The following is a 144179-nucleotide window of genomic DNA, read 5'->3' as shown; positions in this document are numbered from 1 at the left end:
TGTAACTAGCTGCAAGATTAATTTAATTAGCAGTTGAATAGACAGTTAGTCAGGACATGATATCCATATTCAAATCCCTGGATTAGCCCCACAGTTTACAAAACACAGTCCCTGAAGTCCACTTTGTAGCTGTTTCTCATCATCCTAGGATTTCCTTTGGATTAATGAAAAGATTAATGTCTGGAAATCCTTTGAATTTCCTTTCAGCAGCATAAGGAAGCAGTGAAGTTATTTACCTAATTAAACATCTCTGTTTGACTTCCCACCCTTATTTTAAAAGTGGTGATTTGGCAACATAGATAAATGAATATTAATGACAGTTGTCCTCCCTTCCTTGTCTTATCTGTGCTTCATCCTCAGCTGTTGCTAAAACGATTTGCAATTGTATTTGTATTTAAATATATGTAAATAGAGGTGCAAATTGGAGTCGCAGTTTCTGACATGAGGCCTATAAAAACCTCATTCCAGAGATGCTTATTTTTAAATGCACAAATGTGAACAACTTTCTTTTCACAAAGTCCTCCCTATACAGTGAAATGCTGCTCTCCCTCACAGATTTCTATCAGAGTATCTTTCAAACAGCTGACCACTTTCAAATCCTGCTATTGTCCCTACCTGCTACAAATAGCTTAGCCAACTTTGAACCAAAACCAGTCTTTTCACTGGATTATGCATTGCAAAAGGCTTTGGATTATTTTGTGTGACTGGACCCCTTATTTACAACAAGAAGATTATGGTTTTAAACAATAAAGAATTTTTGGACTCATGAGGATTCCAATCTTTTAATTAATTTGCTAAACACTTCAGGATAGAGGGCTCTTGGTAATCTTCTAGTGCAATTGATACCATAGCAATTATACATTTATGAACACTTTAAAAAACAGTATGTGCAGCCCCTCTGATACCCTAGGTGGCAAAACAAGTCCCACTCACTTATGCTATGTAGATACTGACTGAAGCACTCGGGCTTGTTAACTTGTCTATTAGTTTTTTAAAAAAACCCTTGAGAACTCATAAATTCTGGCATTAGTTATTCTGTAGTTATTATTAGTTATTCTGTTGCTGTAACATTTGGCTGTCTCACAATCTTTCCATTTATTCATGGTTATTTACCCATGGGATTTGTAAATGAAATGAAACTGACAGTGGTAGAAGAAGGTCCCCAGCAAAAAGTCCATTCCACACGAGGGTCCACAAGCACCAGACTGATGAGGCTTCATTTCCTGTGAAGTGTTGTCTCATGGTTCACTGTCTTTGGTGTTTTCATTCCGAGACCAAAGTGAAATTTCTGCCATGGACAGACATTTATTACACTCTTTATGTGTGCGTTTTGTCTGTATTAAGATTGGATCTTAAATGGTACCATTTACCATAAAAAAATGCAAAAATGGTCTTGTTCACCCCCATGACCCCTTATTTTCATTACGTTTGTTGGAATTGAACTACCTTTTAAGCCTGTATCTCTATTCAATATTATTGGAACTAGCCAGCCTGCTTCCAGTGGCAGGAAAAGATTTTTCTTTTTCAGGTGGAACAAGAGCAAATGCCCACCAAGAATGACAACTACTTTATTTACACCACAATTGAAATCAGCCCATGACCCACTGCCCTGTAGGAGTTTTGGTCCAGCCTTTTAAAAAACTCCACAGGGCAGTAACCTGGAGAAATATCTTGCTGCTTCACCATGCAAACAGCACTGCCTCACAATGTCTTCTCTTACTATAATAACCAGCAAGCTTGGAATGATTTGAACTGTAAATAACTTCTGGGGCTTATCAGAAAAGGAACAGTGTGGAGAATGATAAAATTGTTGCTGTAAATAATAGTCTGAGAACTCCAGATCAGCCTCACCTCCAGTGAGGCAACTACCTACCTTCTCATGAAAAACAATGGCAGCTCCCTTCCCTGAGACAAGGATCCATGCTTTGAGAATCGATGGTGCTACTTTTGATGCCAAGCACTCTGCACTTTATTGTTTATTAAATTGGCCAGAGAAGACTGTTAAGATCAGCTCTCAAACAACACACACAAGCCATGATGTCTTTACCGTCTACACTGAACCAGTGCACACTGAGGACCTTTTACACTGTAAAGACATGGAATATGCACAGGTGGAAATCAGGCCCTCTGAGACTTTTCCTCCAGATGATTTTTTAAACTCTATTTCTATTTTATTCATAGATTTTCTTTTTCATTTAAATAATATCTAGAAGATCATGGCAACTGCTTTATAATGCCCCCAGTACAGATGGTGTCAGTGTCTAAAGCTGGTGGAGAGGAAACACTTCTGCTTTGACCTCACATCTTTCTGGTTCCCCTTTGAATCCCTCCTATAACTTAGGTACAGAGTTCTTCATGACTACTCTACTTCTTCCCAAAATAAGTGCCGGAACTCCCAAGTCTTCAACATTATCATGCCCATAATTTCCAGTAGAGCAGGAAGCAAACCTCCTAGCTTTCCTTCTGCTCATCTCCTCAGTAGTGACCCACTGTGCTGAAGTCTGGGACACTCACACAGGTTACAGGTATTTGCTGTTCTAGAGGTAGTACTTGAGACATTTACACAATTGGCATTTCTCAGGATTCAGGTCAGTTATCACATTCATCTTCTCAATTTCAATTGTCTTTACAGCACTGTAGTATACACAGTTTTATGATCTAAACAACAAATGAAAAAAGAGACACCAGTTGATTTCTGTGAAGCAGCAGTTTCTGGAAAAAACAATTCCTGTTATTGATTTTTACTATTTGGTATTTTTGTGGTTTTAGAGATTGCTCTGAAAAGAAAGTACGACCCTGAAATAGAAGTTTATAGCATTTCAGCACAGCCACAAGTACTTGACAAATGCAGTTATATATAACCTGTAATCATCATCTACAGGGGAATCTACACTGCTGTCAGCAGTGAAAAATCACACAGTGCTCCTTTAGGAATGCTTGGCAGTGGTAAAGTTCCTCAGAGAGGCTCCAGACTTTCAGCTTGTGTGTGTTAACTGCTGAAAGATGAAAGTTGTTTAACAGGGCCTATGCCCTCTGACCACTCCTGCATTCACCACTTTGGCTTCCCTTCCCTTTCCTTTTTTTAAAATTTAAATAAAAAAAACCCCAAAATCTGTCTTGTGATGCATTAAACACCATGTTTGTGTTTTTAGTTTGAAGATTGAAAATTGATCTCATTACAAATAGACATACATTTTAGGACAACCTATCTCTTCAAGTAATGTTTTTCCTAGTCTACAGAGATAAAAGTGGCTATGAAAATATTAAGCTGGGGAAGTTTTTTAGTGGTGAATGCTTAAGTTTACAAGCCAGTGGATCCTGCACAATCAAATCAGGTCTCTTACAGTTGGTTCCAAAGTCACATCAGCAGGCAAGTTGGAGAATCTGCAGGATGGGTTTACTGAAACCCAGAAGCCTCTGGAAACAGCAAGCAGCAGTGAGAGCAGAGGGAGAAGGGAGGCAGCTAAGTCAGCAGGGAAGCAGCAGAGGAACTCTGACCGAAGATTGTTCACTTTGTTCCATGTAGCTGGAAGCCATTCTGATTTCAGGTTCATTATTCTTCAACAGCCAGAGGACTTCAGGAAATCAGCTTTTTTCTTCTTCAGTCAGTTCCCGGCTAATGCACAAGCAGAGCTTTGCTGGCTAAAAAGAAACAATATTTACTGGGATTTTGGCATAAGTTGGGCTTGCATGGGCAATCCAATCTACTAAGCATTACAATCAGCCACTGGTCAGCAGCAATGGGGGTGCCTGTTGCAAGGGTCCTTGCAGTGTCATCTTCCCTTGGATCAGGACAGACCCCTAAAGCCACAGTTTTGCTCAGTTCTTATAATCCAGCAGGCCAGGGTCCTACATGATCAGCACAGCACGTGCATAAGTCATTGCTACTCCAACATCCCACAAAGAAAACATTTCTTAAATATCATAGCTACAGACATAAGATGTTCCACAATGGCCATTTCTGGATGAATGGTTTCTATTGTCTATTTACAAATGTTTTATCTATGTACAATCCAATCACTTCAGCAACAGGGACGTGTTGGTACACTCCAGCCAGAATGTCAATAAACACATTTAGGCATAGAATTTACTTTCATCAGAGGCAATTTCTAGATCAGTCCACAGTTCCCACTGGGTGGCCTGGTAATAATCAGTCAGCTACTAAATTATGAAGGTCCAGTTAATCACTTAGTTTCAGTTTGGTTCATTGTCTCAAGCTTGTCCATTATCTCATCCAAGAGGTAACAGCTGGGCTATTCCTGAACCCCTCAAGAAATCCATGACTTGGTGTGCACATAGGCACCCTGTTACCAAGCTGCGCCACAATTATAACTAAAGAATAAGCTTGCTTTCCCTATTTATAACTCACAAATTAAGTCCCATAGCTCTTGTCACACCTAGTTGTCCTGGATGGGAGGGAAAAGATGTGGAATAGTTTTCCTGCTCTTGATGATAAACAATTGTCTGTATTAGAATGTCTCACTTGAAAATAATTTCATCAGCCAAAGCAGAGGATAATAACCAGATATTTCCCTGCCCTCCTTCAGGGTAGCTGTGGGGAACTGAACTTTGAGCTGTAAGTTGGAATGCCTGACTTCTGTAGTTTGAAAGGAAGACAGCAGTTCTAGCACACCTGTTATTTCCTCTGCTCTGAGAAAAGAAAGAATTGAGAGCACGATTTGGACTTTGATTAGGCTGCTTGAATTAGAATTTATTAAATTTTTCAACTCTCAGCCAGGCTGAAAGAAAACTCAGATTCAGTCTTCATTATTCTACTGGAGATACAATTTATTATTATGAAGTTAGCATCTTCATATCTGAGAATTACAATATCCTATAAAGTCTATTACTCTTGATACTCATATTTCATAATGAATACATTTCTAAAAATTCATCCAGAAAATTGTCTGAGGAGATGAGAGGGAGAGGAAAAGGGAGGGCAAGGAAAGGAAGGGAAAAGGAACAGAAGGTTAAGGGAGGGAAGAGGAACTAGGGATGGAGGGAGAAGGGATGGCAGATGAGAGACAGGGAGGGGAGAAGGCATTTTCAATACTTTTTAATGTAGTATGATTTATTCTAGCAAAACTGCCATGCTTTATACTAAATGAGAATCTAAATTGAAGTGACTAAATTGGTACATAAGCCTGACACAATTAAAAACAAATTAAAAAAACCTGACAAAAAAAAAAGACACCAAAAAACGCCATAAAAAAACCCCAAACAAACAAACCAAAAACCAAAAAAAATCAACCTGAGCCCCTACTGATCCTGGCACTTTCCCTTTTGATATGCATTTATGTAAAACAAACATTAAAGGTTTTTATGGGACTGCATTTACTTCTGTCTCTCCAAACAATGACATTCCCATGGTAATCTTTCTAATCTTCAAAGATTTTATCCTGGCTTTACAGGATTTTTACTTACAACAGCAATGTTCATTGAAAGCTATCAGCAATTATATAATTCATCATAGATATTCCAGTAAATGTTCTCTGGGACAATAATCTCCTAACATGAGAGGAAAGATGTAGTCAAAGAGAAAGATGTAGTCAAAGAGAAAAAATCAACCTCTCTCCTTAGATCCACACTCTGCAAATACTTGAATATTTTCAATATTAACTGATCTACACATTAATGTACAATACTCAGTTCCTCAGTGGAAATAATCTGCAGCTCACAGAATCAGATATCTTGTTTTAATGTTAAATCAGCTCATGTAAATCACGTGTAGCCAAAACCACTCCCTATTCAAAACTGTATGATTGATTTGTATCAAAACAACCGAGTCTTAACCATAGGTATTCAGACAGCTGTGTCTTTTTACATGTATGTAAATATTCATTAGCATGTCCAGTAGCTTCCCTGGAAGATTAGTGAGATTTTACTCTGGGGTTAGCTAATAAAAATAAATTGTTGAAAGCAAAAAAAAAAAAAAAAAAAAGCAAGAATCATTGTCGTGGGAATTGGGTAAAATATTCCTGATACGGTTCTTGGGGAATAACTCCATTCCTTCCTTCTGCAGCAATCATTTTCTGAACAGTACATTAGTCTGTGTACAATGTTATGTGTGATTTCACAGAACCTGACATCAGTGTCTTGTTTCTAATTGCCAGCACCATATGATGGGATGCATTCACTTAATACAAAAATACAAACCTATTGGAAGTGATTCTCATCTCAACCTAACTATCAACAACATAGCCACAAAAGAAGTCACTTGAATTGTCAGTCTTTTGCTTTCAACATGTCTACATTTGTCCAGCTATAAAGAAAGTATATTCATCACTTATTAAATCACCTGAAATAAATAGATGAAGCTTGCTGGAATTAACAAATATGATATCAGGAAAACACAGATGACTTTAATGTGTATCTGAAAATACGCTTTTATTATTTTAGTGTTTGTATTCTATGAATGAAAGTATTTTCTTATTATATGTTTTATATTCAAAATTGCTATAAGTCAAGGTGATCAGAGTTCTAGCTAGCTAGCTAGTTGTTTTAACTAAAATCCTTTCACTAAGCTTTTGTTTTCTGCTTTTCAGTCCTCATTACAACAAAGATCTTCAGATTTGAAGTAATAAAATGCCATGCATTCCCATGGATAAAACCAGAGCTTAAAAAGCTCAGAAAAGATTTTGCACAGTTTGCATGTCAGACAAACTTGTACACGCTCACGTTGCAGCAGAAGACAACGATCAGAAATTCCTAGCAGTCTGTACGTATGCACTCACTGAAGTTGCCTGTAATTTTTGAGTGATATTGGCACAATGTTGCTCAGAAGAAACCACAAGCAGCTTACAAAAATCTCCTTTACTAAGAGTCTGAGAGGACAAAAGCAAGCAAAAACAATGAGAAGCCTGCATGTAGATTCCAAAGCTATTTCAGTCATGGGAATGCAAACATGGGTAAGTCGTGTTTTTCAGTAAGATGTAATGAAGTGACTCAGAGACCAAGTACAAATTAGCATGGTGTTACAATGGTGTGGATACTGAAAATGTGAGAATTACATACAAATATTACCAGGTGAAAGAGAAATCTCAAGTTACATCATTATTTGCATAAATTAATGTATGTACACAATATGCAAACTCCCTCCCCCTGACTTCTAGTAGAGAAAAACTTAAAGAGGAGATTTTCTTATACTCTTTTACTTCTACTTTTTCTTATGTTGGGCCACTTTGTCCTCCATTCAATCCTGTTTCCCACAGAAAGGTGATAAAGGAGGTTCCATCAAGAAAATCCAGTCACAGTACACTGAATGGTGAATGTAAGTAATTTTCATCTAGCAGATAATTTACCTAAGAGGTTTACTTTCTTTAGGTACCAGTTCTGCAACAAATATCATTCAAATGATAATCAGAAGGGGTGGGGGGGCACTGTCTTTTTTATGACAATATAAAGCTGTAGGACTGCTTCAAAAACATGGTCTGTTACAGAGCTCACATCCTAGATTTTGATGCTTTGATTGGCTACCAAATTTATGTCTCCTAGGAGTATTTCAAAGGATGGCTCATGCTTCCATGATGCAGGAAATATTGCCAATATTATCACTGCTGCACACTGTATAAACTGCACTGTATATCTCTGGGGTCTCAGTGAATGTTAAGATAATAGAATTTTTTAATATAGAGTGTTTGAGTGGGCATTTACATTCCTACACTTATTCTGAAGTCCTGGACACACCTGTGGTATAACTGATAGTGATGGTAGTGTAAATAACAGTCTGGATAGAATTTAATATATCCAAGGTAGAGATTATGTGTAGTACTGATGTGGCTTCAGAGTTGTATCAATATAGTTTGAGAAATCTGATAAATGTCAAGAGTAACTCTAACACTGAAAGTCTAATGGCTGCAATGGCTTTTTTGCTCAAGAATTGCAAAAAGGAACAAAAATTGCATTTTTGAAGTGCACTTCTTTCTCTAATACATATGAACATTAAGCAGAACTAGACACTGCATTTCATTTTTCAAACCAGTAATTTTTTAAATTTTGTCACACATTTCTTCATCCTGAGAAACAAATTAGACTCGTAGTTTTTACACCATAATATTTATGACTAGAGCACTTTCCTATTTTCACTTGGCATGCCTGTGTGGAAGATTGCAGTTCTGTACCATAATTACCCTGAACAGTAAGAAACATTTTTAAAAATGTTTTTATTTAAAGTGAATATCACTTGGACAATAAAGATTTTTACCTGCTATACATGAGAAGTAATGACCCAAATGAAAATAATAAAAATAAGTATCTGGGGTGATGAACATAACATTTTAATGCACCTTGTCAAGATTCTGATTTAGCTTGAACTCTAGAGTGACTACAGCATCTTTTTATATATCAGTATTCTCTATATTTTTATTGGCCTATCTTTTAGGTTTCTGAGTAAGCAGTGATGATAAATAGTAACAGGATAAAATATTTTATAGCATATTTAAGCAAGGATAAGTTGTTCAACCAAGACATCATTCTGAGACTGTATTCAATTAATTCTATCATGGCAACAGGAGATCATCTCTGCTTAACTTGCCATGTTTTCCAGACATGCTTATCCAAAGGACTCAAGCTTCTGGTCATTAATGATCATAAAAATGCCTAATGAATTAATTACAGTCACAAATTTCAATATTCTGGTCAAACCATATTTTAGAAGTATATGTTTCAATTAAGTCCTCTAAAATTTTCCATTGGGGTTTTAATTTTTACTCCTTTAAAATATCTCAGCCATGGTATCCCTTCCACACACCCATACCTTCACTAGGTTAAGTTAATGTCATAACTTTGAAGCCTTGTGAGCACCTATGAAACATCACCATGTCTGATTTTAATTTGGTAAGATTTCTTAATTTTGTTTCCTGTTATTGTTTCTTCAACAGAAAGTGTCTGCACTCTATCAAAACATCAAGACACATCACTGGCTGTCTCAATATTAGGTAAAATAATGAAACTGTTCCCTCTGAAGAGTACAGAAGAGATGTTACAACAGCCAGAGGAGTCAGTTGATACTGAATCTATTGTTTGATATGGGTAAGACATTTTCATAATAACCTGACAAATGCTACATGCCTCAGGTTCAGAAGCTACTCAGTGTCACGACTGAAGTTTTAGTGTATGGCACTAAGCTGGAAAAGAAATCAGTAGGAGGTCAATAAAAAATTACTTTTATTGCATGTCAGTGAGCATAGGTCTCCAAAATGTTACGCTATCCCAAACTATATCCTTCAGTGGAACTAAAGGCATTGTCATGTGGATTAAAAAGGTAAGGGTATGTTCTGCAAATTACTTCCCTTGTGGGGTACCAGAAAACAGAGAAAACACCATCCAGATTTCACATTTGAGATGGATGCCTCTTAAGGGAGAAGTCTTAGAGTAGAAAATGGGTTTGTAGCACCATTTTTTATAATTAGTAAAGGGTAAATCTCAGAAAAGAGTGCTTTTAGACATGAACTCTCACACACAGGTGTTGTAGATGTCGGCGAACCCAATGGGAAGAATGACGATGTCTGACTTATTTCAGAAGGCTGAATGATTTCTTTATTATAATTATGCTATGATACATTAATATACGATATAAAAGAGGATACTAAAAACTACATGCTACTCTCTCTAACTATCATATCTAACTCCCTCCCAACTCGTGACCTTGTTCTCCAGAGTCCAGACACAGGTGGATCTGATTGGCCATCAGGCCCAAACAATCCACTGTGATCCAACCAGGCATTCGCTCTAGGTAAACAATCTCCAAACACATTCCACAAGAGAAAAACAAGGAGTAGAAATAGAAATTGTTTTCTCTTTCACTTCTCTCTGTGCACCTTTATAAAAATCCTGAGAGAGAGAGAAATGTGCTTGCCACACACAGGTACACTTATGTCCTCATACATATGGAGAGAAGAGTAACAGCACAAAACCTTTTACCAACATCCAAACGAGCCTCTGCATTCTTCAGAGCCTGACACCCCTGTATGTGTGTCACATTAAAAGATGCATATACAAGAGCTGCATATTCACAGTTATGCTTGTGATTCAAGTCAGACAAAACCTCAGTATGGAGAGAAGACTGATGGTATTAGAGCCTCCAAGGTTTCAATAAAGGCTGTTCCTTACTTCTTGTGTATTCCATGAAATTGTTGCTCTCAATAGCTTCCCTGTGTGCTAATAGTGTTTATGTTCTTATGGGACAGTAAAAAATTAAAAAAAAATAACAACTTCAGATGAGCAGAAATAAGTGAGGAAATTCAGAACTTCCAGAAGGTAGAGCTACCATATTTAATGCCCATGTGAGAAAACAGGAGTCACCTCTGGCAATTAGTGGAGTTGGTACTCCACTACAGAGCTGCTCAAAGATTCAGCACTGGGACAGATGGCAAGAAATCCTGCACCTTCCCTCCTGCAGCTGTTCTAGTCTGGGTTGGTTACAGCATGGTGCCAACAACTGGCATTACAGCACACAGACAACACACACAGCCAACAGTGACCAGAGAGGGTTGTAGTCAGAAAGGGTGCAGCATCTCTTCTCTTTGCCTTGTAAACTATAGCCCATTTTCACTCTCACATACTTCCCAGTTTCCTTTTCATTCCTGTGCAGAGGTTGTCTCCAGTCACATAAAGTCTGCTCAGGTGCAAACTTCATACATAAATGACTTGCAAATCTCGATCCACAATATATTCCTAAGACTTCCCTTGAAGTCTTGAATTCCCTTGAATTCCTAAAACTTGAATCTTGGCCCACAATATATTCCTAAGACTGCCCTTCTCCTAATTTACATGTCTATAATGCCAATGCCTGCACCTGAGCTACTTAGTTCAGCTTTTCTAATTGCCCAAAGTTATAAGCAAGCACTTTCAAAGGTATGTTCATCTACTTTGTTTTGATTGTCCACTTAGGACAAGATGCACTGCACCACAAAGATGCCTTTTCCTCTATACTGTCTTTGAAGAAAATCCAGAATGGAAATAATAAACACATTTTTCATCAGATTAATCCCTCTATGTTTTTCAAGGCAAAGAACACCTTGTAAAAGACATTTCCTCTACTTGTCCATTGGTTCAACTGAGCCTCAGTATGTACAATCCATGTGACAGTTTAATAACTTTAGCTGAGTTTTTCCTATCCTGCTGTGAAATTTTTATTCTGGAGGGTTATGATGGGAGAAGGGGGGCCCTCCTTTTTAAATTACTAAGCATTTTAAGAAGCTATCGACTGTTACAAAACTTCCACAAAGCCATGTAATATACCTTCAAGGGAGCTTGCCATAACCATCTGAACAGGCAATTAACCATAATAAACTGTGGCAGCATCGCCAAGCACCTTTAGAAGGTTTCCTAGTGGCAGCTGGATGTACTATAGAGATGCAGTCCATGGGTGGGCAAGTGTAGTTTCCCTAGCTCTGTGCTGTGCTTCTCCCCAGGAAGAAAAATGTGTCTCAGCCATTCAGAGGCTGAAACTGGATCTGTTGTGTTGCTGGGTCTCCATCCATTAATTACCCTGAGGATTAAGTTTAAGGCCTTCAGCTGACTTTGAGAATGGTCCAGAGCCAAAAGAAGGAGAGTGGTATGAACCTTTCTTTTGCAAATGTCTGAAGCTAGTCAGCAGAAGGAACTACACTTTACAACACATGAATTTATCATCTTTGCCTACACCTGCAATTTCTGTGAATTATAGTTACTCTGCATGGAGGTAAACAATGTAGGAAACATTGTTCTATTTTGTTAATCAGTCCCATGAATTTTTACTCATATAAAATATCAGAAAGTTACACATTTGCACCTACATGGGTATATTAATATCATTAGTTGTCTTTTTCTGAATGAATCTAATTAACTTTTAGCTGAATTTTACATAGAGAGCAACAAAGTTGTTTTTGTTACCAGGATAGCTGGTTTTGAAAGTTCACATTCCTGTTTGGAGTGATCTATGGGTAGTCTGGAATCCTAAAACAGGGAGTATTTTGTAGAAAATAGCTGGCTGCCTGATTGAGTGAAAAAGTAGCTGCTGCTACAGTAAATCTTTGCCATAGTTTAGCATAAAGTCATATCTAAATGCAGAAACAGAGCCTTGCATTTTAGAAGCATATATGAGAAATGAAAGTGTTGCAGGTGACAAAAAATGGCTATTTAACCTGGGAAGGGATATATATAAAACCAAAACATGCCATGAAATCGGCATCTATGATACATTTAAAAATGAGGGGAAACCCAGCAGATTAATGTTGTTTGTACATTTTCAGCAGTCCTGCATTCACCTTGTACTTAACATTAGCCATGAAATGACAGCAGAATCAAACTCAGTAAATATTTATTTAGCCCTAAGGTATTAAGACTAATCCCTTCTGTTTTCCCCTCTGTTGTTCTTTCACACAAATGTGAAAAAGTTGGCACATGCAAACTTTAATTCACTACTGGTAAGCTAAGGGGATATAGAACCATTTTAACTTGCAGAGGTACTTGCATAAGCAGTTACAAAATCATTACAGTGTTACTGCAATGTAGGAGAAAAGGTTTAAACTTTGCAGTGTGGTGGCTCTTAACTGACTGGTGTATCAGAGGTTTTATGTAAAAAGGCCTGAACCCCATTATTTCATGAGGAGAATTTTGTGCTGAGGATTTCTGTGCTGCAACCAGGAGCTGACAGATGCTTGGTGGGGTTTTACTGGATCGGTTTTACATCAGTTCAGAAAAAAATAAGTGAAAGAACATGGTCCAAATCCTTTTTGTCTTTTGCATCAGCACAGCTTTTTTAATAGTTAACACTTGTACACCCTGGAATTGTGCCATGTATCCTAACTCTTCTCTGCCCATTTTATGAGCCCTGCATGTTCCACTTCCATGCCAAAGCTCTGAAGTTGGGATCTGGTGTGTTCCAAACACATCTTCTAGATATTCACTTCTGAGTGCCATGAGCTTTCTGCTTGTGTAGCTCTTCCATTCTGCTTCTTCAGCAGATCTCCACAAATTCAGCAAATAAAGCAAGCTCGTGCCTCCCCTGATATCTGTCTATGCAGGACGGCCTTAAGATAGTTTTTCAATGAACTCTGTGGGCTCTGGATGAGCTTTTACTGCAGCAAGTTTTTTCTGCAAAGCTGCCTGGTCATACCCTGTGCATCTTTCAAAGGACAGTTTGAACTAAGCCAGGCCTATTTGCAGTCCTGACCTCATTCCTTGTTCTAACATACTTCATCTCTGAGGACCTAGTTATACTGGTATTTTTTGAATTCACAGAAGTTAAGATGGTTTCAAGAATCAAATATGGATGTAAGCAGCAGGAATACAGCTGGCAGTTATGTTGTATTCACACATGGTCTAGACACCTTTAGCCCATTGTGTTACCTGTGAACATTGAAAAAACAAATTAATTGTATTGTCACACACTTATGAGGAGTTTTTTTTCTTCCAAAATGTAATTGGGTCTAAACTGATAACCATACATTGGGTTATTGATGCCTACAATTATTACTAATACAGCAGAGCAAATTATGATTCTATTTAGTTCAATAATTGCAATAAAAATATAGAAAATTCTTCTACATTGAAATAGAAATAGACTTATTCTGTGTATTTTTCATTGTAATGCTGCATTTTGTTCCCAGATTACGTGCCTCTAATCATTTTGTCTTTTAAAAATATAGACCACTTGCCAATAAAAAAATGTTGTTTGAAAGAAAAAACCCAAAATGATTCATTAAAATATGTCAAAATAAGCAGTTGGTGATTTTAAAATGAAACATTTCAGATCTTTTTACACTGCTTCCATATTTTTTCAGCTGTAATTATTTGCCAAATTACATTCATTGATGTGAACAATTTCGGTCACTTTAAAACTCTACTTTCAGTGACTTTCACAGTAATTGGAAAAAAAAATACCCCTCCCTGCTGTTATAACAATAAAGGATGTAAAAATATTCTCTGCAAAATGGAGCAGGAACAATAGACACAGTCATAACAGCTGAATAAGAAACAATATTTCTGTTTCATGAAAGTAATCCAGTAGGCATTTTCCAACCTGTCTACATTTAACAGTTGTGAGTGGTCTACAGCTATATCTAAAAGTTTTCTATGACCTCATGTAAAACATTTTTTCATCTCCCAGGCTGAGGTTCCTCTCCTGCCTGAGTTAGAGTCTGCATTTGAGTCTCAAATACATACCCTTGCATCAGTAATTTAGTGACTACTTTCTTTATCAGGGCCCATACTGTCTTCTTTGTCTACTGAATATGTTTAATGTAATAAACACGATTTGGCAAATAAGGGTTTATATATTTGAGATAACTTTTAGTCTTGGAGATTCTCACTATCACTAGAAATTCCAGCTTCTTTGAAAATGGTGTATACTCCCTTGTGAGAAAATCTGATTTGAATTCACCTACATTTTCTGATTATAACAGAAGATTTTGGTGTAATTTCCCAGCTCACTGTAATCAAGTCAGATCAGAGCTTCTGTACTGTTAAGATTAACACATAGGCTGAATTCTGCGTGTGCCAGAGACATTGTTTTGGTCATACCAGGCATATAAAATAAAGCATATGCATACGCCTTTGCAGGATCAGGTTACTTGTAAAAAAGGTTGCATCTAACACATCTATTTAGATAAATACATTAATACACAGGTAGAAAGATGCAACATATGAGAATGATGACTGGGTTGTCACTAGAATTCTATTTTGTGTAGAACACAGGAATTGTTCCTCTGGTAACATATAACTAGAAAACCACAAATTACTGTCTGTTTTCTACCTCTGAGACCTTAAATTTTAAAACACATACTTATGTATTACTGGTCAGGGACATATAAATATTTAATGGCATAGAGCTCTGCTCATAATACACCAAAATTAAGGACTACTGCACTTTTCCTTCTGGAAAGGATTTGTGCAGTGCATAATTTATCCTATTCTCCACACATACAGTAGAGGGTACAATGTCTTCTGTTTATTGACTGAACAGAGCACCTAAATCACCTTTTTGGCCAGAGTTCTAACATCTCAGTTCTTATGCAGGGTTCACATCCTTACAAGTGAAGTTATTTATTAGTGCCTCACTTGTCTTGTTTTCTTCCCTCATGGGTTCCTTATGGGTACTCCTGTGGACATTCTGATTAGACACAAGACAAAATTTTTCAGAATGAGAATAATCAGCCACTGGAATCCTGCCAGGGACTCCCCAGCACTGGGCACTTTTAAGATACAGCTGGACCATCTTTTCCACACCATGCTTTTGCCAGAAAAGATTGGATCATATGATGCTTGATGTCCCTTCCAAGCCAGAATTCTAGGATTCTATGAATCGCATTTCTGAGATTGTTAATAAGAATATTATCAATCAAGTCAGTCTGACTTTGGAGAAGCTTTTTTATTCATTTGCCTTTTTGAGAACTTATGACTTTGATGGAGGTGCCTCATGGGAAATGGAAGTGATAAAACCAACAAACAATGCAGCTAAAAATGGCTGGCAGGGTTTAGAATGAGAATTTTAGATCAGAGTCAGCCAAGAATCCTTGGAAATTTGATAATAATTGGCTGTATATTTTGTGCTATCAAAATGTGAAACTTTTTTGTCCTGGCAAAAAAGTGCTTGATTTCTCATTGAATATATACATGGTTTTGGGGGCTGTTGGCATTTACGCCTGAACACCGCCTCTCCCCAAGAAGATCTGTTAGAATCACTCTGTTACTGATATAACCATAAGCATTTATGCAGTTTACTTAAACCCCATGCTAATAAAAGCATTGCACCATTATACATCTCATGACAAACCATCCATTTCTTATATGTTTAAAAGAGTCAGACTTGGGGTGTCAGGAGTTCAGGGTGACCAGGACTATCTGCTACTTCTCTGTATTTCCCTTTTTACTTACTGTCAGTTTCATTTAATTGATTGCCAGCAAAGAAAAACATAACTGATTAAAAATAAAGAATCACTAGAAATAACATAAAATATGATTTGCAGTTTGAAATGCGTATGTTAAATATTCAGACCACTCAAGGCTAGTGGCAGTAGTCTATAGTGGAACATGTAATCTATGGAAATGCAGTTCATGAACCGGATGCTGCCCTTCCTGAACCACATGAAATAATTTATACAACAGAACTGCATGTATTAACAAGTTTTTTGTGATCATATTATCATAAATAGGTAAGAAATAAAGAAAGAGAAAAAAACTCCATGAAGTTCCATGCCCTGCAAAGCCATGAGGTAATGGCTTTTCTCAGATTTGTCATTCTAGGGGTCTCTGCCCATGGCAGGGGGATTGGAACTAGATGATCTGTAAGATTTTTTACAACCCAAACCTTTCTATGATTCTATGATTCCATGATTCTGTGATTCCATGATTCACTGATAAGAGGGCTAACAGCTCCCATTGCCCCAAAAGTGAATATGGCCACCATTGTGGTGTTTCACAATCAGGAGAAAAATCTGAAGAACAGGATTTGTCAGGTTGGCATGGTTTTTCATGCTCATCAAACTGTTTAGAGAGCTTAGCTGAAGTAAAAAGTGAAACAGCATAGCAGCTGGTGTTGATAGACAACATACATGAGAGAAAGCATTGGTCTGGCTGAGAGAGGGAGAATTGCAACAAAGACCCCAATTTATTTTTGCATTCTGTCCATTATACCTAGGACTACAGCAGAAAACAAAGAAATAATGGCATTGTTCCTTTCAAGTGCAAAGCGTGACTGACTGCATTTCATTCTGCTCCATCCGTTCCGCAGATTAAAGCCCACAAGTGACTATGTTTTCACACCAAAATATAGATACATAAATAAATCGCTAAATAAAACTGATCATCTGCTGCAGGACAGATGTTAACAAAACACTGGTGGTTCAGAAGTGAAATTTATATTAAAAACATTTGCAAACAACTCTATGACTGGCAAGCATCAAAAACCAAGAGATTCATATTTAAAGTTGGTGCTTTTCTCTAATTCAGATGTATTAAAAAAAGAGACACCATATGCTCAGGGGTGGGAACAGGGTGGATATACCAAAGTGACATTATATAGGAACTATAATAAAATCACTATTGAAAAATTGATCCCATATGACATGCTGTTGAATGTGCTTGGATGTAAAGGAACTAACGAGACATAAATAATGAAATATATAATTAGGTGTTAAAACTTGCTGTTGAAGGATAGTATTGAGGATGTAACTAATTTCATGAGGCATTAGCAGGTGTGAGTTTGTGGGCAGGAGAAATATGTTTTACAGCCTGTGTTTCTCAAGGTATTTACATCTCCATGTCACTTAGAGTGAGTTTTCTTTTAAGTGGTTCCTCTCATTCCTAAAGTCACATAGGAGTGTGTTCTACCAGTCAAGCCTCTATTCCTCCTGGACTGTATCTGATAAAGTATGACATTAGTAGAATGTCAGGTGTTTCAGTTACTATACACGCCATGAAGTATATTCCTTTAAACTGATATATTTCATATAAGTTGAAAAAAGGACTTTTGTATTTCTGTTACACGATAGGCTAATTTGGATTACTTAATCCTTTCTGAGTGGATTATATAAATTAAGGGACAAAAACCTCAGGCCTCATGAACCCTTAAATAAGGTGTAGGTGTACCGTTACTCCACCCTCCACCCCCACCAGCTAAAATATTACAAATCCAAACCTCATTTTTGCAGAATCTGAAAACATTTGTGAATTTGGGACAGCTTCCAGAAACTTGCAGAATGTCTCATTCTGGAGCACTGCAACAAGGAAACAGTAAATATTTCTGAAATGAAACACTGATAGTTCACATTTAAATTATGCTTTTGCTTAAAAACTGACCTAATTTGAAGGGGTCAAAAATGTTATAAAAGCCAAAAAATTGAGCAATTTTTTTTGGCACAACTGAAATTACATTTTTCCCTGGATGATAAAATAAAAAAATCCACTATTATGTGCTCTTAATCTACTCAGATTTTGAGCTTGTTACATAAAGATTTTGATCAGGAGGTGATTTCTTCATAAAATAGTTACATAATTGCAATTTAGGTGTAGTTATTATTAATAAAGGAACTTTTTTTCATTACTGGTATAATGCTTTTTGCTTCATCATAAATGCAGCTTTCTCTTCTATATGGGAATAATTAAAGAGGTGCAAGATATTTACATAGATTAAGACTCCAGCCTAAGTGATGACTTTGTGTGTATCAGTGTTGCTTCTCTTGGCACCAAGGCACACCTTGGGACAGATCTCAGGTTAAAACAGAGTTTTTGAGGTTTTTGGTCTGCCTATAACAGTGTGTATTAAAAAGATGTGTAGAAATGAAGCACTCTTCATGCACAGAGACTTGTTTTTAAAGTTTCATAAGGTTCGTCCAGGTTTTTGGTTTTTTTTCTGAAAGGATCAAAAAGTGTGTAGGTGCATTCTGGGCTTTTCAGGCTGAAACTAGAAGGGGAAATTCAGAATTCAATTACATATGTAAAAGCATAAAAGTAAAGTGTAAAAGCATAAAAGTGTAAAAGTTGTCTAAAATTAATATGTGCTCCTCTTTGCCACTCTAAGTTTTAAAATACTTGATCTGTGATCTGTGCTCAAAAATCATTCAGAGACTGAAACCTTCACTTAGTTTCAGGCCAACATCAATTTTTGTAGATACTCAAAAAAGGCAGAACAGAAAATGCAATGTGCACAGGCTTCATACAGTAGAAACCTACAGGTATAACAATGTGACCTTTTATTACTGATCTATGCTATATTTCAATCTTATGCTGGTTTTTGAATTCACAGAAGTTAAGACAGTTTCAAGAATCAAACATGGATGTAAGCAGCAGGAATACAGCATGTTACTGCAGTTTTCTTGTGACTTTACCTTGATGCATCTTTCATACATTACATCTCCAAGCTGTATCCCTAAGGGACAGGCAGGCATAACCTTTGGGTTCATGCACTCCACTCATCACACAGTGGAAAACCTGCTGCATTTAACTATCAATCCACAGAGGAAAAGATGAGGGAAAAGAAAAAAAAAACAAAGGTTACACCATTTTTAGTACTTAAATCCTTGCCAAGATGTGCTCATTTCAAAGAGTAAGAATAAGCATTCTCAAGGAAAATGAAAAGACTAAGGGAGGAGCAGTTGAGAAGATGAAGAGAGTAAGTCTAAAAAGAAAAAAGAGCAAGCTCCTCCAGGGAATTCTAAACCTGCTTCTACTCCCATAATTAAGTGAAACTAGTGTAACAGTGCAGATACTAAAATGAATAAATGTTCACATTAAAAAGAATGTTAAAACTCTCTTTTCCTTTTCCTTGAATCGGGAACCAACCTCCTGCTGCGGATGAGATCATGTCAGTGAATTGGCATAATGAAAATATCATTGCAAAATGTAGGTATACACTATAAAATTGTGACCTCATTGAGATATATATTTCTTTTCTGGAAGTCATCTTTCTTCTTTTTGACACTAGTAAAGAAGACTGATTTTGGCTGTCTCTAGTTGTGAGAGAAACCTCTGTGAAGATAGCGATAATCCTCCTACAGAGCTGGACCAGGACCATCTTGGATAATCATCCCTCCTCCACAACTATACCACAGGTCTGGATGAAGCAGAAGATCAGGGTCTCTCCCTGGTGCAAGGAAGTCAGCCAGACTGTGGAGGTGTGCCTGGAGGCGTGTTTGGCCACTGGAGAGACCAATGCCAGGGAACTGCCCTGTAGGGATGTCCAACTTGCGCAAGCAGACTGGCAACACCCTCGGCTTCTGGCTAATAGTTTAAGCTGGGGAGCAGCCCCAAGGTGAGAGACATCACTTAGCATCCTCCCTCTCTGCACCAGCTACTCCCCAGCTGCAGACCAGGACATGGTTCTTTGGGTTTCTTTCCCTCTTTCTAACTTCTAACCACACACCTGCTTTTAAAATGTCATAGTACCGTAACAAGCCTTCACTTACTTGTTCTCTTTTTCATCTGTTCTCCACCCATTCCCTTCACTTTTCTCCTTCTTGCCTTCCTGTGATCTTTCTGCTCATTTTAGGTATATAATGCTGGTGCCTAGAAAGGCTGTAGTTGTAGAGAAAAGTATGCAAATTGAGCATCTGTCCAAACAGACATGTATGAATCAAATATACTTTGTATTTATTAGTATAAAATATCACACTTCAATAAAAATACAAATAGTTAAAGAAGAAGAAGGAAAAGCAAGAAAACAAGCATACAGAAGGAAAGCAAGAGACTACAGTAAAGGGAAGCAGAGCAGAAAGAAAACAGGGAAGTATTGCCTTGCACATATGCTTCTGAGAGGAACTCCGAAGTTTTCTGTTCACTTTGTCAGTGAGATAAGTGGAGACAGATCTAACTGGGAAGTCTACCATTTCCTCACCTATTATTTTTTTCTGCCAGAAATGTACGAGGAATTTACTTAGCTGGCTGTGAGTTTTAAATCTCTTGGCTGAGACAACAGGAATCACAGTTGTACTGCAGATTGGATGGTATGTACTCCTGATCACGGGTGTGAAACACAATGCTGGAGAGTGATTGTTGTCAGTAACTGCATTACTCTTTTGTGACAAAAAGCCTGAGGTCTGGAACTTTTCTGAGACACATCAAGAGCTTGACCTCTCTGTGAGCAAGAGAAGCAATTTTTTAGTTGTACTATGCAATGCAGAAGGAGTCAGACACTCATATTTCTCCTTAAAGGGATAGTCCTTGATTGAAACAAGATTTAAGTATGTCATCTTTAATAGGACTGGCAAATAGATTTTAAAACTATAATATACCATGCAACTGTATGTATATTATTCTTGACTAAGCTTGTTTATTATTTAAATCAAAATAATATAATATATATTTTATGAGGTGACAACACAGATTGTTTTTCATTATACTGTATGCAAAGAGTGGGAAATGAGAATAATCCATCTTTATAATATATTCCTAATTTTAATCATTTTTGTAAAACAGACATGGTTATAGAGCATCCTTCCCCCAAAAATTCCTCAGTGTATCCAACAGTATTAAAAACACACTCTACTAGTGGTAAGGCAAACTGTGTGCTGTGGGGTGTTGTCTGTGCCCTTCCCAAACACATCCATGGATGATCAGAGCAAGGAGTCCACCACTGGGTCAGGAAATGCATGCACATAAATATGCAGACCATGTCTTTTGGTCTTGCTGGCACTGCTGTCAGTCACGCCTGCTGCACAGCCTACAGAGATGCTTTTCCATTGCTTTCTAGACAAGGAATTGGACAGGCACCTTTCTCCATACAGCACAGAAAACAGTCCCTCAGGCAGCAGTTTTGCTGAGGCACACCCAGAGACAATTACTCTGACTTCAGCTAGAGGGACGATGTAGAAGCACAACCACCTGTTGGCAAATCACAGAAACTCCGTGCAGTAACAGGCTAAATACCTCACCCAGCTGGAAGCACACGAGAAAAATTGAGGCAGGTCTTGTTTGGTGTGGTTTTATTTTAAAGGGTCATAACGGGTGGTGGTGGGCAAGCATTGCCAGGGAGGCCCGGTCCTATCCATTGGAATGGATGCGAGAGTGTTGAGAAAAGCACATTGTTCTGCCACAAATCTATTTGCCCATTCCCACTGAAGTGAATAGCCCTTCATTCCAGTGGGAATTTGTGCCGTCACTTCAAATGTTATGCATATAAGTTAATTTCACATTGCTTCAGGACTTTGTTTTCAAACTACCAAAAGGGTTAAGAACTGAGAAGGAAACACTTGCCAAACTCCCCGGTCTAAACTAAGGGTAAGGGTTTTTTTTGTTTGTTTTTTTATTGGTGGGGATTTTTGGGTTTTTTTTGTTTGGTTTTTTTTTTTTTTTGCATGGGGGGAAGGGTGGGTGGGTGGACAATGGCCAGAAAGAGAGGGAAACAGGGACTGGAAATAAAGTAGTCTTTTGTATTTCTACAGCTCAAAGATGCTTTTAAACAGGACTGCTGCCAACTGTGGAAAAGCATCTTTTTTATGGAAAAAATATGCTAATGACAATGGATTTACAAGAACTGAGCCAGTGTGTCCTATATGCATTTTTTCCATATTATGCAAGATTATTTGTTTGGAGCATCATGCCTTCAGGAGTGTTCTAAGCATTGGGGAGCCAAATTTAGACCTGATATCATGAAGTCAAATTTCCTTTTGTACCACAAAGTCCCCAGGATGCCTGATTACAACAGTGTTGAATCTGGCACTGGAAGATGTTACCTACAGACTGGGCACAGTTCTGTTTAAATATGACAAATTGCATTTGCTTCCTCAGCCTGCATGTATTGATGTACATAATTTGGTGCTAGACCTTCAAAACATTTTATTTTAAACAGATTTAATGTTTTTTGTTGTTTTGGAATGAGAAGGAATAAAAATATAGCAGATGGCAATTTGAATATACTTGTCACAAACAGGATTTTAAGGTTGCACTCTCAATTACACTATGGCCCCATTATATTTCCTACCCATCCTAGGAATGCCTTAAACTTGGTGTAAATGTAATTATGAAATGTAATTTGTTTCGACTGCTAACTATAAAATGGGATTTATTTGTATAGGACTCATCTATACAGGGAAATGGAATAATTACACCCAATTAAAATATCTACCTGGGATATTACATCAGCAAAGCCATAGCAGTATAAATTATTCTGTAACAATTATGTTCATTAGTTTTCCTGGGTAAAAAGGTTGTTATCATAAATAAAAATGGGTCTCTAATTATTAATTCAGTATTATATTTATCCAGGTTTATTGGCATGGGGGAATACATTGGTTACCATGGAATCAAAAGGCAGACTCTAACAGCAGAGTAAAGGACCAGGCATCAAAAGTATCAGCAGAGTGAGAAACCCTCTTTTAAACAAAAAGTTTTGCCATATGAACATGACTGTGAACCTTTGGACAGCATCCTGTGTGCCACCTGAGTGACTCCACATCCCTACTGCAAATTGGAACGAGTACAGTTTTGAACTAGCTGAGGACTAGACTGATAAAATCACATTCCATAAAACTTGAAGTCCTTTCAGTTATGTTGGTTTTCACAGCAAAATTTTGAGGAATGTCCAACATCCATCATAGCCAGCAATTTGCTTGTAGTAATTCTTTGCCTGAATTCTGTTTTGTTTCACAGTTACAAATTAATGAGGCCGGTTAATTGGCAAGCAGTGTGGCTGAAGATGGAATGAATACTCTATTGTGAGCATCTGATAAACTTAGCCATACATATCTTTGAGAGAAACTGCTCATGTCCACTGTTGAAAGAAATCAGCAAATATTTCAGGGAATATGTGGTACTTATGTGAAATCCACTAGCCACAGATGTTTCAGCAGCAAGTATGGTATTTATAGCTATTTATTTTCCTTGAGGTTTTGCAAGGATAGTGCATCTGAAATGAAAAAGCACACCTAGACTGTAAAGCAGCAAGACTCTCAAGCCACTTCTTTTAAGGTTCTGTATTTTCCTGTTGAAAATCACATCTGGGTATACATCTATTGACACCATACCCACAAAACTCACAATCAGTGCCGAGACTCAGCAAAAAAACCCGCATTTCTTAGAAAAGTCACCTTTAGTTTAGTGACCTGGTTACAGACTGCTCTAATTCTCAGACAGCCCTTAGCTGGACTCCTGGGACCTTGGGCAGAGGTATGAATTCCCTCTTCACCTCGAGCGGCCACTTTGCCCCGACAAAACTCGGAGCATTGGCGTCCGCCTGTGGCTGGGGCACCATCGCTCCCTGCGGGGCAGCTCTACCCTCGTCGGCGGCAGCGTTTCCCAGAGCAAAGCTATGTGCTATGCCACAGCCAAGGAATCCCTGCAGGCATTAGCGTGACAGAAACGCTGCCTGCTGCCCCCGGACCCCTGCCGGCCCCTCTGCGCGGGCTGCACAGGACCGTATTTGGTATTCCTCAGTGAGCTCTGCACAGGGCTCGCTCTGCTCCTAGATGATTTCAGACCTTCGGATCCTGCCATCTCACGCGGGCTCGGCACCGCCTCGGAGCCGTGCGCTCCACGCTCCCCGAGTGCCGCCCAGACGCTGGCCCAAGCCCCGTCGGGAGGTGCCGCGGTAACGGTGCCCCTGCCCAGCTCCTCGCTGCCCGGCACACACCGCGCCCCGCACGGGGCTCTGCCAAGGGCAGCGCAAGCGACGCGAGGACAGCCCCGGGAAAGTTTATTGTTGGCAAAACCAGTGGGCACGGGCTGCATGCCCGCGGCCAGCGGCTCCAGCGTGGGGTTCCAGCCCAGCGGCCAGCCGCCCCCGCTAAGGAGGAACCGGCTCGGCTCCTCGCGGCCGTCCGGGAGCGGCCCCCGCCGGACATCCCGGCTCTCGGGAATGCCCTCGCCCGGCGTCCGGGACGAGCGCTGCTAGCCGATCCCCAGCCCGCGGGGCAGTGGCCGCCCAGGTCACCCCGGCCCGGCGGCGGGGAGTGGGGTCGGCAGGAGCCTGAGGGGCAGCGGCGAGAGAGAGGTGCGGATGCAGAGCTCAGCCGAGCGGGCGACCCCGACCGCCCTCTGGCGATGGCGGGAGGGGCGGGGCGGGATGTACCAACAGCCCCCCGGGGGAGGACGCCGTGACGCCCCCTCCCACCAGCCTCCTGCGGCGCCCCCGATACCAATGGGAACTCACCCGATGCGCGGAGCGCGTCTGTGAGTCCCACAGAGCGGGGCGGGAAAGGCGGGGGCGAGGCGACTGACCCCGGGTCGGGGGGGAGGTGGTGGGGGTCGCGGTGGAGGCGCCTGGCACACGCGCCCCGCCTTTCCCCGTCCCCCCCTCCCTGCAGCGGGTGGTGCGGCCCGCTCTGAGAGGGCGGGAGCGGCGCGCCCCGCCCCGCTCAGTGACACAGGCTCCGTGTGCGGAAGTGCCGGCGGCGCGGGCAGCGGGACCGGGAGGGACTGACCGGGCGTCGTAGCGGCGGCGACTGCGAGCCGAGCCCGGAGCATGGCGGGGGCTGGAACCGCCGCGGAGGCTGCTGCTGGTTTCCCTCCTTCGCCGCCTCCTCTCGCCTGCCGGGAACTTTTCCTAGCGCCTGGTGGCGGTGCCTCCCCCCGGTGGTGGCAGAGGCGGCGGCGACTGCTGCGTTCGGCGGTGCCTCCCGGGCCGGGGCTGGGGCTTCTGGGGCTGGTTTTCTCTCGTTTCTGCTGCAGTAAGTGGAACTTTTACCTTTGGCGGACGGGTGAGGGGGCGGGTGGAGGAAGAGGAGGAGAGAAACCCGAGCCCCGGCGGCGCCGGGGGACGCGGCCGAGTTGAGGGAAACTTTGTGAGGCGCCCGGCGGCGGGGAGGGGCGGCGGGGGCCGCCGGCCGCCCTGCGTGGGGGAACGGGGCGGGACGTGGCCGGGATGGTGGAGGAGGGAGGGATGCGAGGTGGGTCCGAACCGGAGCCCGCACCGCGGAGATCTATGGACTTTTTTCTCCGGCAACATCTGCAGCGGCTGCCGTCGGGAGAGCGGGTGTCCCGGGAGGCCAGGTTTCCCTGGTAGTTGGGCTGGGGTGGCCGCGGCCCGGGTGGGGCAGCAGGGGAAGTTTATTCTTCGTGGCTGGGGCTTCCCCCGGCGGACGGCAGGTTATCCGCTGTAATTCCCGTCCTAAGCGGCGGGATTTCGCTTGTTTGCGGGAATTCACGGGCACTTCCTCCCCCCTTCTTTCCCAGCCTGTAGGGAGAACAGAAGGGTCTTGGTTTTTTATCCGGGTGCGCCTGGGGGGAGGAATAGTGCGCGCTTTGCCTCAGGCGGTGTGGGCTCGTGTCGTTGTTCCCTCTCAACGAGAGCGAAACCCGCTGGTTTCGGCGTTCGGTCGCTCGCCGCTGCTGCTGAGGTGGGATCGTGTGCTTGCTCTACATCACCCGCATCCTGAGCAGCTGCTGCCGGGGGCACTGCGGTGCGGGGCCCCGCCGGGCTTGGCGTGACCGCCCGCAGGAAAATGCCATCACCTACCCGCCCCTTCCCGTTCATCTTCCTGTGAGGAACAAACAAGCGACGTAGCAGTTGGAAACTGAGCAGGAATTTATTTATTATTTATTTATGTTGTACTGCATGCGGTGTAGTGTGCGTAGTGTCATTTTTTTTAAGGCAGTGGAAGATGAGAGGAGATAAAAGTAAGCTTGGACAAGAGCAAATCGAAAACCCTCATGCTGCCGTTGTATTCCCACTGCAGTAATGAATAGTTGGCAAGGATATTTTATTACAGAAGACGCTGTGTCCCTTTCCTCTTTAATGAAGGAAGAACAAGTTAAAGGAGGTAGTCTCTGGAGGTTCATGTGATAAAAATACCCAGGAACGAGCAAGCCATGCCGCCTTAAAACATTTGTGTAGTATCTGAGAAATGCTTTCTCAGGGAGGGAGTTGAGGTGCTGTAGGATTGTGCTCGTTCATGTAATGGTCTCCCCCCTCTGGCAATGATGTAGCTTTCAAAAAAGATGATTGTTACTAAGTTTGTAAATATTGAGAAGGCATCACGTTTCAGACTTAAAGGCTTGAAGACTTAGTTTTCATATGGTTGGCAAACTTTTTGCACTAGCACTTTTCTCCCCTCCCTTTGTTCAGGGTTATTTCTGCTCTTTTGCAATTAAAAAAGTGAAGTTGCAAACTTGACATAACCTTGACAAGCTATTTTTACATCTAAATGTGAAGTTAATAGTAATAATGAAGCTAAGAGCATCCGTGCCTGTGTCATACAGCGACTCAACCATTTTAGTCTTGATGAGTGTAATTCGGGTTGTCAGTCTTCCCAGATTCTTTTTTTTGCATAAGTGAGCTTGACTGATAACACTTCAGAACATCTGCCAGAAGTGGCAATGTTGTGTTGAAATAATTTTGTTCTTTGAGCACAAAGTTTTGAAGTATAATCTCTGGATAAAAAGGAAAACTTGACAAACTGCTACGGACTTTTGGACTTGGAGGTAATCAGCAGGGGAAGAGGGTTTTTTGTCAATATCTTAGATTTTAGTTTTCTTTTCACCTTGAAATTTCCCACAGTTGTTTTCATTGTTTCTGTAGCTGTAACATGTGACTGTGAAGAAAAAATATTATTACTGTGGCTTTTAATAGTGCTCCTAAATATATTTTGACCATGTTTACATGTTGATGGCGCCCAAAACTGCTTATTACTTTTGGTTGCCCTTTGTCTTGCTACTCAGCCAATTCTGATAATGCTAGCAAAAGGAAGATTTGTAAATGGTACCACAAAAGATCCCAACCCTAGTAGAATAAAGTCGCTACAAAGCCAAATCAATTTTTATCCAGTCATTTTAATTGACAGTTAGAAATGATGATTTATTTGAGCTATAATTCCACAGAGAAATATTGCCAAAAACCTCTCAACACTTACACCAAAAAACCGAAGCGGGAAAGAGAAAATATAGCTGCTGAAATAACAGCAGCTTTACTATTTTGGAATAATTTTTTTTTCTATTTTTTTCTATTTTGGAATAAATACAGACCTGCTTTAATAAATGTTGCTTTTTTTATGAAAGCAAGACTGCTGGCTGGAGGATATATGTACAAGTACTTCTTCCACTTTCCTGTCAAACAGTGCACGATGCAATGAAGTGCATACTAAATTTACATGATCAAACTAGCGTAACCTTGAACTAGGGGATGATCCATAAGAATCATCATCATAACCTTTAATCTATAAAGTAACTTATTTTGTATTGCAGCAAATACTTTTCAGCTGTGCTGTAAATGAGGACCTGTGTGCTGCTAAATAACGAATCCCTCATAATTCCTGTGCCTCATTTGTTCACTGTGCACACTGAAAATTTTTTTGAATTTTTTTTTTTATGTAAGCATGAATTAAATATAAGCAGAACTGTAAAGTGAGGTTAAGAGAAGGATGTTCAAGATGCATTTTTCAGGTATTTTGTTGAAGAAATATTTTTTTTTCAATTTAAATTGCTGGTTATGTTAAGCTTCTTAGTAAGGCTAGACAAAGAAGTGTACATATGTCTTCTAAGACCCCAATGATTTTTTTTTTCTTATAGGAGCCGGGAATACAGAACTCCAGACTGGTAGTAGTGCTGGAAGGATTGGGTTATAAAGGTGTAGATGATATAAGAGTGCAGTGTACCATATACAAAATTAATAAATGAAAACAAAATCCCCGAGTAATTATTGATGAGAACAATCTGACTAGAAATATTTTTACTGTTTTTTCAGGTGAAGTCATGGCAAGTTAGAATGTCAAGGAGAGCAGGTTACCAACTTGGAAATGGGAAGGTGTAGTAGGGTGATCAGAAGGACAACAGAATGTGATTTTTCCTCATTTTATGTTAATAGTTTAGAAACCCATGTCTAAATATGCATTTATTTTTTGAAAATGGTAAGGAAATAAATGCCCATTTGAACAGGTTTTTGTTGAAACGGTATGACAGCAGTGAAAGAAGGCATAGGAATGCTGTAGAAGTATTTGAAAAGTTGGAATGAAATAGTGGTGAACCATGTAGTAGGTTGGGCAGTGTTTGAAGCTGCTGTGTGAAGAAACAGAGCAGCTGCACTGGTAAGAACAACAGAAATGAGACTTTAAATCTGAATTGTTTGATAATTAACAAAAAATTTTTTAAAAATTGCCAGAAGTTTGTCCAGCCTGTACTTGAGGATAACTCGTTGGAATATCATACTTTTGAAAGAATTCTTAGCTGTTTCATTGTGGTAAATTCAGTGTTACTATTACACTGTGATGCTGTGGGTGTGCAAGAACTCCCATATATATGGAAACTAGGTACAATGTTATTTGAGTTAGGGTCTGAACACTTTGAATATCATAAAATAATTGTGATGGTTGTTTAGCCACTTGTGCTGCATAAAATTGAACATTAATTTGATTTAAACAATGCTTCTCTCTTGCTTTCTTAAACAACTTAATTTTATGTCATGGGATATACATACTGTTTGATAGTGAAAAAAAGGTAGCTCTAGCAGAATTTACTTTTTGTGAGATTAGAGAGTTAAATATGCTGTTTAGAAATACGGTCAAATCTAGGTTGTTTTCTTTCTGATCCCTTTTATGTAGTATTGCTGACAGGGTTGATATTGAGAAACAAAGGAAACAAATCATAGCAGGAGAAGCAAAAATATATAAACTTTATAGGCCACCTGTACCAGTTGGTTACCCTTCAGGTACCTGGTAGTAGAGCTCTTAAGGCAGGCACAATCTGATGTAAATTGTATCTGATGTGAGAAGGGAAAAGGATTTGGGTGTGTGCTGCTTCAGAAAGCAGTGTGTGGGGCTAGTGAGTGGAGCATTTGTGGATCTCAAAGGAAAAGTAAGTTGAAAACTCTAGAATCAAAAGTCCAAATTTTAATCTGTAGAAACCAAATCCAGAGTGAATGAAATTAAGGTAAGAGAAAAATAAAACCTGGTACACAGAAGATAACCTTGCTAAGTGCCAGATACCTGCAGTGCTGTTGGTAAATGTCCTTTTTTAGTGCTGGTTATCTGTTGAGAGCAATAAACTTTGCATCTGGTGTTACACCAGCCTGTGGAGGTGGCCTGCCCTACTGCTGTGTGACTGAATTCAGCTTTGTCCAAACAGATGTTTATCAGAAAGTACGGCTGCAGACTGCTTGGATATGTGTGCAAAGAAGTGAGAGTGCTGAGATTGTGTGTGTTGTCTGCTTACTCTGGAGCCCCTGTACATGGCCTCTTAAAGGTGGCTCTGTGATGACAGATTACTTTGCTATTTGTGTTTGTACTTCTTGTTTCCAGCATTGAGTGAATGTGTTGTATTGGATGAGGATTATTGAATTTTGGTTGGTTGTTTTTTTTTTTTTTACCCTGATGACTTCTGTTTTGATTGGTATGTAGATTGTTATGCAGAAGTTTCTGTCAGGAGTTTCCTAAGGCAGCTGATAGTTGAAAGTGAGTGACCAGATTTGCTAAGTGAAAAACAGGTATAGGTGCAATTATTTAATTATTACTTTGTTATGCTGCATGTTCTTGGGTTTTGTGGTTGTTAAAGGTAGGGGTATATATGGTCTTTAAAGGTGCCTTTAACCAACTCTTTTGTGTTTCTGTTGTTTGTTTTTGGTGGGTTAGCCTGTCTAAAATAAGATTTTTAAGCAGTACTTATTTGGAGGGTAGTTGTATTCCATGCCTTAGAGCTCATAGGTGTCTGAAATGTAGTAATGTATGTATTTTTATTGAGAGGATGGAGAAGATCAATTTTTGATTAGGCATGAAATAGGTTGATCAAGCTTTCTTGTTAAAGGTTAAGGGATCATTAGTATTATTCTTTATTCCTGGTTAGAAAGCAGAAGGATTGCCTAGAAAATAGTATAATCTATGGGGAGTATGGGGAGAAATCACAAGAAAAGCTAAGAAAGAAAAGGTGGGAATAGCTGAATGTGGAAAAAATGCAAGGAAATACATGAGAAGCAAATAAAGAGAGACTTGTGCAGTAAAGGCTGTGGTCAGGGGAAATAATTACTGTGTTTCTGTCTCTGTTGTGGGGAGAGATGATAAAGCTGTTGGGTGAAAGCTTGTCTTACTCTGCTGGATGTCCTGAGTGGTGAAGGTGTAAAACAGTGTGTTAAAAGGAGGTGGAGGTGTGTATGAGAGAGGCTCCTGAGGGGGCTCATGGACAATATTTGCATTCATTTGATTCTAGAAAAGCTGGACCATGGTTGCTTACTACATAAGCTCGTGATGAAGAGCTTTAAGGTGTAGCACAACTTCCAAGTCATGGTGAAAACACCAAACCCACTTTTTTGGTGTTATCCAATACATGAATGCTTCAGGAGTTACTTTTCAGGTAATTAACTTACAGACTTTGGACTGTTTCAAATGTGAACCCAAAAATCGGTCTTTCTGTCCTTAAGTTAGCAATAGAAGAAAATTAGCAGCAGAAATGAAAAAATACCTTTAATGTCTTAAAGTTTCTGTTAATGTCCTCTATCCTTTTACCTTGGTTTTTCCAAGTGTATGGGAAGGTAAAGGTAAGTAAAGTTTATCATGTTATCAAGAAGGTCACTTTTAGTTTAGGTATTGAAAAGCAGTAACAAGCTTCCAGACAATCCTCTTTTATCATAGCTGCATACTTTTGTTCAATATTTCTGCTGCTTTTCAGTTGTTTTTCAAGTACTGTGCAGGAGTAAAAGCAATTTTAATTTTTTAATAGTGAGAAATATCATCCATCTTATTCTCAGTGTGAAGACTAGTCGAGTGTAACTCTTGAGTTGACAGGGATACTAAGATTATCTGCAGCAGTAGACAGCTCTTGCCCATTTCCCTTCCCTGAACCCCTTCCCACATCATATTTTCATTATCTGGCATTTAAGATAATGCTATAAGTCTACAGGGATTCATTGTTTTCTCCTTTTCTATTAGTCAAAGCTTGTATAACATGATAGCTCTTAAACTAGTTCTGGGATTAATTTGTACAGAGCAGAATGTTTTCTGAAAGTGGCTGTTGTTTAGAATACTTGGCAGGTGCTAGTGCTATCAGTGTAATACAGTGGCATGTGCAAAATTTGGAGTAATTCAAATGGCAGTCTCCTGCTAAAGGTGAATAAAAACTAGTCAAGCAGGTCTCCATAGCTGATATATGTACAGATGAGTGGAAAAAACCACCTGAGCTAGCTTGATGAATTTATTGGTTACTTTTGGATTTGTTATTTTTTATTAGGCCCTCAGTTAGAAGATTACAGATTAGTGTTGGATTTAACTTTTTCATACTCTTGTATTGTGTGGGCATTCTTTGCCCACTTCTGTTGCTTTTTTTACCTGAAATACCACCCATGCTGCATGTGGTGTATTTGTATAAGCTGAAAACTAATTATTGCTGGGACAAGGACAACCAAAACCAGTCTATTGGATGAAGAGATGCTGGAGAAAGGATATAAAGAAGTTGACATGTTCAAGATGGGTAACCTAATTTCTTTTCAGTGTATATGATTTGGTAGAAAAATAGTTACTTTAGTCAAGTATAAGTTAAATTACATCAAATACCAAGTAACTTCTTCTTAGCAACAGATTAATTTAGGGAGCTAGACTTCTGACTCATAACTTGGGGGTAATTTCTTTCCCCCAATTATTTTAATTTCTCCAGCCTTGACTGTTGACCATTGCCACAATGAACAACTAACTGTGCTAGGGTTGATTGCTAACAGTTGGAGAAGGGAGGTCAAGAGCTGTTAAGCTTAATATAATTTTTTAATATATTTGTAGAGATTGGTAATTGCATTATAAAAACCCACTTCTCAGCCCTTTACCAGTGCTGCTGTTCCAGTGTTTTAAACACTTCAATGCCTTTTTGATTTCAACAGATAAACTTTCTTGAAACAGAAGTAATGTTATTATGACTTCATTAAGACACTGTACCATTTAAAAAGGCACTGTAGTTCTAAAGTAATCAACTATGAGAAATTGATGGTTGTGACCATACTGTTAATAACTTTTTGGGAAATTTAAATGCATCCTATGGAAAGTTTCAAAGTATTATTAGTAGCTGGGGTAGCATAAAATCTACCTCTGGTAACTTGTAAGTGTAATATAGCCATTTATCCAGGATAGGGTGTATAGGAGGAAGCATACTAAGTTCTGTGTAGCTGTTTGAGTTATCCCAGGTAGTTCAGGCTTCTGCACGTGGTTTATATGGTCCATTTCCAATCTTTAAGGTCCCTTCCAACCCAAACCATTCTGTGATTCTCTATGTATAACATAACTGTAAAGTTCAACAGCTGCAAAATAGTAAGGTTTTTTTACTACAACTGTATTATTACAATTGATGTATCAGTGTTTCCACCTGAATATTTAATTATTTATGCTACCTCCTGGTAAATCAGAATGTAATATTTTGTGGAGAAACAGATTTGTGTAGGCTTCATGGAAAATCTTTAAGCAATTTTGCAGTGTTCTGCCTTACGGAAAGAGGTGAGGACTGTGTGACTCTATAGAACTGTTAGTGAAAGTTCTTTTTGTGATGAACTTCCGGAGCTAGTTACAACTGTGTATTCTGAGTCTCAAGAGACATGGCTTAGGTATAATAAGTTGATGTGCCTACAAATAGGTGTAAAACTGAAGTGAGGAAGAGCAGTTATGGTGGTATCTCCACAATCTGAAACTGCTGTGACAAGAGGTCCTGAATTGATTGTTTTAAGTACAAGGGACAAGACACTGGACAAAGGAAGAACAGGGAGTGTTATTAACCTTAAGGGGCTTTTAATAGGATTTCCTAATATTTCCTTGTAGCTAAACTAGTGAGATATTTTGTGAAGTGGATTATGAGATGGGTGAAAATTTGTGTCCTGCTGAACTCAGAAGGTTCTGATCAGCTATATGGAGTCCATCTGGAGGCTTGTCACTGGTGGCACCAGTGCAGGGGTAGTTTGTCTGCATTCTGACCTCTCTCCCAGGTTTTAAGGCACTTGAAGCAAGTTTGTGGATACTGTGGATGACTGAGGGTCAATTCATCTGCTGAAGACCGGGCTAATTGAGTGGGATGTCCACAGGTCAGAAATAACTGTTGGAAACATTGTGAAATTCAAAAGCAAGTCTCTCTTGGGAGGGATGACCCCATGCAGCAGCAGAGATGTCGTGCAGACTGGTGAAAAGTACCTATACAGGAAAGATCATAAGGGTCCTTGTGGGGTGGTATGTGCCTTTGTGGTGCAAAAGGCAAAGAGCACACTGGGCATGCTCATCCAGTTGAAAGAAGCAATCTGGACCTCTACTATTTGGAGCCTGTGAGACAACATCAAAAGTACGGTGCAGAGTTTTGTGCTCCCAAATATGAGGCAGATGCTGAGGTGAAAGGCCACTAAGTTAAGGAGTCACCACATGATGTATGAAGAGGGCTGGAGACGTGAGGTTGTTCAGCTTTGAGAAATGTCTGAAGTGGGGCATCCTAATTGCTGCTGGCACTGTTTAATAGGCAGTGAGAGGGAAAACAGTCTCTCCTTAGCTATGCAAAGGGAAAGGATAAGAGGCAGCAGACACAAGCTTCAACAAGGGAAATCACTATAATGTGTTAGCAATATATTTTCCCACACAGAGAATGAAGCACTGAAATAGGTTGTGGAATCTGTCCCTAAACATATTCAGAACCTGACTGTGGTATGACCCCTGAGCAATTTGATCTGACTTCAAAGTTGACCCTGCTTTCAGTTGAGGATGGGATTGGATAACCCCCAGAAGTCCCTTTCAGTCTAAATGAACCTCATAGTGTGCATGGGCAGGCATGAGCTAGTATACTATAGTTGCTAGCCCTGGAAGGGAAGCAGAAGTTGGAAGTCTTCTATTTAGATTAAAATGTCAAAGTCAAGTCTGAAACAAGTTTTTCCTATAAAGCAATTTGACTGCTAAAACCTTACTTCAAAATTGGATTCCATTGTTACTTCCTAATATAACTTATGTCTGTTTTAGAGAATTTGTTAAATAAATTTTTGGCTATATCTTCTACTTCCATAAGTAGCCAGTAAGACCAATCCCGTACAGCACAGAGCTGGGTGACAGTGTGAGACATACTGAAAATGTAGTTTAGCAGTAAATTGAGCAGCTATTAAACAGCATTCCCTAGGCTTACTGTCATGATGCAGTTCCTGGACAAAAAGTGGTTAACTTTCTGGAATGGCCTGCAGGGAGATAGCCTTAAGAGCTAAAAAAAAAAGCTGGCAGTGTCAGCAATGCAGGGGGCAGCAGGCATCCCATAACTTTGTAATGTAACTGGTAACTCATCCGATTTTTTTATGGACAGCTGAGATTTGCTGCTCCTGACAAAATAAGTTTGTTCTGTATTTCATTGTATTACCACAGTTGTTCAATATTGGCAGATAACACTAAAACTTTACAGGTAATTGAAAATGTGAAGTTAATATTTAGCTGTCCTTCTGAAGGTGTTTGAGACTTTGCAACATTACATAGTGCAAAGTACAGCCTCCCTTTTTACATAATGCAAAGTACAACCTCCCTTCTCTTCCTGCAGACCTCAGTTCTCCCCAGAGTAGGTGATGTGTGGAAAGACAACATACAAAAAGTGAAGGAGTGGTCTGCTTGAGGCAGTCAGGGCTTTCCTAGGGATTGAAGGTCTTGTTCTTCCTCTAGAAGGACGTCACACATGCATCAGTGTTCCTGGCCAGTTTTTAATGGCTTTCTGGTTTCAGTGTAGGAAGTACAGTGCGGGGGGCAGGGAATGCTGCATGTTTACAACTGTTACTGAATGCTTAGAATTTCAGGTACTAGTTACTAATTTCACAGAAAAGCCAAAAGAGAAGCTCCCCAGAACCCAAAATCCTGATAAGAGTGTTTATTTAAAGCAATTCAGAAACTTTGGTCGTACAGAAGTGCTTGGTAGTTATGTGGACCATTTACTCTCATACCACTAAATGCAGAGGGCAGTCTGATTCTGCTGTGTCCCTTTCTCCAGTTAAAGTTGAAGTGATGTTCAGTTCTTTGTGACTTGAACTTTTACTTTATTGTTCCTATGTAAAAGTAATATTCTAGTAAAGACAAAGATGTTAATACAACAGTGTTTTATTTGCCTTGTTCTTCCCAAAATGGCTGAAATGCCCTAGATAGTTGGTTTTGTGGCATTTTTTTTTTTTTTTACGTCATCCTAAGTCAGGAGGTTTGTGATTAAAACTTCTTGGTTAGGTTAGGAGTTTCGTAAACCTTGCTTTTCAGTATGGCACACCTTTAAATGTTGGTAGTTTTGACTTGTCAAAACCAGCCAGCATTTCTGGTGGTATCTGTCGGAGTTAATTGGGGTTTTTTGTTGATTTTTTAAACTGCATTGTGTTTATACTGGATGAACTAAGACAAAGGAAAACAACCGGTATGCTTTGATTTCATTGGCTTCATTCATCTGAACTGAGCTGTTCAGAAATCCTCCTTTCCACCCCCACCTTTGAGTAGGTAAAATATGGTGTAGTTCTAGGACGTGTAGCTTGAATGTGATCACATTTTTGTTAGACCTTATGTCTGAACATAAAGTCATACAGTAATTGTGAATTTCAGAAATTGACAATTAATTGGCTCTCTGAGTTGACTAAGTTTGCCTTGATAATGAATGTATAGGTGGAATCTGAGAAGTGCGGTGTAGTATCGGAAGAGCAGAAAGTATATACGTATGGAAAATTAAGTTACTGAGTAACAAAATAATTAAGTACTGATATAGCACTGCACAAGTCAGTAAATACAGACACAGAAATATGGTAATTCTTGATTTATATCTTTATTGCTTCTCCTAGCCAGCTGGGTTGACTGTCATTTCAGCATGTGTGCTATGCAGTCTTACAATTAATATGTAAATTCTGGCTGACCACTGCAGCTTTCCTGTGCTGCCTGGTGTAAATACTGTGAAATGCATGAAAGATCAGGTATTAATTAATTGGACTTCTCTAGTCACTGAACTTTCCCTGAGGAACAAGGACTGCTGAACCAGAGGCAGGGTCCATCTAAGGAAGTAAGGTGTAGGGTTCTTTTCCAAAAGCATTGCTAGCTTATGAGGGGGGTTTTAAACGATATATGTTGAGATGGCCTTTGATTTTTCTCTAATCTGAAGAGAAGCAAAGATGCAAGGAGCAATCAACAAGTATACAAGGGGGATATGATGGAAATTGTTTTTATCCCTTCTATTGTGAAGGCAGCGCAAATGAGCACAGTTGCAGACTTAGGATCTCATTGGGATTGCAGCAATGTTGTGGAATAGTTTGCTTGACTGGAGTCATGCAATTAGTTCAATTTGTACCTTTCAGGAAAGGCAGGCTGGCAAGGTGAGGAAGAGTGTCTAGAATGCTTGGAGCTAGATTGGCGTGACTAAACAGAGAGCTGGAATTCAGGAAAAGGAGAGTTCATGAGCTTTGCAAGAAGGGGCAGGAGGCTGTGATGTTTTCAGGTGAAAAATTAGAAGAGCCAAAGCCCAACTGTGACTTAGTCTGGTTACTACTGGAAAAGAAATTAAAAAAATTATATTTACAAATACACAAGCAACAAAAGGAGGGCTAAGGAAAATCTCCATCATTTTTTGAGTGTGGGGTGAGACACTGACAAAGGGTGAGGTACATAATGAATTTTTTTGCCTCAGTATTTAATGTTAAGACTAGTTATTCCCTGGGTATCCAGACCTCTAAGCTTGGAAGACAGGGATGGGGAACAGGATGAAGCCCCCATAATCCAAGGATAAATGGTCAGTGACCTGCTGTGCCACTTAGACACACATAAATCTATGGGGCCTGATGGCATCCACCCAAGAATACTGAGAAAGCTGTCAGAAATGCTCACCATGCCACTCTGAATCATTTACCAGCAATTCTAGTTCACTGGATATTAGCAAATGTGTCCAGCTACAAGAAGGACTGGAAGGAGGATCGAGGAGACTACAAGTCTGTCAGCCTGCCCTCAGTGCCAGGGTTGGTTATGGGGCAGATCATACTGAGTGCCGTCACTCAGCATGTGTAGATGTGGCACTTAAGGACTTTGTTTAGAGGTGAACTAGACAGTTAGCTTAGTGGTTGGACTTGCTAATCTTAAAGGTCTTTTCCAGCCTAAACTGTTCTGTGATTTTTAAGTCTCACACCTGGACTGAGGTAACTCCATTCAACAGCACGGGCTGTGGTCCCAAGGGGCTGGAAGGCAGCTTGGCAGGCACAGGTATAGAGAGCCCTGGTGAACTACAAATTAAGCAGTATCAGCAGTTTGTCCTCACAGCAAGGAAAGGAGACCTCACCCTGGGCTCTGCTAAGCATGCCAGCAGATTGAAGGAAGGGATATCCTTTACCTCTCTTGATCACTGGAGCACTGTGTCCGGTTTGTGGTTCATGGTACTGGGGGGACACTGAGCTACCAGAGCAAGCCCAGAAGTGGGTCACTGTGTTGACTGGAGCACAGGGTGTGCAAGCAGAGGCTGCAAAAACTGGGCCTGATCAGCCTGGAAAAGGGAAAGCTGTAGGAAGGGAGCCCTTATTTGCTGCCTGATGAGAATGTATCAAGAACACAGATTAACGCTTTCTTCAGAGATGCCCCACAGAAGGGAATAGGATTGAACTGGAGTGTGGGAGATCCTGAGCCAATGTAAGGAAGTAAAGCTTCTCTGTGAGGGAGAAGGTGCCCAAAATATTTGAGGAATCAGTGTCCTGTGGTGATATCCCAAACTTGACTGGATGAATCTTCAAGCAGCCTTATATAACTGGACCTACTTTGAGCAGGACTGAGCAGGCTCTTGAGGTCCCTTGCCTCTTTACCTACATGAAATCATTATTCTCAGCATCAATATTAGAGCTTGTTTGACTTTGCCAATGATAAATGCATTTATGAAGAAACCTGTGCCCTAGGAGTTCACTTTTGTTTGTGGTAATTGCTACGTGACCTGGTTGGAAACGATCACTAAAACTTACATCTGTGTTTGACATGACCTTTTGAACACTTTGGAGATATAATAGGATTTCTGTGGAAGTTGGTTGGTTGGGGTTTTTCTGTCCCCTCTACAGGCTAGTACTGATGAGTAGTGATTCCTGTGACTTGAGTCTGAAGGCTTCAGTCTGACAAATGAAGTCAAAGTGATTAAGTCAAAAATATCTTAATAATGCTTATCATTGAGACTCTGGGATAGACATGAGGTTTTTGGGTAATCTAGCAAGATGCACATTATAGTTACCCTCCTGGTTAGGATGGCAGCTTATGTAAATACCGCTATGTAGCAGAAAAGTGACTTGCTACTTTATAATGAAAGACAACAAACAGCAGTGACAAGAATCGTATACTGAACACTTTGTATTGTATTTTTGGTTTCTGATTGAGTTGCCTTTTTTTTTCCTGTTAGTTTGTGAAATGGCAAGTTTATTATATGGTAGCATTGAAACAACAGCCATTTAACTTAGAGGGAAAGCTGGTTTTTGGCCTGGGTTAGCATCAGGAGCACCAAACCATGTTTTTGCAAGTTTTGTGGCTAGATGTAACAATATGCTGCTATGTCATTGGTAACTTCCATGTTTTGAAATGAAGCAAAAGTGATGGACAGTAACTCCTCAGACTTCTGTAATATTTAGTGCTCAATCCCTCATCCCCAATTTTTCTTCTCCTCAAAAAAAACAAAAAACAAACAAAAAAAAAAACCCCAAAAACCAAAAAAAACCAGTGGATATTGTAATAGCTTTTCTAAATAAGGACTTTATTGCTTATGTAATATGTAAATTGCTTTTCTAAATAAGGACTGGAGCGGTCTGAAGTCTGGAAGGAAGTGGCAGGGTACCACTGAACAGACCATTTAGCAGTCACCATGGTCTGGGAAGTTCTTCTGGCAGAATTTGTGTGGTGGAAGCTATAGTTGTAGGTGATGCTGGAGGATAGTAGGATCTTGTCTATTGCATTTCCTGGAGTATGAGGCGCCCTAATTATGTATAACTGCTAGTTACTCATAGCAAATTGGAATAAAGATGACTTAGAGAGTTTTGAAGTACCTTAAGAAACTGAGGGATTGAATAGTTAAGCAAGCTGAAGTGTAGATGGTTCTTCAGTGATGCCCATGATGCATCCTTGGTGGAGGAGAGTATTAAACTTTATGTATGAATTATTATAAATATTAAATATTTGTATCCTTGCAAAGAAGGCCTTGAGTATATGATAGTCAGTTCTGTGAGGTTTACCAGAGGTCTAGTTTGAGGGAGCTGCCTGTACAAGGTCTGAACTAGGCAGTGTACTGTTGGGAAGCATGTCCTCTGTCATGATGTTGTATTGGCATCCTCTTTGAACTTGAAGTGTAGTTATGCCAGCTTTGAAATTTCTTAGCTCTGAAGGGTATATACTAGAATTGAAACCTTCTAAGAATAAACTGATGTCCAGAAAGTGTTGATTTTTGTGTAATGTGTGACATTGTATCATGAGAGGCAGTTTATATATAGAAGTTAGAAAAGCTGAAGCAATAGCTGACTAAAACTACGTAATTAGGTGTTCCTGTATATCTCCTGCATGGAATTTTTCATCACCTTGAACTCGCAGCCCTGCAAATAAATGAAGAGATTGAGCTTCTTAAATAAATTTTAAGCAAGCAACATTAGAGTTATGTCTAAGAACAGGGTTATAACTTGACTTATTATTGAACATGCTCAGAATGAGTTACTTTTCTCAAAGCTGAAGGCTGTCATTTCTCCCAAGCCTTATTTGTTGCTGAGAATAAGACTTGTTTGTAAGGAGTGATTTGAGGATGCCACACTGACTCAGCTGAGGACAACCTGAGGCTAACAGAGATTTTGTGGGGAGTTAAATGTACAATTTCGAAGAGTTAAAAGCTTTTAACGAAACATATGACAAAAGATTAATATCTGCTTGTGGATCATAATAAAAAAATAAGTCATAGAGGAGACTGGTCACTTGCTGTGAGCTGGCTGTCCTTCTGATGAAGAGAAGAACCTTTACTGGAAAAAGTAACTAAGGATACAAATAGAAGGAAATGAGAAATACATTCGATAAGAAAGTAGCTGTTTATTTTAACAACTCGCTATGTTCAAGTTAAACCGAATGCAAGCTGACCTGAGGATGAAAAAAGAATCTGAAAGTGCTCTAAGTAATTATGTGTTGGCAGAAAGCACTGGTCCTCTGTTTCATAATGTAATTCAAGTTCTACTTACTGAGCATAAAAAATGAAATTATTTTGCCATTCAAGATACTGTCAGTGTTAAATTCTATTTTGTGTTTTCCCTATTTCGTTCATGTATAACTGGGTTGGTTTCTTGATTTGCAAAGCAGGTGGAGGATAGTATTAAACACAGCTGAAGAAACAGCAGGTTTCTAGGAAGAGGACTGTGAATGAGACTTGTAAAAGTAGTGTATTCTGAAGTCTTCTCACAGTAGCAAGGTCTGGGTGAGCCCAATGGTCATGCTAGAGCAAGTGGTATAAGTGTATGGGATGGAATGTTGCAAGTGAGTTCCTGAAGTGAGAACTTGTCATTAACTCCTTCAGTATGTGTGTCATATTGGTTAACAAGAATTTTAAGGAAGACTGGTTTATTACTTTAGTAAAAATGTCTGTTAATCTTATAATAAGAAGCCAATCCTTGATCATGTGCAGGATCAGTTTAGGTTAGTTTGGGAGTTGGTTTTTTTTTTGTTGTTTTTTTTTGTTTGTTTGTTTGCTTTTTTATTACTAGGTATCAAACCTTTCTAAAGGGTGTGTATGTTTGTCATTCTGGCCAGGGTGTTTATTTGAGGAGTTCATGTTCTGTAGCATCAAAGGTTTTCTTTATTTCAGTGGGCTTGGTTGCTTGAGGTTTTTTTACTTCTGTTTTTGTTCTTTTTTTACTGCTTTACTGGTTTATCTTCTTCCTAATCTTCACATGCATTCTCTTTTTGCAGTGTAAGTACTTTCAGACCTTTATCGGGTTACCTTTTATGAGAATAATAATGAGTTCTTCTAGTCCTTTCCTGTAGGTCATGTTTTCTGGGCCTTTGCGCACACTTTGCTTTCAGACTCTCTAGATGGCTAATAAATGATGTGTGCTGTTCAAGCTGAACAACTCCAGATGGAGCCTCCCTGGTATTGGCTAGAGCATATAGTTCTATATTAGCATATTCTATAGTGTCATTTTCAATTCTTGATACGTAATCACCATGCACTTGCTGTAGCTTTCAGAACATACTTTGCTCTCTAACCAGTTATTTAACATCCTTGATGTGTTACTTAGACCTGTTCCTGCTGGCTGCTAGTCTAAGTTGGACCTACTGCAGCTTGAAGGTATTTTTCTGCCGGACTGGGAAAGGTTTGTTAAGCCTAGCTTCATTTGTTTCTCCGTATATAATGCATTAGTCATCAGCCCCACCAAGATTCAGATGTACAACTCTCCTTTTGACCTTCAGTTTTCTCTTAAATATTTTGGTTATATGTTTAAACTGGATGCCACACAGGAGGACTTCAGCCTTTCCCACCAGATCAGTTTGTCAGAACTATTGACTCATCTTTTGTGTTTCAAAAGATTTCTAAGATCATCTGGAACTCTTTAACAAACTTTCCAGTAAGATGTTTGGGTTACATTAAGGACTGCTTGTTTCAATCTCTTCAATGTATTTATGCCTATTGTTCTGATACTTAGGGATTTGAATTTATTTAAATGGGGGTGTGAAGCATTTTGTGGGGTTAGGCAGTAGTGGTGTGTATATGGATAACTTTTGAACTACTTGTTTACTCTTACTACTAGTTTCTTGAGGGAGTGGGACTTGAAATGAGATGTCTTCCTCCCATCCTGCTTTTGAGCCTGGCCCATTTATTGGAAAGAGTATGTCATTGTCCTACTTATCTTGTTTTAAAGGAGATGGGTTTGGAAGATTTGGTGAAACAGAGTTGGAAATATTCATTACAGAAGAACTTTCAGCCACTTCATAGCCTGCTTTACTTATTAGTTCAACATGTTTTATAAACATCTGAAAGTTTAGTGTCAGGATAAACATGTATGTCTTAATTTGCTGTGTGTTAATATGTATAAAAGATTATAATGTAAGAACTTGTTAAAATGGACATTGATGTTAATATGGTCTAAGTCAAAATTCCACATGAAGTTTTGAAGTTCATGGGACTTTGTAAACATTCTTAGTGAGTAGTTTGATTTAAAGTTTCAACCTTACAAAACTGGCTAAGAGTGTCTTTCCCAACTCCATTTGAATCATGAGCCTAACATTCCTTTTTAACTTCCTCTAGTGTGATAGATTATCCTGCTGCTTGATACTAAAGGTCTGTGCAGCATAGTGGGAAGCAGAGTATGTAGTGGCACAGTTGCTGTCTTACATGGCATTAACTAGAACAGAAGCACTGGTTTGCATGTGAAAACGGTTATCTGAAATAAGAATGGTGGGTAACAGCCAAGTCTGACTTCAAGGGCAGAGTTTTTCTAAAGCTCCAACTCCTGAGTGTATGAGTTGGGCTCGAGCTACTGTTAAATTCTGAGTTATAACTACTTTTTCTTTGACTTTGTGTTGCATTGGAGTAAAGTGTCTCTTTGAAATCTGTTTCTTTGCTATCTGTGTTGCAAATGTCAGTCTTGTAGATAATTGTTTATTGTGGAGCTGAAGAGGTTTGCGTATTTTGTCATCTTTGACTCCTTTGTGCCAGGATGACAGTTCTTTATCCAGTATTGCATTACCTGGCCTTTTAACAGGCAATGTGAGTTCTCCCTCTGGGCTCTGAATGCTATCTTATGAATGGTAGCTGTAGCTCTCCCAACAATTATTTCTATTCCTTGCTCCCTCTATGTAGATACACATGTTGATTCAGCAGCTAGAAGGAGATAACTGACAGTGTCTTCCATCAGCTGTGGGAATGAAGGAGCAGAGTAAGACAAACCTCTTGGCTGAATGTTGTGATATCTTGTCAGCTGTACCCTTAGGAGCAGCCAGATGGTGGTTCATAGTGTTTCAGAATTCTGCAGAACATCCTGTGATAGCACTTAACGGAGAATCCGTCTGTCTGGAGCTTGATGTTAGTAAAACCCTTCAGCGACAGCTAACTTTTGAGACAACACTGAAATTGAGACTGACCTTTTCATGTAGTTCTCGTTGCCAAGTCTCTTTGAATTTTAGGTTGCTTGGAAAAGATACAACTTTGTTCAACTTTATAATTTTCAACTAGAAATTATATTCCCCTTTCTATTTTTTTTATAAGAAGTCAGGCTATAGTCACCTAGAGGAGAGCTGCTCATGCCATAAACCAAGTCAAGACTGGAACCTCTTTTTGGGCCTTTTGCAGGCATAGGAAGTTAACATTCAGAAGTTAATCATTTCCTAGTGGTGGATTTGCATGAGCTGCATCACAATGTTTTTAGTTTCTTATTGGTATTAGGTAAAGTTATTTAAAAGATAGAATCCCTTGAACTTCAGTAAAATGAAAAAGCAACCCGAGAGAGCCTGAGAATTTCAGTAGTCTTGACTTCAGACTATTGAATTGCTATGCCTCATTTCACTGAAACTTTTTACATTCTGGTAGGCTTTTGTATGCCTATTATACTGTGTGCTAAACACGGTTTTAAGTTTTGCTCTCTGAGATGGAAGTAATACATGCCCGGCATTCTTCTTTAAAAAAAACAAGGCAAGTTCTGTACAAAAAAAAAAAAAAAAAAAAAAGGAACTTGAGCTGAGTTCTGTAAATGCAATGCTTACTTGCCCCCAAAAAACTGATTGATGGTCCACTTCAAGCAAGGATTGTGACAAAGCAGATCCTTAGGTGAGAGTATTGTATCCTTAGGTGAGGATACAATACTTTCTCTATGATTTAAGTGCAGTTTTTTCCTAAGTACTTGCTTAGCACTTCTAATTGGAAGCTAGTGCTGAGGCATTTTGTACTGCTTAATCTTGAATCTTTTCCATTCCTTGGTTCTGATCTTTTTTTGACACAGTAATTTGATCATGCCCTGGTGCTCAAAAGACACACTGACTTCTTCCCAGTCATTTAGGCATATATTTTTATAAAGCCTCAAGTTGAGGTTTCAGCTTGTTGTCTGCAGTGTCTTAAAGTGATTTGTTTTTCCAGTTAAACGAATCTGAAAATGCCACTATATTTGAGGAGCTGTGCTCATTGCCTGTGTTGCATTGCCACTTGTGATTGACTTAGCTAATTCAGAAAGTTAAATCAGGAAGAGAACAAGTGAATTTTTGTAGGTAGGGGTCTTTTAGGTACCTGATGAGTGCTGACACAGGAGGAGGACTGCAAGAATAAGCTTTCTGATGTCAGCTGAAATTAAACTGGCTAAACAATAATGCTTAGCCTGACATTGAGTGTTCTGTGGGAAGTTCTGCTGACATAGCAACTTGCTGTCAGCATAATGGGATGTTCTTGTTGTTTTGCTCCATTCTTGATTGGAACTCTTCTAAGTTCCCTGCCACTAGTTTGTGCTAAGGCCACATATACCCATGAGCTGAATAACTTGCTGATAGAGGGTAAAAAAATCAGTTTTATTCTCTTCTGTAGTTTGGCTTTGTCTTGTGGAAATAGCAGGTTGTGGGAAATCAGTGGCTAGAAAGGGTCAGTATGGTCACACTGTCTTGCCAGAAGTGTGCTGTTAAGTGGGTAACAAAATATATTGCTTTTATAATTAGACTTGTGCATGGCTGCTTCATACAGAAAATCTAAATCTGCTGTTTATTGCAACAAATAACAAGCCTCTAAATTTGGAAAGTATTCTGTCATTCATATCATGAATACTTTATTGTGTTATGAAGGTTGTCATATAATTCTTCAGTATCTTTTTTCAGTTAGTGGTAGAAGCTTAATTCAGAATTGATATTGAAAAGATTATCATGGTCAGTATTTTTGATAGCCCCTAGTTCTATGGCTTTTAATGCTGCAAGTGAGCCTTAGGGGATCTTTTTGGTTTGTTTACTCTTTAAACATTCTGTCAAGTTACATGAGTAGAGTCACTGCCTCATTGTTTCAGGTGAGATTCTGGACTTTTTTGCCAAGCATGGCATTGGATCACTGTGAACAAAAATCAGTTAGTACATAGGGACTTCGCTGAAATTGAATCATGTTAAAGTGCTTGAGATGGCAATCTCATCAGGCTGCATGTGAAACAGTACAGGAGACTCTTATGTATTCCAAGGGAGCAAAAAGGAAAGGGAAGGCAGATCTCTAAAAACTTGGGCAAATACAAGCAAAATGTAAGAAAACCTCATGATGCTGTGTTTACCTTGAGAAGTTACAAAACATCTTGATTACTAAGTAATTACAAAGTGTATCCAGAAGTTTTTTTGAGAATGACAGACTTCAATGTTGTGAGCATGAGGCAGAAGTGGTCAGATTTCAAGAGGAGGAGGGACAGGCTTCATTAAAACAATAAATGTATGTCCTATGTACCAGTATTTTGCATCAGTTAAGGACCTGAATGAATAGTGTGGTCTTGAAGTGTCTTGTTCTTTAGAACCTTGTGCATTATAAGCCTCTAAATGTGTTATTTTGGGGGAGACATGTAGCTCGTTATTCAACTACAATCTGTGAGCAGAATACTGACTCTTGAGTGGATGTCTTTATGTCAAAGGAAATACTTATCTTAAGCATCCTGAGCACTGGAGAGCCCTGAATATCTGCATGGTAATTAGCTTGCTAGTTTGAACTATTAACTTGATTGCTCTGCAGCTACAGCTAGTTAAATAATAATTGGATGGAGATTAAAACAAGACATACTGTTTCAAATTCAGTATGTGGCATTTCAGATTTAAACTATTTCTAGCACTTTAAACACCTTGGAGTCTATATACTGTTGTATGAGCTGTATGTAAGTTCAAGTTAAAAGATTTGTGTAGATAAGTTGATTTTTTTTGTGTGTCTTTGGAGTCTGAACATGTGTCAGTATATGAGATAAATGTAAAAATGTAAAATTTGGAGTTGTGATATGTTAGCTCTACCTCCCTTGCTGGAGAAGGGGAAGGAAAAAGATCTAACTGATCAACATTCTATAGCTGCAAGTGTGTTTATGTCTATAAATATATATGGGTCCTGTTCAGTTCAGTCTGTAGATCTTGAAAATAGCAGCAATGAAAAACTTTGACTTCTGAAAATATTCCTGTAATTCATGTGAGAACACAATGTTCTCATGGCAGAAATGAGCTGTTAGAAGTATTCCTTGGTGGGAAAATAGTTGAGTATTGACTTTTTAAATGTACAATGGTCATCTTCATGTAGCTAACGCCTCCAATTACTGGGAACAGAGTTGTCAAAAAAAAAGTAAAATGAAGCAAAAGAGCTTATGTGTTCAGTTAACTGGGGTGTTTTTTCAGTTCAATTTTTTACCTTCCCCAGAAGTCTGAGCAGTTTTTGTAAGTTCACTTGTGTTTTTTTTCTGTACTAAGTTGTTTGGGGTTATATAAAGCTAATCGCTATGATAAAGTTTAATATAGGTTAAGATTCAGTAGATTTAACTGTTGCAAAAAGCTGATACCTGAATGAAAGTGTTTTTCTTTGCTTAAATTGCATTACAGAATATATATCCTGTACATTCTAAAATGCATTTCGCAAATGTAACTTGTGAGCCTTAATTAAAAGGTAGAAAGCAACTTTTTAAGGAACATTCCGCCTTATGGTTTAAATGTAGCAATGCCAAGTGGAGATGAAGTTTGGGCAGAGTTCTGTGCACGCCAGTTTGCAAATAGATGCCCTCTTTCCAGTGTCTGTCACAGTAATGTGTTAGATAAGAGGCATGAGGAGAATAGACAAAATGTTCTTGCACTACTTGCCATGGCAGATATTCTCTATTTGAAACATGTAAGGGTTTTTTTTACTTTTGTTAATTTTTGTCCCCTTACCTTGATTGAGGTATCATCAATATTAGTCAAAATTTCTAACTTAGTTTGATTTACTTGTGTAGCTTAAGGTGTTCATACTATTGATGTTAGTCAGTAGTTTTATACTGAAAAAATCCATAGCTGAATCACTTTTTTGGGTGACTTCATTGACTCAGAAATTGTTTGAACAATGAAAAATCAATCAATGGGAAGTGGAAAGCTTTTAGAAATGGACATGTAGATAAAGGCTTTTAAGGACTTCTTTCCTGAACACATGGCTTGCCTGTTGTGTGAACTTGGTGAGTGAAAAGGCAGCTCATGTCTCAAGTTAAATGACTTCTTCATGCTTATGAGAATGGGTCTAATAAAAGTTTTACTTGACTTTTGCTTCATCAGTGAACTTCCTCAGTAACAGCTTGAGTACTGACTTGGTATCTGAAGAGAGAATCAGAGCATTTGAAATAGCTCTGTTAAAATCTGAGCACAGGAAAAAGAAATACATTGTGGACTAAGACTTTGGTTCTTTATCAGGTTAGTTTGCTCTGAGAGAACTAATGAGTGAAGTTGCTGGAGCATCTTATTGGCAAAAGAAATTGTGAACTCGTGATATATTGAACTGCTTTGACCTAATGGATTTCCTTATTTGAAAGGAGGGTGGTGTAAAATGCTGAGCTCAGAATGTACTTGCTAATTTGGAAGACATTTTAGCTATTAAGCACAAATGCATTGAATCCTAAGCAAGCACTTGACTATGCCTACTCTTGCATATCTACTGTCTGAGACAAGATCTTGTGTGAGGACACCCCACTACACTGAAACAGAAAGATTGCATCTGTATGATGGTAAATGTCTTCATTAGGAAATAGGGTAGGAAAGTTCAAGTTGAGGTCTTTAAATGACTGTCACCGTAAATGTGGAATAGTTTCCACCGTAAATGTGGAAAAGGGGCTTTTCTGTTTGGTTTTTTTTTTTAATTGTTGCTTTGCTTTTGAAGTATTTACTGGTCTGTTACATGTTAGAAGTTTCACTTATTTCTACTTATAAAATATATGACTTAATAAGATTTTTTAGGAGAAACACATAAGTGCAGTAGTTGAACTTAAGTTTTTGCTTGATGGATGCTCTATATCAGTAATCAGACTGATAAAAAGTACCATATCTTTTTTTTTTTTGGTAAATCTGAATTCACTGAATGTTCATATCTAGTTAAATTCCCAAAGGACTGTTAGACCAGTTACACAATTGTCAGGTCATTTTTATATGAAGTTGTGTATTAGTGGTAGTATTCTCCGAAAAATGATTCATCTGTGCCTAGGTTTGATGTTTTTGCTTGAAATGCATTTCTGTAGTATTTCCACACTGTTGTGAATCAGTTAATCAGAAAAAATCAGGAATTATCTTCTAAAAAGGTTAAGCTAATTATGGAAGAAGGCTTACTGTGAAAACCATGCAACATAACTTTCTTGTGTAGCAACTAACAATTGCTTTGTTTTTAGGTGCCTTAGCTGGACCAGTTGTTGATCCACATGTGACAGCAGTTTGGGGGAAGAAGGTTGCACTGAAATGCATAATTGATGTAAACGAAACAATAACACAAGTTTCTTGGGAGAAAATATACGGTAAAAGTTCAGAGACTATTGCTGTTCATCACCCTGAATATGGAATATCTGTTCAAGGAGAATACCAAGGAAGAGTGGCATTTAAAAACTACTCACTTACTGATGCAACAATCATCTTAAAAAATGTAAGCTTTTCTGATGCAGGAGAATATGTTTGCAAGGCAGTTACATTCCCACTTGGAAATACACAGTCTTCAACAACCATAACTGTATTAGGTAAGTCAGCTTCTTTTTGAAAGGAAAATTCTGCAAACTTACTAATAAGTTGAATTTTACCATTTAACCCAAAGAAAATGCAAAATATGTGTTTGCTGGTATTTTGTTAGACGTATGTAATTTTTACTAATGTCATAGAGGAGACTTCTTTTGAGTCTTGCTTCTTTAGAACTTATTTGACTGTCTAGTTATTAAAAATAAATAACCAGTTCCTATTTAGGCATTATGCTAAAAACAAACATTCTGTTTGTGTTAGTACAGCGTTTTAGAGCTTTGACAGACAATGCTGATACCAGGGACTTGTGTGTATGTGCTGGGAAGCTGCTAAACTTGGCTTTAGCTACTGCCTTAGTTAAATTCCCTCAGTTACTACTGGGTAGTCACTGGTCTTCAGAAGAAGCAGGTATTTCTGAACCTTGTTGATAACAGGTTGTCCCAATGAAATAGTCCATCATCTGTAATGAGGTTAGAGAGTTCCCAGTGAGGCTCGATGCCCACGCCTGGAAACATTCAGATGGGACTCTGCAGCAGCCTGCTCTAGTTGAAGACGTCCCTGCTTTTTGCAAGGGGATTGGACTGGATGACCTTCAACAAGTCCCTTCCAACACAATTCTATGATTTTATAAATGTGCTGCTGACATGATAATTTAATATAGCTGCTTGGGTCTGGTAATGCAAACTGTTCTTTGCACAGTGTAAATGTAAAGCAAAACTATCTAGATGACTGCTGGGAGTTGTGGGAAGAGCCAGTTTAAGCTCTTGACTGTGGATAGTCATAATGTTAAACTTTTATAGACTTGAGGGTTTGTTTACACTAATTTTGTCCCTCTTGTTGAGGGCTAAGTATTGCTGTCATAAAGAATTAGTGCTGAAGTGCAAGTAACTCAGGTGTTACTGTAATGTAAGGTAAAATGATTACCCTGAAACTTGAAAGCCTGTTATTAAGTTGCCCTCTCCTTAAAATAGTATTCCTCTTGTACTAGTCTGTATCTCTTGCTAGGAGTAAAATGATATTTTCTGTAGCTGAGGTAGTTGTCAATGACTATTTTTGTAAGCTGATGTGTTTTTTAGGATTATCTCTTGGTCTTTGATACCGGCTTTTCATAGTAGTAGGATATTCAATGGGATTAATCAGATGGCTATAGCACAGTATGTAAACTGTGATTTTCACCACAAGGTGGGGCAAAATAAATGCATCAAAGCAACTGGCTTAATCCAATTTGAAACCAGTAACTTGACCAAAATTTTGTGTCATGCACAAAGCATGTGGTCTTGCGGTTCTCTTTTTCACCTGACTTCCATCTGTACTGTAAATGGCTTTGTGTGCGGTTATTGTAGCAGTCTCTTGACTTCAGGTTTCAGCTATTGTGCTTTACCAATAAGCAGTGGGAATTTCTTACTACCTCCCCTCACCTTTTCTAGTCAGTTTCTCTTTCTAAGATCAGGTTTTTTTCAGGTAACATTAGTTATTGTGTCCTTTTTGCACTCATCAGGTTTCTGGAGGAACTTGGAAAGCACATGTATGTCTCATGTGCTTATTATTCTACATTTGGAAGAGTGGAAAGATCACAATTTACTTCATTAGATATGCCTTATGAAAAGTTGCACTTGAAATAGGCAAAGAAGTATTAGTCAAGCATACAACGGTTCTGATCATAGCTTTTTTCATCCTTGATGTAGATGGTTGCCAATTGCTGTAAGTCTCTCAGGACTCTCTAAATAGCAAAACCCAGCTGTTATTTGCAAAGATACTTTTCCATTCTAGTTATCAGCAGCTTCACTTTCATGTATCACTAGGTCGCCAACCCTCTGTTGGACTTAAGTTCTTTTGTCTTAGCTGTGTATTTTCTGTCCTTTTAGAGACTTCTTGCTGCACTGACTTGTAGGCTTAAACAGTCAAAATACTGGGGTAGTAATGATTTTCAGAATATGCTTGTAAATTAATAACTTGTGAACTTTGCTGGCCTGAGCTCAGCAATTCTAAGCTCGAGAGAATCTTAAGGCATGTAATTGCTGTAATTTAAATCTTGATGCAACTTAAAATCATCTTCAATTATACATTGACTGTTTTCTCCCACTGGTCTAAAAAACTCTCCCTTATGTAAGGAAAAAGCTCCTGTCCTAAGGCTGAGGCTGTTTCCATTTGAAACAGGATTGCCTTTTTTCCTAGTCCCTGTCTGTTCTTATTTAGCAAAGAATTAGTTTCCTTACCCTGTGTAGTGGACATACTTAGTCATGTACTAGATGCTTGTACACTGTTAAGTGGAGATACTGAAGACAAATGGAAGAAAGAAATAACTACAAGATAAAATGCCCTTTGTTTTGCCGCAGCACACTGATTACTTAGGACCATATTTAAAACCTCTTATGCACCCCAAGTTTAACAGATAAGCCATGTTTGGTGACTTTGCCCACTCCCAGTTTGCTTTGTTTAGTGCTTCATGTTGTCTTAAGGAAATGCACTGTAAAAGATGAGTTTAAGACAGTGGAAATACAAAAATGTTTTTTGGGTCAAACAGATGTATTGAACTTTCCTGAAAATTTGGTTTGTCAAACTTACCTTGTTAAACTTGTGCAAAAAATGGCAAATAATTTTTCTGTCGAGCTATTGGTTTCCCCAAGATGCTGACCAAATGAGGCAAACTGGTGTCTCAGGGCAGAAGAAAGGGCTTGTTGCAGAGTAGCTTGCAGAGCTGACATAATTTTTATGTTACTAACTTGAGTGCTGCCCATGACTGTTTTAAATATGTGGTTTGGTTTAACTCTGTCTTGCTAAGTTGGATTTCTCATCATGAGTATTGGTAAAGTAGGTCTTCTTGTTCCTCTGTGGCCTAGCTCTTACCAATGCCAGAAGTGAGGAATGAATTGTACAGAGGAGCATCAAAGGCATAGGTCTGTCACCATGAATTAGATCCCGGACACTCTAATGCAGAAAGTTTTCCAATTGCTAATTAAAAGATTATGTATGTCAGGCAGTATAGATATTGGATACTACAGAATACTCTGGGCCAAGAAAAAGTATCAAGTAGATGGCAAATTAGTGAACTGACTGGCCTTAAAACAAACAAGCAAACCGCCCTGCCCCCGCAACTTCTAAAACAAGAAAACCGTAATAAGTTAATAATTAAGTATTAATTAGCAAACAGGATAAAGTACACAAAAAGATAAAGCTTCTGTTTTTGAGGTGAGAGAAAATAAAAACTTGAAATACTGTTTTGGAAAGAAGATAATAAAGTACATGTCAGTTGTGATGAAGGAGATAACAATTCCCAGTGTCATACCCATGTCAAGGAATTAATTAATTTAATGTCAGGAGGAGATAATCCTCTTTGTGTTGTAATCATGCCAACATCATCCAGACCTCCTGTGCCCAGTGTACACTGAAAAATAGTTTTAAAAACTAACAGAAGCAACTGAGAAGGCTTATGAAGTACAGGAAAACCAAGAAGCAGCTTTTTGCCTTTGAAACTTAATGCAGTAGGATTTAAGGCTCATGTCTGGATGCTATATTATGTTCTTTTGCTGTAAAGAAGTATAAGGACCAGAGCAGTGAGAGATTTCTGATATGTCCATGTTGAATGTAAGGTGAAGGTAGAATAAGCTGGGTTAAATTAGGTGGTGGTCACAAGTCAATAAAAGGGCAAGCACAGATGGGCAAACTAGTTAAGACCTTTTGAACAACTGCACATCTATCTTCCATGTTTCAGCCATCCTGTCTTTAATATTCAAGTATAATTCATGCCGTAATGTTGCTTGAGATGGAACTTACACACTGTGGAAGTAGGTCTTGCTTTCGGATCTTAGAGGATTGGTAGTTTCCTTTTCCACACAAAGCATTGTCCTCACCATCTTTTTCATTTGTCCTGAATAAAGCACAACATTTCTACTGAATGGGTGTAGCAGCTTTTCTAATGTTCTCCCAGCTGCCTCTTGTGTCCTCCACCACCACTGTGGGCAGAGAAAGTCAGTGAAAATAACATTCATGTGGTGCATTGAATGCTCCTGGGATAAGAAGACTGCATATAGAAATTACACTTTCAAGAAAACAAAAAATTACCACAAAAAAAATTCTAAAGCGCATACTTTCAATTTAGTCTCTTTTCCAGTTTGAAAATGGTTTTGTACTGTTTTGCACCGTGAGAGATGAGATGTCGATGGCCCCTTGTAATTATGGATTCATTCATCAGATACTTCTTAATCTGTGACTAAAACATCTAGAAAGGCCATAGAATAAGTATCTGGGCTTCTGTTTGTTTTGTTTCAGTTGCTGGAACAGAGTAGTCCTGAATGATAAAAAATAGAAATAAGTATCCTAACTGCACTTGCTTTCCGTTTTTCAGTATGTGGCTGTTCAGTTTTCTTGCAGTTGGTGTGTAGTACAAGAATTACAATTTGTGGGAAGATGTGACAGTAGAAGCCTAAACATTTCTGATGTATAAAAAAACCTAAAGCATAGAAACATGAAGGACTGGGAATAAGTATATTTTGTGGTGCTGAGTAGTTTTGAATAGTTCACCTTTGTGTCGGGTTGACAAGTGTAAAACCAAATATTACACATTGAACTCAAATTGACAAATCTCAGGTATCATTTGAGAAAGTAGGTTTTTAAAATTAGTCTATCGTGCTTTATAGTTACTTGAAGACTTCTTTTTCTAAAAGTACAGTACCAAGTAGTCTGCTTTGGGTCTGGACATCTCTGCAACTTACAGAGTTCTTGTTTACTTATGTATCCCTTCACCAAAGACGTGGAGGAAAAATTATGCAGTTGCATACCTTTTTTTTTTTAAAGAAAAATCAAAGGAATAGAACATATCAAACTTTTATTTCCAGCTGAAATTATTGGAGTCTACAGTTTTGGCATGAAATACTTATGATAGCTGCTAATTTAATTTATTTTGCTGTTACGGAGATCTTGGGAGGGGAGGAATACAGCAAAAATTAGAATTTTCATGCATATAAATTTGGGCGTTTACTTCTGCATTTTAGTAGTACTACAGACACTATCGAAGAAGTCTCTACCAGTGATTTGAGGAGAACTGGGCACTAGTGTTCATGTTAAATAATGAAAACCAATTGTAGGTCAAATAACAAAGCTATATAATGTCAAGTTCTCCATACTGGGTTTTAAAGGCTTTTTTTGCAGATGGAACAATGCCTCATATGTGCATTAGTTCAGATATCCAAGCTTACTGCACAAAGCTCTAGCTGTTTCTAGTTGATAGTGTTGCAGAACAGGGAATCAGATTTTGAAAGAAACTGTATTAGAAATGCTTCAGATCTAGAAGAGTGAGTGTGCAACTTGGCAGAAAAAACCTGCTACTGGCTTACTTTTGGTAGGGTTACTAACAAATCTCAGAGGGTGGGCATTCAGAGAAACAAAGTAGAAAATAATTTGCTCTCAGTATCTGCCCAAACAATCTTCAGTTTCATAACAATTTATATTCTTCAAGCACTTCTAAGCATAGAACAGAAAACGCACATTTTTATAAGGTTATCCATTTAATAGTTGCCTTTTTGTTTAGTGTAATTGAGCAAATAATAAATCAACTTGTTCAGACATGAGCAGTGTTAGACTGAGCAGAAAACAGTCAAAAACTGATCCTGGCACTGAATGGGCTGAAGCTGAAAATATTTGTTATCTTTGAAAGGTGTAGGTAGCTGGAGAACTTGCCAGGTACGGTGAACTTTGCTCTGTTCTTTTACAAGATATGTATGTGGGTCAGCTTCAATTTATTGGAAAGAAATTCCATGAACTAACTTTTCTCCTTCTGATACTGAAAGGCACAGAAGTTGCAAGACTTGTCTCTGCTTTGTGATTAGTGAGGGCTGATCCACTGAGGTGGATTCTGAAGCATTATGGTGAGTAGCAATGACCTTCCTTCTGAGGACTCCAGTGGATGGATTAGAGCAAAAGACCAGGATTGTGAAACAGGCTGGTGCACTATTGCAAATGTGTCCCTTATAGGACTGGTGACACAAATGGGCCATTCTAAAACAGCCCAGCCACAGTTTGTGTCTGAAGCACCAGGTAGTTTTTCTGACTTGGGCTGCAACTGGTGGGTGGCTTGTACAAGGCCAAAACAGATTTGCTAAACCAGAAAGAAATTTTTTTGAAGCTTTTTAGTCTGTGACCCTCAGCAATAGACTTGTCCATGAGGAGCTCAACTTCCTTTTAGAAAGATGTATGTTTCCCACGATTTTAAAATTTTAGGGTGAGCGGTGGCTTTACAAGGAGGTCACATCCTTCCACATGCAGATTTCTTTAGTTTTAGACTTAGTTTTGAGCTCTATATAGGCAAAATTTTATTTCTATATAAAACAATTGATTTTATTTTGTTATTGAAATTTTATTTATATATAGATTACTTTGCATATTGAAAACTTAGATAAATTTTATCTACAATTGTGTATTTCTGTGTACTTATTAGATCCTTTGTTCAGTGTGTGGTGTGTATATAAAAAATGCGGCATGGAAGTAATTTCTATAATAGTGATCATGAAAAGCTTAAACTCTTAATTTTGGGTGTTAAAACACTGAAGTAGATTTCATTCTATACTGATAGTACAGAATAATTCTTGAACGCTTGAAAATGCAACAGAATCTAAGCTTTTTGAAAAAAAAACCTGCAGTGTAGTTTCAACCTAATACCTTAAGTTTACTGTTGTCAGACACTGAAACTGGAGCATTGCAATTGGTGTTTTGGATCTAACCACTCTGGAATTCCCTGTCAGTGCATTAAATGTAGTGAATGAACAACACTGAACTTGAATGGGTGGACAAATAGGGGCAGTGTCAGCAGGCCAAAGCCTTGTAGAGCTGTCATCTCTTGAGATATGCATGCTCTTCTAGGATGTCTGATTAACATGAACGTTTGAAAATGGATTAGATCTTGTTTCACTTTTAAGCAGTAACACTTTCAAAGATGTGGAGTTCTTGTTTAAATCTCTTTTTTTTTTCCCCTCCGTAGTTGAACCTGTTGTGAGCTTAACGAAAGGACCAAACACTCTAATAGATGGTGCAAATAGGACAGTAGCAGCCACTTGTACAGCAGCCACTGGAAAACCTGCTGCACAAATTGACTGGGAAGGAGGCCTTGGTGAAATGGAATCCACTTCTACTTTGTTTCCAAATGAAACTGTGACAGTTATAAGCCACTATGTGATTATCCCTACACGATTTGCAAGAGGAAGACGCATAACTTGCGTGGTGAGGCACCCTGCCTTTGAAAAGGAATTGCGATACCCTTACATGTTGGACATACAGTGTAAGTATTCTGTGAGGTAATTACTCCTGGTATGTATCTTGCAACTTCCCCCTTAATCAGTGTACACCTTCCACAGGAAGATGAGCGCTTTGTGCTTCAGGAAAATGGAAACTGTATAGAAAAGCTGTGATAAGAGGCAGGTCAGCCAGGAGTAAAAGCCTAGGGTCTCTGTATTGAAAATAAAGTAATGAAGCTAGAATACATTTCTACTGTTTTGGGTATTGAATCATGGGTAAACATGAGGGTTGATCCATAAGCTGTTTATAGTGTCTTACAATTTCAGCAGTATTAAAAAAAATACTAATGAAGATTCATGTATGAGATCCTAACTTGAAAATAGGTCTTGTGTTGGTTCAGTAAGTTATTTTCGGATTGTTCACCAAGCTTTGTCAACTAGCGCAAGAAAATGAGAACATAATACATACATGCCTAGTGTTTGTTATTCAGCTTCAGATTGCTCATATAATTCAAACCTGCACCAGGCTTCTTTAAATAATGTATGGCTTTTAAAAGACACAAATACAAAGCAAGGTGATTTACAATGTTGCTTAATTAAAACCAGTTAAGATAAATAAGGTTTAAGCTTGTGGTCCCTTTTCATTAGACAGTACATATATGAACAAAACCAACTATTTCCTTGTTGTTCCTTTGGTGTCCTGCCTTGTCTGTATGCTGTTTTAAAGCTCCTAAATCACAGAAGTCTGTCAGTTCAAGTAGAACAAATATAGTGGCTGGAAAAAGTAGACTTGGCTGTTTTGATTTTTGGTTTGGTTTTGTTCTGTTTGGTAAAGAATCACTTATTTTGGCATAAAATAGTGATTAGCACTGCTTTATCTTATTTGATCTTGAAATAAAGTTCTAGATTGGAGGGCCATTGATAGAGAAATAAAACTGAAGAGGACTTGTATTGTCTCAAACAGTGAATAAAATAATTGTTTCCTATTGAAAATGAAGTGAGGGTGGAAGTTGGTCTTAATATTTTCATCTGAAATTAGTGCTAATGCATGTTTCAGAATTTTTAACAAGCTAGTATTGTAAGGTACACAGCAGTAAGTGAGAAGCAGTGTATGCTCTTCAGTCTTCCCTGACACTTAGTAACTTTTGCAACTGCTTCTCCATCTCAGCTCCAGAGCTTATCCCAAATCATACTGGTTTGTCTGTTCCTTGGCTTTGAAATATTTTTCCAAGGCCTCTTTGAAATCACCTACTGGCTTTTTAGAGCCATAATATAATTGTACATTTTGGTGCCAATGGATAATATAATCTTTATAGTTGGCATCTGTGAACTTCTTGGTGATTTCTTAATTACCTGGTTTCTCCCAAGGTTGTTTCTGATCCTTTCCTGTATCTTTTTAGTGAAAAGTAGTTCTAAGCTACCATTGCTCACTTCCCAAAAACATGAAACTGATTCTTTTTTTCTGAAGTCCTCTCACTTCCTCAGGGTGCTGTGTAGTTGCTGAAAACACACTGGGAAAGTTGCACCAATTAAAACAATTTGTTCACTGTTGCATATTAATGTTGTAGCTTGGAACTGTATCAGTATGTTCTCTGTATATTTTGGTGGTGGTCTTTAAATTAAAAACAAAAAGGCAACCAACAACTAAAACACACACACAAAAAAAAAAAACAGGAAAAAAAGTATCTTTCTGTTCTATTGATCTTACATGTGATTCACTTTTAATGTAAAATTGTGATTGTTCATAGATTAAATCTTTTTTTGTCAGATGCCCCAGAAGTTTCAGTAACTGGCTATGATGGAAACTGGTTCATTGGAAGAGGAAATGTTCAGCTCAAATGTAATGCTGATGCAAATCCATTACCTATGGAATTTATGTGGACCAGGTAAATATTTATGAAAAGGGCCTTGCCACATGATTCAAGTGTTATAATCACTTTGCTTGCAGTAAATGCATGTTTTGAAAACAAAGCATATATGACTTGGATTGGTTATATTGGTTTTATCTAGCTTTTTCAAAGGAGAATACAAGATGTGTATGAGTGTTTATATGAGTACAAGTGAGTGGATATCTTATACATTTATGTGCCTAAATAGTTTGTCATTACTCTCAGGGTAAAGTCTCTTCAGTTACTTAAGGTAGACTGAGCTCTGTGTGTTGCAGCATGTAGAGCAAAGACCAATAACTCTAATAAGGATCCAACAATTATTTACATATGCCTCTAATGAGAACATTTAAAAGCTTACATATCATCCACATTTCACAAATCTGTGGACTCCCATCCCAGGCTTAGCTCAAAATCACTGTGATGAGAAATTTCAGCACATAAAAATTCCTGTGTTTAAAAAAAGCCCCTAACAGCAGTACTACTTGCTTCTTCAGATGCACTAGGTTCTCAGTTCTCTCATTTGAATTTGAAACATATGTACGAACTAATCAATACTACCAGTGTTCACAATTCTAGAAGAAATGAACCTATTTAAATACATTTAAAGCCGTTCAAGCTTCAGAGATCACTGTTAGAATTCCTAAACTTAAAATGGAAGAGACTTTTACAGGAAATCAGAATTTTCTGGAATAAATCTGGTGTGTCTTTCTGAGCAACAACAAAACCCATCCAAAAAGCTGTAGTACTGGTGAATAAGAAACTTCATGTGTAGGGAAGGAAATCCATGTAAAAGAAGGGTAGCTTGAGCTTGGAAAAGTAAGTACTGTGTGGAACTGTGTGCTGTTTCACTGGTGTCAGATTATAATAGGTTGTAGAACTACCTTAGCAACCAGTTTTATACCTTGGAATCCAAGATGACATTGTTATTTACAGGAATAGTGATATTTTCATGGTTAGTAATATTTTTAAGTGTTGCATGTATGAGAATTTTATGAGGATAGAGCTTTCAAACCAATTGACTGTTTTTGTAATGTTCCTTGAAATAAATGCTTCTGGTACTATGAATTATGAAGTATGTACCTGATGATTTTTATCAGCTTTATGTGGCTGAAGCAATTCTGGGCAATAATCACAGCAAGGGACTAGGAATGTTGTCTTGAACCGCAATTTTTGAAGATTGCATTTAGTGTTAACTGTTAAGTGTTTGTTTCTTTTCCTTTGAGTACCTGTTTTAAAGTGATGGGTGCCTTTTTGTTCAATACTACTTAAAAAAATTACGTTTGCTAAATGCTTTCAAGATACTGTCATCTAGTGATCTAGTTTGGATATTGATTTAGGCCTGCTTGGCTGTTAAGAGGTACTTAGATAAATCAAAATGGTCTGCAATGGCATGGAATTACACAGTTGTTTAATAGGCAGTTGGCAGCTCTGTTAGAATAGTTCCAGGGCCTTTGCCCTTTCCCCTTTTTCTCTTTTTAACAACTGTTTACACAGTTGTTACAGCAATCTCAGGCAGAATTGTACAGGGAAATGATAGACTTAGAAAAGTCAGTTGATAAAAGATAAATTTTTTAACCAGTTGTTTCCCCAAGTGTATCACCAAGTACCACGTTGCATTTCAGTGCTGTAATCTAGACAGAAAAGTGATGGGAGATAAGAAATGGCATCTCAGGAGAGGAGAAACTGCTTGAATTCCTGCTCTGAAGTTCTAGTCAAAATGTCCTCTAAATTAAGCATGTATGGACAGAAATATTTACTGGATATAAATGAAAAGGCAGTTAATCCTGACAGCAAAAGTGCTTCTTATTTAGACTGTTAGTTTTCAGAGCTTGGGTTGTCTTGTTCCTCCAAGTTCTTTTGAGATGTTGTTTTCTTAGCTGTAGTAGTGTATAGTAGTGATTTTAGACAGCTTGCTAGTTCCAGCAGATCTGACATTTAAAGGATTTGGCCCAGAAATTAAATACTAAGTAAACCTTCAGGTGTACACTGAGAATATTGAAGGAAAGCCCACTAGAAGTGTCAGAGCACAGTGAAAAATTCATTCTATAGATTATTGGCAATATTATTTTAAGCTACTTCTGTTTAAACTAGTGGTAAATATACACATTTGAAATATAACTGTTCTTTTAGGTTGGATGAACAATGGCCTGAAGGATTGTTGGCTGTTAACAATACTCTGCAGTTCAGCAGCCCTTTGACTTATAACTACACTGGGACTTATATCTGTAAGGTGACTAATGCCCTTGGTCAGAAGAGTGATCAGAAGACTATCTACATATTAGGTAAGTCTTACTTCTTAGCAAAGACAGTATGTTAACTTGGAACATTTTTTTTGTCAATGATTGATTTAGTAAACTGAAGACCCAGTTGTTCCATGAAATATATGAAAAATATATGCTTTTTGTGTGAAAAGCTGTTGAAAGTGTGGATTTAAAAGCTACAGCACAATTTGGGATTAAACTGACTCTTGAATAGAAACATATAGTGGAAATTTTTATGTTTAAGGTGCTTTTGAGATGATTATTTTCTCTTGGTAGTTAAACTAACATTTTTTTGCAGTGTTAACCTGTGTTTGATAATACATATTGACTGCAATAACAGTTGAGCAATTTATTACTTGTTTGTAATAAATTGAGGAAACAGATGTTAGTGGGAGGAGAACAACTACATTTAGAAAAGCTACAGATGACAGAGTCACTTTAAGGAAGTTAGTTCTGAATGTGTGTTTTACACCAGTTACTTGTGTCATTTTCTTGAGGTGCAGATACCCAGTAATCATCAAGTGAAATACCTCATGCAGAATTCTTGCTGTCTACTTAGTACCATGCAGTGAATTTCTGTGTCTGTGTAGCACTACTGCTGTTGGAACACACATCCTTTTATCATTAACACAATGTAATTAATGTTTTATTGTGACACCTTTTTTGTGAATGAGCACTATGACTTACAGTAAGCGTGAATGCTTCTATACAAGTGCAGAAAACCTGTTTGGATTTACATAAGGGATTTAGTAAATTAGCTTGATCAATAAATGCTAGTATTATAGGGGTTTTTAAGGAAGATAATAGACATGAAAATTAAAACTTCATTCTGTTGTATTGTGTTGCTGCTTTTCAGTAAGTAAGTTCTTGGCATTAGTTATTTCATTAAGCATATTAAGTGTCAGAGCACATGTTGGCCTGTTAGAGAATACAGAGATGGGGGATACAAACATAGGTAACTTCCTTGTCAAAACTCCATATGAACACTTAAGAGTTAAAATGAGAATGAGAATTTAAGACTAAAACTTTTAAGTGCAAGATGTTTGAAACCACATCAGTCAATTCACTTTTGACGGTTTTCTGCATCTTTACAATTAATGATAATGTTGAAGTCAGTGATATAACTACACTGTAGGCCACTGTGGAAAGCTAGTAAGTTCTCATTAACTGTCTAGTCCATGAGCTAGTTAACTGGAAACTTATAAATAGTTTGAGACAGTCGAATTATTTGTAAACAACTTAAATTATATAAAATTCTAGCTATTAAAAGACTTCAAGTGCTGCCAATTGTTATGAAAATTATTTCTGTGAGAGTAACTTTTGGATGTTTTGATTCTAAGGCTTCTTCTATGGAGAAGACTTCCTGGCTGCATAGCAGTGTCAAAACTATTACGAAAACTGGCACACTGTAAGAAATATCAATTCAAAAAATTAGAAAACCAACATTAAATAGGGTGAAAAGTTTGACTACAATATAATTTTCAAATACACTTGCTCAAAAAATAACAATGCAGTTTCTAGCTCTGTTCTCAGTCCTATTCTATCTCTAAGGAGTGGGGAAAAGTTTATTTCAAATCTACTATTATTCAAGTTGTCAGTTCTATGAATGTTATGTGCAGTAAATAGACCTCATGTTTTTTACCGTGACTGTCATGCATGAAAATTAAAGGCTGTCATTCAAATTACATTTTCAACTAACAGACCAGAACAAGCCAACCAGGAAATCATAGATAATATTTCCTAAAATGAATCAAGTTTTTGAAAAGCAGGGTGGGTGTGCAGGCTAGTTGGGCAGTGGTGATGGTTTATGTTCTAGCCTAATGCAAATGTTACAGAGTTTAAACCAGCTCAGTGCAGAGATAGTGAAGCTGCAGCAGTTGGTGTTTGCTGTGAACTGATGGATACTGTTTGTATGTGTGCTGCTTTTCAGCTGTGCTCAGCAACGCTGTTGTACTGTAGCAATTTAACTGCAATTAGCAAACCTTTGCTGTTTTCAGGGAGTAACAAAACTTAGCCTCACTTAGTGCAGAATCATACAGGGTCATGGTTCTGCCAGTTAGGTGCACCACTAACAATAAAGGTTTTAGCTGACAGTAAATTTCAGTCTTTAAATGTGTTATGTTGATCATGCTGACAAAATGACTAAAAGCACTTTGTATAAACTTTTTGTTGATAGGAGACTTGATAAAAACAGGAGAGGTGAAGCAATTATTAGTGTAACACCTGCATTGTTTTCAGAAACAAATACTAAGTACATTCTATTCTAACTCTTAAGAATAACTTTTCAGAGTGATTGATTCTTTAAATAACTGAAATGCCCTTAAATGATGCAGGATGGGCAATAATCAATTTACTTACCTCTTGTAATAGTTGACTTAACTCACCAGGTAATGGTAAACATGGCAGTGATGTACTGTAGAGCAATAAGCTGAAATAATAAATTAGCTTATTTTTCTGTCTTTGCTCTTAGCCACTCTATAAAACTTGGCATAAAATGTAAACTGAAACTTGGAAGTTAACAGACAAAGCTGTATAATCACACCATCTTTCAAATTTTAATTATGAGGCTGTCAGAAAAGATTTATGAAGTTAATGTTTCTGAACAGTCACCATGCCCGGTGTTGTTAAGCTTTTTAACTGCTAGGAAAAAAAACCTATTAAGTTGAAATCTGTTGTAGGTTTGGACTATAAGCTGAGCAAAAAATTGGTTTTGGTCCTGATATTCATGAATAAAAAAGTCAAAGCTATATTTTTAATAAGTTCTGTTATGCTCCTAAATTTTGTTAATATTCTTGAAGTGAAATACAGAAATGAAAGAGAAGTAGTTGACAGGAGCTAAATAGTAACTTCAGCTTCAGGAGATTCCCCATCTTTATAGGAATAGAGAAATACTCAAATGGTTTTTGACGCATGATACTTCTTTTTATATTGCATTTAAGGCACATCTATCTTTGCTGGTTTTATTAATTTGATGATGAAAAGTTAAACTTTTTCCATAGCTGTCTAGCACAAGTAAGACATGCTCCTCATGGAGTTCAAGCATTGAAGTAAGTTTTCCAAAACGTGCTGTTATTTTGATATATAAAGCACTTCCTTGTATGATATTGATTTACTGAGTTTTCTTGCACAAGGAATTGAATTTTGTATTCTTGACTCTGTGTTCTTTCACCTTCATGCTGTTTACTGAGGCTTTCCCTTTCTCCCCTTGCAAGGGAGAGGTGACCTGTGAGGCTTGCATTAAGGTTGGAACATACTTCTTCTGTCATGACAGCCTTTGGAAGAGATTACTTTTGTTAAAACTAAAGCCAGCCTTTGTTAGGCAGTAATCCTAGAAAGGTGCTTTTTGTAAGCACAGGGGTCACCTTCTTGTGGAGTGGACACTGTGAGGATTAACATAGCAGAGACTGATTGTTGGTTTTAAGTTTTGCTGTTTCATATATAAACCTCTGTTTTGAGAGCGCCTTGTGAATACAGGCACTCTTTTATTTTCTAAATTACATATGGGAAGGGAAGTTGACAAACTGCTCTTTAGCAAAGGGCTTTTGCTCCCTGGTCTGGCAGGCTTTGAATTTTCAGTGGTCTTCCTGAATTTTCTTCCATGCCAGAGGTTACGTTAATAATAAGTTTCTCTTGTGTCCCAAAAAAAATATCAAAAACTTTTATTTGATGCATGAAAATCCCAGCTAGAAACCACAAAAGCACACTGAACTTTGAAAGTGGATTATTGACGAGAGAAACTGTTGGTACCAATATTAGTATTATGCTGCCAAAATAAAAGTTGGGGAACACACACTGAATGAAAACAATGCTAGGGAAAATGTTTAGCTCCAGTGTGGAACCTTTGTTGGCAAGACACAGTGGGGAGAGTGTTATGCAGTGTCCTCACTGATTACTTGACATTAGAGTAGCAGTGGTTGTAGAAAGGACGAAAGAATGATAAATTTCCAAATAATTTTCTCTCAGACACTGAGTCTTCTTCCATGGAAAGCTGACTTTCCCTGCTGTCATGAAGGAGTTGCTACATAAGCTTTTCAGCAGTTGAAAGAAAGAGCTAATTTTTAAGACCTAGCTGCACAGAATTATTATTCAATCTTTAAGGACAATTTAGCAACAACAGCAAGTCAAGACACAGTAGTAGGTATGTATCTGTGCAAACATACAAGTAGTACATACACAGGCAGATACTTGCCACTCAAAATGGCATGTGCAAAGAGAGATCTTGTAATTTGTTCAAAGCCAACTCACTTTTGGATTAGAAGTAATTGATAGCAGGTCCTTGTCTTGTAGGAGGCAAAAAAGGGGACATCTTGAATAGTGTGTGATTGTTTTTTTGCAAATAGCTAGAACTATTTTTGGCGACTCTGTTATGGCTTTTGGAGCCAGACAGACTTTGACTGTCTATACTAACAGAAAACAACTCTCCAAGGAACCTTTTCCTCCAAAACTTTGTTTCTGTAATGCTTTAATGATAAATTTTAACCCAAGTAAATTGTAGCAGTATTGAATTTTCTTACCTGTTGTAGAGCTGGTCACTTTACCTCTCAAATACTTCATAGTGAGCTGACTCCAAAATGGTTTGTTATTTAAGAGGTTTGTGTTCTCTTGTTGATTTTTTTACAATGATAAGCTGATAATACCAATGCAGGATTTAAATCTAAGACTTTGAAGATAGTGGTCTGGTTTTTAGGGATGATTCATCCATCTCTTTCTACTTTCATCTCTCTGACACTTGGCTTATTGTTGGCTTTGAATTGGCACCAGAAGAAGAGGTGAATCCCAGACATTTGATGGATGTGGTACAGCAGGAGGATTGAAACAGGGAGATGTAGTGTTTCGAACACAAAACACGTTATGTTAGTTGGGTTTAGTTGGCACTAAACTTAATGGTAGAAACTCCCCTGCCCAAAATATAGGTTGTTGGTATTGTAAGAGCTGAGAAAACTATATCAAGAATAGCCATTTAAGGGAAAAACAAAAATGTCAAGTTGACACTGCTGAAAGTTGGTACTGACTTTGATTGGAAACATCTGGAAAACAATTAAGAGTGTGAAAACTGAGCAGGGCACGGGAGCCATGGTCCTTTAATTTGAGGTGGTATCAGAGCTTCATTTGATGTCATGAGCAAATTTTCCTTTTATTGGCAGAAAACGGTGTCAAAGGTTTTGAAACCACCTAGGAAAACTTGGCTTCTTTATGTATGGAAGGAGCCAATTAACTTGCTATATTCATACCTGAAAATTGGGTTTTGCTTTCTTCAATTATTTCTCTTATTTTAATGGGGGTGGTAGCTACGTAAGAGTAGAAGAAATTTTGTTGGGATCTTTCTTCATCCTCATCATTACAGGGTACATGTAATAAGGATTTGAACAGGCCCCAGAACACAGTAAGAGACAAAAACTGAAATCACAATGTATTTAAACTAAACCCAAGTATTTTCCAGAATTTCTGATACTTTCACCTCCCTGGCCCACATGGATATTTTAATATGTTATGCTTTGTGCAACAACAGAAGCCTATATCAGTGAAAGAGACAAGAGCTGTTAAACATTGGGTCCAAAGTAAAATGTTAAAGGAAGTCATCAGTAGGAAATTGTTACTTTTGAATAAAGTGCCATATGAAACAAAATTTAAATTATTACCTTAATGTTTTGTGGAAAGCATTAAGAACTCAGACATTTATCAGTGATTATGTGAAATATTACAGTTTAAGAACTTGCTGAAATGAAATAATATCATCCTTCATAGCCACAGATAAGAGTGGCATTTTCTTGATTTGGAGTTGGCATGACATTTGAGATGTGATTTGCAAGCAAAATGTTATGAGGTAAGCATAAAACTTTAGCATTCCTCATCTTAAAAGTTGTTTTGTATTTGGGAAACTTACTTGGTACAGGAAGTTAAAAAAAATTAGTTTTACATTTAGAAAGCTCTAGGTGACATCAGAAGTGAGCTCACATATTCTTTGTTGTAATTGGCCTTATAAACAAGAAGGGACAGTTTTAATTTTGTCATTCTTCATCAATAAAAGGCACAATAAAAGCAAAAATAAATAAATCTTAGAGCTATCATGGTTATGTATTGCAGGAATACATATAAACAAATGCTTAATTGATCCTGTGTTTGCAGTTGGTTTAATATGTTAATTAGTGCTTGTTGGTAATGCAGCTGGACAGCCTGATAACTGGTGGATGAATGGGAAGTTTTGAAGGAAAAACTCTTTGTAAAACACTGAATTTCTAATATATTAATAAGACTGTAATTGCCACTGTACTTATTTCACATATGCAATGGTAAAATCTGCCAGGATGCAAATACAACATCCTTGTGGATGTGGAGATATAGGACTTAAGACCTCAGTATCAGAGGCAAAACAATTACAAAGCCAAACAATTAATGCCAAACAAGTATATATAGCCTGGAAGGATTTTGCTGGTACTGTTTGAAATTGTGTTTTAAGGTCGTAAATCTTGTGTCTTAAGCAAATACCTTTTCAAGGGAGGGGGATTTGAACTTCATGACCTAGGGATGTGTGGGACATCCCTAGTAAACCCCTGGTAAACTTGGATTCTTTAATCTCTGCTTATTTGTTAAATTACCAAACTCACTTTAAGTCATTTTTTACTAAAATCATAATCTGAATCCTCTTATTCATTTTGGTAGTGCATCTTTCTTGTTCAGTTTCCTGTCTTCTGTCAAATTAATTCCATTTATGCATAGTTCCCTAACACACCATCACTTTTTACATAGTTAAGGAATATAATTATGCCCTTTGAAAATCTGTGTAAAACTTTACTTATGTCATCCATAAAATGTTGCATTCAGCAGCAAGGTGTGTAGTAATCATGACAAATATGAAAATTCTGTCTAGTATGAGAAAATTGTATGTTTGTGTCTGAGTAGTGAGATTAAAAATCATATTTATGGCTATTTAATTGTGATTTGTCAAATAACTGAAAGCTTGACAGATTTAGCTCTATCTGGTTCACTCTTTGTGGTGGTAAATTTAGGATGCTTCTAATGTGGTGGTAGTACTGCTTTCATGGATCTTGCTTATGGGCATTTAACTAAATAACATGATATAATGAGCTACTTGGCTGTCCATGCAGTATTCTCTCTGAAAGGTTCAAGCTATAATAACATGTTTAGAATTGCTTTTTTGATTTTAAAGTAGTTAGCTTGCAATGGGCAAGGCAAAAAGTAACTTCTTTTCAGCGTGGCATAGAAATAAGAAGTGGAGTTGTATATAATATTGTGAACGATTGCTATAATCTCAGTGTCATCAGCCCATCACTTGCAACCTTGCCTGCAATACAGATGCATACATCTCCAGTAGACCTAAAGAGCAAAGGAAAAAGCTGCATGCTGGAGAAGCTTGGTATCTGGCAGTCTCTTGTTTACATGCATAACCTGACACAAAATCAGTTTATATTTTATATTGAGGAATGAATATGAAAATGTCTTTGTGCATGAAGGATCAAGTGGCATATAGAAGGAATGCATAGACATAATTTTTGGTTCAAATGTTTCAATTTTTTATTGTTTTAAAGTGCTGAAGGCTCCTTGCTCAACATAAATGTTACTTTGAGATTAATACATGCCATTTTTAACTATGCTTCTTTCACTAATCCTAAAGTGAGGCTGAGTAAGTTTTATTAATGAAACAAATGTTTTTGGAGAGAATAGCTTAAAAATCAGTAGTTCACATGACTGAGCACACAACTCATAGTTTTTCATTCTTATATTCAGTGCCCTGAATTATTTCTGAAGGGGGAATTTAGTGTGGAATAATTGATTCTGTGGCATAATGAATTAATTTGATCCAGAATTCACTATGGCTGGATGGAAAGTTAAAGGACTGCTCGAGTTTTTCCTTCTTGAAGGAGATAAATAATGATGAACAGTCAACATCTGAGTGGAAAAACTCCATCTCCTTACTTTGAGGAGGGCAAACTGTATACCTGAAGGTTATTTTTATTTTGTTCACTCCTCATATTTTCTGTCCTGCTGCAGCTTAACTCAAAACCATGTGTAAGGAAGCTAATTCAAAGCTTGTGAGTAATTTAAGACTTCTGTAGTGCCATGAACTTGAGAATGAAAAACTGTTCTTGTAGAACATACCCATCAACTTTACTTTCTTATAAACCCTTAACTGATTTAGCTTGCATTTACATTCTGTGCCTTTTCTGTGTCTTGTCTACTTCTTTGCTCTTTCCATTAGATCCTCCTGCTACTACCACTCGACTGCCCACGGTTCCCTGGCATCCTTCGACTGATGGCACCACAGGTTTAGCAACAGAACCTAGAATAATAAATTTCCCAACATCAACCTTGCCAACAAAGCAGGACGACACTTGGGGTATCGTCGTTGGTTGTGTGGTGGGTGGGGTTCTTTTGCTGTTACTTCTTGGTACTCTGGTTGGAGCTGTCTACTATAAGAGAAGAAAGACGTTCCGCGGTGACTACTTTGCTAAGAGCTACATTCCACCATCAGATATGCAAAAAGAGTCCCAAATAGATGTTCTTCAGTCAGATGATATGGGTTCTTACCCTGGCAGTATAAAAAAAGAAACAAAGCACCTAATGAACTTAATGTCTAAAGATTATTTAGAAGACCCTGGAAAACCTGAGTTGAACAATGTAGACAATACTAACAGGTTCCAGGACCGTTATGAAAGACCAATGGATTACCATGAAGGTGGAACATTTGGAATGGGTTTTATGCATGGTGAATTTTATGAGGATGATGACTTTGTTTCTCACCTAGATGGTGCGGTAATATCTCGGAGGGAGTGGTATGTGTAGTAACCACTGAAAACTAAACGTGTACCTGCAGTTTGCTTCATTGGTTGGTCACTTTCAGATTGTTTATACTTACACAAGAGGAGGAATAAACTTTTTGAAACTTTTTTTTGAAGGTTTTTATATTGTGACTTGACACAATGGAAATGCTGAATCTGGGGAAAATGTATTTGAGCTGCTTTTTTTCCCCAATGCTGTACTACTGTTTTAAGATTTAATGCAGAGTGCTTATATTGGTCTATGTCAGAGTTAAACAAAAAAAGGCTAAATTAAAGTTGCCATTCAATATTGTTTAAGAATAAAAAGTGGCTGTCTTGGCTCTCTGATTTAAAAATAAGTTTACCCAAGGCAATGCTCAAATATAATCTTTGGGGGCTTTGAATTAATCCAATCTAGGTACCATCCACAGTAAACTTAATGCTTCTATATAGCAAATACTTTACCAGTTAAAATGAGTTACAGCAGAATTAAAGCTTTATTTTCTAGGGTTTTTTCTGCATAAAAATGAATACCTCTTAGCATTTTAATGAGCCTTCTTGTAACTATATACTTAAAAGTTAAGTCATTGCACTGAAACTAACTTATGAACAACATTTTGAGGAGTAACTGTAAACAGGTCAAAGGCTTGTGTTTGAATAAGATGAAAAGTTATTTTTGTAGTCATTGATTTCTAAAGCTTACTCTAGGATCTGTATATATACATACAGTGAGGTGTTTTGTTAGGCCTGTAATTGGCAAGATGTCAAAAGTCATTAATGCATACATGATGCTCTTTGCAAGTTCACAGGGTGCAATTCTTGAGACCTGTTCTGGAGGCTTTGTGGGAATCTTACAATTGAATTTAAAAGCTGGTTAATTGGACACAACTAAGGAGAGAACACCCATATAGATGCTGGAGCTGGAGGCTAATGTGAATGTGCTTATTTTCCCAGGTGCCAAAAAGCATTAGAGTTTCTATGACCAGAAGTTAAAACAGCGGTTTTACACTGCTTCCGACTAAGTTACAATACCTGCTTTGAAGAGGGTAACCAGAGTTTCAGATTATTAGTAGGGAAATGGACACTTGCTCTGCTACTTCAGGTATTGAAAATGCACTCTTCAGTGGTGCAACTAAAGAGTCTATGAGACAGGAATTCAGATGATCTGTGCAGTCTCTGTACTGCAGTGGATTTGTTTCCCCTGCAAATAATCCATACTGATTTTACATGTTCTTTAAAATGACATTGTATCCATTTTACATAGGAAATCTTGTCTGATATATAAAATAGTTCTACTTTATCTTGAGCAGATTCACCAAACTAAATGTGCCAATTGTGTGAGGAGGAATGAAACAACTTTAGATGAATTGCAGAACAACAATAAATTCTTAAGTAGAATACTAAATCTTTTGAGGTGCCATTTTTAAGTGTTTAGCTTGAGGAAATTGAAGCTGATAAGGCTATTAGTATTTGAAACCTGAAAAGGGAGAAGTCTGCTGCTGTTGATGTGAAATAGGCTGATAATTACAGCTGCTCCAGGAGCATTGATGCTAGAAGTTCCTTTCTATCCTCATGGTGTTTGGTAGCTTACAGCATTTAGAGCTTCCCAAAAATAGTTACATTGAGTGTTGTAGACAATACACTGTGATTGCATATGACTGCATGTCTTTAGAAAAGATTAAGACAACAGCTTTATTTGAAATTCAAATGGAAAAGCATCCCTAGACAACTTAAGTTTGGGTTTGGATTAATTGAGTACTGATACATGACTGACCAAAGTCTCAAAAACAATAGCAAGTTATATTGTGGTTATCTGTAGTTTGAGTGCAAACACAAGAAAAGGAGTGAAATTTCTAGCAGAGGGTTCTGATCCAAATTATCTCTGGAATAAAGAGATTATACCTCTCTAAATAAAAACTTGATATATCATCTTTAAAAGATGGTTTTACTTGGAAATAAACATAACCATAAACCAGTTTTCCACATGGGATATCTTGCTTTTGTCTCTGTGGATTTTTTGCTTTGATTTTTAATATATCTATTTAATTCCTATGGGTTGAGAAGTTGAAGTGTTCTGGAGTTGAAGCTATTAATAGGGATAGGGCTTACACGCGTTGCAATGTTTTGTACATTATGTCTACTGTAAAAAGAATTGATTGTACGTTCAAATGGCTGTTGTGTGAATAAACTTTTTCTTACATTCTGGAACATAGATAGTGTTCAAAAATGTTTCACAGGTATGTTTTAAAAATTGGAGGTGGAAAAGCACAATAAACCCAGAGTCTGGATAGAATGAGCTAAGGTATTTAGGCTGTTTGAGATGGGCTATTTAGTATCCCCCTTAGAGAGCATAAGCTTATAAAACAAGTGTCTTCAGAAACTCTTTTAAGAAGATTAAATGAATGATAAATGGAGGTGTTTGCTGTCCAAAACATTTCTTTTCAAGCACAGCTGATAAACTTATTAGGAATTGCATACTTCAAGATAGTCTTGTTTTTTTTGTTCTATTGTCTTTGTTTGCTTTAACCATATTTCTTGGAGTTAATCAATTCCCATCTATTTCTGACCATCTGGTGGTTAAAATGCTTTGTAGGTGGCACCATACATGTTAGGTGCTCTCTGGCTTGTGCAGCTTGGCATGGTGGTCTGGGTTTATGATCATTCTGCTGGTTAGATAGATGTTTTGCCAAAGCAATTCAAAAAAGCAAATGAAGTGTGCCCTGTGGTAATTGCATTTAAGTTCCTCTGTGTCATTGTGCTGGGATATTACTATTTTTCCTGGTGTTCAGAAGGAAGAGAGTGTCATCTCACCCAAAATCAGACTCAATGGGTGGACATTAATTAAAAGCATAATATTTTAATTAAAAGCATAATTCTTTATGATGTCTTAACATTGTAGCAGAATTTACTAGAAGAAAAGGCACCATGAAGTTAGGATGAAGCAGTCAAGGAACTCTTCTGATATTATCACAAGACCAAAGCATCTTCAAGAATTCTGGACCTAAGAATGTATATTAGTTATTTGAGATTTTTTCACCTCAAGAAGAGTGCACCCAGTGAAAACTAAACTTAAGCCAGTTAAAATGCAGTGGTTAGTTGACCCTTCCACTGATTCATGTGCCCATTTTTCAGGAAAAATTATTAATTATGCTTGTGTCGTAGTTTAAGCCCAGTTTGCAGCCAAGCACCACACAACTGCTTGCTCTCCCCACCCCCATCTCCTCCCACCCCAGTGGAATGGGGAGAAGAATCAAAAATAAAACTTGTAGGTTGAGATAAGGAACAGTTTAATAATTGAAAACAAAAGTAAAATATAATAATAGTAATGGATAATGAAAGGGAGGGGGAAACAAGTGATGCACAATACTTCTTTCTGGATAATTTCCCCAGTTTATATACTTGGCATGGTGTTGCCATGTTCCAAAGGGCACCCTTTGGTCACTTCAGGTGATCATTCCCAAATATGCTCCCTCCCAGTTTTCTTTTGTGCAGCTTCTCACTGGCAGAGCCTGAGGGGGATAAACACAACTTAGCAAAAACCAAAACATGGGTGGGTTATCAGCACTATTCTCATGCTGGATCCAAACCACTGTACGAACTCCTGAGAAGAAATTAACTCTATCCCAGCCAAAGCTAGGACAGTTTATAGTGTCCAGGCTGGTATCTGATGGACTCATGGAGCTTATGCCAGGAAAGCTATTATATAAACCAAAAGTACCACATGACATTCATCTTTGAGGAGCTAAGTAACTTCTGCAAGTTGTTACTCTAGGACTTTATTCCTTAACATTAAGGAAGTCACAAAAAAAAAAAAAAAAAAAACTTATTTCAGTTTTTTTCAAGTTACTTAAATATACTTTGTCAGTGCGATCGCAGGGGAATATTCATGTCATATTCGTGTCAGATCTTTGATAAGCAGTGAGGGGACAGGAAGTACAAGTGTTGTATTTTGGGATTTTTTTTTTTTTAATTGAAGGGTTATGCTCAGCTTTCCAGCATACAGGCAGAACAACATTAGAAATCCGAGGAATTGATAAATCATATTGCATAATTTCAAGGTTTTTATCTGTGAATAAAACAAAACTTTCCTTTGGTAAGAGATTAAATAGAGAATGGTTGTGTTGCATTTGAATAATAATAAAGTGGACTGCTTTAGGAATACATTGCAGGTATAGAACTGGGTTAATTTTCAGTTTCTTTGATATTAAATTTTCTGTTTGAATACTCAATGTAAATGAGAGCATTATTTAACATATGCTGCTAAATTTTGTAGGTAAGTGTTTAGTGCAGCTGACATTAATTATTCTAATTGTGAAAGTTTTGGTTGAGCCTATTGGCACAAGTTTAAAGCATTGATGATTTTAAATTAAAGTATGTTAGCAGCTTTTTCAGTTTTGAGACTTAAAAATTGATTTCTAAGCATAGTGAAAGGAGTGGCCTTTAAAGACTGACAGGTATGTTAATTTAGTATGAGAGTTGTTCAGCATTGGATTTGACAATGCTAAGGTCAAAATAAAAATGCTGTAAAAGGAAAAAAACACAGCTTTTTCTCTCCTCTTATTAAAATTTATTTTGAAAATTACTTTCTTGTAGCTTGAAGTGTGAAGTCCTAAAGATGATAGGTGGTCTTAGGGTTTGCTTTGATAAGTGTAAGCCAAGTATTTAGTGTTTGTTTGCATAGTCATTGCTCCTAGTAGTTAGTATATGGTTTTTTTTACCCTGATTTTAAGTTTTTTTTTTTTGATTTCTGCAAATTTAAGTGTCTTTAAAGAAAGATTGTCAATTAACCATAGTTGCCCAGGTTTTTGCAATAACACTTTGTTAGCTTATTTAAGTGCAAATCATATGTTTTGTAATGTCATCTGACCTTGAAATTGAGAATGAAAGCATGCTGCTAGTACTTAATAAAAGTAGTCCATAAAATTTTTGAAATCAAAAATTTTGATTTCATGAACTCTCTTAATTCCCCCAGTTTTTTAGTTGGGTAAGTTGAAGCAATACTGCAGATGTGCTAGTGCAGGGCAAGGCTTTCTGTTTGGCTGTGGAAGGAAGAAGCATTTCTCAGAACAACACTGAAGTAGCTTATCTAAGTATTGAAAATATATGAACTTCTTAAAGTTGTAATCTGTGCTATCACATTGCAGATGTGCCCTTTAAGCAGACATCTTCTGTTGCTGTAGCAGGGGCTGTGATTGGAGCAGTCCTTGCTCTTTTTATCATTACCATCTTTGTGACAGTGCTGCTGACCCCAAGGAAGAAAAGGCCAGCCTATCTTGACAAAGTGTGAGTATGAGTTGGACTTTTTTTTAAATTCAGTTGAAAGTGATGTGCAGAAGGCATTTGTTCTGTACAGTAATTTAAGTGCCTGACCTAATTTAGCAGCTATTCAGCTTTTGTAATTTCAGGGCTCTATTTTCAGAGTACACAAATGTGAAATCACACATTTCTGAAAAAAATTAAGAAGGTAAGAATTACTTCAGAAGTATCTCTTGAGAAGTTTGGGGTTTTTTGAAAGAAAACTACTCATGAATATAACTGGAGGGCAAAAAAGGGTTCCCTCTTGACTAGTGCAAGTGACTGCTAGTTAGTTGTAACTGCAAGTAAATTGGCCATGTTTTGCAAATGTGAAGGCCCCCTAAAATTTAACCTGAAATGTTTGTAAAATTAAGCAAGCTCCCACAGATACATGCTTAGAAATTGCTGACTTGTGCTTTCTGGAATGTTGGTTGTTTCTTCAAGTCTTTGGCACAGTCATGCAGTTTATTCAATGTGATCAAACAAAAAAGAAGGAAACAAAAACATCTGAAAAGATGCTGTCAGTTAAAGTGGATGGTGTCTAGATTCTGTGTGGATAAAAAAGTGACAGGGGCTTAGAATATTTGTAAATATCGGTCTTCTTACATCCCCGATACAGTTTCTTACATCCCATGTACAGTTAACACTAAAACTTAATCAGAAATGTTGCTCATGTAGTTAAAGAGAACTAAAATAAAATAACTAAGAGCCTTTAGCATAAAATAAGTTTCCTCATTTGCATTGAGCTAGCAAGATGAGTCAAGAGTCTTCTTTTGAGCAACTTTTAACATGGTTAGAAATGCTGTTTCATGTTTGTTTCTCTTAAATTCTGTATCTGAAGCTCATTTGTATGAATGATCTTAAATATTTAAATTTCTTTATAACCACTTGCTTTCACTGAGAAAGATAAAATAGAAAAGTCTTTCATCTAAGAATTGCTAGTAAGGCTTTCTCAAAGGCTTTTTAAGGGAAGGCTATAATTTAAAAAGTTGTTCAAGCTGTATCTCATATATCTCATAACTTAGAAACTGATAAATACCAGTAGTTTCTAATCCTCCTTAGCTGGAGTGTATGGGGGGAAAATTCAGTCTGCTTAACACAGGATGCAATAAATAACAAATTCTGGGTAGTGCTTTTCTACAAAAAGTGTGTGATTGAATAATAGCCAGTGGTAGACATATTCCATTACAGTATATCACGTCTGAGTCATTGCTGACTGAAAGGTGTTTGTCCCCAAGTACTGAGTGTTGGCTGATTTGGCAGTTGATATCTGACCATTCAGTTTGACTTCACAGACATGATGTGTCATATTTCATTCCCCCTTTACTACAGGATTGATCTTCCACCCACTCACAAACCAGCCTCATTTGAGGAGAGAACATTGCCAGTGCCACAGAAAGAAGCTAGGCTTCAGGTGAGTAAGTGTTTATATGCATCTTAAATTGACTTAAGAAAAGTGTTAACTTTGCTATATTATGTTAACTTGGTCTGATTTTGCTTTCCTGGAAATACATGGAGCCTTTCAATGGTTTCACAACCAAGCTGTTTCCCTATGTATGTGATATCCGAATCTCTTATCTGTAATGTTAAAGTCATCCTTAGAAGTCAGGAAGCTTGGAGACAGATCATCTTGTATTTCTAACAGCCTCTGACAGACACAGCCTTCCTTTTGAAATAGAAAAAACCTATAGTTGAAATTCTGTGGTAAGAGAATATACATAGCTTTATAAAGCAGTCTTCATAAGAGGGAAAAATTGTGCTTGGTAAATTGAAAAAGTGACCTTATCAAAAGCTCCCTTGCTAGTAACAACTGCCATTCTTTTGAGTTATTAACGGTTAAGGGTTGGGAATAGATTGGAATTTGGGCTTTGACATGGCTAATCTACCAAAGTATGAGTTTGATTCTCATTGAGGATCAGTAAATCACTTCTAAATACTTGCAATTATCTAACTTCTAGTTTTATCTTTTCTGCTTGCATTTACCAGCATCTAAAGACCCATAACAACTTCATGACAAACAGTTGAATTTTTAGTGTGCTTTCTGGGGTAGCTTCTTGTCATCTAAAGTAATTCTGTCCAAGCAAGACAGCAATAGGCAAAAAAACTTCATTACCAGCATTTAATGTTTTTGTGGGTGTAGTCTGATCTAACCAATTTGTAGAAGTCACACTGGAAAGCTGATTCTAGCAAATGAAACAGTTTGAGTAAGTGAGGAGCAAGGAAGGGTAGGGCTACATTCATCCTTACAGCATGATTTTGAGGTGGATTGGTGTGCTTGGGAAACTCCAGGTGATTTCAGGCTTCTCTTTCACTAGGCATTATAGAGGAGACCTGTTCTTGAGAAACTACTTAAACTAATATAATTGATTATTACACTTCATATAATAAACCAGTCAGTTACAGATCTGGCCATGGCCCCTAAAGTGTCTTGTGTGTGTGTTTATATTAAATTAATCAGTCAGATTTTTTAGATTTCCGCTTACACTGAAGAAAACTTCCATCATCTATCAGTATTTGTAAGAATTAGATTGTAATTGTTTTTAATAAAATTTTTGTTCCATCCTCAGTACATACCATAGATAATATGATTCTAACCACTGATGTGCTGAATCATAACACTGAGCTAATTAAAACAATTATTTGTTTATAAGAAATATTAGTTTTCCAATACTATAGTGAATCTTCACAGCTTTAAGGACCTATAAAAGTCCTTTCTCATAGAGGGGAAAAAAATCTTCACCTACCTTTAAGAAGGATTTTGGTAGAGTTCTTAATAACGTTGAAAATATTCTTGTAGATTTTCTTTGTGATTGATGGTTACTAAAGCTCACCAAATATCAGTTGCTGATAAAAGCTTTCCTTATGTCATAAACGTTACAATAGGTAATACCTGTGTATACTGTTGGTGGGTGAAGCAGGAAACTATTCTGAGATCCACTGCTGCAGTAGTAATGGATCTAGTAGTAGCAGCCTGATTATTGTAACATTGTGAAGGTAGAAAACATTTAGTTGGCATAAAGAATAATAGGTTTTCATCTTCTTACCTTAAAGGGGGTATAGCACCAAAGATTACACAAAAGAACCTGTGCTTTTAGCTGCTTAGGATGGGCATCATAACTATTTCTTCTGTTACTACAGTACTCAACAATTGCAATTTTTGATTAATCATTCTTCTGCTAATATTTCTGCCTAAAGGATTTGAAAAATACTCTCTTCCTTATAGAATCAAAAGATATGGTTTATTGTGGTATTTGTGCATCTGTAGTACTGCTAGATGGCAAAATGACAACACTAGGAAATGCAAATATTTGTCCTTTACAGAGCAACTTATAAAGGAGGTAGACATAAGACAATGTGTACCTTATTGTATTCCTCTTCATAACTTTGCTGGCTTTGAATTTTTTCTAGGTTGTGCTTACTATGGCTTCTGTTAATGGGTACTAAAGAACTTAGGCTGAAGTTGTCTGTAGTCTCAGAATGTTTAATTAAATGTTCTATGAAAATGTATTTTGTAAATAGAGAAAAAATCCTAAAGAGACTGAATTGAACATTTGTTTTCCTCAAGTTCGATAAACAGAGTTTTAAGTTGTATTGGGAGGAGAAAGATTCCCCTTCAGGTTAGGTGTTGACTAGACTTTATATAAGAAATGGATGTTGGCACAGCACTGTTAGTGTACCTGCCTTTTTCCTCTCTCTGGAACTCCAGAACTGAAAAGACCTGGAGCCAAAGGCTGTCTTCCTAGTTGACACTGCCTCTAATCAGTATGTACTCTGTTATGCTTTAACTAATTTTATGCATATCTGAGTCAGCAGGTGATGGTATTAAAATGAAGGGAAATTATCTGGACCTGTGATAGTACTGGATAGCCAGTGTCTTTCATGGATACTTCTTGAGCTTGGAAACTTTCAGTTTACTTCAAATACACATTCTCATTTACGTGCTAGTGTTAATAATGAGCTACCAGTATGTACAAGTACTATGTAACGGAGTACTCATAATTTCTCTGTACTGGTTTTTGAAGATACCAATTCATGCATTCTTGTGAGTCACTTCAGAACTGAGAAAAACTGGCTCTCTTATGGCCCAAAAAGAGTGAGGCAAAAGTCCAAAACATAGGAATACTATGGAAAAAAATTACATTATAGCTTTATTTACTATGAAGACTGTAGGTTCATCTTTGTCAACTCCACTGTTACTTTTGTCCAGATGTTCTTTAATAATCATTGTCATGGAAATGCTGTTCTGTTGCTCAGAACTATCTATTACATGTAATGTGAAAGAGTGGTGAGCAGCCTGAAGGTTACGCCTTTGGTGAGAGAGGAATCTCTGCTTGGCAATGCAGTTTTTGAGGCAAATCAGGAAGAAGTTGAGCAATGGAAGAATTCCAGTGGCTTAAAGAGGAATTTTTCTATTGCATAATCTTTTAAAAAGGAGTGTAAGAGGGTACACTAATTCTGGCAGTCCTTGGAATCATTGGAGTTAGCTTCACTGTTTCAAACAATATATTACTAAGAAGCAAAAATTTCTTTACTTTCCTCTAAGCATACTTGCGATGGGCAGTCTTTGGCAATGTGAAAGAACTGAAGTTATTATTACCTTGACAAGTGCTTCTGAAGGAAAGAGACAAAACATGTTTTACACAACGCAGTGCAGCATTCAGAGTTGTTGAAGAATTCAGAATTTAACAAGGCTCTTCTGTAGAAACAGGAGTAAGAGTGGATAAGGGAAATGAAACCCAGTAGGTATGTCTGGCCATAAGAAGACTGATTTGAGACTTGCAGCTTGGAAAAATGCCTCACTATTTAGCCAAGCAAAATTCTTTAACTGTAATATTTGTATTACTGATGAAAACAGGAAAGAAAAAGATGAAGTTGTCTTAGCACCATTAAAAGCATCAAATACCATTTATCAAATGATGTTTCTGAATTAATTTGAAAGCATCAGCCACTGAACTCTTAAACTTAGTATAATACTGATTCATTTATAGATTATGGCTCTCTTGCAGTCTTCTAGTTCTTTTCCTAATGCTTTTCATACAGGTGGGAATATCTCTTCCTTGATGAAAAAGGAAGGAGAATTGTTATCATTTGCCTTAAACCAAAGAACTCTTTCGACAAACAAGATTGAATGGATGAATGAATGATGCACAAAATATGCATCAATAAAATCATCTGCATTGATAAAGGATCTTGCAATACGAAAGAAAAATTACCAGATAGGGGTTAGAGTGAGACACAAGCTTTTTTTGTAGTGGATGCATTTGTAATGGAATTTCTAAATAGGAAAGGATCAGAAAAGGTAAGTTTTTAGTAAGATAATTGGTTCTTAATAAAGAACTGTTTGAGAAAGATAATTCTTAGAGTGGAACTGAGGTTTTATGAAACTGCAAAATGTAATAGTAAGACAGTGCAACGTTCTGTTAGGAATCCAAGCACAGGACCCCAGATTGTTTCTATGCAGGAAGATACAGAGTATGTAGCTCAGCACCAGTTTGTTTGACAGAATCCAATGATTTTGGTTGTCACTTTGTCCGTGACTGTAAAAGGTATAATTGCACTATCTAGCAAAAGTGTTGTCTTTTCATGCCATGTGAAATTATTTCCTTTGACTTAACAGTTTTAATTGAATAACCAACTGGAACTTGCTGTTCTAGTTTCCAGTGTCTCTAAATCATGTCCACATCCACTGTTGGTAGAGTTTCTCAAGCAAACAGATTTTTTTGTTGTTGTTTTGTTTTGATTTTTGTTTAAAGAACATTGGCTTTTGGTGGTGATGGGACTATTTTGTTCCCCATGTGTGTTTTGCCTCCTTGTATGATGAATTCATGCTCTCAGTTCAGGTGTGAAAGAGCAGTGCTGCCTGCTAAGTGGTAAATCACTTATTCTCAGAAATGCAGACTGCATTTTAGGACTTGAGAAGCAAAAGCATGGAGACTTTAAGGGCTGGGGGACACTTTGAAATGGAATTACAAGACAAAAAGTTTGACAAACTAAAGTTGGAAAAATAGACCTGTGAAGATGGTAAAAAATAACTATTGGAGGAGTGGAGAAGGTTAGGAAATATTAGATGATTTTTAAAGTAATTTTACAATGCATTTGGAGGTTGTATTAAAACTTAACTCAAAATTTCTTCAAAACTTAAACTAAACAGATGTGGAAAGGTAAGAAGTTAAGGGGAAGGAGGAGAAAGTAAGAACGACATATTACTGAGGCTGGGTTCTCTTCAAAATAGTTCTTGAAGGTAAGAATATTGATGTATGACTGCTGCAAATGTTGCCTACCTGTATGAATACTTGTTGTGGAGGGACTTCTGCACAAAGATCAGCAACCTAGCCTACTTTGTGTTGTTGCTACTACTGAGAGACTGTTGAGAAAGGAAGGAATTGCAAAACAAAAAATACATACAGCTGTTCTAAGATGTTGCTTTAGCCTATTGTGGTCTTATATTAATTGTGGCAAAAAGGAAGAACTTAACTAGGAGTGATGATACCACAGTACAAACTGTACCCTAAAGCATAATTATTAGGTGGCATTACTTGGTGTGATTTATATTGGCCATTACCTCAGACCGTTGGTGATTAACTGCATGTTTGGAAACAGCCCATTTCACAAATGAAGTTTTTCTATCATAACGGTGAAGAAAAAAATTAATTTGAAAGAACGGGGATTTAAATGCTTCTGCATTAAGTAACTTCTCATCCACCAACATTCCCAAGTCCTTCTCAGGGCTGCTCTCAATTACTTCTCTGCCCAGCCTGTGTTTGTGTTTATGATTGCCCTAACCCAGGTGCAGAACTTTTCTCTCAGCCTTGTTGAACTTCACAAGGTTCACACAGAACCACCTCTCAAGCCTGCCAATGTCCCTCTGGAGGGCATCCCTTTGCCTCCAGCATGTCACCACACCACACAGCTTGGTGTCATTGACAAACTTGCTGAGGGTACCTTGATCCCATTGTCATGTTGCCAAAAAGATGTTAAACAGTGCTGCTCCTGATATGGACCCTGAGGAATGACACTTGTCACTGGTCATTGCTTGGATTTTGAGCCATCTTTTTGAGTGTGACCATCCAGTCAGTTTTTTATCCACTGAGTGGTCCACCCATCAAATCCATGTCTCTTCAGTTTAGAGATAAGGATGTCATGTGAGACAGCATCAAATGCTTTGCACAAGTCCAAGTAGGTGACATCAGTTGCTCTTCCTATTTCCACCAACACCATGATGATGGTCACCAACCATCTCCTTATTTTTTCATACACCTTAGCATAGTTTCTGCTCCTTCATCTTGCTGGGCACTGAAGTGTGACTGACCTGTAGTTCCTCAGGTCATCTTCTGGTTTTAGACATGGAGGTCTTATTTCCCCTTTCACAGCCAGTGGGAACCACAGTCCTGCCACTACTTCTAATACGGGATGGATAGTGGGTTAGTCACTTCCTGTGAAAGTGTCTTCAGAACTTGTAAATGTAATTCATCAGGTCCCATGAACTTGCTCACCTCCAGATTCCTTAGATGATCTTGAACCTCATCTCTTACGGTGGGCGGTTTGCCTGGGGTGGAACTAATTTTCTTTGCAGTAGCTGGTATGGGGTCATGTTGGGATTTGTGCAGAAAATAGTGTTGATAACTCAGGGAAGTTTTTTATTACTGGACAGCATTTGGACCTACTCTGCTTCTTGTACTGCCCTACCAGCAGATGGACTTGGGATGTACACAAGAGATTGGGAGGGAGACAAGATATTGGGAAAGGGAACACAGCTGGGGCAGATGACCCTGACTGATCCTCATCTTTTTTCCACCAGCCATTGGATTGTAAGAAGGATTCTAAATGATAACCAGTTAAGACACTTCCTAAGGCAGAGTGTATTTTGGGATGACTGGTGGTTTTTTTGTATTAACCAAAACTGTTCTGCAGTTTTGAATGTTGACTTGTTTCCCCTGTAACTTTTCTTCTTTCAGAAAGAACATTTTGCTTTGCAGAGCCAGTACAGAGAGAAAGATGCTGGAAACTTGCAGTGCATGGTAAATAATAAGATGGCTTGAATTCCTGATTGAAGCTTTGATTTCATCTCATTCCATAAAATAAACTTATAATGTTGGTTTTCATGAACAAGAAAATATTTGTCCATCCTGGTCAATAACTGTTGGATTGTGTGAGTTAAGTGAAAAGTGGCAGTACCATTTTAATATCCTATAGTAGTTGGATGACTAATTTAAATACTTAAACACTCCAGCTTTCATTTCTTGGTGAGTAACATAAAGCAGAGGAGTCTTGACAGACATTTTTGTAGTTGGTGATTTGCTCTTTAGATTTATTGAGCTTTGGAGTCCAACTTCATTTGAAACAAACATTTGATGTTAACTCTGTTGGTGGAATTTTTAAGTTCCTGTTTCTTTATTCATAGGGTTGTCTTGGAGATCATGTATCTTTGATTTTGCTTAAAGCTTTACCAAGAATAGGAATTGCAGGTTCTATACATGAACTGTGAAACTTATTACTTCTTGTGTGTGTTTAGAAAGCTATGAATGGAAGGCAACTTACTTGTGAGGCTGAAGAGCCACAGGAACAAGAGGGTCTTCAGCCTATGTATCCTGTTTATAAGCAAACTTACTACAAAAATTGGAGCAACAGATACCCACAAAACTCAGGACCTGGAAGAGCCTACATCAATCCAAGGGAGCATTATGTATGATTCTGTACCCAGATGTCTTTAACAAGGGTTTTATTACCTTTTGACTCCATGACCCTCATGTCTTTTTGGCTTTCATCTCTAAAATAATTGGGATTTTTTTTAATGTGTGAAAAAATGTATGGAGAATTTTATATAGGTAAACCATATGGAATTTAAAACTTGCCTCTAGTATTTGGTATGTCTGTGTTTTTGTAGTAGTATTGATCTGCCAAATGAGGAGAGCCACTTAGCTTTGTTAACCTTCACAGTCATAATATGTATAACCTGTATTAATTGGTTGGCACATGCCACAATGTAGTTTAGCTTTTTCACTGGCTATCTCTGGGAGCATTCTCTCTGGATATTTTACAATAATATTACCCATATAAAAGTGAATAAATATGAGCAAGACAGCTGAATCCCTTGTGACATTAGCAGTCTCAGGCTGAGCCATCTTAGAAAACATGGGATATCATTTTGACTGGCCTTAGCTATTGATTTCTCAACCAGCTCTACCTCTCAGTCAAATGAACAACTAGACTACCTCTCAAATACTGACTGGCTGGTCCATCAGCTACACTGCTTGTCTTCCCACCTTATTAAAAGTGAAGCAATTGCCTTACATCAAAAGCTTTTTCTTGTCTCTTCATTCTGCCTGTTGCTGGCTTTGGTTTTACAGTTAGGTCTGCATGAATCTTAGTTGAAGGAGGTAGATGAGTAGGCAGACAGAACTTTGTCTTTTGTGAAGCTACATCTTACCCTTTAACTGCTATTTAGCTGTTTTCCCAAGTATGACTCCTATTTTAGATGCTGCAGAGTTTATTTTCCTTGGTAATAGATACATTCCTTGTTTTTTTCTCAGTTTCCAACAAAACTGCCTGTAATGTGTTCTTATGTCTTAGCAAGAAAAGAAAAGCTTCAGTCAACTTCAAATGCTTGTCAGCACTGTCCTTTAATCTTAACCAGTAGTGTGAAGTAACTGGAGAATGTCCTGACATTACCAGTGCTAACAGTATCCCACATGAATCTTTTGTCTGTGGTAATGCTTTAAAAATGTGCTCAGGATCTTTCTAGAAAAATAAGTTTTCCTGTGAACTAAAAAGTAAATATTTAGCAAGTAAAAAATATGTATATAATGTGTTAGTGCTGAAATGAGCTCATAGGACAATATTAAAATATTTTAAGACAGTGGAAAAATGGGTTGTGTCTAAAATTTGCCAGAGAAACTTAACAGACTTGAGTATTCTCTAAGTATGTATGCACATAAGTACAGAATGATGATTTTCGGTCAAATGACATGGAGGACAAAGTATTAAGAATGCCTGGTGTCATGCTGAACTACCTGTTGTACAGATCTGAACATTACTTCTGGGATATTAGTGTGTTTCTCTGCAGATGTTTGGATTTTTTTAGAGAGAAGAGTCAAGCTGTAGAAGCTGCAGAATTGAAAGCTAGCATAGGTGAGTGTGCTACAGGCAGGAGGCCATTGTTAAACCTGTATTCAACCTCCATTCATCTCCATCACAGTACAAGTTTATGAGATCCCTGTCCACAGTTGGGCCAGGTAAATAAAGTGCTTCTAGTTTGTTACAGGTAGCAGCTAGAAGATTATGGCTTGGGTGCCTGTATTCTGGACGCTGTAGAAGTAGGTATTAGCTGTTCTATTGCAAAGCAGCTTTCTGTTAAATGATGTGGTTGAAGTTGACAGCTGAAGGAGTGGCAAAAAGAAAGGTTGGACAGAACCTGCTTCTTGGGAGCTATCTTTGAAGCATTGGCACCTTGCTTTTCTCATAGGAACTGAGCACATTCACGTAAATTGAGCAACTGTTTTCAATTTTAAAGTTTCCTGCTGTATTTGAGACCTAAAAAAGGGCTTGTGTTCCCCCAAAACTGGTTTTCCATAATGTTAATTTAAGTAGCTACCTCTTTACATGAGCATTGCCTTGCTTATCCTTACATTACTGCAGCTCCAAAAAGCATCAGCTGTCAGAACGTTGAAAGAAAACAAGTGTCATGGCCTAATGAATGACAGACCATGGAGATGAGCTATACTGCTTAAGATAATTTAATCAATATTACTGAGCAAAACTTGATACCAAACGTATTTTAATAGGTATTATAGAATGGTTCAAAACTGTTGCTGTGGCAGTCCTTCCTCTGCATTCATTAGTACACTCTGGTATTGAGCAGGTGATCATTTCAATCCCTTTTGCAAAAAAACAACCTCTTCTACTGCTTTTTATAATTATTTGCAGATACTTTTTTTTTTGAGTTAAAATTTTGGGATAAGAAAGAATGCTATCAACAAAGGTATAATTGTTTTTTAAATTTGTAAAAATAGATTAAAAATTAAAAATGTAATCTGACTGTGCTGTCCAAGTTACATATCAACAAGCAACAGAAAGCTTGGTTTGCAAACTACCCATCAAGATGTAATTTGCCCTAAAGTCATTAGGGAAATACATTATCACCTAGAAGGTTTATTACCTGTGAGAAATGGTTTCTTTGTAATCTGTTCAGGGATATTTAGTGTGTTAGGTTTTTGAAATGTTACTTTTAGTTTTAATTGTGGATGGATTTGGGGGGAAGAAATTTGGCATAGAATTCTCAGAAGAGAACAGAGAAAGTGTCTGCTAATTAGGCTTTCTCACTGAAAGGATTGTACATATAGAAGTAAGTTTGATCTGCTTTTTTAAGATGTAGAAAATGTCCTTTTTTATTTTTGTACATTTTCAGATGCTTGCATTTGTAATTTGATTGCAATAAAAACATTCAAAATATAAGTTTTTCTTCTGTTGTTTAGATTTAAGATTGCTTAAAATGCAAAGACTGGTAAAATGTATGCACTTTTTCAGTGTTATGTTTCTTCTGTGGTTGTATATGCAGAACATGTTTTTTTTTTCCTAACTACCGCTTTGGTATATTGTGGTGTTGCATGCTGAAATCCTTTCAACTTTCATCTTACACAACAGGAAGCATGTAGTACTGTATGAAACTCCAGCACTGAGGTGAACTGAACACCCAGAATCACTGGTGAGGGAGATAGGGAAGGAGGCAAAGATTAGTAATTCACCTCTCTAGCATTGATAAATGTAAATAACATTGATAAATGTGACTTCTGCCCAAGTATCTCTAAATTCTACAAGGTAATATAATTATTAAAGATATAGTGTTTGGAGTATGTTCAAAATGATTGTGGATACAATACAAATGAAAATTGAAAAACTGTACTACTAAAAGTAAGGAAACACTTAACAAAATATTATTAAAGGATTCCCACTGTTCAGTCACTGTAGAGCAATTTCTGAGATAAAGGGGTCATGATCTGGATGTTCATGATTTATATGTTTAGAGTGAAGGTTGAGCTACCCCAGCCTAGGCCTCAGATATGGGCCTCAGAGGCCTGAAAGCCTGTGGTGCAGTTAAGAATAAGTTTGTGGCGCAGTCAGAAATTATGTTAAGGTGATTGTCAAAAGTATTGTTTACCCTAAATTACTTGTGTTTAGCAGAAGGTAGAGAAGAACCTGCGGTTGTAATACACCACCAAGCAGTGAAAGAGGGAAGACCACAAACAATTCCAGGACTTTATGTGTATCACAAGGACATGCAAACAGGTGAATGGCAAGGACCCAGTCCTGTGTTGTTTAATGGTAGAGGTTATATGTGTGTTTCAACAGGTACTGGTCCAGTTTGGGTACTGAGCAAATTCACCCGTGCGTGTCTACAGGCAGAGATTCCAGCCAACCGTGATAACAGCGCTGATGACAACAATTTACCTGGAACATCCCAGAACAAGTCCAGTTCTGATGAAAATTAATTTTTTAGAGTATTGGAAATTAAATTAGATAATTATCAGTATAATAATAAGTTTAATATAAGTATAGTTTGTATTTAGAATTAAGTTTAGAAGGAAGTTTGTTTCTTTCATGTTAAACAGAACAATCACCAACGGGAAAAATATGTGGTTGGTCACAGTGTTTTTGTTTAGTGTCTTTGTAACTAAAGTATCTGGAATCCTTGATGTCGACAAAAGACAAAACGTGGGTCACGTGGGCCAATCAAACGGGGCAGGATTTGTTCTGTCTGTCTTTAAACACACCATCTAGTCCTTTTCGTACTTGTTTAATTGGAGTTCAACTGGCTTCCATGACAGAATTCAAAAATAGGGCTCAAGCCAAAATGGACCCAAAAGGTGTTCTGGGAAAGCAAGCTGTTGCAGTTGTGCAGAATCTTAAATTTATTAGTATCGATCTTTTAGGCTCTGTCCCAGGAAATTACTGTTTGATATTTGGATCTCATGCTATGAAACCAACACAAAAAGGATGTCAGCCACATGATAGCAACACTTGGTTGTCTCCCAGATCCCAATTGTATTGTAACTATTCAGAATATTGTAATAATCAGATACAATCTGTGATGCCATCAAAAGGTGTGGCAAGAAAACTAGCACCAGGAACTTTCCTCATTTGTGGGGATCGAGCCTGGTCTGCAGTGCCTCACAAAGCTATGGGAAGGCCCATGTTACCTTGGTAAATTAACCCTGTTTGCTCCCACCATCCATCAAGTTATAGGTTTGCCCCAGAAGCCTTGACGAACCAAACGAAGTGCTCTCCAACTAGAACCCCATTGTAATGACCATGTATCACTTTGGGGGCGCGCCTCTGTAGTAATATCCTCAATTTTCACCCCCGGGGTTGCGTCAGCGCAAGCTCTCACACAATTGAGATCCCTGGCCTGCTGGACCTCAGAGCAAATTAATACCACATCTAACATGTTAAGTGAGCTTGCTGCTGACATGGATGACATTCATCATGCATTTCTGCAAAACAGAGCTGCCATTGATTTCCTTCTTTTAGCACAAGGACATGGGTGTGAAGAATTTGAAGGCATGTGCTGCATGAATTTGTCTGACCACTCTCGATCAATCTATAGACAATTAACACAACTGAGGGACAATATGAAGAAAATTGTTGTAAACTCTCCATTTGCTGACTGGCTCAATTCTTTAGGTTTCACTAGATGGTTCATGGAATTAGTTTGTTTTGGTATTATAATTTTTATTACTATTATACTTATTTTAGTCTTTATACCATGCATATTGCAATGTGTACAGAAAGTAACTAGCCAAACCTTCAAATCAGTCTGGGTAGCTCAAAAAGAAAAAGGGGAATTGTAGAGCAATTTCTGAGATAAAGGGGTCACGGTCTGGATGTTCATGATTTATATGTTTTGAGTGAAGGTTGAGCTACCCCAGCCTAGGCCTCAGATATAGGCCTGGGCGAGGCCTTGAAGCCTATGGTGCAGTTAAGAATAAGTTTGTGGCGCAGTCAGAAATTATGTTAAGGTATAACACAGTGTACTGAGCTATCTAGATGTGAATTAGTATAGGTCTGCAGTGTGAAACTTTAGCTGCCTTAAGACAGGAACAAACAATATTTGCTTGCCAATGAGAGTGTGCTCACGATTGTAAACTATCTAGAAGTGTATAAAAACTGTCTGTAAACAATAAACTGAGAACGTATGATTAGCCACATTGGTTTGGATCTGCGTTTGTTCCTGTCCAGCCTACCTCTTTATTATCGGTCCCTGCTTTAAGTCACAAATGATCTAATGTATTGTGTGTTTAGCTCAAGGAAAGCACAACAAAAATGTGTGATAGTTCATGAAGAGTGAAGGGAGGCTTTTCACCTTCTGACTTGTGTACTCTGCCTTCTTTCTGGTAATGTTACTGCTTTTTTGTCCTCTGAGGGACACAAGTTCAGGTGTTATGTTGCTATATAGGTGATTAACATTTATTGCAATAACTTTTTAATGCCACAGACCTGAAAGCACTCTATCTGAATGACTGTGTTGTGTGACGGTTGAGTGAGTGCTGTACCAACAAGTAGTTGCAGAGTGGGCAAAATTGTTTTGACAACTTGGGCCACTTCAGAGGTTGCTGACAAGGACAGGTAAAGCTCCAGGTGAAAAAAGAAATGTCTGTGCAGTTTCCTCCTTGACTGCACTGTGGGAGGTGGCCTGGGTTTTTTTGCCCACCGGTGGTACATGTCCAGAGTACTGGGAGACTGGGTTTGACTTTCTGACAGAAGGTAAAGATGTCATATTTCTGCATTTATTAAAAGGTATGACATGGTTCTTGGTGAATAGCTTAATGTCTTCAGCTGAATTATATTGCAAATGTGCAAAAAATACATTGTGAATCTTAGTAGCAGTTATTCAAACAATGTGAGAAGCCCAAGTAGGATGTTAGGCATTTTAATCTGCATTGGCAACCCCACAGTGAATTTTTTTCTGTACTTGTTTTATGATCCTAGTTTTGATTTTACGCTATGTCTAAATCTGGATCCTTCAATTGTCACTGAAAATAAATCTATTTATTTAAAAGCCTACAAGTCAAACTGTGACTCTTCTACTCCTAGTAATCAAGACTGTAAATCAGAATTTTTTTTGAGACTAAGTTGGAAATCAAGCAGACTTCAGCTTCCTCATCAACTGAGATAAATTTGCATATCTTTGCAGGGCTACACACAGAATGCATAGAGTGTGCTAAATATATTAAAACAACATTTCAATTTGACTGAGTTTAGCCACAGATTTATTATATTCCAATCTGAAGTGTGCTAGGTTAAATTAGACTTATCTAACAGAAATTTACAGGAAATAACTTCTCTAATACTGATTGTCAGAGGAAGAAGTTTAAGATATGCTATAAAAGATTCCATTGTCTTGTCTTTTTTTTTTTCCTTTTCTCAATGTTAGATTTTATTTGTTTATTACTGTTTTGCATCTCTGAATTATTGCTTCTAATGGTGTTGCCACACTAGATCCTGTTCCTAGGAAGGTGTGCCTGCAGGTTCAGTTTCCCTGACACTTCATTTTGCCTGTCCTATTAAGAAGTCTTATAGTCCTTTGTATGGCTTCAGATATTCTGTGCTTGAACAGCTCCATTCCTTGACAGGAAAATATTTTGGGCCAGGATTGTTTACCCAGTTCAGCTTATAACAAACTCCAGAAAATGAGTCTTTCCCTGCTGATGTGTGGCTATGTGCAGTAGGAGGTTGTGTGCAGTGCAGCAGTTTACCCACAGAAGATGCTTCAGCCCTGCCAGTTGCCTCCTGGCTGGTCAGCGGAGCGGCAGACAATTGTCCAGGTGGGATCTTTACTGTCATCATAGTGTTTTGTAGTCACAAGAAAAAGAATTCAGAGATACACATAACTTTTCTGAACTGCTGTCATAATTTGGGAATAAGTGCTTTCAGGCACTGTTTGTGTTTCATTGTCAAGTAGAACAGTTGGATTTCTGTCTTATGTTTGACTAACCTGGCTCTTTGAAGACCAGACGTCAGCCACTGATGTGATTGCTACTATTAAGAATAAAAACTGAAGGAGACTGACTTTAATCCCACAATTAACAAATTTCTTTGCTTCTTTTACATTAATTGAGAGGTAAGAGAGAAATGGCTGTGGGCAAGTCTTTGTATTAGCTTTAAAATTCAGATTGATGGGTAGCATCATATGTAGATTGGTTTATCCAGCTAGGCTAAGCAAATGGACAAAATACTTAAGGGGTGGCCAGAGGAATGAACACACTTTCAGAGTGCAGTGCTTTAGTAATGCTTGTGACATCTCAGTCTGTTGTTTACTTTCATCTGCATCAATTTCCTGTGGCCATATAAATACTGCTAATAACCCTGCATTAGTGGCAAATAAAACCAAATATTGAGCAAGGCAAAATGCTTCGCCTGTTTGGATGTGTTTTAAATAAGTTTTAAATCTGGCTACTAGAAGATTGGTTCTTAAAAGTCCCACTAGCTTTAAAAAAAAAGTCAAGCCATCTGCTTTACACTTCCCCCTACCCTGAATTCTTCCTGGGTGGACTTCACATTTAAGTCATGTGGCACAGATGTAGCAACTGCATGTAACAAAATTGACTGGTCTCTAATTTTCTAGGATTGGTGTGGCCATTCCCAAGGTTTGTGTGGACAGAAATTTGGGTTTCCAGAATTTCTCAGTGTGGGATTGTTACTTGATCAGCCAGCAAAGCCCCTGGCGTCCTCTGAGTTTGTATGCTCAATGGTATAAACCAAAACTTGCAAGTTCTCCTTCTTACCTCTGTTCATTCACAATGTTTCATTCAGTCCCATTGAGAATTAGTAATGAAAATATTTCACATTAAAAAGTTGTCAGGCATCTTAAAAATGCCTGCTTGTTTCTATTAATTTGGGAGGTGGTCTGTCTCCTGTCCCTTCCCTCTACCTTTGCTTCTTCTTTGTCCTTAGGATTTTTCTTTGTTCAGTCATCTCATAACTCTTTTTTCCAGCTGGGAGAGGTAGCAGTCTCTTCCCTAGTCTCTTCCTTTCTTTTTCTATTATTGGCTAAATTATTTCTCACTAATACCCCTAGTTAGGGCTTTATTAACAAAAAAAACCAAAAAATCTAATGCCATTCTAAGATGGAGAGTAAGTTCTATTTTGTTCCATATTTGTTTCTTACCTTTCTGCTCTGGCTTCTTTGGGACAATGTTAGTAAATTTTCAACTCTACATGGAAATGGTTGAGATTCAGTGTTGCTGAGTTCTTTTTCTCCTCTTTCATGTTCTGTAACAGCTTGAGGGATGTGGTGTGTCTGTGTTTAACTCCAAGAAATTTTCAAAGTGGAAAATGGGTAACTTGTTAACATCAGGTATTGTCGTTACAGCTGGACAAATTAGGATGATGTGACATTGCAGATGGTTGAATCACCTGACTTTCAGGTGACATGTGATGTAGAGTAAGCAAGAAAAATGGCAAACATGGAATGGAGCTTGGAGGAAACAGTTGCTGGTTATACAGGAAGGTGACATTTAGACTACTTGCCTATTGCCTTCTTGAGACAGGATAGCTGGTGATAATAAAACATAATATAGTATGATGATAACATAATAGTAGGGCTAGGAATCAGCAAACAAACAGAAAATACTCTCTATCAAACCAGTGACTCTGTTTTCTGAAACAATTTAAATGAACCAAAAGTAACCTCTGTCTAGAAAGCTCCTCAGTTGTGGATGTGTCCTAATAGCAGGAAGAATCTGGTTAATTTGGATGTTGATGCTACTTAGCTGTTTGTTGCAGGTTATAGTAAGTTATCCCAAAGCCAGTTTGGAGACAAATTGAGAGATTCAGAATTGTCACTTTCAAATGTGTTACTGTGAAATCACATCCAAGTTTCACCATCTGCTTAACATGGGATCTGTATACAGATTAATTAGCCACATAGCTGTGCTCTAGTCTGTCCAAAGATTCACCTAGCAAGCCAAACATAATTGGATTTCTAATGTCGCTGATCATACTCAAGTGCATGATTTGCACAGCAAGTGTAATTGTCCCCATGTGTATCTATGTGAAATAAAATGCCCAGTGGATACTTGTATCTAAAAGCATTGATTATACAGTAAGTAGTTTGAGTTACTGTATTGGGAAATAATTCAGTCTTTTTAAGTGAAGAAATCTAATTAACTAAGAAAATCTATTCTTTTAAAGAATGCTGAGGGAGCGGGGTGGAAGAAGCTGCTGTCAACCCCAGAATACAAAGTTTCAGCTGAAAGTAGAAAACAACTTCAACTACAACTGAATAGCCACAGCAAGTAGTGGCATTGGCTGCTCTTGTAATGGAAGCTTCAGCTTTCAGATAAGTCTTTCTCTTGAAAGAATACTGGAAGACAGAAGATGAATCAGAGCTTTGCAAGCTTTTGCTTGGAAAAGCCATCAGCCTTTTGTGTCTAAACACAAAGCTGGGAATGCATGATGGAGATGCCTGAATGCTGCACATGCTCACTACGCCTTTGACTTTCCATCCCACTTGCCCTATCTGTGAAGCTGCCCGGGAACCTCAGCAGGAGGGCTTCTGCTGCAATTTAGCTTCTATTGACATCAGCAGTTGGATTTAACTCTGGACTGCTTTCTGCCTCCCCTTGCCCTGTCCCCTCTGATGACACTTTTAGCAATATTTTGGGATATTTTTTTTTTAATTCCTAATGTTCTAGAGTTAAAGGAGCTGATGTTGGTGAGCTCCTGAGATGGTGACTTAGACAAACTATGGCAGACTATGGTATGATTATGTAGCAGCAGGCTAAAGGATGCCCTGAAATGTTTGGAGCTGCTTTGGACCTACTCCCTCACCATTTAACAAGTACTGTCTGAAACAATCCTGACATGCATTAAAGAGAAGAGCTTCCTTAGGAAATCCCACAGAGTCATAGAGGTGGTAGTGCTTTTTTTCTGCTGTTAATGTTTGATTACAGCTCACAGCATAATGTTCATAGGCAGATGGCATCTTAATTTGATCACATACAATTCATGCCTTCCAGTTCCTAAGCAGACATTTGGTAAAGAGAGGAAAAAAACCTACTGAGGTGATATGCAAGAAAACTTGAATCTGAAATGAGCATGTTAAAGGCTATGTTTAAGCAGTTTCTATGGGAGCTCCCTGATAGTTTAGAAAAAAGTCAGACAAGCTGGGCATTTAGTATTATGTGCCAAGCCACAGAGAAGCCAAACCTTGCAAAAAACTGGTAAGAAAGTTTTTTAAATTACATTGAATTTCCCCTAACTCCACCTGGCCAAGTTGCTGCTTATGCAAATAAAAATATTTCATTGATAACACACAGTAATACTTTCTTTAAAAAAAAAAAAGATTCAGGGAGATGAGCAGAAGAAAATTCTTGTGAGGTTCCTACACACAATATGTACATGATGAGATGCATGTTGATTGATGCAGTTCAGGAAACCGTCTGTTCCCTGTCACAAACTCCATCTTGGCATTTCTTACAAGTTTAATTATATCAATAATAGCACACTCCAACAGCAAATGTTTGCTGGCTTTTATAACTGTGATTTTGGAAATCTCTAGGAAATTTAAGTATTTTTCATATTTCTTCTGAAGCCTATTTGCTACTCCGTCTTACAAAGATAGGTTTGCTGCTTCTCTGCATTTAACTAAGCATTGCTTTGTTTACTTGGAGATGGAAATTTAATTTTGAAATATAAGGTCACTGTTGCCCATGCTTGACAGACATAACTAAAAAGTTCTAAATGAGACCGCTCTATCTGGGGCTTTTGATTAACCTGTCCCCTTCCTATTGTGAAAAATGCATATTATATGGCTCTACGCAGATATTTACTATATGTATTATGCTAGTTTGGAAAGTTATGCTGTAGTAACATTTTAATAATATAGTAAATGTAGTTTTGTAATTGAAATTAAGCTTTAGTAGTTAAAATAGAAAATATATGTGTGTGGTATTCTTTTTGCACAAGAGAAGGAGAAGATAATCAAGAAATTCTTCACACAGAGATAACAATTACAAAAACCCCTAAATCTTCCAGAGGAGAGTAATTTATGGCTTTCTTTATGAACAAAAAACCGAACTTCTCCAAACTCGATTTAGACTTCAAGGCGCCTGGGATTAACATGAATTCCTCAACAAGTACTGGACAGATTTCTTGTTTTAAATAAAAATATGCATATTCATGAAGTGATTTGTGTATGCAACAGGTTACCCCTCTTAAGGAGGGAATTCTTTTTTATCGGGGTCCTTCTCCTGGCTCACTTCTGTCCAGAGAGGGGTACCCAGCCCGGGCTGTAACTTTTTGCTGTTATTGTCTCTTTAATTGTCCTAACTCTAAATGTTTAATCTTTATTACTATACTTGTATTAATTTTTTTCCATTTTATTTTTATTAAACTTTTATAAATTTTTAAAACAAGTGATTGGCGTTTATTACACTATTGTGACTTGGAATCAGAAGTCTTTTACTGAGCTTTGTATTTTCTGTAAGTATGTGCATTTAGCACATGTATTTGTTTTGAATTACAGTTAATTTAGACTTACACACCTGACATTTTTGAAGATTAAACCGAAAAGAAGGGGGGGAAAAACACACATCAAAAAAAAATTACCAAACTGGATAAAAATTACCAAACTGGATGCTGGTATATGCTACCACCCAAGTGCGAAAAGACCATTTTAAGGGCTGCCACTGAAGTCCCAGTTGTTTACTGGAGCACTAATCAAATAAGTCTGAAGGGAATACTGATTGTTGAGGACTACTGTGCATCTGGATAGCACTCACATTATCTCAAGATAGCTTCTGTTGTATTAAGAGCGTGTATCTCACCCTGATTAGCAACAGGAAATAATTAAAATATAATCAGGCTCTCTTCATTAGAAATGTTCTTGAATACTTTGAAAACTGTCAGATAACTGTCTTCAAAACTGAATGTTCCTATAAATAAAGTAAAAGAATAATGTTGTGTCTCTGATTTTTTTTTTTTTTTAATGCATCTTTGGCTCTAATACCAGGATAAGCATACACTGGTTTTGTAAATGCAGAAGACTAAAGCATTTTGGATATTTACACAGACTCAGGCTAGCAGGGACAGCTCTTCCATAAGGCTGAAATTCCAGAAAGTTGCCATTTCAAGTCAGCTGGTGAAGGGATAAAGATGGAGTTCAACCTAGGTGTAAAATGTATTTAGCTCTGAGCTGTTTGTGCATTAATACAGGTAAGCTGCTTGTCCTTCTGTTTGGATTTCCCCTGCCTTGGGCGAGTGCCCAAACTGAAGTCTTTTATTAGCTAAAAAGTATCAAAGGTACCTTTTTGTATGTTTCCCTCTATGAATTGCTCTTCTGTTGTTGAAATGCTTCTTGTTCAAAAAATATGTTCAGTGAACACACGGGGCTGCCTGTAATAGGTTTTATGTACCTTCAATTAAAAAAATAAATGTCAGGACAGTGATTGTGCTTCCCCTTGGGCCTGTACAGTTAATTACCAAAGAAAGTTGGTGGTTACTGCCAGGTAGGTGGTCAGTGCTGCTGCCCTCATTAGGTCTGTGATTGCCTGGAGTAATTTTTCTGCAGCTTAACATTTGTGAAGTCAGCTGGAAGATACAGAGGAATATAAAACGATGTGACCCTCATGATACAATGCTGCTGTGCCCCTTCAAGTGAATTTTCTCTTTTGAAACAAAGTTTTTTCCTGATTTTTCCTATTTGAGAGAGCACTGTATGTCCATTGACGTTGCTTAGTCAAAACTGAAACATTTCTTTGTTTCCCAAATTGCAAATCTTGGAAAAAACAAAGATGGAAGTTCTAATTTGAGCTGATACTGAAATACTGAAATTTTTCAAGAGAACCTACACTTCCATTCAGCCTTTGTGAAATCTGAAGATACGTGGTTTTATTGTGAAGTGAAACCTAGTTGCATTCTGCAGTCTTCTGCAAATTCTGCGTATCAGATTACAAGGAAAAAATATCCTGCAACACAAATAAGTTTTAGGTTTATTTCTGTGCTGTATCAAGTTTGTGTTCTTCATCAGTATCCTCCATCACTAATGCCTTTGCCCTTAATAGCTGTCTCTCAGAAATGTATTCAGCTATACTACTTCCTAATAATTAAGGAGTTTTTTTCCAAATTTTTCCTTTTTTTTTTCCTTTTTTTTTTTTTCTGGTAAATGAAAATTACAGTCTAGCTAGAGAATAGATCTCCCTTTAATTATATATTTGTTGTTAATGCCACTTCTACCTGTTTGTGTGAGTGCACCTTGGGATGAAAGAGTGAACTGAGAAAGGAAAATCCTCCATCAGGATGAGACACCTTCAGCAGCTGCAAAAGGTACTACAAGGGACTCTTTGTGCCCAGAAATGTGTTCCTTGGTGTGGTGTGGTCTGTCACAGGTATAGAAGCTGTGAGACAGCGCACTGGTTCTGTCTGAAGCTGATGGCTTAGCAGGTGATTTCGGTTAGTGTGTCACCAGTGCGAGCCACACTGAATGTGCCCTGTGCACCCCACACATCCCTGCTGAATGCCAGGATGAACTGTCAGCCCTGGCAGGCTGTTCCTGTCCCTTTGAAGCTGAACCATATGGAATGTGAGCGCAATTAAGGCACTACTGCTTTTGCAGTTGCTTGCAGTTCCAAATGACTAAAGATGACCTGAGTGTCTAAGGAATTGCTTAAAATATAATGATGATCATCTTAGTGAACACAAGAGAAACTGGTGGGATGCTTTTCTCAGATAGAATCATGTGCCAGAATAGCCTCCTGATACTGAACTGATGGTGTGAATTTACAAATGAGGAGAAGGTTTTCTGAAAAGAAAGTGTCCTACTTTAGCTTCAACTGCACACTTGCTTCATTTTGGAAGTCTGGGATTTTTTTGTCACCCATAGTCACTACAAGAGACTTGCCAATTTCTGTCTTGTATTGGAAGGGCTGAGATAGAGTGCTCCACGAGGGGCTTCACAAACAGAGAGTGGAACTGTCCTTTTCCCTTGGCCTGCTAACCAGGGCACACTGCTGCGAGGTGGAGTTCACCAGTGCACCCAGATGTCTTCCTGCAGAGGCCAATACTTGCTCTGTGCTTTCCCAGTTCCTGCATTTCTTATTTTATGGATCAACATGAGCTTCTATAACTGAGGAACTGAATCCTGTGTGCAACTGATTTGATACACGTGTGCTGTGCATAATAGTTTCGATGGGTAGTGGTCACTGAACTTCAAAATTGATAAAAATGTTGACTCTCCTATAAAGGGAAAGTTTTCTTTTTGTGTTTGGTCACACTGTGGGTTTGTGGTTTACTTGTCACACTGCAGTGGGAATGGTTCACTCTTTGCTGCCATGGTAATGAATCAAAGGTTTTCAGCAACGCAGCAGTTGTGGTAGATGTAGGTGCACAACAAGCTTGGTATCTTATAGTGCTTTTAATATCACTTTAATATCTCCAGAGAACTGCTCTGGAGATTGTATTTCAATACAGTAAAAATATTGTATTTCAAAACAATAAAAATAAATCATAATTTGTAGATAGAAAAAGGAGCAATGGTGTCATTTATTGCCCCTATTTCTTCATAATTCTGTTGTAAGGACAGAATCACTTTAGCAAATGATCACATAGCTTGGCTTATTGCAACATGTAGCTTCATTACCAGGATAGCTTCTAGTAAATATATGTATTGAAGAGTATAACTGGTCTTTTACCTTCCTCACACGTCTTGGGTAATTAATTTGTAACTTAGATGTCGTACCCAAATTTTCCCAGTGTTCAGGAAGCTGTCTCTAACTTGCAGGCTTATTAAACTCCTTGTACAATAAAATAATCTTTCACAGTACTATCCCTGAATCTCCCTGATTATTGTGCTCAGATCTGGAAGGTGGAGGTACCTGAAAGGCAAAGCACCCTGATCCAGTGAATTCTGCTGTCCTGTGATTTCCTGCTCTATTGAAATAACTTGGATATTATCTGGTTTAAGTTAAGTCACTGGTGGATTTTGCTCTGAGTCACTGCAACACTGAGATTCAGAGTTTATGGAAAAGGAAGTCTAAGAGTTATGAGTGGAAAAGGACATGGCTCACTATTTCTCAGAACAAAGACTGATGTACCTCTTGGAAAGTCTAGGGAAAAAAAAAACAAAACCAAAAAAAAAAAAAAAAAGTGGTATATGCACAGCCCAGGTCCCAGGAAATAACCCCTGAAAGCAGCATAATGGAGTTGGGGAACAAACTGCAAATTATTGGGTTTTATAAATAACTATGTCATGGGGGAAGAATGGTCCACTACAAAAGTGTAGAATTTTAAACTATGTTTTTTTATTCTTTTCTTGACTGTTGATCCATTCTGCAGTTTCTGAAAACACGAGTTTTGACCAGCAAGGAAAGACTAAATGGTGCAGTTTGCTACTTTGGGTGAGTGGCTCAGTCTAAGGAGATGTGTTCATCCCAATTGTAATGCTAGCTGTGGAAGATGGCTGTTCCCAGACTTTACTAAGACTGCCTGAAAGTGACAGTGCAAACAAGATTATGAATGATGTGATGAACAGGAAAAGAGGGACAAGGATTAGTTTTAAATTGCTAGTTAAACATCCAAGCAGACTTAAGGTGGAAACTCACTTAGGTAACTTTTATGAACCATGGAGACGAAATCTGTCTGAACTGACAGCAACAAATGAAACCATGGTTGCTGAATTGCCCAAGCTATAAAAGAAATCAGAGAGAACATGGGCTACTTGTTGCTTTGGGTGTAACAGATGTTGCAGTATGTACCTCTCCAGCCTTACAAAGTGTTTACTGTGACTTTGAAATTTTTTGTGTAGTTCCAGATATTTTATCTGTAGAAATACTAAGTAAGTAGTAGCTGTGCTTCCCAGGGAGCAGAAATGCTTTCATCTCTCTGGTTTAGATGATAGGTAGATCAAAAGCCTAGAGAGTGAACTGCTTCCCTGTTGTTTAATGGTTGAGCTCTGAGACATTGGTGTCTGGGGGTGGTATGTGTGAAATGTCCCAGTAAATCTGCTGGGACATATGGAGTACTTAAGAACTTAAAACTAAGACTAGAAGGATCTCTCAGGCTGTGAAAGTAAGCTTCCCTACTGTCACTTCTAGTGCTCGTATATTCACTTTCACTGACTGGCATTTCTTCATGTGTAAATCTGTTGTTTTGTGGAAGGCTGTTTAAACATGGGGTGGCTCTGCTGGCTGGGACATCCTGATTTCCAGTTTACAGGTGCATTTGGTAAATCCATGCTATTTCCTCTTACGATGAATTGTCTTTAGTTTGAATTCTTCCTTCTTGGTCTTATGGCCTCTGTAACCAGCAGCTGTATTTCTCCCTTGCCCTTTAAGGGACTGGGTTAAGGGAGTTCAGCTCTCTGTTGGCAACACCAGACTATTGCATGTAACCCCCTAAAAGACAAATAGTTTGTGAGCCTTTGGCTGGCCTGCTTTGTTGTGAGCACTTGTAACTTTAGTTTTAAAATCTCATACCAGATACCCCATCAAATCCATGCTTTAGTTAGTGTTATTTATTAAAATGCAGAAGAGGGTGGGGGTTTTTTCCTCCCATCCAGACACATGGGAAACAGTATGAGGTTCTGTAGCTGCATGGGGTTCCTTTGCCACATATAGTGCCATTGTAAGTGTTCCCAGTGGCTGACAGAGTAATTAACCTGGCTTTAATTATTTGAAATGTTATATTTGGAGGAGGAGGATACATAATATGAACAATGAGGCATTAGGATGAAATTAATTCCATAAGAGTGGCCAGGAAGTCCTGCAGAGCAGTGTTGTAGTGCACTTGAAATCCTACCAATTAGTGCCCTGAGCTCTCTGGTCCTTGCTCGTGTCGCTGCCTGGTAATCTGCTGGTTCAGTAGAGCACCTTAAATCAGGCATAGCTCATCTTAAATCAGGCATAGCTGGAACTGTAATTGCCTGTTTGCCCCCACCCAACATTCTTCTGTGGCCTGCAGGGCACCTGCTACCAGGGCCTTACTCAGTGATATGTGCTGTTTTTAAAGCCTGGATGGTTTTGTATTTGGAATAGATCATGGTTCTTTCCATATAGACACTTTGTTCACCAGAAATGGGAATGGGAAGCTGGTGGTTCTAACAGCAGTGTTGCCTTTGGAAGAGACTCCAAGAGCATGCAGCAGGATCTGAAACAGTGCTGTTTTACTCACTTAGAAGGCCCTGCTGTTAACAGTGCACAGGGGGTCTAAATAACCCTCCCACCGCCAGAAGTTTTCACAGTAGAGGTACATCCAGTGAAGATCCAGGAGTTAGCCAGTGCTTCCAGGCACTGTGAAGTTGTCTCCTGGCTCCCCTTGGCACGGGCAGGAGACAAGCCGCAAGGAGCACTCTTGAAATGGGAAGGTTTCTTCCAATGGGGATCTGTGATTTTGTACAAATAATGGTGTGTTTGCTATACAGGCAAGAGGATTTAACCACCCTTATTAAGCTACTTGGTGGGCAGAAAGCAAAGCTTTTGTGCCTGCTACAGTTAATTTTTCGAAACAGAAAATCTTCAGTAGGGGATGTTCAAAGCCAGACTAGAACAAAGTAGCCATTATTAATCCTGAAGTTTAGCATACAATGGAGTTGTATGGAGAACAAAAATTTGGAATTGGCTTTTTTGACTCCATAGTATGTATTCTCATATTACTTATTAATTCTCCTAAGATTTTGTGTCTTCTTACAAAATAGGTCCCAAATTTATTGAAGTAATGAGGAAATATTTGCAACTTTTGACTTTTTCAACATCAATAACTCTTTACAACCCAGGTAGAGTCATGGTAATTCTGATTTTGCTATGTGAGTTTAATGCTTTGTGGCAACTTTCGATGTCTGCTAAGCCTCTATTGTTCTGCAACTCAGAGGAGTTAAGTGCTGGAAAAGTTATTAGATGTCGTGGGTGTGTTTCACCAAATGTACAGACTGTCTTAGGATCTTCCAACATAGAAAACAGTCTAAAGCCTAGGTGCTATTTCTTGTTATTACTGCAAAATATTAGATGTCAGGGGTATGGTCAAGCCAAACAATGGGAATGTTTTAAAGCAAGTCCTCCTGTAAAGGGCAAGAAATAAATGGCCCTTTCCCAATAGCTCAGCTGCTTAGATGAGGATGGAACCCAGTATGTTCTGTCCCTTGCTGTTGGCTGGCTTTCTTACATGCCTGAAATAATGAGTCAATACTAACAAGCTGCAAGCCCCTAGCAGAGGGCCAGTGAGTCACTGGGCAGTGCTCAGGCTGCCAATCATTGAAGCGCAGCACAAGCTGGATAAGCAGCTTCTGTCTCATTGGATTTACAGCCTGAGCACTCTCACTGCTGGTGTAGCTGAAATCTCAGGGTTTGTGGGTTTCTTCTCTTTCTGAAACTAAACTTCACAAATCAATGTTGCCATGGAGAAGCGCCTCCTCATCATCAAGGGCAGACGATGAACTAATTAATTGCAGAAATCTGACTGCAATAGTGATAATACCACTGGGATATAAAACAGTTACCATTAAATTCAAATAGCCATTTTCAGGGAAGCAGTACTTCCTTCAGCATAATATAGTGCTGGCTAATCAACTATGATATGAAAATATAGGCACTGATGGATGTGGAACCAAGAATGTGGATGTTCAGTTAGTTATGAGTGAATAGATACATCTGATTAATGCCTTCATTTCTACAGATACAGGTATAGGAAAATGAAGAAAAGATTCTCTTATGCACATTTGGAGCACACACTGAAGATACATTTTTTTTTCCTTTCTTTGACATTTTATTATTGGTAAAAACATGTTATTCTGATGCAAGGAACTTTCTGATTGCTGTGGGACTTCTATATAACTGTTCTCCCTCTCTTTTTTTCTTGCTTACCCATTTGGTTTTTGTCTAGGAATGTCCTAAGCCTCGTCTCTGCTGTCTTAACCTGCTTGCTGAAGAGCATTATTAAGGAGCAGAGTGTAACAAGTTTAAATAGAAGTGTTATTTTAAATCTTGCTAGCATGAAGACATTGATCAGTTTCGTATAAAACGCACATTAAGGTGTCAAACAGCTGGAGAAAGAGGTAAAATATCAAATTTCTTGCAATTCAATAAGGAATTTTTAGTTGCTATGGAAAGTAGTTTAGGAATGGGAAGGAACCTGCCTTTGCAATGGCTATGGGAAGACGAACATGAAAGATGCCACAAACAGCATATGGGCTGGTGTGTCAGATGGGAGCTGGGGTGCCCTTTCAGTGTACTCTGCAGCTTAGAACATGCAGGCTCCTCAGTTACTGCAGAAAAGGGCAGAGAGCATTTCTTTACCTAATGTTCAGAAATGCTTCTGAAGCGAAGACTGAGGCTTTTTTAGAAAAATGCAGGGATGCATCCTTTCTGGATATAAATCTGAAGTGGCACATGTCATCTTTGTCCTGGTCTGGTTATATCCCTTGCACATCTCCTCCTCATCAGTAAGCAAAGTCAATCTGTAATTACAGTGGCAAATCTGGAAAACCAACATTGGGACCTTTTACTGAATAATAAAAAAAGTTTCAACTAATCAAAAGGTCCACAAGAAATCCTTCACAGTGCCATGGTATATTGAGTAGGATACTTATAAGGCTCTTTAAAATGTTAGGTAAATTGAGAATTTGCCCAGAGTGTCTGAAGATGCATTTCTGCAGCTGCTTTAGTGTTTGAGCTTTACTTTCAGCTCTAAAGGTAGATTTGTCAATGCCTAATGAGGTCTGTCTGAGCTCCAGCTGCATGCCTGGCCTGTCCCAGTTCTCTGGTGGCTCTAAGTAGGGAAGCAGTGCACTAATGAGGGGGCTTGGCTGTGTTTCTTGCTCCCCTTCTGCAATTAGGGGCTGCCTGGCTGGGCAAGGAGGGGAGCTGGGTGCTGTGGGTTGGTGTTGGCTAAAGGCACATGGAGAAGGGTGACCTTGGAATGAAGGGAGGAGGGTGTCCTCCTGACTAGCACCTCTGTGCCTTGGTTAGACTATCGATTTTGGGGGAGTACATTCAGCAGGGAGGGCAGGGCTGCTGTGTGCACACTGGGAGGCTGCAGCTGTGAGCCCAGAAGGGAATGCATGAGGACTGGCTGACATCAGGTGGCAAACCTGTTCATGTGTCTGCAGCAGGAGGAGCTGACTGTTGTTGCAGTAAAGCTACTGGGCTGGAATAACCAATGATTTGAGCTGCTGAGGTAAATGGTGCTTTCTCAGGACCAACTGTTATACCAGTGTTAGGAAAACTAGTCCATTTGTAGTGAAGGAAGGCTAAGAGAGCAGTCATTTGCAGCACACCTCCCTACTTGGAGATCATCTTACTTCTAAAAAAATGTTTTTACATTAAAAAAAAAAAAGAACAGTAGATGCCTTTCTCATAGTTGTTTGCTCATTTTGCCCAGTTATTGCAGTAGGGCTGAAGGGAAGTGTATTTGCACAGGATTCCTCTTCCTTATCCTCTGTAGCAATGAGCTCATACATTAATGTATCCCCTTCCTGGATAACTCTGAGAAGGGTAGTGCTTGTAAACGAATGGAAAAACTAGTAGTCATTGAAACACTTTGAGGGTATGCTGGTCACAAGACAACATTTGAATGCAGATGAGTAAATAACAGAACAAGAAATTTATGAGAGACTGCTGCTTGTGGTTAAGGAACAGTGAAAAGTCAAATTAGCATAGAAATAGATATGCATAGATTAGAGGAATGAAAGAAACTAAAGTTGCACCCGTACTAAACTGAATTGGTAGGATAGAGTGTTTCTATTGACTGTGAAATAAATAAATAGTAGTTCCAGCCAAGGTCATGTTGGAAAGCACTTACCTAGAGGCTAATACAGGCTTTGTGCTGCCAGAACAGCTCTGTTGGATTCAAAGCTGGGAATTAGATGAGGTTAAGTGCTTATAGAGAATAGCGATAGAAATGCTGAATTCAAAAGTCATACAGCGCCACATGATAAAACAGTAACAAAGGCAGGTAACAGTCACTGCAGTTGTCTTGTCTGATCAGACTGAGGGGTTTGCATCGCACTGAGTTCCAGAGGCTAAAACAAGTCCATCACTGTCTTATGCACGCCAGAGTGGTCTCCTGAAGACCTACTCTCTCCTATCCTGTGTCACACCATGCCTCAAAGCAGTCCAAGCAGCTAGCAGACTCATAAAAACCTTCTTCAGGAACTGGAAGTCCTCCAGAATGTTTAGATCTGGCCTTCCATCATATATGTTTTCCAAAGACTGTTCTCTGCACAGAGTACATTTGTACCAGCAGGTAAGGAAAGCTGAAGAGAGTCCTAGGCTACTTTGTATTAGCAGAAAGAAATTCTTTAGAGGAACAGGTGAAGTCATCAAGATTTTAAGGTACAGATATAGTGAGGTTTCTTTTCCCTATTAACAGGTGATTTCTTTTGGTTCTTGGCTTAATTTTCATTGTCAAGTATCATCTTTAAATCACTTATAATCGACCTCTCCTCACCCCTTTTCATGAAAAACAAAAAAAAAGCTTTTTTGATGGAGAAGATAAAGTTACTTAGGTAGAGTGTGAATAAGCCTGATTCCAAAGCACTGGGGTATTTGTCTCTGTGATCAGGTGATGGCTTTTCAGTTCTGATGTTCATCTAGGAGAATATCTGTACTGTTTCAAAATTCTGCATATTTATGAGAAGATACTCCATTTCACTTGATTGTGTGATACAGAAGTTGCTATTTTTTCGTTTTTAAAATGCTGGAGTTTCTTCTAATTTAGAATTTCTAACACATAAAGTGCCATTGCAATCTTCTCCATGGTAATACTCAAGATGTAGGTGTATTCTCCAGTGTTTTTATTTCATTTAAATTGCTTAGGCCAAAGGAACTGTGGAGTAAATGTTGCTGAGCAAGAACTTTGCCCATGGAGCTTTCTGGTTGCTCAATTTACTTGCCTTGCTTCACCTACAGCAAAGACCAACTTCTGAGACACATTTTACCAAGGAGGTTCATCTCTCCCTGTACTAAGCAGCTCACCAAGATTTGGTCATCCTCCTGCTTTGCCTTCTCCCTCCCACTGCCTCTCCATGTTCTGACTTGCCACAACACAAAACAGTAGTTTAAAGTCAACTGTGTAATGACTGATTTTGGAAAGAGGCTGTACCAGTCTCCCAGCTGCTTCTTTGCACTGGGTGTCAAATCCAACATTCATCTTGTCTGCCTGTCAGGAAACTGACAGCTGAGTTCACTCCAACCTAATCATGGGTAGTTTAGGGAGGTGTTATTTTTCTGTCTGGATCAAAAGTTTGCACTGCAGCCACCTGACTGTTCAATCCAGTCAATGGGAAACAGGGCGAATATTTAGGCAGCAAGAGGCACATTTGGGTAGCCAGACCACCCCTTTGGCTGTAACCTCCTGTTTGGATGGATTAGGCACGCTCAGTGTAAAAGTTCTAATCACTAAAATTTAACGCCTTGTATTCACCTAAAACTGAAAAGATATAAAGAGTAAAATTTCAGTAGTGTAAATCCAGAGACTTTATTGCTGCTTATGGATAATGACCAGACACAAATGAATTAACCTGGTTGGAATTATTGGCCCTCAAAATCTTTCTTCCAGGGTGACCAGTAATTACTGAAAGAAAGAAAGAGAGGAGGATCTTGATCACATTAAGCTATGTACACTGCTAGAAACTGCTCCATACTTTGGTAATTCTTTAGAGGGCTAAAAGTGGAGGTGCTTGTCAAAGTAAACCAACTTCATTGATATAACAGTTCAGGTTCATGTTGCTGTTCCCAAGGTAAGAATCTGGCCAGGATATGCAATGCCTTGTATCAAGTGCAGTCAGAAGAGACTGCACAATGAACAGATAGGTGGAAATGGGAAGAGAAATGATTTTTCCATGTGCAGTTCTGAACCCTTTCAGATGTTCTGTTGCATTTTCTCATAGGGGTCAGTAGCAGAAAAGTTAAGCATGTGTCAGTGGCTGAGATTTATTCCCCATGAAAATATTAAAGCTCACTGGAAATTACAGAAAAGTTCTTCAGAGGCCAATGATGTCGTGAGGTGATGTTCTCAGATGCCTGGTTTTTAGGTTTGAACATAAAGTTGCTACCTGTAAGTTTGATTTAAAATCTTCCTTATCAAGGAAACAAATCTCTTAACTTGATTTGTTTAGGCTTGAATCTGTAACAGCTATTATCTCTCCTTAAGCTTAGCAGAATGATCTCTGGGCTCAAGGCAGCCTGGTGTGTGGCTCATGTTGTACAGGAAATGAATGGTGCCCATGGCAGCAGTGCAGTATTTTAGAAATGTGAACATGCAACCAGGCACATGAAAGAGCCACTTTTGTCAATAGCTCTAAAATACAAGTTAACTAGTGCAGGCCTTGCACAAATCACTGGCTGATAGAAAATCTGTCCTCCAAGAAGTCATCTCCTGTGAACTTTTTCTTTCATAATAAATTAATCTTAGTGAATGGCACACTTGCCATCTCTCCTACTGAATTATTTATTCACTTCCAGCACTTAGCTGTTCATTTGAAATCCTGTGCTGTCATGTATGCATCAAGAAAACTGTTCAGTCTGAGGAACTGCTCAGGCTGCCTACATCCAATTTAGCTTTCCTTGGAAAGAGGATGTTTTGGAAGAGGAGGTTTTCCTTCTTCCCATCTCCTTTGGCACTCCAAAGAAAAGCAGAAGAAAAGCAAGAAGAAAATTTGGTGTGGAGAACTGATGGATTTGGGCTCAGAATGGAAATAACAACTGTACAAGTGTTGGATCCTGCAAAAAGGTGAGGAACGGAAAAATCTGTGTGTGTCACTGTTCTCATGATGTAGTTGTGATGGCTGCAGAGAAAAGCCAAGGAAGAAACATCTGTGAAAGATAAAATCCGACATATGAAAACTCAATTTGATGTCACACTTGAAATTATGGCTTGGGATCTGGCTGATTGTTCTGGTAAATAAGTAGTAGGAAAGCCTTTCAGGATAAAATTGATGCTGCTGCTGCGAATCCTGCTGTCCAGTGTTCTGTCACTGTGAACTTCTTCCAGCAATTTTTGGAGTGAAGTCTGAACCTGCTTACTGGTTTTCTGCTTTTTTAGGACTTGAAATAGGTCCATTTAGTGTCATCCTGGGTGGTTTTTTATTGGCTCTTTTCAACCCTATATTAACAGCCCAAGTGTGTGTTCGAGAATCTACCACTTGTGCAGACTAACATGATGTATTTTCCCTGTACATCAAGCATGTCCATTTTGTTTCCTTTCCCTAACTCAACATGTGGGAAGGAGGGACAAATTTTGCATAGTGTAAAGATGTGTTCCAGAGGCTGTTGAGTGTCTCAGATAAGATATTCAGACTCTCACAGGTGTGATGCTGGAATTTGAGGCCCTCAAGAAGATGATCTCCTGAATAATGTGTCATAATCTGTGCTCCTGTGTTTTGCAGCAGGGTAGTTCCAGGATTGATCAGCACCTTTTTCATCACCCTCCTGCTGAGTTTTGTACCACCACCAAGGACTGGAGTAAAAACAGAACTTAAATGACATTGTTTGAAGGATGGGGAGGGGAAGAAAAAAGCACCAAACACTGTGTTCTAACTGGTTTTGTGCTATCGTTTGAGCAGGAGTGATGATTGACAGTGATTAAAACTCGTGCGCTCAGGACAGTGGCCTGGGGAGGCTGATCTGCAGACAGATGCCCTTGTGAATTGTGCAGGTAGCCCTGGCTTGTCATGGTATCACAGAGTGCCAGGAATGCTTTTAGATTAAGTCAATACCATGTGAGCTGGAAAACAGCAAATTCTGTATGAGCATGAGCTAAAATAATTAATGATCAATACTGTTGAAAAATTAGATTTCACAGAATTTCTACAGGATTTTTTGAAAGTTTCCTGCCTTGTTGGGGAGGGCGATGCCATCAATTAAACTTCACTGGCACTCTGAAGGTACTGCTGATATGCTGGGCTTGCAAACAAAGATTTGTTTGTGAAGATGCTGGCTTAAACCCCATTTGAATTCTTCTGTAAAGATAGTAGGGCAATATATTTTTCTTTGCAATAAACTATTCCCTGGTAGAAATGGAAATGAGTAGAAAGTATTCTGGCATGAAAGCATTCTAAAATAGCTTCTACATGGAGTCAGCAACCTTTTTGGTGTGCCAGATAATTATTTGCCTTGCCAAATTAGAGGTGAAACATGCCTGCAAACAGGGCTGGAAGCTAGAATATTTATTCTTGGATGCTACTCAGCAGCCAACAAGCAGTGTGTTGTCCTTAAAAGAAGTCAGGGCTCCTGGCTAGCCTGAGTGCGCCAGAGTGTGCCTGACTCCAGAGTGTGCACAAATCTGGAGGCTGCTGCCTCTCCCCAAACACCACAACTTCCACCAGTGTAAAATGTCACTCCAATTTCCTCACAGGCTCTGTTGGGCAGACCTTCCACAGGCAATAAAATTCAGAGATTGCATTAATCTCCATTGTGAAGCTGGATCAAGAGAAAATTGCAGCATGGGGGAACTTGCAAAAATTGCCCATCATGGAACACATACACGTAGTTGCCTGTGTGGTTGCAAAGTCTGTTAGATCTGGACGCTTAAAGAAACTGCTTGGAAAACTGTTGCTCAGTCTGGAATAGATTTTCCTGTAAAAACTTTATATTAATATTTTGGGAGAAAGGTAAGTTTTTCAGTTAGTGTAAATAACGATAAGGAAATCATAAAAGGTAATTGCAAAGCCCAGGCACATGTTACAAGGGATGAATCATTGTGTCTGGCTTCTTAAAAGTTATTGTATTAATACTCAGTGTGTATTAACATAATCTCCAAGAAGTTTTCCAGCAGTTTTTTATCTCTAGCATTTTTGGATCAATAACAGAAAATTGGAAATGCTAAATCTTTTTCTCTAATGGCCACTGCTGATGGGCTCAGAAAAGATTCCAGTCAACAATTTTATTTAGAAGCCATTGTCTCTAGTTGTAAGATGCTGATTAGTTATAATAATATGCTGCCAAAAATTGATGGGTCATGACAATAGCCAGATCAAGAGGTTTGAACAACAAACCTAAATATAGCAGATACAAACAAACTGGAGAGTCTGAAGTCTATAACCAAGGGCATTGCTAGCACAGCTGTTGGAGTACATGGGGGAATATAATAAAAATCATTTGCAATACAAAAATGTTGATAAAAACCTGTTGTTTCTTACAGGGATCGATCTGACAAATAACTCAGAAAATTCTAATTCAAACACTGGTCCCAGGGTGCTTATTGCACACATTAAGTTTAATTTTTGCTGCAGATTACCTGATTGGATTCTTCAAAATCTGTTTTCATATTTCCCTTTCCCTTTTCTTCCATTTGTAGAAGTGGGCATTGAAGGTCTCTTCCTGAGACTTTTCAACCTCAGAGCACCTATCATGAAATGTGGTGTAGAACCCTGAGTATGTTGTAGGAGGACTCATTGGCTTTGGCTTTGTTTAGGTGTTCAGAAGGAGGACTGCATGTGGACAGCAGCTGTCTAGAGGAGAAGAGCCCAGGGATACAGATGTCTCAGTCAGCCCTCGTGGGGCACAGGGAGGTGATGGAGTCTGTGGATGGATCTGTCACACACCACCTGAAAGCCTCTTGGGATAGAAGAATAATGGAGTGGCAGCTGCAAAAATTCAAGTAAGAAGCCTGTAAGAAAAAAAATCCAAATGTAATTGGTTAAAAGAAGAGAAGCAGGTGAGCTGCTGGTCCATATGCTAAATGCAGAGGAGAGAGAGAGCCTAGAAAGACTTTAACTGGCGATCATGGCATATTTGTGGGTGTAAGAGTAAGAGGCTGGAACATGGAAACACACGACTTCCTCTAACAAAATGAGTATTTACCAACCTGTCCCAACATTAGGGGGATCTACATATGTAAAAGTGCTGCATCTATTCACTTTGCTTTATCTACTGATAAATTAAATGATGGGCTTATGTGGATTCAGGTGATGCCTTTGATGCCAGTGCAGGGGAGAAAATATTAAAACACTTGGTAAAATATGATAATGTTCTTTTTTAGAGTTTATATCTGAAACTGCCTTGGAAAGTAAAAATGTTTCCAAACAATGGCCTCACATTTTTGTTTACATGGGTGTAAGGGAAATAAATGCATGGCTGAGAAAAGGCTTTGCTGTGAGCATGTGTTAACTCAGATTATCTAGCAAGGGCCCTGGGTGTGTGCAGCTTGTCTCAGAGGGCTCAAAGAAGCCTCTCTGCCTTAAGAAAATAAGCCAAAATAAGTGTTTGATGGAGCAGCTATTCTTTTAGAAGAAAGGATTGCATCCCTTTCTGCTTCATTTAGAGAATGGGACTTGCCTGAATGCCAGCCTCCATTTCTACTGCTGGAGAGTGGCATTTCTGTGCTTTTCTTCCCACAGCTGTAGCAGAATTTCAGTAGGATCCCAGATGAATGAGAAGGCTAAAGTAAGCCTGTCTCCAGAAAGAGCGTGTGTGTGCACTGGCTGCTGCACTGGAACCTGACTTGTGAGGATGAGGAGCTCCCGAGTTTTGGAGTGCCACAAGCTGGCTGGTGCTCAGAGGCTGCTGCTCCTAAAGGCAGTGCTAATTCCCTGAAGAGCCTGTGGCCCCAGGACAGGTCATGGCTGACGTATTGAAAAATTGCTACATGTTACTGTAACCAGCAGGTGAAGCAGGTCCCTGGGCACTAAGGCAGTGGGAGGTTTCCTTGCTCAGCCCACTGGTTACCTGCCAAGTGGGTCGATAGTTTATTGTAGTTATTTCATGGCATGTTGATCAAACAACTGCATTGCATGGCAGGGATGAGGAATGATGGCAAATTTTACAAAATCAGTTTAGATCATGCAGGAATTGCTTTGGACGTCATATGAAGTTAATATTTCGAAGGGCTTGGGTGTGGAAAGTGTGATCATTTCAACACTAGAGCTATACTGGACGGAGAGGAAACATGCTCATTGCATATCCACAAGCCTCAGTAGATCAGGAACACATTTGTTTGATGTAGATGATAGTTAGCTTTGTCAATTGAAGAAATATAAGTAATGAAATATTTTCTTTGAATGCTACGTTGAACACATGTGTTGCCTCGTATAAAGAAAAAAGGAAGATGTTAAGGCAATAAGACAAGCATTAATCATAATTTTCTTTCTTGGGTCACTCTGAAGCAGCTGTCTTATTCATTGCTTCATTTCTGCTAGAGGGCAATGTATTGGAATTACATTACTTTTATAGCTGCATCTGCTGAGCCCACTTTGGAAATGTTAGTTCATTAGCAGGAAGCCACTCTAAAATGCTCCACCTTGTTTGTCTTCAGCTCAGCACAACCAGTGAGCAGAGAAAGTACAAATTTTTCTCTTGGATAAAATGAAAAAAAGGATTGCTTTGAGTTTTGTGCACGTGGGTCATGGAGCATGGACTTAGGCCCTCATGGCATGTGGTGAATTGCAAATTAGCTCCAAATAGTCCTTGGAGGGTGAGCGCTGCGAGTGTGTGGGAGGATCCACATTGCTCAGCTGGAAACTTAAGATCAAAATGTTTCATAATGTTTCTGTTGTTTGCATTTTCCAGCTGGGCTGTTTACACTAATAATGTCTTTTTTAGTATTGCAACATGTGAGCTTCTCTCATTATTTTCCTCTGCCACCTCTGTGAATCAGCTATGACTTGTATAAAAATGAAAGGAGAAACAACTCGGCAAGTACTCAAAGGCTCTCAAAGTCTAAGAAGGGATGGAAGCAGATGCTCAAATGTGACTAATCCTGCTTTTTGTCCTTTGTCAGCAATGGATGTTTTCAGCCTGGTGCTGCTTTTGAGTCTGAAGCACAGGAAATAAGCACAGTGTGGGCAAAATGCCATACCAACCAAGAAGGATTTTTTGCTTAAATGCAGCCCTTTGAGGGTTCCCAGGTTGAGACTGTAGGTGGTTTCAATTGCTTGAAATTTGCAATTGGTAATTTCAAGGCATTTTCTCAAGTTCTGGATCCAGAATTCACATTAGTGCATGTAAACCAGGCATGTGGGCAGCCAGGTGTTCTCTGACTCCCTGGAAAGAGTAGTTTATACAGAAGACCATGGGAACAGTGTTTACAAGAGGATCAGCCAATTTTAGTTGAGTTGAAAAGATTTGCAACTCCTCCCTGCCATTCTTTGGAGGAAAGTAAATTGTAACAAATATCTCAAGGACAATGAATGAATGCCAGTACTTGCTAGTCCAGATTTCTTGTGCCATTATCCCAATGTGACATTGGCACATCTTCTGGATATGGGTGGTCTCTGCAAGAAATAAGGACTCTCTCTCCTGCACTCATGTGAGTTCATGGGCTTAAATCACAGATCATGCTGGAAGGCAGTTCCGCAGATGAGGCTCTGCAGCAGGGTGCTCCTCTGCCCAGCACTGGCAAAGCTGCATCTGGAGAGAGGTGTCCAGTCCTGGGCCAGTAAAAGAGAGACAGGGACATATTAGAGACAGTTCAGATGAAAAAAGGCTGTGAAAGAGCTTTGACTTATCAGACAGAAGAGAAAGCTTGGGTAGATCTCATCAATGTGTATAAGTATCTGATAGGGAGTGAAGAAGACAGAGACAGACTATCCTCAAGAATATTTAGCAGCAGGACAAGAAGAATTGGGCACAAATGAAACAGAAAATTCAGTCAGAAACCACTGTTTTACAGTGTGGGTGGTCCAGAGATATTTTGGAGTCATGATTCTTGGAGATATTCAAAGCCTGACTGCATGCAGTCCTTTGCAACCCACTCCAGATGACCCTGCCTGAGCAAGGGTTGCACTAGAGGATCTCAAGAGTCTCTTTCCCACCTGAACAATTCTATGAAAATACAGTTGGATTGTGTGACACAGAAGCTTGAATAAGGATGGCTTTATTTAAGTATAGATTGGATTAAGGTGAGTAGGTTTAACTCAAAGCAGAGCAACCATTCTGGTTTTGTGAATATATGTAACAGTAGATCTCCTCACAGTCTTCTACAAGCTGCTCTCTGTGTGGTGCCTTGCATAATGAGGATGTAGCATTGCAGACACTGCTGAGCATAGAAGGGTATGTTCTTCAGCAGCTTTCTTCTTTTCTTTTATATCTCAGAAGAGAGCTGTAGGCAATTACTTGCTTTCACAAGTTGGACTTTTCTGGATTTCAACAAGTATTCCATTGTGCAGGCTCTTCAGTATGTATTAAGACACTGTTTTGCCTGAAAATGTGGCCTTTTTTTTTTCTCTGCCAGAAGGTGGTAACATCTGCTTCTCTAAACTATATTATACTTTTAAAAAAATCTATTTAATTTGGTTTATGCTGTCAGAACTTGACTGACTTTTTCACAGCCTTGTAGATTAAGATCCACCATATTTAGTTTCTGTGAAAGCTGCTTAGTACTTTGCAGACTTTAGATATTGCCCAGTGTTGTGGTTTGACATGGAAGTGAATTTTTTTCAGGAAGTTGGGTCAAACCAATCAGTGGTCAGGTTTGGATACTGGCACCTGGAGTGACCACTGAAGGTATGGACACGCCTCTGAGAACACAGGGGGTTAAAAGCAAGAACTCCCAGGGAAGCTCTCTCTTTGGTTCCGGTCGGAGTGCTGTGCAGATCTCCCCTGCCCAGCCATGGGCTGGGTGGGGGAGGGGCAGCCATGTGGCCTGGTCGAGGTGAGCCGAGGGGTAGAAGGACTGGAAGGAAGCCAGCTCCTGTGGACGGAAGGGTGGAGAGAAGCAGAGATGCCTTTGTCGTCCCCACCCCAGAGGGAAGAGACAGAGAGTCTGGACGGCACCTGTAACTTTGCCAGCGGAGGAGAAGGAGAAGGGGGGTGTGCTCAGCCTTGGCCTTGGGAATTGGCTTCTGGGCAGAGATTTCAGCCGTCCAGGGAGTCTTAACTTTTAACCCTCTCCTGGGAAATGAAGGCTTTGTAAAATATTACTCCTCCTCGATTTGAAGTAGAAGAGAGACAGTCTGGCATCTGAGATGTTGGAATAAGAAATTTTTGAGTGGGAGGAGATGATAGAGTGGCTTGTGGCTGGACTTTTCTTGTTAGCCATAGACTGAACCAAATTCTCCTGCAACAGAGACTGTATTTTAGAGGGATGCAGTGGTGAGCCAAGAGACCTGTTGCAGGGACTACCAACAGAGGAATGGAGAGAATAGAGGAAAGCCGAGGAGGGTGTGGTGATGCCCTCTGTCTTCAGGAAGAAGATGATCTCTGTTCTTGAGACCCTTGGCCCCAGGGGAGGAAGAAAATGGGGGGGGCTGTAGTCCCAAGATGAGATGCTGAACTGTTGTTTCTTTTGGTCCTTGGCAAAGCATCCTTAAAGGAGCCCTATGAGCAGTCTGTCCATCCACCGTGGTGACAGCACTGTGACATGGAAACACAAGGGTGGCAATTGTGTTTCCTGGGGGAGTCTGTGGTGCAAGAGAGACTTCTGTCTCCTTTGAGAGACTGAGTATTAATTACCTGAAGGGAAGCAACTTGATCGGGAATCCCGGGTGGTGTCTCACTGTAGTCTTGTTTGGAAATTGGGTGGGAAGAGGAGGAGTGTTTTAGAGGGTCTTCATCCTGGATTTAGTGTCTGTGTTTTTTATAGTAGTAGTAGTTTAATAAAGTTTTTTTTCTTTTGTTATTAAGCTTGGGCCTGCTCTGCTCTGTTCCTGATCACATCTCACAGCAATTATTTGAGAAGGTGCATTTTCATGGGGGCGCTGGCATTGCGCCAGTGTCTAACCATGACACCCAGGTATTCAGGAGGGGAAAGTAGACCAGCAGCTTCCCCTCCCACCTACTTGGAGATGGACATTGAGGGGATGCAGGATAAGAGACATTGGCTTGTTTTGTGCCCTCCTAAAGCTGCAGTTTGTTTTCTCATGGTATATTTCAGCAGAATTGATGAAAATTTTGACTAAAATTTGGTGCCAAACTTGTGTAAAGTGAGGCCACAACAAGATGACAACTCACATGGATGAAACCTCATCACAATGAGTACAAATTATAAACACATCAACAAACGTTAAAGATCTTCTATCCAGCAGAAAAGAAAAAGCATAACTGACTGACTAACAGGTGTACAGGTACAGGTACACAGGCAGGAGAAGCATACATGTGACTGACCTGTTTGTAGTCCAGCTACTGTGGACAAGATGCATGATTTCCAACTTTCCAGCTGCTCACATCATGATCTCCATCCCTGCCAGCCTGATCCATACTCGTAACAGCCAAAGCAAACCCAATGACCATCTGGAGCAAAGGCTGCAAATAAAGAACCTGGTGCATTTGCAGCAATTTATAGCTGGATCTCCATGATTTGGGTGTTTCTTCCTAAATCATTTTAGTTACCTCCAAGCATTTTCTTTGCCTATGAAGGGATGTAATTGGTTGTATGGGACTGGAAGCAACTCAGGCAAGTTCACTCTACCTTTCAGTGCCTGCACCTGTGCACAGAGCTCCAGAACACCAAGACCTAAGTCATGATGCTTTGAGAAGACTGGGATATCTTGGTTGTTATAGCCCTGTAACCTGCTTACTTCATAAGAACTGACTCTTGTTAGGCTCTTCCTGATTTTGTCTTAGCCATCCTAGTGCTTTAGGTCTTTTTTGTTTAGCAGAAACATTTATTTATTATTTTTTAATGACAAGGAAGTTGTTAACTAATTTGTTTTGCTCTTGCTTAATTTTGTATAAGCTTGTGGAATTAATTTTGTATAGGCAATTATAAGAAGAAGTTATTCTAATTTAACACTTATTACCATAGCATAAATTAGCATGGGATAATGTAGGTGTGTTATGACAGTAGACGCCACCAGCGAATCAGAGGATGTGGTGCAAAGGAGTAGAGACGTGGGGCGACATTGAAGGAGGCAAAGGATAATACTGGAAGCCCTAAGGCTATTGACAGACTGACTATTCTCAGTTTAAAAACTGCCCAACCACACTCAGTTAAAAAACTGTAGAGCTTGACAAAGCCAGTTTTAGTCATAATAAAGAGAAAAAGAAGAGGTGTTTAATTTATTGGGAGAATTTCTCAGCTATAGCAAATCTGGATGTTGCACATCATGAAGAAAGATTTAAGTTTAGAACTGTCCTAGAAAATGTATTAAATTACTCAAATGGGTGCCTGGAAGGGAGAAGAAAGAAGCCATTGATGGCATAATCTTCGGCAAAGAAGAGGAAAAAAACCCATCATGAACATCCTTCTAGCAAAGGACTGGGAATACTAACAAAGTGTTTCAACCCTGGTCCCCTGTCCTTCCCCATGAGCTGATCTCTGAGGCTGATTTATGTCACACTTGAAAGCCAGAGGGGCAGGGTAAGGGAGAACAGAGCAGAACATCAGGGAACATGCCTGTACAGCAATCTTTGACTGCACTACTGAGCTGTGCATTGTGTTGTTTAGATAATTGGGACTCTGAAGGTTAGTGTCATTGCAACTGCACTGTAATAACAGTTTATTGTATTTTAGTTAGGCTGTTAAGATTTTAATTAGTCTAACATAGAATTCCTGGCTTCCCAAATGAGGCGTTTCCCCTTTTGCCCATAATAAGACTTTTGAGTGTAATAACTTGTCACATGGGTACTACAAGGATTGAAGAATGATGAGTGTGTTCACGGAGAACAAAGGACTGTACTGACACTGTGAAAGAAATCACAGAGAGAGGCAGACAAAGCCAGAATGATCCTCTTCCCAAGGACTAATGATAGAATACTTGTGCTGTATTACTTATGTTATTTTAGCAATCTCCTGAGAAACCCAGTGGGAGGTGTTCCTGGTGATGTATAAAAGAAGCCAAAAAAAAAAAAAAATAACAGCTGTCTGAAAGAATTTCCCTGTGTTAGGTAAAGCAGGGATATGATGATGGAAAAAAACTGTTCATCTGAGATAGTGTGGTAGTTCATGCCAATTTCTGCTCTTAGTTTATCTCACAGTTGACTGGCTTCTTTTGCAGGGAGTGGATGCAGTGGATGTTCCTAGGATAGTCTTGCTAAGTTGTTGGTTTTCTCCAGATGGGCAATTTCAGCCATGTGATAGAATTGGGAGTTGACATGAAGTTGACATCAACTAGAACCAGACACAAATTTAGGCAAAGCCAGCCGACTTATTAGGTGCAAAAGTGTAATAAGGCAGTAAGATGTGAAGGAGATTCAATCCAGCACCATCCATGCAGATTCTGACGTCCTTGAGAAATATTCCAGCTCCAGAGCAGGCATCTTTCACATTAAAGCACTTAAGTAAATAGCTTCCAGTAGCCATGATATTTTAGGGTGATTTAGGTCATACACATGTGCCTTTACCTGATGCTGGTACCTGAAATTACTGAGTAAAAGATTATGTCAGATAATTTATAGCTACATATTGTGACTATTCCTAATCAGCAATCAAAGCCTGATGTGGTTTTTGGATATAATAGAAGGCCTTAGACTTCTTGAAAAAGATACTTTTATGCTTTACTGGCTTTACTGGCTTTTACTGAGACACCTATGAGAAATTGAGCCTTGTTACTTAAGGCTGTAGACGGTGAAATGTTGCTTTTTTTATCCTGCAAATATTTGAAAGCGAATTATTCCTTTTATTCTCAATATATCATCATGAATATGGGGAGTGTTTTATCCATAGGGTAGAAACCTTTAAAATAAAACACACTGCCCCCAAACAAAAACCCCAAAAACAGCAACCCCCAATCCACAACCATGGCAGAAGTAAATGAGTGCAGACTAATGACAATATATTTAAGGCAAGGGGAAAAGGTAAATCTGGGAGTGTAAATTACATGCTTGGATACTTTCTTGCTGCTTGTAGTGAAAAAATGTTTCATATTATATCTCTAAAAATCTTAGGATTTTTAAAAAATATTAAACTGAAAGTAAGATTTTTTTTCCCCCTCTTGGTAACAAGGAGGAAGAAAGCTTTTTTCCACGTGTTTAATAATTTAAGTTTCTTTTGAAACAAATTTAAGGGAAAAATTGCTAAATTACTTGATTTGTCCTAATTTGCATTTTCTGCATTGACCGCCAGGAAAAAATTGTCCATGTTTCCAGCAAGAGGAGCCATGCCAGCAGTGCAGTGGTGTTCCCAGCTCCAAGCTTTCACTGAAGGGCGGCAGCACTGAGGGCACAGCAGCGAGCTGGGAGCCCGCTGCCAGGTGGGGAGACAAATGAGCCCAGGAAATAGCACAGAAACCTTGTGTGGTGCTTCCATGGCATGGGAGGAGGAGGAACTGGGATGGTTCATGAGCTGTGCTGGCCTGGCAGGCTCAGCCAGGGGTGTCAGTGGTGACTCTTGAGCAGGGCAGTGGGCAGGGCATCAAGTGCCTGAGCTCTGCCCTTGCAAACGCACCGTGAGCATTTGTGGTGACCCTTGGTGGCTTGTCTTCAGGACGTGGGGCAGGCTGAGGGCAGGAGGGGCTTCAGGCAGTATCCCCGGGCTTCTGCCATGGTGTCCTCTGCAGCCAGGGGCCCTTAGCACATAGGGAGTGGAGATGGAGGAGGAGGGACTGGTGCAGCAGCTCCAAGTTCTCAGCTGGGTGTGTCTCTCTGGGTGGCTGGTGGGCTGTCCTGGTTTAGGGCAATTCTGGGAGAAAAACCACTAAAGGGGTTTCCTCTAGAAAAACAAATTCAAGTGGCTCCTCTCCCAGCTGTTTCAGGAAAAATATTTCCTTGGAGAAAAGTGGAAAAAAACTATTTATTTAACAGGCAAAGCATTCACCAGCACAAAAAAATGAACAGTATTAAACCTCTTGCTGCTCAGAAGAGATTACAAACTCATGAAGTCCCCTTCATGGGATGTAGCTCAGCTCACCCAGTCTGTTATCAATCCCTCCAGTGCTGGAAATGCCACAGCCCAGGATGTGCTGGACCACAGGTGCGAGCTGCTGGTGCTCTTCTGGGCTTTCAGTCCAGAGCAGGTTTAAACAGTTCCAAGAAAAAGAAAGGACTACAGCCCGGGGATTTTCTCTGCCTCAGTTAGCTAAAAACTAACTAAAAGCAAAGGAGAGCTCTGTCCTGCTGTCTGTCTGTGCTGCAGACAACACAGTCCAGGAGCAGGATGCGAGGGAGCAAGTGCAGTTTCTGATAACAAACTGCGTGCTTATTCTCTCCCCACTTTGCTCTCGGAACAAGTCTTAAAGGTGCAAAACTTATTATCCAGCATAAACAGAACAGATGACTGGGGATACAAGCATCACATAGCCAACCCAGGACAGGGTACAGGGCTGAGCCCCTCCTGGCTGAAGTGACACCCCCTAAGCTTGAGGCTGGGCAGGGAGACCCCAGGAGCATCACTTCTCCCAGGGTGGGAGATGCCAGTGTCCCCAGGAAGGATGGGGGCAACCCAGTGTGCTGAATGTGCAAAAGAAAGCAACTCTGGATCAAATACTCCATTGGCATGGCTGGGGCAATCAACAGTGGCTGGTACAAAACCTGGCAGAGACCCTTGAGCTGTGACAGAGCTCTGCATTTTGCAGCACCCTGCTTGTTGGAGAGACCTGAGCTCCACCATCACAGCAGAGACAGCACTTCAGGCTCTATTCTTGAAGCAGGAGGGCTCCTGGAAAACAAGATTTTCCTCTTTGCTTACAAAGCAGGCACAAGGGAATTGATCTGATCTAGCAGCAGGAGCTGGTACTATTTTTGTGCAGAACAACAAAAATCTTTGTTCAGTGTGTTTGGAAGAGAGTCAGACAGACCTGCTTCACTGACTGGTAACAAATAAAAGGAAAATATTGATTTCCTTTTACCGTATACTGGGCTCCACAACACAGGCATTGTGGGTTTTATCTATTTGTTTTCCCCCCTCATGCAGAGATGCACTCCCAGGATGAAGCTGTGGCATAAGTACAGGCTGCTCTTCCCCTATGAAATGAGGTGTTAACCTCAAAGTCTGGGGTGAGGTGATTTACAGTGTCTCTTCCTCATGAACTGTCTTTAATCTAGAAAAGAACTTTTGCCTTCCAGTGATGCAGCTGTTTCGCTTTCCCAAGTTGACAGCACTGCTGATCAAGTGTGTTGTTTGGTGCCACAGGAACACAGTTTAAGAGAAAAGTGAGTTTATAAATTATTATCAATCCCTTGGCATCCACAGGTGCAGGTGGGTGGTAATTTGGTCTCCTTCACTGCATGAATTATTCACAGATTTGTTAGAATTTGTTGGTAGACATTAAATAATTATTCTGTACCAGGTGAGATTATTGGAACAAACATAAAAAACCACGAAACAAAAAACCATGCTTCTGCTCCAAAATGAAAAGCCAATACATATTCTCAAAATTATTTGGGGGGGTTATATCTTAGAACTTTGGGTCATGGTGATCTGTCTAATGAATTTGAGATCAGAGAAGGTGTTTAACATGATGGAGAAACACTTATAAAAAAATAAAGGAAAATTTAATAGGAATTAATTAATTTAGTACTATGTGGAAGCTCGTCTGACACAGATAAAAATTCCTCCTGCAGACAGTTTGTTGTAGAGAGTCTATTTTAGAGGGAGGTGGTTAAGCATAACGTATGGCATTAAGTCTCCAGCCTTGGAGGTATGATTTATTTATTTGGAAATGATGAGTGATCATGTCCTAATGATGTTTTGAAAGCCATGAAATGAAGTGTGTTCCACTTTGTGGATGACCCTTGGCTCTCAATTCCAAGAGATGACAGTTATTGGGCACAACAGTGAGGGGATAAAGGGGAAACTGGCACACTGTGCCACTGTAATCACTGTGAAACTGTGTCATCTGTTTGATTTTAGCAGCAGACTCTCCAAGAGGAAACTGTAACTAGGAGGTGGGTGGGAATAGATAAACAGAAGTGCTTTGATTGTTCTTTATGGAAGTAGCTCTGGTGTATTTATACCTCCTGGCCTTTTGCTGAGGTGCTAGATCATGTGAGGTAACTGGTTTGATCTGAGTCTGATTTTTGTGATTGATTTCTTCTGGTAGTTTGGTTATCTGCAGTCCAATTCCTGTGCCCCCACTAATACTGTTGTGTTGTAAGAGAATCCACTTAGCTTAGCAGCTCTGTGACTGCTCCTCTTTCCCACCTCATTTTTTGAGGTAATGTTGCCAAGTAAGCAATAGTCATGATTCTTGCAGACCTCTGAGGATATGTTTGATCAGAAATATCCTTGAAGACAGGGATTTCCTTTGAAAATAGTTGCTGAACAGAGATCAGACATATACCTTAGAACTCCATCCCAATATCATGACAGCCTGTGGGAAAAACATTTGGGAAGTCTTCACTCTTGGAAGTCATCTCTTTCCAACACAAAGAGATAGCATTAATGAACCAGCTTGCCAAAATACTGAGAGTCCTTTTCAAGTGTTAGGCTAAGAGATTTTAAATTTAATTTATAGTGGAAGATCTGATTTCAGGTTATGCAGACCTTCTGTGTCTTCACTTGTTCTAACTGCAATGAAGATGCAATAGTCCATAGGGGAAGTATAGAAATATTACCTGTAAAGATGTTGGCTGGCAGATCTCCTCTTACTCTGCAACAAAGGTGCTATATCCAGAGCTGAACATCACACTTTGAGGAAGAGAAGGATCAGTCAGGGGGAGCCTTGAGGAGGAAACTGAGAGGGCAAGGTCTAGAAAACTTGTGGTCACTCAAAAATGCCTCAAAGACTGACAGGGTACACAATACTAGTCTTCAAATGCATAAAAAGATATAGAAATGTATAGGAAAGTTACTTCCTTGATGGACAGGATATTCTGCAGCACAGGAGGTTCAGGAGGGACTTTGATAAAGCTTGCTAATGATAAAGACAGCAAAGCCTAAGCAAAAGTGGCATGCAGTGGCATGGCTGTGGAGTCTACATTAATGAATGTTAAAAACAAGCCAGCAAAGAGACTGTCTGGAATAGCTATAATTAATAGGTGTTGTTACCTCTGCCTTGCTGCCTGTATTCCCTTCTTAAAACATGATATGATATTTCTCTGTTATATATAATGTATTTTTCTCTTAAAATGTTTTCAGTGGATTGTGTGTATTAAATTACAATCATTCATCAGTAAATTGCCATTCCATGTTCTGTTATTAATGGTATTATGCAGCTCTAATGTGAAGGCCATAATGCATACTGGGAGCTTTATCAGGCCATAAAAGTCTGTAGGAAGTCCTCATGCTAACAAGCTTCAGCTTGAATAATAACCAGGTGGAAAGCATGAGATGGAATATAATAATTTTTGCAGAAGGCTAAGTTTTCCTTAAAAAGCTGTGACCTGAAAGATGTCTTTTGAGTCCAGATATCAATATGCTTTTTGAGGAACTTCAAGTAAGGCTGGAGATGGCAAGTTTTACCAGGTTTCTTTATGGTTAGCAATGGATTAGAGCTTAAAAATCTTAGGAAATTTGTGTTCAGAAATTATCTGTTGAGAGAGATGAGAGAAAGGAGAACAATGCAACACAGCCATATGGGCTTTGTTCTTACACATGGTTTGACTCTGTGGGGAACATCATTCTCCAGCCTGTCAAAGCTCAGCAAATGGCAAAAAGTTCTGATGGAACGGATATTCCTTTTATGAGCAGACAATACCCAAAGGAAAATTCTCCACAGAGAACAGACAGCAGACAAACAGCACTGCAGTTCTAAGCATTTCTGATATCTCTGAAGGATTTAGGTCTCTTTTATAGTATCTTAATTATAAAAGCTTTGCTTTTAGGATTGCTCGTAATTGAATACTCTTGTTTAATGTATTCCTGGTGTGGGTTTCCCAACTCCAGCCAAGACGTGCTCCCTGCAGGCTGAAAATCATTTAGTTTTTTTTTTATGACACGCTTAACATTTTGTACAGCAATGCATGTAACAACTGTTTGATTTGAATCCATCAAATGGAGATATCAAATGCACTTAGTGATTCTTATTGGTCCTTCTAACTAAATAATTTATGATTTCATCTTCTGTGTAGAAAGATTGCTAACAAGAATGTCCACTTAAAAGCTGGGCTCACAGCTCCTGCTTTTAAATGCTTTTCACTACTTGAGATTCAAGCTCAGAAAGATGGGGGTGAAAACTGAGACAACATTTAACAGGAGGTATTTTCCTAATTTGCAAACCCTTGCAGTGGTGCTTGAAACAGTCCTTACAGGAGAGTAAAGAAATGCAGCCTGCACTGGAGACAAACACTGCAGCTAGAATCAAATGCCCACAGTGTCTTCCCTTGGCGCAGTTTCCTCTGCGCTGGCACAGGCGTCTGATGAACAAATGCCTCTGATCCCAGGGGGAGATTACCATCCCATCTGGTGCAGTTCCACAGCCGTAGCTGTCAAACAGGGCACTAGAGGTTGCTTAGCATGAATGACTTTGCCCATGGAGCTTCCTTGTTGTACAATTCACTTATCATGCTGCACCTTTGGCAAAGACCAAACTCTGGAACAGGTTTTTACGAAGTTGTCTGTGGAGGAAAGAAAAAGTGTGGTTTTGAGCAAATGCCATAAGATGGGGAGTCATGTCTTCTTGTTTTGATCCCACTGACTGGCCAGTTTAGTGGCTGTATGCAATTCACCAGAATACTCCATCTCATCAGGGGAAATAGAATAATACTACTTGTCAATACATTGCTGATAAAATAAGAGTTTGTCTCTCATGGTCAGTCATAATACTGAAGCCTTGGATTAAAGTCTTTTCTTTTTGCTTTAAACATGGTGAAGGGTACAGAAAATTGAAAAAATTAAGTTGTTTTGATTGCAGCAGAGTTGTCTGGTTTTATTGCTTTGATATTTTACACAAATTGACCAAAAGGGAAATGAAAATTGACTGCTGTTTTCTAATTGGTTCAGTAAATATGCAATAAGTTTTTTGAAGCTTAAGATTTTGGGTAATGAATGCACCTAGAAGTCTTGTAGTTTGTCATGTTTGTGTGATTTATCTTCTCTCCAACTCCACAATGAAATACAGTAAAAAAAAAATTTAAAATTGGTAATTCAGTGCTGCTTCAGAGGCTTTTCCTTTAGCTCTGAATAGGGTACTAATTGCAGAGATTTGACAGCTCTTGGGTATTCATCATATGTACTTGCCCTTACTTTAGATATTTAATTTAGTTGCAAAATAATTCTTTGTGAATTAGTAATTGCAATAATTGCCATTAATACCTGGCAAGGTAGTTGGCCTTTGACATTACACCAGGGGAAAAAATGATAGTAAGACAGCTCTTGCCTGAAGACTTAGAAAGCTGGAGAACAACATTAGAAAGGGTTTGGGGGCTGATGGGGGGGTGATGAGGAACAGAATACCAGAAACAAGGCATCATGACAGCTATCTTGGAGTGTTCGCAGCTGGGATTTATGCAGCAGGCTTATGCAATTTGGTTGTATTTCTTTACAGAAAAAGAAAAAGACAAGGTGTCAGATGGAAAAGAAATAATAGAGAGGATGAGGAAGATGAAAGCAGGAGAGTGTGAAATGACAGACAGTTGGGAATATTTTGGAAGCAGAAAAAAACTGTGTGCTGAGAGCGATACCAGTGGTAGCTCATATGACAGCAGAGCAGAAAGTGTTTTTCCATGGCTAGGCAGCCCTTCTCAGCTGGAATAAGTAATCTCCACTAAGATGTAACGATCCTACAGTGGAGTGGAATGGGTGGGCTTCCCAATGCAGTCAAACAGGAAGAATTACAAGACACTGAGATTTTAGTGGTAACTGTTACCCCACAGCCGCCTCATATTTTGTCTTCCTTTTTTCCTGAGGCTAGCTCTTCCCCTGCTTCTCCCCTGATGCTGCCTAAAATGCCAGTGCTGTTGAGAAGCCAACTCCAGGACATGGCACACACCTCTCCAGTAGAGGGAGAGGTGTGTGACAAAGGCTGATGCTGCTGTGCCCTGCAGCTTCTGCTGCAGCTGTGGCTGGGCACAATTGGGTGTGAGAGCACCTGAGCCAGAGGGACTGGAGATACAGGCCAGGGTTCACTGGGGCTCTTGGGAGCTGCATACTCACCCCTGTGGCTCTGCCAGTCTCCAGCCTTCTCAGGCAAGAACTGACTGTCACAACCTTGAGTCAGCAGGTGCTGTTTCTCTCGTGGGACATGCTGTGGTTTGGTTCTAACCAAGGATCAAGGTTGTTCCCCCTTGCCCATCTTGCTTGTCTTGTGTGATGGTTAACAAAGCAGACAGAATACAGAGAAGAGGGATATAAGGGACTGCAAACTAGGCCTTGTCTGTAGTTCAGCCCTTCCCTGTCCTCACCAGTGCGGTGTGAGTGCTGTGGCCACCAGAGGGTAGAGAGGTCATCCTGTATCTGGCAGCACCTGGCAGCAGGACACCCTGGCTCTGGCCTCAAAAATCATGTCCAGACTGATGCAGCCAATGGCTAATCAGGGCATAGAGATCCCTGGTCTAGCTAATGAACTGCTGAAAGTAATTTCTTTCACTTCATTAGAAAGGAGAAGCATCTTTCCTCACTTCTTGGTGGAATCGGAAAAGTGTAGTATCTAATTTTTCTTCTGCCTGAGAAAAGAATTTAAATCCTAGTCTATTCTTTAAAACAAGGGTATGCATCTCATTCATAGAAGCTAAAACTTTTCTTATTCACTCAATGAGGAAAAAACTTAAGCTCTGCCTATTCCAAACTGTCAATCATGCAAGAGCAGCATATAGATTGTGAGTACCATTAGAAAGCATTAGTGTCTAATTGCTTCAACATGGACCACAAGGGAAGATGAAAGTTATCTATTCCTGGAGCTGTGTTGTTTCATTTGTCAATAGGCACGTCAGCCTTTGGCACTCATTTTGCCCGTGAAGGAGTATGATTGACTAATAAATGTGTGCTCCTTTGTAGACAATCACAAAATGTTGGAGTATTTCTGTAGCAAATTCTTACAGGAGAATCTCAGACACAATTCTTTCCTCACTGATACAAGGGGAATAAAAATCAATTTCTACACTCCTCACTTTTTAAAATCGGATTTTTTTTTTAACTTGGGCTGCTAAAGCCTTTGTGTATCTTTTTCCACTTGCAATGTAGTCATTTGAATATGTGGCCTCCAAGTTCTGTACAGAAGTTGTAGCTTGAAAGTAGCCATAGTGATCCAAGGGATGGCAAGACCAGGCTATGGATAGAGCAAGTGGAAACTATTAACTGACTTTTAAATCCAAAGTGGTGGCCTTTGTGTGGCTGTTGAGGTTGTGAACAATGGAAAGTCAATTACTTTGATTTTAAAAAGGATGCAATTTTTCAATAAAACACAGCAATGTGCCCTTCTGTGATGTTCTGGAACACAGCAAGTGTTTAATATGATTTTCTTCCACCTGAACAAATACTGCCAATTTGTTCTTGGTCACTTAAAATTTTTCCTATATAATTTCTCTTTCTTTGCTTCTACCTCGCTCTACTATATGTCAAGCATTCCTTGATGAAAAGGGGTACTTATTGAAAAAGAAATCTGATCAGGAACATAAGCCCTTAAATGAGACTTGATGCGGTGAGAGAAAGTTTGTAGCAGATCAGAGCAATGGCCTGTGTAATTGCCACGTCAATCAAGCCATGAAGCAGAAGGCAAAAGCTTTGATTTCTACTCCCATTCACAAGTACATGCTCGGCTGTCACTGCCTTCAGCACCTACCCTTAAAATCTCTTGAGCTGCCTTTCTGCTGCTGATTCACACTCATAGAAATAAATTTGCAGTAAGAGCATTAATGTATGTTTTGAAATTGCACTCATTATATTATTTTTCAGAAAAAGAAGCAAGATTTAAAGGAGGGAAATTTTCTTTCCCAGACATCTGACAAGAGACACCTTGTGTGACTTTGTAGGCTTTGATATTTAATTATTAGAAGAGGTACATTTTGTTTTCTTTTCATTATTTATTCCCACAGGGACATTCAATCTTTTCAGTTGATTTCTCTAGGTTATCAAGGACATGGTTAGATAAGAGGGCATTTTTTGAAGCAAATCTACATACAAAATGTTCTGCTACTGTCTGATCTTTAACAGTCAAATAAACTTGGTGTACAGGATCCATCTTCACCTTTAGATTGATTCCTTTTGCTTCTTTTGATTTTTTTTAATTTCTTGTGAAAGGAAAACATAATAAGTTAGATAATGTTCCAGAATTAGCTTAACTCAGCAGAAAAAGACTAATTGCTACTTGACTCCTGTGGTCTGTTTTATCCCCAGCTTAGTTTTAAGGAGTGATGTAAAAAGCCTTTAACATTGTCACATTTTGTGGTAGTAAATAATCTCCTGAGCAACCTCACAGAGTAGGCACAAAGACTTAATACATAAACTTAATTTCACATTGATGACTTTACAGCTTTTTATCCCAGACAATAACCAGGGAAAGGTTAGTGTTACAAAGCTCTTTGGTTCACTGTCAGAAAAAAAATTGAGGGTTTTGGCAGTTAGCCTAGGACCTTGCTAAACAAACTGAGAGGAAAAAGATTACTTTCCTTTGCTGCTTTCTCAAGGGGTGGGGTGGAGTGTGTGCAGTTCAAATGAGCCTGGGAAGCAGGAGATGTCTCTTGTTTGGACCAGACTGGACTAAGGCAGGTAGCCTGCAGGAAGTGCTTCCTCCTGGACAGGGTTTTGCCCATTAGATGAAATCACACAGCAAAAGGCTGAGGTTGGAAGGGTCCTCTAGAGACCATTTAGCTTTGCTCCCCGGCTCAAGAGGGGTCAGCAAGAGCAGGTTGTCCAGGACTGGGACTCTAAGGACAGTGACTCCACAGCTTCTCTGGGCATCACATTCCAGTCCCTCACTGTAAAGAGATTTTATTTTTTCTTTTCAAGTAAAATCTCCTGCATTTCAGTTTGTACTCACTGCCTCTTGTTGACAAATAATGACAAACTTCTTCCGTGTTCTGACACATCTGCTGACATTAATTTTATTTTCTTGTTAGGTCCTAATTTTACTCTTTTCTATTTACACTCCTAGCCTTTTATTTGACTGTTGGGTTTATTGATTCAACTTGTTCTTTGAGGCTGCAGTCATGTAACTTTAAAATTCCTTTGTTTTGCTGGCAATTTCTTCTCCTGTGAGGTAAAGGGTAACAGAAACTGTAAAATATACTTTTTCCATGTACGGCAGAAGAACTAAAGGTCTGGACCCTGCAATGAGTTGGTAGCATGGAAAAAATAGCAGCCTTGGTCATACTTACCAAAGTTGCTCTTTTGCCAGTGTATTGCTGCTTTCCTCGTTTTGTTTTCTTTTCCTTTAGAATTTGTCTCACAGTCCCTCCTATGGTTTGATCTTTGCATATGACAATCCAATTGATCCAATGGTCATATTCTAAAAATATCCAATGGTCATATTCTGAAATGGTCAATTCTAAAACCAACATTTTTGTTTTTGTTATTACTAACACTGCGAGGTGTACCTTTAAATCTTTTATATGTGACTGTATGTATTATTCATCAGAGTAATTCTGCAATGTTATATGTATTTCTAGAAAAGCAGGAACAGATTTTAACCCTTATTGTAGAATTTACCTAATATTTAATAAATGTAGAGGTATATATTGATTTTTCAAAAAGGTAATTACCCTTGCAGAAGCCAGAAGGATTGCTGCATTGACTTTGCATACTTTAAAATCCTAATTACCAATGTGATCCACCCCTCCATTTGAATTTGAAAAAAATATTAACCACTTAGCTTGGAACTACATTTCCATTTCCTAGAAAAGCTGTTTTCTTTTTCAGGAAAAAAAGGCAATAACTTTTTTTTTTTATGGTTTAACTAATATTTCCCTGTCTGTGCTTTGCTTCTGCACTCTCTTTGTGGGGAAACTGAAGTCACAAACCAGAATGCCTGGCAACAGAAGCATTGGACTTGATGTTTATATTAGCACTGTAACACATGGACATCTATTCTCTCTACCCTTTAGAAGATACTGCTTTTGAGTACTGATATTTGGCTTTTTCACCTGTGGGCTGCTGCTGATAGGTGAGGTTGGTGGGAGCCTTGGAAAGGACTTCAATGCAGCCCATGGGGCAGCCCCTGCCCAGCAGATGCCCCAGGACAGACAGGGAGATAGATGGACAGAAAGAGGGGTCTTTTTCCAGCCCAGGGGCTGAGGCAGTGCTGGGTTGGCCTCCTTGTAGTGTTGGGGCAGAGCTGAGTGACCCAATCACTACTGATTTGCAGAGATTGGGATGTAATACCTTCCTTCTGCCTGTTTCCTTACACTTAAAACAAGAATACTGGAAAATTGCTGGTGGCAGAGCTTTTCATCGATACAACATTCACCTATAAAAGACAGAGGACCAGGACCAAGGAAGTTTCAGTAGTACAGGGAGGATGCATTAAACCAGAGATTAGTATTCCCCCTTAGTATGTGTAAGTGCCCAATCAAGTTATTTTCCCTCTGATTTAAGGTGAGATTTTCATGGCAGCCAGTTTTCTGTAAAAAAGCAGTTTGGAATGAACAGGTGGGCTGGCACGTCTGCACTTTGCCTTTTCGTTTGGTAGCTTAGTACCTGTTATCTCTAAATACCAGCTCCCTGTGTTGAAAGTCCCACAGGAGCTCAGTCTTCCCGGTGTTGGGTTCAATTCCCAAACGCACATATTCATACAGCAGCTGAATTACACAGACTGCAGATATGGATGCTGCACTGCTTCTTATCTTCCTTCTTTAAAGTATGTTTAAGGCCTAAACCCTGAACTGTGATGATAAAAATACCTCACCTTTGATACCAGGATGAGATGGAAATACCTGCTCCTGGCTAGCACTGAAACTGTGTTGCCTGTCCTTAGGGCAAATGCATCAGATAAGCCTGTTCTCTTGCTAAAGAGGTGTTGGATAGTTTGCATACCTTCTCTTGCATTATTACAGGGAAGTAACAGGCTTAGTTACCCAGAGGCAAAACAAAAGTGGTGAAAGGGCGCTATACAGAAACCTTTCCCTAAGCCACAGGAGCCAGACTGCACCCAAACAGGTGCCCTGCCTCGGAGTGCAGATTGATTAGGGCTTCAGGAAGTTTATTTGTGGCATTTCTGTCCAAGAGCATTTTTGAAGGGTAGGCTGAGGGGTAAAAAGCAGCACAGGGAAGAAGGAAAGAATGTGTCACCCTGTTTTCTTCCCACAATTATGTTATTTAGTTTTCAAGTGCAATCTAAGACAACATTAGAGGTTGCAATGCCCAGGTATTTCTCTAGCAGGGGTTAGCTCGTCCTGCCTGTGTTCCTTCTCTCCTAATTACAGCACTGTACATTTCCATCACCTCTGCAGTACTCCCTGCCTGAAAATGGGACATCTTGAATGAGCACCAAGCATGGGGGAGGCAAAATTATTTCTATGCAGTGGGAGGTGGGGAAGTTACACCGTTCCTGTATTGTAAGGCTGGCTTGCAGTGCTCAGGCAACAACAGAAACAACAGTAGGGAAGAAACATGCTGCATGTAAAGTGAGACAGGGCATTTCACAATGGCTGTGATTCAATGATAACCTTGACATGAAATGTTTGGGAACTGACTCATGGATTTACCACTCATATTACTGAACAAACAAACAAACAAAAAAAAAAAAGTAAAGACTTCTCTGTGTGGAGTTCTTGAAAGCATTGGTTTGCTGCTTTTCACCTTGGGAACGCTTCCTCTCCTCCCCTGTACACACTTATGCCAGCTGGTAATTGCCTGAGCTGGACATGCGCCACAAGCTGGCACCTCGTGGTCCTTCATCTAGTTCAGAGGTTATTCATCCCTAACTGAGTGTCCTAGAAATTACAGCAGACAGTGCAACAGAGCACTGTGGTAACAAAAGAGTCCCTTCCCAGCTCAGAGCCTTGTGGAAGGAGGAGGCAGAGCCAATGACTCAGGGTGCTGTGAACATCTTCAGGGATTGACTGACAGCTGCAGCTCCCTTGCGATGGAGAGATCTCAATGCATGTCCTTAGCATGCAGCAAAAGGACTCCCTTGTTTCCCACTGAATCTTCTGAAACCTGACTGGAGAGGGGAGAAAGGGCATCAGGCATCAGTCTCTTCTTCCCTGTCCCTTCTTCGGTGACTAATGCTGATGCAATCTCAATTGCACTGTGTGGGTTAAAACCATCAGCATGGAAACAGAGCAGCTTGTTTCAGCACCAACAAAACTAACCTACTTTTCTCAATTTGTTGGACTTTTTTAAAGACAAAGGTATAATCCTTCTAATTAGGGCAAAAAAAAAAAATTCGAGTTAGCAACTAATCTGAGAAATCAACTGTTTGTGTGGCCCAATTTCACATCCTTGTTGCAGGAGTTGCCAAAGCTGTTTTAGTCCAATTTTGTTAGCACAAAGTATAATCTTAGCCATGTTAGACTGGAGTTTGATTGCTGTCTTTAAGCCTCTTTTGTAATCTGCAAAATTCTGATGAAAAAGCCTATGACAGAAGCTTCCAAGAAATATAATTGCTTGCAGACAGCTAAACAGATCTCTGTTTGAAACAGGTAAATCTTGTGATAGTAAATAAATGTAAAATGGTGAATTGGAACTGTAGATTGGCTAATTCATCAGCTGAACAGTTTAATTAAATAGCTAATTTACAATTCTGTCCACAAAGCTTGGAGTAAAACTATCATGGTAAATCTGCATCATGCATTGATGGCCTTGGTAAAATTAGTTTCATTGTTTTGTGGGATTATATATCTGATGAACAAGAGAAATTGAGTTGATATAGTTCACTTGCATTTCTCTGAGACATTTGGCTACAAATGCTATATGGCATCTATTTTTTGGCTTTGGATAGAAACTCCAAAAGAAAAATACCCTAGTTAGATCATACAAGGAGTTTCCAAAAATAATGGATAAATTCAGAACTGGTTTGCTTACTGGCATCCCTCAGCCTGTCAATGGGAAGTCATTCATGAGTTCATAGTGATGATTTTTTCCTGATTTAGCATTGCTGGATGTTTCTGCCCTTTTGCCAATGATTTGAAATCTGAGGCAATATACAACTTGCAAGAAACAGGGTAGCAAACATTAAATATGAGGCTACAGAGGCAATAATCAAGATTGTCTACTTGTGCGGCTTCAAATGGTAGAGCATCCCTTCCCTTCAGTTCTGCAGCTTTGTGTCTGCTCAGGGATTGCATCGGAGCAAGAGGCTGGGGCTGTGGGAGATGCTGCCCTGGCAGCGAGCTGTGATGTGTGTGCTGTGCTGGGATCAGCTGGGTGTGCTTGCTCTGCCCGCCTCTTCTTCCTTGTTGGCCCTTCCACCTCCAGCAATTCAATCTTAGGGACTGAATGAAGATATTGGTTCTCCCTTTCCCTCTTCACACTGAAAATTATTCTGGGAAGTTTAATTATGTTTGCTCACTGAACTGTCACTATTGTTGGGGTATTTGTTGGGGGATGAAGACAACAGGTGATAGTTATAGATTTCAGTTCCAGGCAACCTTTGGGAATATCTTGGCATTGGTCTTCCAGTACTAACTTGGTTTCCAAAAAATGTGCCCGCTTTGTGGGATGAATTCCTTATGTATCTTGCTTGTGACACCCAAGACCTAAACTCTGCTCTCTTAATCTCCAAAGTCCCTGCAACTTCCTAAGCTGAAGGAAAACACACATTTCTTCAAGTAGCAGACTTTGTAGGCAGCCCAGAGTTAGAAACAAAGATGATGCATCTTTGTTCAAAAAAGTGTGATAAGTTTGGGGATTTTTTCATTGCTGTCTTTCTTCTCTTCCAGGGATTAGAAATAAATATTTCATGAAATAGGCTGATGACTGATGATTGGAAGGAGACCAGGCAAATCTAAGTCTGTTTCTTTTGAGAAGCAGATTTCAAGTCACTAGAACACTCATTTGAAGTTGGTTGCAGCTGCACACCTTTCTACATCTTTATTTCAGTAGCTGATGTAGTTATTTTGGTGAATCACTTGCTAATTTTCTGCAGTACAATTGCTTGATAGAACATATTTTTAGAGACATGACCTCTCTGAAGCTCGTGACTGCAGCTTAGGATGTCTGTTCTTGTGACATGTGAAATACATTCTAGTCCATTAAGGTCAAATGAATTTTCAGAGAGGCAGGGTCTGCAGCCAAAGAATTTATACTGATTAACTGATTTTTGAGAACTACCTACATGAATTTCTAACCTTCAAATACGTCCCCACTTGGGAAATCATTGATGACACAGACACTTGTCTCAAAATTCATCGCTTGATCTTTATTGAACTTGATGGGCAAACATTTAAATGATAATTGAAACACTTATTAAAATGCTATGCCTGTACTCCTGGTTCAGTATTGAAAGGAAAGACTAAATTGTTTAATGACAATTTGGGGAGTTACAGGTACAAATCTTTAGCAGACTTGTAAGAAAAAGGGTTTATTTAGAGGTTTGAACTCTGCTGCTGCTGCCGCCTACTGTTCCAAATATCCCACTTGATCCCCAGGTTTTAGAAAGGCATCACTAGGATCCCTCTCACCACAGTTTTCTAGCAAGGGCCAGGACATCATATTTACTCTGGTGAGCAAAACTGAAGTGTAAGGCCTTGGTTTTGTTTTGCCCTTTCTAGTAATTTTCATCATGCAGTCTTGACACTATTAATCCATGTCTGCATTTGTAAGTTCACCTTTGTAAAACATTATCTGGCTCGTGACTGCAATCAAGTTGTCTAATTCTATGTTTCAAATTATTCCCTATTACTCTGATATCCATTCCAAATAAATTAGTTTCTTCTTCCTACATTTTCCACCCTGCCCTTTACTGTTGTTCATGTGCATACCTACATTTCTGCTTTTTTTCCCTACTGACACAGTTGTGACAGCTGTTAAGGTGTGAGGATATTAGACCTAATCAAAATGTCTCAAGCTCTTTAGTAAGTCACATATGACTGTATTCACAAATGACTTTAGATGATTATTCTCCCAATGCAGTCACTTATCTCTGCTCCCCTGTCCAGGAACCAGAAAAGTGAAAATCACGCTTGGCACTTCCACAGGGATCTCAGGGGTAGTAAAAATTTCATGACTGCCAGTGATTTGTTCCCTGTGCAGAATAGATTTTTCAACAGGGCCTGCAAAATACTTACAAGCTTGGTACAGCACCAGTTCTGCTTCCTCCTTTCTGTACCAACAGTGTGTAACAGATCAATTTCCTTCACTGGGGAGAGTCAGGAACTGCTATGGGAACAGATGCTGGGAAAGCAGATGGGGCAAGAGTTGATTTGGAGCAGTGACAACTCAGTAACCTTTTGGTGTTCACATGAGATTGCAACTTCCCCTGTATTCCATAGCAGAAGGCACGTCCAGGCACAGGACAAAGTCCAGGCTTAGCACTGTGCTCAAGCAGTGGTAGGTGGCAGCTGGGCTGCTCAAGCACAGAGTGGTGGCCCTGAAAAGGCAGTTTAAGCTCTGGTGGAACTTTTTATGCATTAGGTTGCAGCCTGTATTGCAGGCAGTACCTCAGGCTTTTTCAGGAGTTTGGTTTCACAGGGCTTGTCAGCCCAGCAGTGCTGTGAGCTCTTGCTTCACACATGCTGAAACAGAGACTGTGAACTGATCAAGAGTTGCTTCTCTAGTAAGGGACATCAACTCCTGCACTGATTTGTCAGCTTGAATGAGAAGTGTGTGTCCCAGACCACCCAGAAGGTCTGGGGCAGAGCAAGGTGTGACATGTAGATACACAGCCTCCCAGCCCTGGACAAAAAGCAGCTCTCCCACGGTTCCACAGGGGCAAAGACAGGATTTTTGTTCCTGTTTGTCTTTTGCTATGGGGCAAGGGCATGCTTGGTGTTTGTGTTTGCACATTTTGTAGGGAAAAAACAAAAAAAGAACACTATGGTTCTCCACTATGATTTATCTGGATTGTTCATAGTATAGTGGAGAACTTCAAAAGTCTAAAGAGTAAGTCTTCAGCAGCAAAATTAAATTTGTTCTTTTCAGCCAGGTAAAATGCCATTTAGATGTACTCAATAAAAAATCAGGATTTAAAACATTTAGTAAGGTTACTGGGAGTTCCTGTGTGTGTATCCCAGATATCCTGGGTAGTTTATTCAGGATGTATTAGAAAAGATTTATCGTGTCAAACTACAGGGTTAAAGCCAAACAAATGCTTTTTGGATCAAATATTTATTCTTTCTGGTGACTGATAAACAAGAAGATCATCAAGATTGAGAGGTACTCTGCATTTTATTTAAAAATGTACTTCAGATCTGGCCAAGTGATCATCAAAATAATTTATATTTTTTCAACCTGATCCTTACCTTGAAAAATGTTTTAGTTAGTGGAATTTCCTCTTTTGAAGTTGAATGACCATCAGCACAGAACATGGATAAAAAGCTATGCATTATTTATTTACCAGGGAGCCAATGATAACATATTAGAACATGCCAGAATATGTTTGGTCCCATTGTGATGAGAAGTCTTAAGAGCAATGGCATAGATATGATGGGACTGCAAATAAAAATGTATGTAATTGTGCATTTAGTGTACTTGTTCACAGAGCTCCTGTAGATTTCCTTTATTAAGTGACTGTCACTTGAGAAGTAGCAGAAGAGCAAAAATAGACGACTTCGTACAGCACACCGTGGCATGCTGTATTACTCTTCAGCATAAGATTTTACCCTTTGTCTCAGGACCACATGAATCATAGTGAAGGGAAGCTGACAGCTTCCTAATGCACTTTTTGCATGTGCCTGTCTATCCCCTTAGCCTTCATTCATCCAAAAGCCAAAATTAAGCTAAACCAAACCTCAATGAGATGCTTGCCTGAAATGCTTTTCTGTAGACCTAAGCTATAGACTTTTCCTAAGGTGCTGTGTATTGGGTAAATTGGAATAAAAATGCTGTCCAACTGATGGCTCGTGCTGGCAGCACCTGTAATCTTATCAAACCTCAGGCTCTTCATGGTGCTAAGTGGAAGGTAATGCCAAGTGTGCCTGTGTGTGTTACCAGCTGTCAGGCTGAGCTTGAGAAGCATGATTAAGGCATTTCACTGCAGGAGGCTGGGTCACAGTGTGGGGTTGCTGTGATTTTCTGTGGTGGACACAGACCAGACTCCTCTGATGAGATGTGATCAGAACTGAGCTTTGCTTGACCACTACAGTGGTCAAGGTTCTGAATGTGACACTTGTCACAAGCCAACTCAGAAACATTCTCTAAGATGGAAGAGGAGTTTGGAGAGTTATTACAATATTAGCACAATATTACAATGTGTGTCACTGTCAGACATTGTGCACTGCTGATTTACAGCTTTAAAAAAAATCTTTATTGCTTGAGAAGGCTGATATCAGCTGAAAAAGCTGATCTGTGTCATTCTGAGAAGCCCAGACTCATCCTAAAAACTTGTGGAGGAACAGGGATTGGTCAGCAGTTCAGAGAAAAAGTGTCACAACCTATGAATATGTTTTCTTACATCATGAGTGCTAGGAGACAAAGATTAAAATCAGCCTATAAGGATACAGGCAACAATTACAGAGAAAATGCTGTGTGTCAGAAAAGGGGAGGGAAGCAACACCACGGTCTGAAACACCCTTGGGTGTTGCAACCAGCAGAAACCTCCTGAAATCACTCAGCCCCACTCAAACTGCTTTTAGTAAACAGGTAACTAAAATTCAAGCACTGCCTTTATAAAGCCTCTTGGTTTCAGAGAAGTGGTTTCAGAGAAGTCTGACAGTTCACTGGGAGGTTCTTCTCCCAAGATTGCTTCCCTCCTTCGGGGAGCTGCCTGGAGTGCAGCTCCCACGCTGGCAGGCTGCACCAGCCAGGCGTTTCCTCCACCAGTGGCAGCTGCTCTGCTGGAAGCCTCACCGCGCTGAAGTCGCCAGCATCTTTGTGCCTGATCTGCAGGGCGGCTCCTCACATCGGGCTCGGCTGGTCTCCCACAGCAGAACAGTTTGCCGAGCCCTTTGGCTCAGGAGCACTCGGCAAGCTCCGGAACGCGTTCCGTTAGGCAGCGGCACCCACACCCAGGGCGCTGCCGTGCGCCCCATGCCGGGAGCTCCCCACGGCCTGTGCGTGCCTGCGGGGCTCTCGCTGTGCGGCTGGCACTGCCCTCGGGCAGCGGACAGCTGGAGCAATCGCCGCTGAAGGTTCAGCGGGAGAGCACACCACAGCCAAAGTCGAAGGCTGAATTGAGATACCGGAGGGGGAGGTGGCTATTATGTTACAGCTCTCTTTAAAAAGCATTTTGAGACTTCTAAGGCATTGTGTTGTGCTTGATGCTGGATTTAAGTCTGCTGACTGTCAGGCGGTGAAAGTCACTTTGTGCTTTCCTCTTTAAGGCAAGTCGCTGTTTCTATCATCAAGAGACCAGCAGTGCTGACTAACTCTTGGCATGTTAACCTGGGGAGCATGTTCTCTCCCAGGGAAAAGGTCTCCCTTAGGACCCGTATAGCTGGAGAGTTGTATATCATGTAGGTGTCAAGCCCAATCAGAGCTTCCCTGTCAGGATGTGCTAGGGCAGCTGCCTGCAATCTGTGTGACAGTGCACATCTCTGCCAATAAACTACTTTTGCTCTCCCTTATGCCGTGTCTGCCGTCTGCAGGGCTGTTGGAATGCTGCCAGGGAGAGAGAGCAACTGCATGCACAGAGGTGTCTGGGTGGCACCTCTTGTAATCTGTGTTCTGCACAGTGTATTGATTTGCTTTGTGGAGGGATCCCAGGGGCTGAACATGAACACCACGTACCAGAGCATGACACTTTAATCAGAGACATGTTTAACTACTGGGAGCAGCTCGGGTAATGTCTACTTAGGAAAAAAAAAAAAAAAAAAAAATCACCAAAGGAATAAAAATGCATATGCTGGTTAAGAGTTATGTATAGTTAAATGTAGAATACAAATGTGTAGGTTGTGTCAGGGCCAAGAGCCCTTTGAAGTAAAGCTGTAGTAAGTGCAAATCAGTGATAAAAGTGAAGACACCAAAATAGGGTTTTTGCATGTGCATCTGCACAGATCATGGCTAAGCAGTAAAGCCTGCTCAGAACTGTGCCATTCCTGTCTGCCAGCTATAAAATCACTTGGCTCAGAGGATAAAAAGGTGTTCTGCAGGAGATGAGGCTGGCAAGGAGCAAGAGAGATTAAAAAAAAATTAATTTAAAAAATGGAGTTTCCTCTGTATTTGCAATGATAAAGAGTTGTCAGGAAAACCGAGCTCTTTTGGGGTTGGTGTGCCAGGTTGATTAGTTCCACCAACCTTTTGAATAAGGGTTGAAAAATGACCACCTCAGAAACATCAGGGAAGGTTATCCTCCTCCTCAGCCCATAACATGCTGTGTAGTAGAGTTAACCCTTCTGTAGTAAAGTCTCAGGGTCCCTGAAGAACTCTGTTAACCTTGAAATCTGTGTAGTAGGTTACTTTCTGCCTGCAAAGTAGAAAGCACCACTTATTCACAGGCATGAATGACACCAAATCTAGTCCAGAGACCGACTTGAAAGGACATTCATCGGATGTTTGTGGGAATTTAACCGAGGAAGCTTCTGAAATACCAAAACAGAGAGAATAGTGAAATTATTCCCAAAGTGCTGCCTGCCTGCTAATTGCAGGCCATCTCCTTTTGTAAAAAGAAGCAAGAGAAAGAGTTCACACACACGAAAGTGATTGCCGACTTCTGGGGAAAACTGTTCTCTTTCTTCTCTTGATTTTGGATGATTAAAATGAGGAAAGCAACATATCAGACTACAGAGAGAGAGGAAAAAAGTCAATGTTACCTTGGTATCTGATCATCAAAGGTATGACCCCCCTCTGCGGTGCCCTGAGAATGGCAGCACTTGTTCCTGAGGAACCGCTCTTAACTCAGAACATGCAATGTCCCTTCACTCCCTGTGCTGCCACCGCAAAGCAGGAGCTGCCTGCCTGTCTTGGGAGAGCAGGGTATTTCGCTTTTCTCAACAGGAACAGTGCAGCTTAACCAGTTATCCTCTGCCAATGAAAAGAATCAGGAAGATGAGTGTCAAAGAATGATTATTACCTGGGTAGTGACATGGCTGATGTATTTTCTTGTGAAGATCCGGTGAGCTACAGCTATTAAGTAGAAGGAATTTATTAAATTCGTGGCCAGCTTTCCTACTCAGCTTCCTTTCATCATTTGAAAAGTCTGTGATTTTGTTCTGACTACTATACCTTAAACACAGAAAATAACAGAAGCTAAGAGGAAAATGGTTTGTTCTTTACATTCAGTTACCACTTTACTGTGTGCATTTTAACACTCAAAATGTACTGGCTCTGGCTGACATTTCCATCATGTTGGAGTGCCTGTATGCCCCTCATGTTTCTAATGAGGCACACAGTGTAGATAACATCAATGACAGGAAATAGGCTGCAGTTTTTTTTCATGACCAAAATCATATGTATTTTGAAGCTCTAGCCTAAGGTTACAGCACAACAAAGCAGACAAAGTCTCTTTGTCTGCAGTTTACTTGAAAACTAGGACCAAATTTAAGTCTCCCCAGATGACAGAAAACAGCAGAGTCCCCAGTACAAAAGCAGAGACCCATGCACCATCCAGACCTGTAGTCTATTTCCCAAGAATCCAGTGACACCTTTCCTTGTAGAAGTAAAGCAGACGAGGGCAGGACAGTCAGAGAGACAATGAGACAAAAGAAAATGGAGAAAAAATTAAAATCAATCAATATTATGAAGACATTAGGTGAGGGTGTTCAGGACCTGATGTGAGAGACCTAAACTGGGACACGCATAACATTTTAGCCCACCCCACCAGGCAAAGGGCTGCACTGACTTTGCCATCAGAAATTATGAACAGCATCAGCTCGTCTGAGTTCTTAATATGCATGACACTTTTTGTATAAATTTTTGCCAGAACTATGGGGCAATTTTCTGAGATGAGAATTATTTTTTGTCACCTCTAAATTGCACTTTAGTGAGGAGCCATACTGAGGAAAAGGAAGGTGAGATGTTGGTGGTGTGAGCTGGTGCACTGAGGCTGCACAGCTGACAAATGAGATTTCTGACAAGGAGAGGTGTAGAGGAAAAAAAAAAAAAAAAAAGAAGAATCAAGTTCAATTCCTGGTGATTTGAACAGACTGTTGAAATTGCAGGCTGTCATTGGGAAATCCTGGTTTTCAGACACAAATGGACAGTGGACACTGACATGAAAATGCCAGTGTGAGTCAGTCTCTGAATTATGTTTTTAGGTGTAGTCTTTACCTGGGTCTTGGCAAAGGGTTAAGACAGGGTTTTAGCAAGCTCATGGTTGCTGCTTGCATTACAGGGCATGTTCAGGACCCATAATTCCAGCTGCAGTTTTCACAAGCAGTATGCAATGAAGTTGTCGTGTAAGTATGCATAAATACATGTATACATGCTGAAGCTCCCTGAGAACCATTAAATTCATTTGGAGAGATGAATGGCAATCAAAAGAACAATATGAACCAAAAAGTGGTTCATATTCCACCTGCAGAGTTGCACATGGGGAGGAAATAAAACCAAACAAAAAAAAAATACTATCTAGAGCTCCAGATTTCTCATTCCTTACTTCCATGTCCTTTGTATTTTACCAGTAGGTGTTATTGGAAATCTTCAGTGGCAAAAGATCTCTGCGGTATCAAGATTTTTTTTTTTTTTGTTCTTTCTGGTGCATGGCAGAGTTGCTTTATGATGATGGAGCAGAAGCTGCCCAAAGGCTTTTTGTATTGTGCGGACACATGATGTTGGCACATTAATCTGTTCCTTCGGCTTGAACTTCCATTAAATCAACTCATGCTGTAGTACTAAAAATGTAACAAAATTGAATTTGGGGAGGGCAAAACTGGTAAGAGATTAGCTGCTACTGGGAGTGTGAATCAAACCTTTTCTGTAGCAAAGTTGCAAACATTATCAGAAGGTGAATACACAGAGATAGTGAACTTCTTTTCTTGGTTTTAGCTCTGATATGATGGTGGGGAGTACCGGTTTGTTTCTGTACTTAAGCAATTGTCTGCAAACTAGCAACAAAAGGAACTATCCAAGATGCTTTTGATAACTTCCAGGCAGGACAGCACAATGAGCATAGCAGCCACAGATGTATGCTCTGATATCAAGCAGTGTGTGCTTTTTGAGATAGTGAGGTGGATTTTGTTCATATTTAAGCAATACCTTGGACTATCATTTCTGATACATTTTCATGTCTACCTTTGATCTGAAATGTGTTATTCTAATGAGTGGGTATAGAGAAAATGAGTTACTATGGGAACAACGTCTTTCTCTAACTTCCTGACCCAGCTGGTTGCTCTGGCAATCGAAGCACGCCCGCAAAATGGAGCGAGGCCACCAGAGACAAATGTGCATTTCAATCTTAAAGGGAGCATTCAGGCTTGGGCTTGGGGTCCAATCAGACCTCTGGGAGCTCCATTATGTGCTTAAAGCAAAGAGAGAGGAGGGGGAGTATGGGATCTGAGTCTGATAAGGAAACAAACTTATCTGGTGGGAAGGAAACAGAGGCTCTTCTTCTGGGTTTCTTGGGGTGTAACATAAATTATAAGGACAGCTCTTAAAGCTTAAAGCTTTTAAATCTGTTCTGGTGGTCATTAGCAAGGTATTTCACCATTAAACAGTTCTGTGAGCTGTTTTTGCTTCCTATTTCTTTCTGTAGGCTCACAGAAGAAGCCATGAGTATGAAAAGCATGGATGTGTCTACCCTGCCACCATGGATGTGTGACCTGGACAGTGGTGGTACCTGCAGTGGTGGGTCATGACCTCTGTAGAGGAGATGTTGGCTGGGAAGCAGCATCCTGTATTGGTATTAAATGTCCTCTGTTTGCACTTTCCTAAAAACATAACACATGGGAAGAGGGAAAAGCTGAATTTCTTATTACTGCTCATTAAGGGGAGAACTTTTCTCTGAGTGGGAAAGTCTTAATCTTCTCTTATTTGATTCCTGTGGTGGCCTATCACCTGAACAAGGCAAAAGGAAAAACCTGTGGGTATCCTGCTTCCTCTCGGCAGCATGTGAGCATTGGGTGAGTGCTCACCCCAACTTCAACACCTACAGGTGTGCGAAAAACGCCAATCACTTGGTTTTTAAAATTTTAAAAGTTTAATAATAATAAAATAGTTATTAAAATAGTAATACAATTAGAGTAATAAAAATTTAGAGTTAGGACAATTACAAGACAATAAAAACCAAAGAATTATGGAGTCTGGATGCTCTTGGGCACTTAAGCCACGACAAACATGTTTTGTGAACAAAGGGATAACCCTTAAAAATCATACACTGTTGCATGTTCATACATATTTCATGGTTATGCATACATTCTATTTAAAATAAGAAACTCTGTCTGGAATATGTCAACTCCTTCTAATCCCCACGGTGTCTTCAAGTCTAAGCAAGGCCTGAAGAAATTAGTTTCTTCTGATAAGAGAACCATAAATTCCTCTTCTCTGGAAGATTTAGGTGTTTTGGCATTGTTCTCTCAAAGCGAGTATCTCATTTTTTAAAAAAAACCCCACATACATAGGTTCTATTTTCACTACAAAACTACATTTACCATACTATTAAAATGTTAATACAGCACTTCTAATCAATATAACATAATACATATAGTATTCAATTTAATATTTGTGAAAAGCCAATCATAAAATATGCATTTTTCACAGGTGAATAGGAAATAGCTCCTCTGGGCAGTTTCTTTGATACCTACATTCCTCACTGTGTAATGTGTGTCCTTTTTTTTTTTTTTTTGCCTGCTTTCTCAGGAAAAGCACTGTACAATGTATGTGGTTAAATCAAATCAGGATCATTTTGATCTGCTTTTTTTTTTTAATGAAAAGTAACTGAAGAACAATCAACAAAACATTCTGGATCAATATCAACTATGAAATACAATGCTAGACATGCAAACATTATCAAACACCTATGACTTGCTGGATTTCTAACTGGGTTTTGACCACCACTCTCCTATTCCACAGTTTCTCTCCACAGCCACAAATTTTTGCACCTTCTTAGTTTTTTCAGGCTGATTCCTGCCCTCAAGGTCTCTTAGCAGTCCCTTGCTTGCAGTGTAACCAGGCTGACAGTCAACCTCACGCAGATTAATCATTGATAATTTCCTGCCAGCACTGTGAGCTTTTGGGCGATGCCTTCTCAGAGAGCTGCAGGTCTTACACTGCCCCAAGTTATGTCAGTGTTGCTCTCCTCCTGGCTGCTGCTGTCCAGGAAACACTGTGGGTCTGTGTGGATCCCCCACACCTGCCCTCAGACTGCTATTTGTGTCACTAGGGCTGCACTGCTCTGCCTGTGGCCTTGCTGCTTTGATTATTCTGATTTCTGTGTTGTTATTGTGTCCCTACAATTAGAACTTCTTCTCTCTGGTGCTGTTTCTGAAGTTTAATGTTCTGCTCATTTCTTGACTCATTTATTTGCTTTGTGTGTATGCATCTCTATTGGAAACCTCAGGGACTTGCCTAACTTTGAGTTCACCTGCCCAAGAGCACCTAGCTGGGGAGGGCTAGGCTGCTTTTTCATGTGTATGTGGCAAGGGAAGCATCTCACTGTCTTTTAGTGCCACAGGCACATCGCCAGGCCAGGTAGGGTCACACCATGCAAGGATTTGAACACAACCAGGGCTGCCTTTTCCCTGGTTTGAGCCCCACTGGTAGAAACAACAGCACCCTGAGCTCAGTGTTGCAACAACTGCATTCCCAGTCTGCAGAAGTGCAACCACAGTATCTCCCTGCCTGCCTTTGGCAACTGTGCCTCTCCACTTCTGGCATGTTCCCAAGGTCCTCTCCAGAGAGCTTTCTATGATGCAAAGAGGTCAATAATACAAATAATTAATGTCAAATGGCTGTCAATAGATACTAGGTCTGAAAACATGGCACACGTAAGCCCATATTAATTAATTGCATCCCATTCTGAAATTTGAACATTAAGCAAACTAGGAGGGATGGTATGCTGATAATGATCAATGTTTACTTTTTCATGGGAGGTGTTGAGAAGCAGAGCAGCTTTGACACAGCTAAGTCCTAACTGAGTTGATTTATCTCTCCCTTCTTCTGAAATTAAATTTTTAAATATTTGGTAGTTAATGGTGTA

The 144179-nt window shown here is 39.1% G+C and overlaps 1 protein-coding gene across 2 annotated transcripts; it reads left to right on the top strand.

Annotated features, from left to right (window-relative positions):
- The first annotated feature begins 24782 nt into the window (after positions 1–24782).
- On the top strand, positions 24783–85855 carry NECTIN3 (nectin cell adhesion molecule 3). Of its 2 annotated transcripts, XM_068180817.1 has the most exons (10): positions 24783–25082; positions 48623–48961; positions 55930–56226; positions 57951–58068; positions 60202–60353; positions 68551–68688; positions 74254–74392; positions 75737–75818; positions 82360–82422; positions 82917–85855. In XM_068180817.1, the coding sequence occupies exons 1-10, from the start codon at positions 24878–24880 to the stop codon at positions 83091–83093; spliced, it is 1710 nt and encodes a 569-aa protein (XP_068036918.1). In that variant the 5' UTR covers positions 24783–24877; the 3' UTR covers positions 83094–85855. The 2 variants fall into 2 exon arrangements, with proteins under 2 accessions (XP_068036918.1, XP_068036917.1); XM_068180816.1 differs by lacking the exon at positions 68551–68688 and having other exon boundaries at positions 24784–25082.
- Positions 85856–144179: the final 58324 nt, after the last annotated feature.

Source organism: Anomalospiza imberbis, chromosome 2 (genome assembly GCF_031753505.1).
Source record: "Anomalospiza imberbis isolate Cuckoo-Finch-1a 21T00152 chromosome 2, ASM3175350v1, whole genome shotgun sequence".
Lineage (NCBI taxonomy): Eukaryota > Metazoa > Chordata > Aves > Passeriformes > Viduidae > Anomalospiza > Anomalospiza imberbis.
Note: the sequence above shows the minus strand (reverse complement) of the source record. Positions and strands in the feature narration are given on the sequence as shown.

Bases quoted from the DNA above. Each gene is read 5' to 3' on its own strand.
- NECTIN3 (XM_068180817.1), top strand. From the start codon at position 24,878: ATGGCGGGGGCTGGAACCGCCGCGGAGGCTGCTGCTGGTTTCCCTCCT. The intron at 25,083-48,622 runs GTAAGTGGAACT...CTTTGTTTTTAG, and splicing joins TTTCTCTCGTTTCTGCTGCA to GTGCCTTAGCTGGACCAGTT. The intron at 74,393-75,736 runs GTGAGTATGAGT...CCTTTACTACAG, and splicing joins CCAGCCTATCTTGACAAAGT to GATTGATCTTCCACCCACTC.